The sequence below is a fragment of the Oncorhynchus mykiss genome, unplaced genomic scaffold (assembly GCF_013265735.2).
Source record: "Oncorhynchus mykiss isolate Arlee unplaced genomic scaffold, USDA_OmykA_1.1 un_scaffold_188, whole genome shotgun sequence".
In the NCBI taxonomy this organism is placed as follows: Eukaryota; Metazoa; Chordata; class Actinopteri; order Salmoniformes; family Salmonidae; genus Oncorhynchus; species Oncorhynchus mykiss.
Window position 1 is genome coordinate 551,917 of NW_023493674.1, and position 143,629 is coordinate 695,545.

The 143,629-nt window shown below is 46.2% G+C and overlaps 6 protein-coding genes and 3 long non-coding RNA genes across 24 annotated transcripts in view; 5 read left to right on the forward strand and 4 right to left on the reverse strand.

Moving 5' to 3' along the window:
* The first annotated feature begins 2,991 nt into the window (after window positions 1-2,991).
* LOC110513588 (cyclin-D-binding Myb-like transcription factor 1) lies at window positions 2,992-28,912 on the forward strand. 3 transcript variants are annotated; one of them, XM_036972629.1, is made up of 15 exons: window positions 2,992-3,446; window positions 6,795-6,901; window positions 17,365-17,450; window positions 18,022-18,121; window positions 18,228-18,304; window positions 18,400-18,530; window positions 22,802-22,834; window positions 22,913-23,022; window positions 23,510-23,738; window positions 24,117-24,268; window positions 24,854-25,024; window positions 25,152-25,231; window positions 25,337-25,495; window positions 27,623-27,920; window positions 27,996-28,912. In XM_036972629.1, exons 2-15 carry the CDS (start codon window positions 6,796-6,798, stop codon window positions 28,028-28,030), a joined length of 1,767 nt encoding a protein of 588 aa, XP_036828524.1. In that variant the 5' UTR covers window positions 2,992-3,446; window position 6,795; the 3' UTR covers window positions 28,031-28,912. The 3 variants fall into 3 exon arrangements, with proteins under 3 accessions (XP_036828524.1, XP_036828522.1, XP_036828523.1); XM_036972627.1 differs by having other exon boundaries at window positions 3,007-3,446; window positions 18,400-18,557; XM_036972628.1 differs by having other exon boundaries at window positions 3,016-3,446; window positions 17,371-17,450; window positions 18,400-18,557.
* Window positions 28,913-32,483: 3,571 nt separating this feature from the next.
* On the reverse strand, window positions 32,484-48,147 carry LOC118947676 (transmembrane protein 243-like). The gene is made up of 5 exons (XM_036972631.1): window positions 48,001-48,147; window positions 45,032-45,232; window positions 38,176-38,226; window positions 36,647-36,751; window positions 32,484-33,067 (listed from the first exon to the last, which is right to left on the reverse strand). Exons 2-5 carry the CDS (start codon window positions 45,122-45,124, stop codon window positions 32,939-32,941), a joined length of 378 nt encoding a protein of 125 aa, XP_036828526.1. The 5' UTR covers window positions 45,125-45,232; window positions 48,001-48,147; the 3' UTR covers window positions 32,484-32,938.
* Window positions 48,148-49,430: 1,283 nt separating this feature from the next.
* Window positions 49,431-50,972, reverse strand: LOC118947680. Its single transcript, XR_005041880.1, has 3 exons — window positions 50,838-50,972; window positions 50,018-50,200; window positions 49,431-49,700 (listed from the first exon to the last, which is right to left on the reverse strand). It is a non-coding gene; the product is annotated as an uncharacterized LOC118947680 (long non-coding RNA).
* Window positions 50,973-51,626: 654 nt separating this feature from the next.
* LOC110510957 (protein artemis) lies at window positions 51,627-79,269 on the forward strand. Of its 3 annotated transcripts, XM_036972638.1 has the most exons (15): window positions 51,657-51,798; window positions 51,941-51,992; window positions 52,131-52,215; window positions 52,307-52,366; window positions 52,487-52,542; window positions 56,611-56,712; window positions 67,304-67,376; window positions 67,695-67,835; window positions 68,524-68,625; window positions 68,771-68,907; window positions 69,017-69,071; window positions 69,163-69,251; window positions 76,818-76,912; window positions 77,010-78,791; window positions 78,852-79,269. In XM_036972638.1, the coding sequence occupies exons 1-14, from the start codon at window positions 51,690-51,692 to the stop codon at window positions 77,711-77,713; spliced, it is 1,860 nt and encodes a 619-aa protein (XP_036828533.1). In that variant the 5' UTR covers window positions 51,657-51,689; the 3' UTR covers window positions 77,714-78,791; window positions 78,852-79,269. The 3 variants fall into 3 exon arrangements, with proteins under 3 accessions (XP_036828534.1, XP_036828533.1, XP_036828535.1); XM_036972639.1 differs by lacking the exon at window positions 78,852-79,269 and having other exon boundaries at window positions 51,627-51,798; window positions 52,168-52,215; window positions 77,010-78,390; XM_036972640.1 differs by lacking the exon at window positions 78,852-79,269 and having other exon boundaries at window positions 51,713-51,798; window positions 52,096-52,215; window positions 77,010-78,390.
* Window positions 78,380-102,484, reverse strand: LOC110510905 (heat shock 70 kDa protein 14). The gene is made up of 13 exons (XM_036972641.1): window positions 102,334-102,484; window positions 101,969-102,049; window positions 99,782-99,864; window positions 98,013-98,061; window positions 97,424-97,526; window positions 97,002-97,197; window positions 94,734-94,895; window positions 93,125-93,280; window positions 92,698-92,800; window positions 79,713-79,925; window positions 79,472-79,633; window positions 79,284-79,351; window positions 78,380-78,541 (listed from the first exon to the last, which is right to left on the reverse strand). Exons 1-13 carry the CDS (start codon window positions 102,388-102,390, stop codon window positions 78,463-78,465), a joined length of 1,512 nt encoding a protein of 503 aa, XP_036828536.1. The 5' UTR covers window positions 102,391-102,484; the 3' UTR covers window positions 78,380-78,462.
* LOC118947681 lies at window positions 94,075-94,727 on the reverse strand. The gene is made up of 2 exons (XR_005041881.1): window positions 94,307-94,727; window positions 94,075-94,236 (listed from the first exon to the last, which is right to left on the reverse strand). It is a non-coding gene; the product is annotated as an uncharacterized LOC118947681 (long non-coding RNA).
* On the forward strand, window positions 101,547-120,991 carry LOC118947679. Of its 10 annotated transcripts, none has more exons than XM_036972647.1 (5): window positions 101,547-101,698; window positions 111,584-111,746; window positions 112,090-112,191; window positions 116,161-116,286; window positions 120,757-120,991. In XM_036972647.1, exons 2-5 carry the CDS (start codon window positions 111,591-111,593, stop codon window positions 120,889-120,891), a joined length of 519 nt encoding a protein of 172 aa, XP_036828542.1. In that variant the 5' UTR covers window positions 101,547-101,698; window positions 111,584-111,590; the 3' UTR covers window positions 120,892-120,991. The 10 variants fall into 10 exon arrangements, with proteins under 10 accessions (XP_036828542.1, XP_036828540.1, XP_036828541.1 ...); XM_036972645.1 differs by having other exon boundaries at window positions 101,561-101,698; window positions 112,087-112,191; XM_036972646.1 differs by lacking the exon at window positions 101,547-101,698 and adding an exon at window positions 107,644-107,857 and having other exon boundaries at window positions 112,087-112,191.
* On the forward strand, window positions 119,056-119,707 carry LOC118947682. The gene is made up of 3 exons (XR_005041882.1): window positions 119,056-119,107; window positions 119,395-119,439; window positions 119,658-119,707. It is a non-coding gene; the product is annotated as an uncharacterized LOC118947682 (long non-coding RNA).
* Window positions 120,992-141,028: 20,037 nt separating the features above from the next.
* Window positions 141,029-143,629, forward strand: part of LOC118947678 (SH3 and multiple ankyrin repeat domains protein 3-like) — a 137,478-nt gene continuing 134,877 nt past the window's right edge. For 2 of the 3 annotated variants that reach the window (XM_036972633.1, XM_036972634.1), the window contains exon 1: window positions 141,030-141,191. In XM_036972633.1, the coding sequence (XP_036828528.1) occupies window positions 141,183-141,191 (9 nt within the window). In that variant the 5' untranslated portion in view covers window positions 141,030-141,182. Of the gene's footprint in view, window positions 141,192-143,629 lie in introns of all 3 variants that reach the window. The other variant, XM_036972637.1, reaches the window with a different exon arrangement.

Consider the following 143,629-nt stretch of genomic DNA (forward strand, 5'->3'; position numbering starts at 1 on the left):
TATATCTCTCTAGTCACCCCCAAAACCAATTATTTCTTTGGCCGCCTCTCTTTCCAGTTCTCTGCTGCCAATGACTGGAACGAACTACAAAAATCTCTGAAACTGGAAACACTTATCTCCCTCACTAGCTTTAAGCACCAACTGTCAGAGCAGCTCACAGATTACTGCACCTGTACATAGCCCACCTATAATTTAGCCCTATCAACTACCTCTTTCCCAACTGTATTTAATTTATTTATTTATTTTGCTCCTTTGCACCCCATTATTTTTATTTCTACTTTGCACATTCTTCCATTGCAAAACTACCATTCCAGTGTTTTACTTGCTATATTGTATTTACCTTGCCACCAAGGCCTTTTTGCCTTTACCTCCCTTCTCACCTCATTTGCTCACATTGTATATAGACTTGTTTATACTTTATTATTGACTGTATGTTTGTTTTACTCCATGTGTAACTCTGTGTTGTTGTATCTGTCGAACTGCTTTGCTTTATCTTGGCCAGGTCGCAATTGTAAATGAGAACTTGTTCTCAACTTGCCTACCTGGTTAAATAAAGGTAAAATAAAAAATAAAATAAATATTCACAGCTACCCTACATTGTATTCACAGCTACCCTACATGATATTCACTGCTACCCTACATGGTATTCACAGGCTGAGCTAGCTACATGGTATTCACAGGTACCTTCTCCGCTATGCAATCTGGTTTCCGAGCTGGTCATGGGTGCACCTCAGCCACCCTCAAGGTCCTAAATGATTTCATAACCGCCATCGATGAGAGACAATACTGTGCAGCTGTATTCATCGACCTGGCCAAGGCTTTCGATTCTGTCAATCACCACATTCTTATCGGCAGACTCAACAGCCTTGGTTTCTCAAATGACTGCCTCGCCTGGTTCACCAACTACTTCTCAGACAGAGTTCAGTGTGTCAAATCGGAGGGCCTGTTGTCCGGATCTCTGGCAGTCTCTATTGGGGTGCCACAGGGTTCAATCCTCAGGGCGACTCTTTTCTCTGTATATATCAATGATGTCGCTCTTGCTGCTGGTGATTCTCTGATCCACCTCTACGCAGATGACGCCATTTTGTATACTTATGGCTCTTCTTTGGACACTGTGTTAACTAACCTCCAGACGAGCTTCAATGCCAGACAACTCTCCTTCCGTGGCCACCAACTGCTCTTAAATGCAAGTAAAACTAAATGCATGCTCTTCAACCGATCGCTGTCCACACCTGCCCGCCTGTCCAGCATCACTACTCTGGACGGTTCTGACTTAGAATATGTGGACAACTACAAATACTTAGGTGTCTGGTTAGACTGTAAACTCTCCTTCCAGACTCACATCAAACATCTCCAATCCAAAATTCAATCTAGAATTGGCTTCCTATTTCTCAACAAAGCATCCTTCACTCATGCTGCCAAACATAGTCTCGTAAAACTGACTATCCTACCGATCCTTGACTTCGGCGATGTAATTTACAAAATAGCCTCCAACACTCTACTCAGACTGCATCCAATTTGCTATCACAGTGCCATCCATTTTGTCACCAAAGCCCCATATACTACCCACTACTGCGGCCTGTATGCTCTCGTTGGCTGGCCCTCGCTTCATATTCGTCGCCAAACCCACTGGCTCCAGGTCATCTATAAGTCTTTGCTAGGTAAATCCCTGCCTTATCTCAGCTCACTGGTCACCATAGCAGCACCCACCTGTAGTACGTGCTCCAGCAGGTATATTTCACTGGTCACCCCCAAAGCCAATTCCTCCTTCGGCCGCCTTTAAAGTGTATAACTGCCTTAATGTTGCTGGACCTCAGGAAGAGTAGCTGCTGCCGTGGCAGGAACTAATGGGGATCCATAATAAACCCCAGGAAGAGTAGCTGCTGCCTTGGCAGGAACTAATGAGGATCCATAATAAACCTCAGGAAGTGTAGCTGCTGCCTTGGCAGGAACTAATGGGGATCCATAATAAACCTCAGGAAGTGTAGCTGCTGCCTTGGCAGGAACTAATGAGGATCCATAATAAACCTCAGGAAGTGTAGCTGATGCCTTGGCAGGAACTAAATGGGATCCTTAATTATAACATGCACATGAGAGAACAAGAGATGGAAAATATAATAAATCATATTCATAGTTCAGTTATTTCAGTTTATCTATCCTATCAAATCCTCTGTTAAAGCCTTATTATATTTACACAAATAAAATCTATTGAATTGTAATACTGTGTCCCTTGATGTATTTTCTCCAAGCTTTCCTTCCAATAAATCACAATCAAATGCCTTATTCCACTTGGTATTTGATGGGATCAGGTGTGTGTCTGAGCTGATTGCCTGCTGCAAATGAGTTAACACAGAATCCTATTATTTATCAAATACGTGATTTGTATATACTTTCTCTCCTATATGTTGGAGCTCTTTCAAAAATCGTTTATAGCGAAAATGATTATAGTCAGATAACTGACAATAGAGCAATGTGAATGCTCCGGGTTGCCAGAGAAGTACATTTTTTGCAAATGTATAGGTGTAAAGGTTGTCCCACTACAAAATCATAAACAAATGTTCCATTTTATTTTGTTGATATCCGTTAACAGTTTGGAGACCTTTAGTTTGTTGGACACCTTTAGATTTGAACCAAAGCAAAGATTTATAGCCAATGAGAGGGAAAATACCGGTGAACAACAGGCCATAGAGAGAGATAGAGGACTCATCTTTGTATCTGTGCCATTGTAGCATCTGTGACAGCATGGGCATCGCCATTAAGGCCATCTCCATTTTAAAGTAGTCAATTTTATTCTTCATATGCTGATTGCCTTCAACTAATAGAAATCCCCACCCAGTTGACTAATTTAAAATCCCTCAATGGCAATGTCATTTTTTAAAGTTGCTGAAATGCGACACTTCCACCTATATCAGTGCATTCGTAACACGTTAGGTCAACCATTACGAAACGTATATTGAATCAAATAAGCCTCACATAGCAAATTAGCAATTACCTTTTTTGTTGACCAAATTTGACACTCATTGGCCTCTATATGAACATTTCTCAATTCGTATTCTTATTTATCGTGGACAGATTTCGGGCGAAGTAAAACGTCTCACTTTGCCTCTTCCTCTCTGACCAAAGCAACTGAAGAAACTTTGTTTTTCTGACCTTATCTGGCAACCCTCATGCCTTCTCTACCAGAGGGTAGTCACTAGTTAACACAGCCACAAAGTCATAACCCCCGCCTATTTCGACAAAATATCTTCTTAAACTCTGATTTTTAAACTAACACTGATAACCTCATACCTAGCCCTAACATGAAATGAAGACCTTTTTTTTCACGATTTTTTACGATTTCACCTTTGTGGCTGTGTTATCTAGCGGAAACCCCACCAGAGTGGTTCTCCATCCTGGCATTTGCCTCCATCCTGGTCTCTCCGAAGTGCCCGGACCAAAAACAGGAAGTAAGTAACAAAATCAAACGTATAATTCAGATTGTGCTTGGGGCTCGATGTGGTAAAAAAAAGATAGAGCCAATGATGAAACGGGCTGCAACATAAACACAACACAATAACAACGCTGAAATGTCGACCCTGCGTAGACACCACAAGCTACAATTTCTGATCTAACATGGCGTCGGAGACTTTTCGCCTTCTTTCATTTAGCTGGCATGCTAGCTAGTTAGCATGATGTGCTATGGCTAACGACCAGCACAGGGCCTGGTTGTGTAATCATGTATACGTTGCTGCTACTGTTTTATCTATCCTGTTGCCTAGTAACGTTACCCCTACCTGTATGTACCTATCTACTTCAATAACCTCGTACCCCTCCCTGCTCATTGACTCGGTACCCTGTGTATATGGCCAAGTTATCGTTACTCATTGTCTATTTATTCCTCATTATTTTGTCACTGTTAGTCTACACCTGTTGTTTACGAAGCATGTGACAAATACATTTTTATTTGATTTAGCCGTTATTGTAAAGCCTCTGTTTTTGACTAAGACACAGCCGTAACTATAAAAGCCTTACTGAACGAACGAGGCTAGCTAAATAATTCGTGTTTTAGCCAAAGTGCATTAGCTAGCTGGTACCACGACAACGACTGGGTGCATCTCATTCTTATTAGTTAGTTGGTGTCCTTCACTCGTCTCTTATCCTGTCAAGCACTGATCTGGGGCTAAACAAGCTACCCAACATGGTATCCACAGGCTCAGCTAGCTACATGATATGCACAGGCTCAGCGAGCTATATGATATGCACAGGCTCAGCGAGCTATATGATATGCACAGGCTCAGCTAGCTACATGGTATGCACAGGCTCAGCTAGCTACATGGTATTCACAGGCTCAGCTAGCTACATGATATGCGTAGGCTCAGCTAGCTACATGGTATTCACAGGCTCAGCTAGAAAAGTGATATATATAGATACATGATATATATAGGCTCAGCTAGCTACATGGTATTCACAGGCTCAGCTAGCTACACGGTATTCACAGGCTCAGCTAGCTACACGGTATTCACAGGCTCAGCTAGCTACACAATATTCTCAGGCTCTGCTAGCTACACGGTATTCACAGGCTCAGCTAGCTACACGGTATTCACAGGCTCAGCTAGCTACATGGTATTCACAGGCTCAGCTAGCTACATGGTATCCACAGGCTCAGCGAGCTACATGATATGCACAGGCTCAGCGAGCTACATGATATGCACAGGCTCAGCGAGCTACATGATATGCACAGGCTCAGCGAGCTACATGATATGCACAGGCTCAGCTAGCTACATGATATGCACAGGCTCAGCTAGCTACATGGTATGCACAGGCTCAGCTAGCTACATGATATATATAGGCTCAGCTAGCTACATGATATTCTCAGGCTCAGCTAGCTACACAATATTCTCAGGCTCAGCTGGCTACACGGTATTCACAGGCTCAGCTAGCTACACGGTATTCACAGGCTCAGCTAGCTACACGGTATTCACAGGCTCAGCTAGCTACATGGTATTCACAGTAGAGGTTGACAGATTATGTTTCAACGCCGATACCGATTATTGGAGGACCAAAAAAGCCGATACCGATTCATTTTTTATTTGTAATAATGACAATTACAACAATACTGAATTAACACTTATTTTAACTTAATATAAAACATAAATAAAATCAATTTAGCCTCAAATAAATAATGAAACATGTTCAATTTGGTTTAAATAATGCAAAAACAAAGTGTTGGAGAAGAAAGTAATATGTGCCATGTAAAAATGTGTGCCATGTAAAAAAACTAATGTTTCAGTTCCTTGATCAGAACATGAGAACATATGAAAGTTGGTGGTTCCTTTTAACATGAGACTTCAATATTCCAAGGTAAGAGGTTTTAGGTTGTAGTTAATATAGTATTTATAGGACTATTTCTCTCTATACCGTTTGTATTTCATATACCTTTGACTATTGGATGTTCTTATAGGCACTTTAGTATTGCCAGTGTAACAGTATAGCTTCCGTCCCCCTCCTCGCCCCTACCTGGGCTCGAACCAGCAACACATCGACAACAGCCACACTCGAAGCATTGTTACCCATCGCTCCACAAAAGCCGCGGCCCTTGCAGCGCAAGGGGAACAACTACTCCAAATCTAAAAGCGAGTGACGTTTGAAACAGTATTAGCGCACACCCAGCTAACTAGCTAGCCATTTCACATTGGTTACACCAGCCATTAGGCTGATAGGCTTGAAATCATAAACAGCGCTCTGCTTGCAAAGAGCTGCTGGCAAAACGCACGAAAGTGCTGTTTGAATGAATGATTACGGGCCTGCTGCTGCTCAGTCAGACTGCTCTATCCAATCAGACTTAATTATAACATAATAACACACAGAAATACGAGCCTTTGGTCATTAATATGATCGAATCCAGAAACTATCATTTTGAAAACAAAACGTTTATTATTTCAGTGAAATACGGAACCGTTCGGTATTTTATCTAACGGGTGGCATCCCTAAGTCTAAATATTCTTGTTACATTGCACAACCTTCAATGTTATGTCATAATTACGTAAAATTCTGGCAAATTAGTTCGCAATGAGCCAGGCAGCCCAAACTGTTGCATATACCCTGACTCTGCGTGCAATGAACGCAAGAGAAATGACACAATTTCACCTGGTTAATATTGCCTGCTAAACTGGATCAGTAGTTATAACTAGTGATTATGATTGATTGTTTTTTATAAGATAAGTTTAATGCTAGCTAGCAATTTAACTTGGCTTCTACTACATTCGCGTAACAGGCAGGCTACTCGTGGAGTGCAATGGTTAGAGCGTTGGACTAGTTAACTGCGGTTGCAAGATTGGACAACTGAGCTGACAAGGTGAAAATCTGTCGTTCTGCCCCTGAACAAGGCAGTTAACCCACAGTAGGCCGTCATTGAAAATAAGAATGTCTTCTTAACTGACTTGCCTAGTTAAATAAAATGTCTACAAAAAATAAAATGTGTGTGTATATATATATATATATAATTATCGGAAATCGGCGCCCAAAAATACTGATTTCCAAATGGTTAGGAAAACTTTAAATATGCCCTAATTAATTGGCCATTCCGATTAATCAGTTCACCTCTAATTCAAGCACACAGTTTGTTATATTTGACTCAGTTGAGAGAGATTCACTAATCCAGATCTGGGGCCTCCTTGTGTCCTATTTTCTTGTGTCCTATTTCCTTGTTGTACTGCCCATCTAAATGTGGTCAACTATTATAAATTAATGGCATATCTTTCTTGACACGCATGCTATCAGTATAGTTGAAGTGTGTGTGTGTGTGTGTGTTTCAGTATGAGCACGGGGGAAGACGAGGACTCGGTGACCCTGGAGTCTGTCAACTCGGTCACTCTCACCCAGGACAGCGACGGCAGCATCATACTACACTGTCCTCCACACGGTAACACACACATTATCTTCCACACGGTAACACACACATTATCTTCCACACGGTAACACACACATTATCTTCCACACGGTAACACACACATTATCTTCCACACGGGAACACACACATTTTCTTCCACACGGGAACACACACATTATCTTCCACACGGTAACACACACATTATCTTCCACACGGTATCACACACATTATCTTCCACACGGTAACACACACATTATCTTCCACACAGTAACACACACATTATCTTCCACACGGTATCACACACATTATCTTCCACACGGTAACACACACATTATCTTCCACACGGTAACACGCACATTATGATGCAGAGTGGTTAGTTATGATGCAAGGTGGTCATTTATAATGCAGGGTGTTTAGTTATGATGCAGGGTGGTTAGTTATAATGCAGGGGGGTTAGTTATGATGCAGAGTGGTTAGTTATAATGCAGGGTGTTTAGTTATGATGCAGGGTGGTTAGTTATAATGCAGGGTGGTTATTTATGATGCAGGGTGTTTAGTTATGATGCAGGGTGGTTAGTTATAATGCAGGGTGGTTATTTATGATGCAGGGTGTTTAGTTATGATGCAGGGTGTTTAGTTATGATGCAGGGTGTTTAGTTATAATGCAGGGTGTTTAGTTATAATGCAGGGTGTTTAGTTATAATGCAGGGTGTTTAGTTATAATGCAGGGTGTTTAGTTATAATGCAGGGTGTTTTAGTTATAATGCAGGGTGTTTAGTTATGATGCAGGGTGGTTAGTTATAATGCAGGGTGGTTATTTATAATGCAGGGTGGTTAGTTATGATGCAGGGTGGTTAGTTATGATGCAGGGTGGTTAGTTATGATGCAAGGTGGTTAGTTATGATGCAGGGTGGTTAGTTATGATGCAAGGTGGTCATTTATAATGCAGGGTGTTTAGTTATGATGCAGGGTGGTTAGTTATGATGCAGGGTAGTTAGTTATGATGCAGGGTGGTTATTTATGATGCAGGGTGTTTAGTTATGATGCAGGGTGTTTAGTTATGATGCAGGGTGGTTAGTTATGATGCAGGGTGGTTAGTTATGATGCAGGGTGGTTAGTTATGATGCAGGGTGGTTAGTTATGATGCAGGGTGGTTAGTTATGATGCAAGGTGGTCATTTATAATGCAGGGTGTTTAGTTATGATGCAGGGTGGTCATTTATAATGCAGGGTGTTTAGTTATGCTGCAGGGTGGTTAGTTATGATGCAGGGTAGTTAGTTATGATGCAGGGTGGTTATTTATGATGCAGGGTGGTTAGTTATGATGCAGGGTAGTTAGTTATGATGCAGGGTGGTTAGTTATGATGCAGGGTGGTTAGTTATGATGCAGGGTAGTTAGTTATGATGCAGGGTGGTTAGTTATGATGCAGGGTGTTTAGTTATGATGCAGGGGGGTTAGTTATGATGCAGGGTGTTTAGTTATGATGCAGGGTGGTTATTTATAATGCAGGGTGGTCATTTATAATGCAGGGTGTTTAGTTATGATGCAGGGTAGTTAGTTATGATGCAGGGTAGTTATTTATAATGCAGGGTGGTTATTTATGATGCAGGGGGGTCATTTATAATGCAGGGTGGTCATTTATAATGCAGGGTGTTTAGTTATGATGCAGGGTAGTTAGTTATGATGCAGGGTAGTTATTTATAATGCAGGGTGGTTATTTATGATGCAGGGGGGTTAGTTATGATGCAGGGTGTTTAGTTATGATGCAGGGTGGTTAGTTATGATGCAGGGTGGTCATTTATAATGCAGGGTGGTCATTTATAATGCAGGGTGTTTAGTTATGATGCAGGGTAGTTAGTTATGATGCAGGGTAGTTATTTATAATGCAGGGTGGTTATTTATGATGCAGGGGGGTTAGTTATGATGCAGGGTGTTTAGTTATGATGCAGGGTGGTTAGTTATGATGCAGGGTGGTTAGTTATGATGCAAGGTGGTCATTTATAATGCAGGGTGTTTAGTTATGATGCAGGGTGGTTAGTTATGATGCAGGGTGGTTAGTTATGATGCAGGGTAGTCATTTATAATGCAGGGTGGTTAGTTATAATGCAGGGTGGTTAGTTATGATGCAGGGTGGTTAGTTATGATGCAGGGGGGTTAGTTATGATGCAGGGTGGTTAGTTATGATGCAGGGGGGTTAGTTATGATGCAGGGTGTTTAGTTATGATGCAGGGTGGTTAGTTATGATGCAGGGTGGTTAGTTATGATGCAGGGGGGTTAGTTATGATGCAGGGTGGTTAGTTATGATGCAGGGTGGTTAGTTATGATGCAGGGTGGTTAGTTATGATGCAGGGGGGTTAGTTATGATGCAGGGTGGTTAGTTATGATGCAGGGTGGTTAGTTATGATGCAGGGTGGTTAGTTATGATGCAGGGTGGTTAGTTATGATGCAGGGGGGTTAGTTATGATGCAGGGTGGTTAGTTATGATGCAGGGTGGTTAGTTATGATGCAGGGTGGTTAGTAGATCAGACAGTCTTGACTCCCCTATAAAGTCGACTTCAATGTTGAATGCGCTCATGATTTTCCACATGGGAACATGTAAGTTTCCTTCAACTATCAGTCTTTCAGATAGATGACACAGGAACCTTGGTATAAAACTCTTTAGTAATAAAATGCAATTGCAGACAGAGATTCACATACAGAATACCTCATTAGTCTATAGTAAAGATCTGTGTGGCGAAACAGGAGACAACGCTCCTTATAGTAGTTGGTGTGGACAACCTACCGTCAATCATACCTTAACATTGTTGCACTGGATTAGATACAAAGTATCTAAGATGAGTAAAACATGTGCAGACTGTGGTTTCTCTCTCTGCTACCTCGGCCTTGAGGCTGGGTGACTATCAGCAGGTGCAGGCAGCTCTCAGCCTGAGAACTGAAGCAGTACATCTCCATTTACACAGTACTTTTCCATCACTGCGCATTGCAAGCATCTAAAGGTTATCACATATATACAGTAATCATGGGGCTGGTGTAGTCCCCCCCCCCGACCCCCAACTAACAGACAAGGTTGATGTTGGGTGTATATACAGTAATCATGGGGCTGGTGTAGTCCCACCCCCACCCCCAACTAACAGACACGTTGATGTTGGGTATATATACAGTAATCATGGGGCTGGTGTAGTCCCCCCCCCGACCCCCAACTAACAGACACGTTGATGTTGGGTATATATACAGTAATCATGGGGCTGGTGGAGTCCCACAGAGGGCAGGGTAAACAGACTGGTAGACTATATTGTCACTACGAATGGTGGACAGAGGCCAAGATAGACAGACTGGTCGACTACACTGAGTATACCAAACATTAGGAACACCTTCCTAATATGGAGTTGCTCCCCCCCCCCCCCCTTCCTTTTGCCCTCACAACAGCCTTAATTCATTGGGTCGTGGACTCCACAAGGTGTCAATAGTTCCACAAGGATGCTGGCCCATGTTGACACGCCAATGCTTCCCACAGTTGTGTAAAGTTGGCTGGACGTCCTTTGGGTGGTGGACTATTCTTGATACACACAGGAAACGGTTGAGCGTGAAAACCCCAGCAACGTTGCAGTTCTTGACACAAACCAGTGCGCCTGGCACCTACTATCATAACCCGTTCAGACACTTCAACATGTTGTCTTGTCTATTCACCCTCTGAATGGCACACATTCCCATATCACTGTCTCAAGGCTTAAATATCCTTCTTCAACCTGTCTCCTCCCCTTCATCTACTCTGAAGTGGATTTAACAAGTGACATCAATAAGGGATCATAGCTTTCACCTGGATTCACCTGGTCAGTCTGTCATGGAAAGAGCAGGTGTTCATAATATTTTGTATACTCAGTGTTTATCACTTTTTTTTTAAATGTAACCTTTATTTAACAAGTCAGTTAAGAACACATTCTGATTTCCAATGACGGCCTAGGAACAGTGGGTTAACTGGTCTAGGAACAGTGGGTTAACTGGTCTAGGAACAGTGGGTTAACTGGTCTAGGAACAGTGGGTTAACTGGTCTAGGAACGGTGGGTTAACTGGTCTAGGAACGGTGGGTTAACTGGTCTGGGAACGGTGGGTTAACTGGTCTGGGAACGGTGGGTTAACTGGTCTAGGAACGGTGGGTTAACTGGTCTAGGAACGGTGGGTTAACTGGTCTAGGAACGGTGGGTTAACTGGTCTAGGAACGGTGGGTTAACTGGTCTAGGAACAGTGAGTTAACTGGTCTAGGAACAGTGTGTTAACTGGTCTAGGAACAGTGGGTTAACTGGTCTAGGAACAGTGGGTTAACTGGTCTAGGAACAGTGGGTTAACTGGTCTAGGAACAGTGGGTTAACTGGTCTAGGAACAGTGGGTTAACTGGTCTAGGAACAGTGGGTTAACTGGTCTAGGAACAGTGGGTTAACTGGTCTAGGAACAGTGGGTTAACTGGTCTAGGAACAGTGAGATAACTGGTCTAGGAACAGTGGGTTAACTGGTCTGGGAACAGTGGGTTAACTGGTCTGGGAACAGTGGGTTAACTGGTCTGGGAACAGTGGGTTAACTGGTCTAGGAACAGTGGGTTAACTGGTCTAGGAACAGTGGGTTAACTGGTCTAGGAACAGTGGGTTAACTGGTCTAGGAACAGTGGAACAGTGGGTTAACTGGTCTAGGAACAGTGGGTTAACTGGTCTAGGAACAGTGGGTTAACTGGTCTAGGAACAGTGGGTTAACTGGTCTGGGAATGGTGGGTTAACTGGTCTGGGAACGGTGGGTTAACTGGTCTGGGAACGGTGGGTTAACTGGTCTAGGAATGGTGGGTTAACTGGTCTAGGAACGGTGGGTTAACTGGTCTAGGAACGGTGGGTTAACTGGTCTAGGAACGGTGGGTTAACTGGTCTAGGAACGGTGGGTTAACTGGTCTAGGAACGGTGGGTTAACTGGTCTAGGAACAGTGTGTTAACTGGTCTAGGAACAGTGGGTTAACTGGTCTAGGAACAGTGGGTTAACTGGTCTAGGAACAGTGGGTTAACTGGTCTAGGAACAGTGGAACAGTGGGTTAACTGGTCTAGGAACAGTGGGTTAACTGGTCTAGGAACAGTGGGATAACTGGTCTAGGAACAGTGGGATAACTGGTCTAGGAACAGTGGGTTAACTGGTCTGGGAACAGTGGGTTAACTGGTCTGGGAACAGTGGGTTAACTGGTCTGGGAACAGTGGGTTAACTGGTCTAGGAACAGTGGGTTAACTGGTCTAGGAACAGTGGGTTAACTGGTCTAGGAACAGTGGGTTAACTGGTCTAGGAACAGTGGGTTAACTGGTCTAGGAACAGTGGGTTAACTGGTCTAGGAACAGTGGAACAGTGGGTTAACTGGTCTAGGAACAGTGGGTTAACTGGTCTAGGAACAGTGGGTTAACTGGTCTAGGAACAGTGGGTTAACTGGTCTAGGAACAGTGGGTTAACTGGTCTGGGAACGGTGGGTTAACTGGTCTGGGAACGGTGGGTTAACTGGTCTGGGAACGGTGGGTTAACTGGTCTAGGAACGGTGGGTTAACTGGTCTAGGAACGGTGGGTTAACTGGTCTAGGAACGGTGGGTTAACTGGTCTAGGAACGGTGGGTTAACTGGTCTAGGAACGGTGGGTTAACTGGTCTAGGAACAGTGGGTTAACTGGTCTGGGAACAGTGGGTTAACTGGTCTGGGAACAGTGGGTTAACTGGTCTGGGAACAGTGGGTTAACTGGTCTGGGAACAGTGGGTTAACTGGTCTAGGAACAGTGGGTTAACTGGTCTAGGAACAGTGGGTTAACTGGTCTAGGAACAGTGGGTTAACTGGTCTAGGAACAGTGGAACAGTGGGTTAACTGGTCTAGGAACAGTGGGTTAACTGGTCTAGGAACAGTGGGTTAACTGGTCTGGGAACAGTGGGTTAACTGGTCTAGGAACAGTGGGGTTAACTGGTCTAGGAACAGTGGGGTTAACTGGTCTAGGAACAGTGGGTTAACTGGTCTAGGAACAGTGGGTTAACTGGTCTAGGAACAGTGGGTTAACTGGTCTAGGAACAGTGGGTTAACTGGTCTAGGAACAGTGGAACAGTGGGTTAACTGGTCTAGGAACAGTGGGTTAACTGGTCTAGGAACAGTGGGATAACTGGTCTAGGAACAGTGGGTTAACTGGTCTGGGAACAGTGGGTTAACTGGTCTGGGAACAGTGGGTTAACTGGTCTAGGAACAGTGGGTTAACTGGTCTAGGAACAGTGGGTTAACTGGTCTAGGAACAGTGGGTTAACTGGTCTAGGAACAGTGGGTTAACTGGTCTAGGAACAGTGGAACAGTGGGTTAACTGGTCTAGGAACAGTGGGTTAACTGGTCTGGGAACAGTGGGTCAACTGGTCTAGGAACAGTGGGGTTAACTGGTCTAGGAACAGTGGGGTTAACTGGTCTAGGAACAGTGGGTTAACTGATGTCCTACAGTGTATTTGTATTTCCCCATTACTTCCTGCCAAGGCAGCAGCTACTCTTCCTGGGGTTTATTATGGATCCCCATTACTTCCTGCCAAGGCAGCAGCTACTCTTCCTGGGGTTTATTATGGATCCCCATTACTTCCTGCCAAGGCAGCAGCTACTCTTCCTGGGGTTTATTATGGATCCCCATTAGTTCCTGTCAAGGCAGCAGCTACTCTTCCTGGGGTTTATTATGGATCCCCATTAGTTCCTGTCAAGGCAGCAGCTACTCTTCCTGGGGTTTATTATGGATCCCCATTACTTCCTGCCAAGGCAGCAGCTACTCTTCCTGGGGTCCAGACATATTAAAGCACTTCCATTACAGATAAAACAGTATAACATTATTACACCACTACATATCTACAATACAACATGTATAAAACCATCATACAACAATATCACATTGTATACATATGCATGTGTCTGTACATTTTGTTTGTGTCTCTTCACAGTCCCCTTTTTAGATCTGATTCTCCTGCTGCATCAGTTACCTGATGTGGAATAGAGTTCCATGTAGTCATGGCTCTATGTAGTACTGTGGAATAGAGTATCATGTAGTCATGGCTCTATGTAGTACTGTGGAATAGAGTTCCATGTAGTCATGGCTCTATGTAGTACTGTGGAATAGAGTTCCATGTAGTCATGGCTCTATGTAGTACTGTGGAATAGAGTTCCATGTAGTCATGGCTCTATGTAGTACTGTGGAATAGAGTTCCATGTAGTCATGGCTCTATGTAGTACTGTGGAATAGAGTTCCATGTAGTCATGGCTCTATGTAGTACTGTGGAATAGAGTTCCATGTAGTCATGGCTCTATGTAGTACTGTGGAATAGAGTTCCATGTAGTCATGGCTCTATGTAGTACTGTGGAATAGAGTATCATGTAGTCATGGCTCTATGTAGTACTGTGGAATAGAGTTCCATGTAGTCATGGCTCTATGTAGTACTGTGGAATAGAGTTCCATGTAGTCATGGCTCTATGTAGTACTGTGGAATAGAGTTCCATGTAGTCATGGCTCTATGTAGTACTGTGGAATAGAGTATCATGTAGTCATGACTCTATGTGGTACTGTGGAATAGAGTTCCATGTAGTCATGACTCTATGTGGTACTGTGGAATAGAGTTCCATGTAGTCATGGCTCTATGTAGTACTGTGGAATAGAGTTCCATGTAGTCTTGGCTCTATATAGTACTGTGGAATAGAGTTCCGTGTAGTCATGGCTCTATGTAGTACTGTGGAATAGAGTTCCATGTAGTCATGGCTCTATGTAGTACTGTGGAATAGAGTTCCATGTAGTCATGACTCTATGTAGTACTGTGCGCCTCCCATAGTCTGTTCTGGACTTGGGGACTGTGAAGAGAGCTCTGGTGGCATGACTGGTGGGGTTTGCATGGGTGTCCAAGCTGTGTGCAAATATTTTAAACAGACAGCTTGGTACATTCAGCTTGTCAACACCTCTTACACGAACAAGTAGTGATGAAGTCAATCTCTCCTCCACTTTCAGCCAGGAGAGATTGACATGCATATGTATTAATATTAGCTCTCTGTGTACATCCAAGTGTTCTGTGCCAACTGCAATGTTCCTAAGTCCTTTTTTGTGGCACCTGACCATACAACTGAACAGTAGTCAAGGTGCGACAAAACCAGGGCCTGTAGGACCTGCCTTGTTGATAATGCTGTTAAGAAGGTAGAAACTAGGGCCTGTAGGACCTGCCTTGTTGATAGTGCTGTTAAGAAGGTAGAAACTAGGGCCTGTAGGACCTGCCTTGTTGATAGTGCTGTTAAGAAGGTAGAAACTAGGGCCTGTAGGACCTGCCTTGTTGATAGTGCTGTTAAGAAGGTAGAAACTAGGGCCTGTAGGACCTGCCTTGTTGATAGTGTTGTTAAGAAAGTAGAGCAGTGCTTTATCATGGACAGACTTCTCCCCATCTTAGCAACTGTTGTATCAATATGTTTAGACCATGACAGTTTACAATCCAGGGTTACTCCAAGCAGTTTAGTCTCCTCAACTTGCTCAATTTCCACATTATTCATTATGAGATGTAGTTGAGGTTTAGGGTTTAGTGAATGATTTGTCCCAAATACAATGCTTTTAGTTTTAGACATATTTAGGGCTAACTTATTCCTTGCCACCCACTCTGAAACTAACTGCAGCTCTTTGTTGAGTGTTGCAGTCATTTCAGTCGCTGTAGTAGCTGACATGTATAGTGTTGAGTCAACCCGAAAACAGAGACACTGGCTTTACTCAAAGTCAATGGCGTGTCGTTAGTAAACATTGAAAACAGTAAGGGTCCTAAACAGCTGCCCTGGAGAATGCCTGATTCTACCTGGATTATGTTGGAGAGGCTTCCATTCTAGAACACCCTCTGTGTTCTGTTACCTGGATTATGTTGGAGAGGCTTCCATTCTAGAACACCCTCTGTGTTCTGTTACCTGGATTATGTTGGAGAGGATTCCATTAGAGAACACCCTCTGTGTTCTGTTACCTGGATTATGTTGGAGAGGCTTCCATTAAAGAACACCCTCTGTGTTCTGTTAGACAGGTAACTTTTTATCCACATTATAGCAGGGGGTGTAAAACCATAACACACATCTTTCCAGCAGCAGACTATGATCAATCATGTCCAAATCTGCACTGAAGTCTAACAAGACAGCCCCCACAATCATTTTATCATCAATTTCTATCAGCCAATCATCAGTCATTTGTGTAAGTGCTGTGCTTGTTGAATGTCTTCTTCCATACTGACTTAACGGAATTCAAAAGTACAATTCTTGTCTTTCATAATTTGGTCCGATATACCTGGATGTGTAGTGTCAGCGTTTGTTGCTGGCATGTCATCTCTAAATTTGCTAATCTTGCCAATGAAAAAGTCATTAAAGTAGTTGGCAATATCAGTGGGCTTTGTGATGAATGAGCCATCTGATTCAATGAATGATGGAGCCGAGTTGGCTTTTGTTCCCAAAATGTAATTTAAGATGCTCCAAAGCTTTTTACTATCATTCTTTATGTAAATACATTTTTGTTTCATAGTATAGTTTATTTTTATTTAGTTTAGTCACATGATTTCTTAATTTGCAGTACGTTTGCCAATCAGTTGGGCTGCCAGACTTATTTGTCATTCCTTTTGCCTCATCCCTCTCAACCATACCATTTTTTAATTCCTCATCAATCAGCAGGGATTTAACAGTTTTTACAGTAATTTTCTTAATGGGTTCATGCTTATTAGTAACTAGAATAAGCAATTACATAAATGTGTCAAGTGCAGCGTCTGGTTGCTCCTCATTACACACCACAGACCAGCAGCGTCTGGTTGCTCCTCATTACACACCACAGACCAGCAGCGTCTGGTTGCTCCTCATTACACACCACAGACCAGCAGCTTCTGGTTGCTCCTCATTACACACCACAGACCAGCAGCGTCTGGTTGCTCCTCATTACACACCACAGACCAGCAGCTTCTGGTTGCTCCTCATTACACACCACAGACCAGCAGCTTCTGGTTGCTCCTCATTACACACCACAGACCAGCAGCTTCTGGTTGCTCCTCATTACACAACACAGACCGGCAAATAATCTTTACATTATCAACATATGAATCACTACAAAACTTCTTGTATGACCTTTTGAACCCTATATTAGGTCCAGCCTTTGGAACTTTGGTTTTCCTAGATATGGCTATTATATTGTGATCACTACATCCTATGGATTTGGATACTGCTTTAAAACAAGTTTCTGCAGCATTAGTAAAGAGATGATCAGTACATATTGATTATTTAATTCCTATGCTGTTTGTAAATACCCTGGTGGGTTGACTGATAACCTGAGGCATTCAGGGCAATTAAGGGGACATAATTTAAGTTACTTACATTGTATCTGCCAATGCCCCTAGGACCATGTACATTTGATGCAGCATTAGGATGACTCATTGTCATAATGGAAGGGATGAACTGAGCTGGTCTTGGGTCATTGATAAGTCATTGTTTCTGTGTCAGAGGGAGACGAGAGCTTCGAGGTGACTATGACCGCCACCGACGACAGTGACATTACAGAAGAGGGGGTGGCCCACATACAGGTACCTGACAAACCCCTCCCACGACCTCTTTCTCTCCTCTCATTCTCTCATTCTCTCCTCTTCCTCTCTTCTCCTCTGATTCTCTCTCCTCTTCTCATTCTCTCTCCTCTCCTCCTCATTCCCTCTCCTCCTTTCATTCTCTCTCCTCTCCTCTTCTCCTCTCCTCTTCTCCTCTCTCCTTTCATTCTCTCTCCTCTTTCTCTTCTCCTCTCATCTTCTCCTCTCTCCTTTCATTCTCTCTCCTCTCTTTCTCTTCTCCTCTCCTCTTCTCCTCTCTCCTTTCATTCTCTCTCCTCTCTTTCTCTTCTCCTCTCATCTTCTCCTCTCTCCTTTCATTCTCTCTCCTCTCTTTCTCTTCTCCTCTCATCTTCTCCTCTCTCCTTTCATTCTCTCTCCTCTCTTTCTCTTCTCCTCATCTTCTCCTCTCTCCTTTCATTCTCTCTCCTCTCTTTCTCTTCTCCTCTCATCTTCTCCTCTCTCCTTTCATTCTCTCTCCTCTCCTCTTCTCCTCTCTCCTTTCATTCTCTCTCCCCTCCCGTCCTCTTAATTTTTCTTTACTGTGTGTGTGTAGATCTTGCAGAGTGAGGATCCTCAGAACAGTGAAGAGATATCTCCTGTCAGCCAGGCCTGGTTCACCACCAAGGAGGATAAAGACACACTGGTTAACAAAGGTGTACATACAATGCACATGGAGCTTGCTACATATATCTGTGGGTTTACGCAGGCTGTGATTGGTCAGTGGGCTAACAGAGGCTGTGATTGGTTGTTTGTCTGCAGGTCATAAGTGGAAACAAGGCATGTGGTCTAAAGAGGAGATTGACCTCCTGATGAGCAACATCCAACAATATGTGAAGGTACACACGCACACACACACACACACACACACACGGTAAGAGTTCCCACCAGGTGACTTGTGTTAGGGAGTCTGTACTACTTTGTGTGTGTGCAGGGTCGGGGAATGGAGGACCCAGCTGAGATCATCTTTGAGATGTCTAAGGAGGAGCGTAAGGATTTCTACCGCAGCGTGGCCTGGGGTCTGAACCGACCGCTGTTCGCCGTCTACCGACGAGTCCTCCGCATGTACGATAACCGCAACCATGTGGGCAAGTCAGTACTCCCCCCCACCCCACACACACACATCATCATAGCACCCCCACATCATCATACCCCCACATCATCATACCCCCCCCGCATCATCCTACCCCCCCGCTTCATCCTACCCCCCCGCATCATCCTAGCCCCTCCCGCATCATCATAGCCCCTCCCGCATCATCATAGCCCCTCCCGCATCATCATAGCCCCTCCCGCATCATCATAGCCCCCCCCCCCCCGCATCATCATTGCCCCCCCCGCATCATCATAGCCCCCCCACACATCATCATAGCCCCACCCCACACATCATCATAGCCCCCCCCGCATCATCATAGCCCCACCCCACACATCATCATACCCCCCCACACATCATCATACCCCCCCACACATCATCATACCCCCCCACACATCATCATAGCCCCCCCACACATCATCATAGCCCCACCCCACACATCATCATACCACCCCACACATCATCATAGTCCCCCCCGCATCATCATAGCCCCCCCACACATCATCATAGCCCCCCCACACATCATCATAGCCCCACCCCACACATCATCATACCACCCCACACATCATCATACCACCCCACACATCATCATAGCCCCACCCCACACATCATCATGCCACCCCACACATCATCATAGCCCCACCCCAGACATCATCATAGCCCCCCCCGCATCATCATAGCCCCCCCGCATCATCATTTCCCCCCCCGCATCATCATTTCCCCCCCGCATCATCATAGCCCCCCCACACATCATCATACCACCCCACACATCATCATAGCCCCACCCCACACATCATCATACCCCCCCACATCATCATACCCCCCCACACATCATCATACCACCCCACACATCATCATACCACCCCACACATCATCATACCACCCCACACATCATCATAGCCCCCCCCGCATCATCATAGCCCCCCCGCATCATCATAGCCCCCCCACACATCATCATAGCCCCACCCCACACATCATCATAGCCCCACCCCACACATCATCATAGCCCCACCCCACACATCATCATAGCACCACCCCACACATCATCATAGCCCCACCCCACACATCATCATACCACCCCACACATCATCATAGCCCCACCCCACACATCATCATACCCCCCCACACATCATCATAGCCCCCCCCCGCATCATCATAGCCCCACCCCACACATCATCATAGCCCCCCACACATCATCATTTCCCCCCCGCATCATCATAGCCCCACCCCACACATCATCATAGCCCCACCCCACACATCATCATACCACCCCACACATCATCATAGCCCCCACACATCATCATAGCCCCCCCGCATCATCATAGCCCCCCCGCATCATTATAGCCCCCCCACATCATCATAGCCCCCCCCACATCATCATAGCCCCACCCCACACATCATCATAGCCCCACCCCACACATCATCATAGCCCCCCCACATCATCATAGCCCCCCCACATCATCATAGCCCCACCCCACACATCATCATAGCCCCCCCCCGCATCATCATAGCCCCACCCCACACATCATCATAGCCCCCCCCCGCATCATCATAGCCCCCCCACATCATCATTGCCCCCCCCGCATCATCATAGACCCCCACATCATCATACCACCCCACACATCATCATACCACCCCACACATCATCATAGCCCCACCCCACACATCATCATAGCCCCCCCCCGCATCATCATAGCCCCCCCACATCATCATTGCCCCCCCCGCATCATCATAGACCCCCACATCATCATACCACCCCACACATCATCATACCACCCCACACATCATCATAGCCCCACCCCACACATCATCATAGCCCCCCCCACATCATCATAGCCCCCCCCGCATCATCATAGACCCCCACATCATCATACCACCCCACACATCATCATACCACCCCACTCATCATCATAGCCCCCCCACACATCATAGCCCCCCCCACATCATCAGACCCCCCCACATCATCATTCACCCACACATCATCATACCCCCCTATACATCATCATACCACCCCACACATCATCATTCACCCCCACATCATCATTCACCCCCACATCATCATACCCCCCACCACATCATTCACCCACACACCCCCCCACATCATCACACCCCCCCCACATCGTCAGTCACCCACCCCCCCCCCCACATCATCATACCCCTCCCCCCACACACACCATCATATCAACCCCTCCCCCCACACACACCATCATATCAACCCCTCCCCCACACCCACACACCATCATATCAACCCCTCCCCCACACCCACACACCATCATATCAACCCCTCCCCCACACACCATCATATCAACCCCTCCCCCACACACCATCATATCAACCCCTCCCCCACACACCATCATATCAACCCCTCCCCCACACACCATCATATCAACCCCTCCCCCACACACACCATCATATCAACCCCTCCCCCCACACACCATCATATCAACCCCTCCCCCCACACACCATCATATCAACCCCTCCCCCCACACACCATCATATCAACCCCTCCCCCACACACACCATCATATCAACCCCTCCCCCCACACACCATCATATCAACCCCTCCCCCCACACACCATCATATCAACCCCTCCCCCCACACACCATCATATCAACCCCTCCCCCCACACACCATCATATCAACCCCTCCCCCCACACACCATCATATCAACCCCTCCCCCACACACCATCATATCAACCCCTCCCCCACACACCATCATATCAACCCCTCCCCCACACACACCATCATATCAACCCCTCCCCCACACACACCATCATATCAACCCCTCCCCCACACACACCATCATATCAACCCCTCCCCCACACACCATCATATCAACCCCTCCCCCACACACCATCATATCAACCCCTCCCCCACACACACCATCATATCAACCCCTCCCCCCACACACACCATCATATCAACCCCTCCCCCCCACCCACACACCATCATATCAACCCCTCCCCCCACACACACCATCATATCAACCCCTCCCCCCACACACACCGTCATAGCAACCCCTCCCCCCACACACACACGTCATAGCAACCCCTCCCCCCACACACACCGTCATAGCAACCCCTCCCCCCACACACACCGCCATAGCAACCCGTCATAGCAACCCCTCCCCCCACACACACCGTCATAGCAACCCCTCCCTCCACACACACCATCATATCAACCCCTCCCCCCACACACACCGTCATAGCAACCCCTCCCCCCACACACATCGTCATAGCAACCCCTCCCCCCACACACACCGTCATAGCAACCCCTCCCCCCACACACACTGTCATAGCAACCCCTCCCCCCACACACACCGTCATAGCAACCCCCCCCCACACACACCGTCATAGCAACCCTTCCCCCCACACACACCGTCATACCTCCTCCCCCCACCCACACACCGTCATACCTCCTCCCCCCCACCCACACACCATCATATCAACCCCTCCCCCACACACACCATCATAGCAACCCCTCCCCCCACACACCGTCATATCAACCCCCCCCCCCACACACCATCATATCAACCCCCCCCCCCACACACCATCATATCAACCCCTCCCCCACACACACCATCATATCAACCCCCCCCCACACACACCATCATATCAACCCCCCCCCCACACACCATCATATCAACCCCTACCCCCACACACCATCATATCAACCCCTCCCCCACACACACCATCATATCAACCCCTCCCCCACACACACCATCATATCAACCTCTCCCCCACACACACCATCTTATCAACCCCTCCCTCCACACACACACATCATAGCAACCCCTCCCTCCACACACACACATCATAGCAACCCCTCCCTCCACACACACACACATCATAGCAACCCCTCCCTCCACACACACACATCATAGCAACCCCTCCCTCCACACACACACATCATAGCAACCCCTCCCTCCACACACACACATCATAGCAACCCCTCCCTCCACACACACACATCATAGCAACCCCTCCCCCCACACACACATCATAGCAACCCCTCCATCCACACACACACATCATAGCAACCCCTCCCTCCACACACACACATCATAGCAACCCCTCCCTCCACACACACACATCATAGCAACCCCTCCCTCCACACACACACATCATAGCAACCCCTCCCTCCACACACACACATCATAGCAAACCCTCCCTCCACACACACAGAGTTTTGGTGGGTTGGTGTGTGTGAGCTGATGTTGTTGTTGTTGCTGTTGTCGTTGTAAAGGTACTCTCCTGAGGAGATCAACAAGCTGAAAGAGTGAGTATGACATCACTTCCTCCTCTAAATGTGTCTCCAGTCCATATGTGCTGCAGTCTGAGGATGTGATGTGTTTAGGCTGAGACAGAAGCATGGTAATGACTGGGCCACCATAGGAGCTGCTCTGGGCCGCAGCGCCTCGTCTGTTAAAGACCGCTGCCGACTAATGAAGGACACCTGCAACACAGGTCAGATACTTTATCCTGGAGGGTTTATGCTTTAGGAAGCAGGTCAGATACTTTATCCTGGAGGGTTTATGCTTTAGGAAGCAGGTCAGACACTTTATCCTGGAGGGTTTATGCTTTAGGAAGCAGGTCAGATACTTTATCCTGGAGGGTTTATGCTTTAGGAAGCAGGTCAGATACTTTATCCTGGAGGGTTAATGCTTTAGGAAGCAGGTCAGATACTTTATCCTGGAGGGTTTATGCTTTAGGAAGCAGGTCAGACACTTTATCCTGGAGGGTTTATGCTTTAGGAAGCAGGTCAGACACTTTATCCTGGAGGGTTTATGCTTTAGGAAGCAGTTCAGATACTTTATCCTGGAGGGTTTATGCTTTAGGAAGCAGGTCAGACACTTTCTCCTGGAGGGTTTATGCTTTAGGAAGCAGGTCAGATACTTTCTCCTGGAGGGTTTATGCTTTAGGAAGCGGGACTTACAGTTGTCTGTGTGTGTAGGGAAGTGGAGTGAGGAGGAGGAGAGGCGTCTATCGGACAGTGTCTATGCCCTGGCGGGTGTGTGTCCGGGCCGTGCGGTGACGGGCGGGGTGTCGTGGGCGGCTGTAGCTGATCTGGTGGGAACGCGGTCGGAGAAACAGTGTCGCTCTAAATGGCTCAACTACCTCAACTGGAAACAGAGTGGAGGGACGGAGTGGACCAAAGACCAGGATCTCAGCTTAGTACACAGGTAGGGAGGGGTCTGGGTGGTGGATGGTGGGTGTCTGGGTGGTGGGGGTCTGGGTGGTGGGGGTTGGGTGTCTGGGTGGTGGGTGTCTGGGTGGTGGGGGTCTGGGTGGTGGGGGTCTGGTATCTGGGTGGTTGGTATTTGGGTGGTTGGTATTTGGGTGGTGGGGGTTGGGTATCTGGGTGGTGGGTATCTGGGTGGGGTGTATCTGGGTGGTGGGGTTCTGGGTGGTGGGGGTCTAGGTGGTGGGGTTCTGGGTGGGTAATTACATTTATTAGAAAGCAGAATTCAAACCAGCTTTATTGATGAAAGTACCTTTATCTGGTGTCTACTTCTTCTGGCTTACTCTCTCTCCGTGTGTGTGTGTGTGTGTGTGTGCAGGATAGTGGAGTTGGATGTGGATGATGAGAATGAGTTAAAGTGGGAGGAGCTAGCAGGGGGGTGGAGCAGTGTTCGCTCTCCTCAGTGGCTCAGATCTAAGTGGTGGAGCATCAAGAGACAAGTAGCCAATCACAAGGAACTGCCCTTCCACGGTAACACCCCTGGGCCTCACCTCTGACCCTTACCTCATCTTTTCTCACCTCTGACCCGACCCTTACCTTTCCTCACCTCTGACCCTTATCTCTCATCACTCCTCACTTCTAACCCCTTACTCTGACCTCTCCTCTGACCCCTGACCCTTACCTCTCATCATTCCTCACCTCTGACAGCTGACCCTTACCTCTCCTCACCTCTGACCCTTACCTCTCCTCACCTCTGACCCGACCTCTCCTCACCCCTGACGCTTACCTCTCCTCACCTCTAACCCCTGACGCTTACCTCTCCTCACCTCTGACCCTTACCTCTCCTGACCCCTGACCCTTAGATCTCACTCCTGACCCCTACCAACTCATCTGACCCTCTCCTGACCCCTACCTCTCACTCCTGACCTCTGATTCTTACTTCTCCCTCCTGTTCTCTGACCCTTAACTCTCATCACTCCTCACCTCATCTCTGACCCTTACCTCTCCTCACCCCTGACCTCTCATATCCAGTATCAGCAACATGTTTAAATCATACATGTTTACAAACTAGTGATAGTGTTACTACTGCAGATAATACTGTGTGTTTGTGTGTAGTGTTACTGAAGGGTCTTCAGGAGTTGATGGAGACTCAGGTGCCGTTAGGGGCGGGCACTGGGCCAGGTAGCCCTTCCCTGCAGATCCGAGTCACGCGATTGGAGGAGTGCTGTAGCTCCCCCCCCCGGCCCGTCACAGCACTGCAGATCCCCCTGCAGATCACACACCTGGGTCAGTACAGGGGAGGGGAAGTAAGTGTGCGTGTGTGTAGTGACTGGTGTCTCTATCAGCCTCAGACAGTGCTGGTGTGTGTGAGTGGGTGTGTGGGTGTGTGTGTACTGACTGGTGTCTCTATCAGCCTCAGACAGTGCTGGTGCCAGTGACACAGAGACCATCACCCTCAACACTGCTGCTCTGCAGACCTTACAGATCCTACCTGTGAGTTGGATTAGACCATAATATTACCTTGTAGACACAATGTTGATGTAATCCTCTTTTAATCTCACTATGCTATCACAACAATCACTGTGTGTGTGTGTGTAGTCTTTCCACCTGCACCCTACAGGGACTCCAGGGACATACTTCCTTCAGACAGCAGCCAATCAGAGCCTGCCGCTCAGCCTTTCCAGCAATCCCACCGTCACACTGACGGCTAGCTCGTCCCCCTCGTCCCCAGAACACATCATCCTACACAGCCTCTCGGTGAGTGTTAGGGATGGAGCCACATTTACAGAATGGGTCAACTTTCAGTGGACATCCCCATGATTGTCTTTCAGAACCCCTCCTAAAACCCCACTGGTTTAGGTTTGGTTGTCAGTGACATTTAGTTCATTCCCCTGTTTGAGCGACAATTAGAGTTTTTCTTGCTGGGGAACGTAACAGGAAGTAATCTAGTAATTGATTCAGCTTTCTGTACAATAGAAGATATTTAAACCCAGACAGCTTTTAGAGAAACACTTGTGACCGATTATTATAAATAACGTTCAGTCTCTCAGTAATATTATTATAAATAACGTTCAGTCTCTCAGTTATATTATTATAAATAACGTTCAGTCTCTCAGTAATATTATTATAAATAACGTTCAGTCTCTCAGTTATATTATTATAAATAACGTTCAGTCTCTCAGTAATATTATGATAAATAACGTTCACTCTCTCTTAGTTAGTACTATACCCCTGGTGAACTAGTCCTTAGTTAGTAATATACCCCTGGTGAACTAGTCCTTGGTTAGTAATATACCCCTGGTGAACTAATCCTTAGTAATATACCCCTGGTGAACTAGTCCTTAGTTAGTAATATACCCCTGGTGAACTAGTCCTTGGTTAGTAATATACCCCTGGTGAACTAATCCTTAGTAATATATCCCTGGAGAACTAGTCCTTAGTTAGTAACATACCCCTGGTGAACTAGTCCTTAGTTAGTAATATACCCCTGGTGAACTAGTCCTTAGTTAGTAACATACCCCTGGTGAACTAGTCCTTAGTTAGTAATATACCCCTGGTGAACTAGTCCTTAGTTAGTAATATACCCCTGGTGAACTAGTCCTTAGTTAGTAATATACCCCTGGTGAACTAGTCCTTAGTTAGTAATATACCCCTGGTGAACTAGTCCTTAGTTAGTAATATAGCCCTGGTGAACTAGTCCTTAGTTAGTAATATACCCCTGGTGAACTAGTCCTTAGTTAGTAATATACTCCTGGTGAACTAGTCATTAGTAATATACCCCTGGTGAACTAGTCATTAGTAATATCCCCCTGGTGAACTAGTCCTTAGTAATATACCCCTGGTGAACTAGTCCTTAGTAATATACCCCTGGTGAACTAGTCCTTAGTTAGTAATATACCCCTGGTGAACTAGTCCTTAGTTAGTAATATACCCCTGGTGAACTAGTCCTTAGTTAGTACTATACCCCTGGTGAACTAGTCCTTAGTTAGTAATATACCCCTGGTGAACTAGTCCTTAGTTAGTACTATACCCCTGTTGAACTAGTCCTCAGTTAGTAATATACCCCTGGTGAACTAGTCCTTAGTTAGTAATATACCCCTGGTGAACTAGTCCTTAGTTAGTAATATACCCCTGGTGAACTAGTCCTTAGTTAGTAATATACCCCTGGTGAACTAGTCCTTAGTTAGTAATATACCCCTGGTGAACTAGTCCTTAGTTAGTAATATACCCCTGGTGAACTAGTCCTTAGTTAGTACTATACCCCTGGTGAACTAGTCCTTAGTTAGTAATATACCCCTGGTGAACTAGTCCTTAGTTAGTAATATACCCCTGGTGAACTAGTCCTTAGTTAGTAATATACCCCTGGTGAACTAGTCCTTAGTTAGTAATATACCCCTGGTGAACTAGTCCTTAGTTAGTAATATACCCCTGGTGAACTAGTCCTTAGTAATATACCCCTGGTGAACTAGTCCTTAGTTAGTAATATACCCCTGGTGAACTAGTCCTTAGTTAGTAATATACCCCTGGTGAACTAGTCCTTAGTTAGTAATATACCCCTGGTGAACTAGTCCTTAGTTAGTAATATACCCCTGGTGAACTAGTCTTTAGTTAGTAATATACCCCTGGTGAACTAGTCCTTAGTTAGTACTATACCCCTGGTGAACTAGTCCTTAGTTAGTAATATACCCCTGGTGAACTAGTCCTTAGTAATATACCCCTGGTGAACTAGTCCTTAGTTAGTAATATACCCCTGGTGAACTAGTCCTTAGTTAGTAATATACCCCTGGTGAACTAGTCCTTAGTAATATTGTTAAAAATAATGTTCACACCCATAGAAACTAATTATTATCTGACTTTGAGTGCAGCATGTTTTTTTGTTGTCAGACGGAGGGTCTTTGTTCCAATGACAGCGTCATCATTCAGACGGTCACCTCTGACCACAGCTCTCCAGAGCCTCTTTGCCAATCACAGCTGGTTGTGGAGATGCAGGGGGAGGAGCCAGAGCAGAACTTCCTGATTGGTTCCTCACAAGGCGGAGCCACCGAGACTCCGGAGCCAATGACAGACAGCTTTACTGCCAAGGTCCTGGACTCTCCCTCTCAGGAGCAGGCGGTGGATTCTGGGATAGTGAAGGGGGCGGTGCTTATCGTTTCTCCTACAAATGTCAGCAGCACACTGACAGGTACACTCACACTCACTCACTCACACTCTCACACTCTCTCTCTCTCTCTCATCCTCCTCTTCTTCTCTCCTTCAGATCTGATCCTGGAGAACCAGGATGGCTCTGACTGACCTGGATGACATCATCACTGATGGAGCCCATCAAACAGCAGAGTGGACATGTCATAATTTTGGACATTATTTCTGATTGGCTGAGTTGGCCATTAAGCCCCTCCCCTTTAAATGTTTTCTTGGGTATGGCAGTAATACTGGTATGTACACCGCCATCAAACCCCAACCAAGAAGAAGTTCTCTTGGGTCAGAGGTGAGACTATGATGTCATTGTGGGCTCCTGTGGGGGCCGGCCTGACCGTGTGTGTGAGAGAGAGAGAGAGTGTGTTGCAGAACGGCTTTTCCAAACGGTCCATTATAAAGACTGCAGCCAGAGCCACAGATATACACTGAGTGGACAAAGAACTTCCTAATATTGAGTTGCAACCCCATGTCAGAAGGCTATAAAATCCTTATTTAACCTGTCTCCTCTCCTTCATCTACTCTGAAGTGGATTTAAGCTGTCTCCTCTCCTTCATCTACTCTGAAGTGGATTTAACCTGTCTCCTCTCCTTCATCTACTCTGAAGTGGATTTAACCTGTCTCCTCTCCTTCATCTACTCTGAAGTGGATTTAACCTGTCTCCTCCCCTTCATCTACTCTGAAGTGGATTTAACCTGTCTCCTCTCCTTCATCTACTCTGAATGGGATTTAATAAGGGATCCTATCACCTGGTCAGTCTGTCATGGATAGTGTTCTTAATGTTTTGTCCAGTGTCGTTGTAGATTCTCTGGTTGCTCCGCCTCAGAACAGCATCCTACAGTTTGTAGGTCCCAGTGTTTCTGTTGGAACCGTCTGCCTACTGACCACACAAAGAACAGGACAGATTCTCATTCATCTGACACTGTGAATTATATCTGCATTTAGTTTATTTATGTGTAATAAAAACTCCCACAGTTGCTACTCTGGTGTGTTTTAGTACTGCCTGACGATCGTCCGACACTTTATCCCCGGTTATACCTGCTCCTTTGTCCTGATCTTGTCCACATTCTGATTTAACATTTTGAGACAGGTGTTGGCAGGTTTACATTGACCTGGGTTTACCAATATTGTGAAGGGTATTCCTACCCAGGCCTGCAACATTCAGGCCCTACCCTACCCAGGCCTGCAACATTCAGGCCCTGCCCTACCCAGGCCTGCAACATTCAGGCCCTGCCCTACCCAGGCCTGCAACATTCAGGACCTGCCCTACCCAGGCCTGCAACATTCAGGCCCTACCCTACCCAGGCCTGCAACATTCAGGCCCTACCCAGGCCTGCAACATTCAGGCCCTACCCTACCCAGGCCTGCAACATTCAGGCCCTACCCTACCCAGGCCTGCAACATTCAGGACCTACCCTACCCAGGCCTGCAACATTCAGGCCCTGCCCTACCCAGGCCTGCAACATTCAGGCCCTGCCCTACCCAGGCCTGCAACATTCAGGCCCTGCCCTACCCAGGCCTGCAACATTCAGGCCCTGCCCTACCCAGGCCTGCAACATTCAGGACCTACCCTACCCAGGCCTGCAACATTCAGGACCTTCCCTACCCAGGCCTGCAACATTCAGGCCCTACCCTACCCAGGCCTGCAACATTCAGGACCTTCCCTACCCAGGCCTGCAACATTCAGGACCTGCCCTACCCAGGCCTGCAACATTCAGGACCTGCCCTACCCAGGCCTGCAACATTCAGGACCTACCCTACCCAGGCCTGCAACATTCAGGACCTTCCCTACCCAGGCCTGCAACATTCAGGACCTGCCCTACCCAGGCCTGCAACATTCAGGCCCTACCCAGGCCTGCAACATTCAGGACCTGCCCTACCCAGGCCTGCAACATTCAGGCCCTACCCAGGCCTGCAACATTCAGGACCTACCCTACCCAGGCCTGCAACATTCAGGCCCTACCCTACCCAGGCCTGCAACATTCAGGACCTGCCCTACCCAGGCCTGCAACATTCAGGACCTGCCCTACCCAGGCCTGCAACATTCAGGACCTACCCTACCCAGGCCTGCAACATTCAGGACCTACCCTACCCAGGCCTGCAACATTCAGGACCTGCCCTACCCAGGCCTGCAACATTCAGGACCTACCCTACCCAGGCCTGCAACATTCAGGACCTGCCCTACCCAGGCCTGCAACATTCAGGACCTGCCCTACCCAGGCCTGCAACATTCAGGACCTGCCCTACCCAGGCCTGCAACATTCAGGCCCTACCCTACCCAGGCCTGCAACATTCAGGACCTACCCTACCCAGGCCTGCAACATTCAGGACTTGCCCTACCCAGGCCTGCAACATTCAGGACCTGCCCTACCCAGGCCTGCAACATTCAGGCCCTACCAAGGCCTAATTGCTTCTGCCAAATGTAAAGATGGAAGCCAGAAATAACTTCCACCGTTTAGTAAATCTATTAGCTGCTCCTCTCTGTCACTCACTCCCTCTGCATGCACTCTGCTCACGGTGGATCAGTCTGTGAGTGGCTGAGAGGTGGGATGGGCTGAGGGGTGGGATGGGCTGAGAGTGGCTGAGAGGTGGGATGGGCTGAGAGTGGCTGAGAGGTGGGATGGGCTGAGAGTGGCTGAGGGGTGGGATGGGCTGAGGGGTGGGATGGGCTGAGAGTGGCTGAGAGGTGGGATGGGCTGAGGGGTGGGATGGGCTGAGAGTGGCTGAGAGGTGGGATGGGCTGAGAGTGGCTGAGAGGTGGGATGGGTTGAGAGGTGGGATTAGAGGTGACGTTTGGTAATGTATTATGTTGTGTGATTGCTTTATATAAAAGTACGATGTACGCTAAAGGTGTAAAAACACCATATATTTGTCCTCTGAAGAGGGGGGTGGGTCAACTATGTGGCATATCAAATAGATGATTAAACAGCATGATCATTACACATGTGCACCTTGTGCTGGGGACAATAAAAGGCAACTCTAAAGTGTACAGTTGTCACAACTCAATGCCACAGAGGTCTCAAGTTGAGGGAGTGTACAATTGGCATGCTGACTGCAAAAATGTCCACCAAAGCTGTTGCCAGAAAATGTGATGTTAATTTCCTTACCATAAGTCATTGTAGAGAATTTGGCAGTACATCCAACCTGCCTCAGAACTGCAGGTGTCGTGTGGTTTGCTGATGTCAACGTTGTGAACAGAGTGCCCCATGGTGGCAGTGGGGTTATGGTATGGGCAGGCATAAGTTACGGACAACGAACACCATTGCATTTTATTGATGGCAATTTGAATGAACAGAGATACCATGGGGAGACCCTGAGGCCCATTGTTGTGCCATTCATCCACCATCATCACCTCATGTTTCAGCATGATAAAGCACGGCCCCATGCTGCAAGGATCTGAACACAATTACTGGAAGCTGAAAATGTCCCAGTTCTTCCATTCTCACCAGACACGTCACCCTTTGAGTATGTTTGGATGCTGTGGATCGACGTGTACGACGACGCGTTCCAGTTCCTGCCAATATCCAGGAACTTCACACAGTCATTGAAGAGGAGTGGGACCACATTCCACAATCAACAGCCTGATCAACTCTATGTGAAGGAGATGTGTCGCGCTGCTTGAGGCAAATGGTGGTCACACCAGATACTGACTGGTTCTCTGATCCACGCCCCTGCTTTTCTGTTTTGTTTTTGTAAGGTACCTGTGACCAACAGATGCATATCTGTATTCCCAGTCAAGTGAAATCCATAGATTAGGTCCTGATTAATTTATTTCCATTGACTGACTTTCTTAGAGTTCATATAACTGTAAATCTTTGAAATTGTTGCAAGTTACATGTAAGGAAGTTTCACAAGACCGTAGCGATAGCTTGGAACAGGAGTATTATTAGAATATGGCAAATTATTGCGGTTTTCACGGGCTACCAGAGGCATGAAACATCACTGGGAGGGCTACCTGAGGCATGAGACATCACTGGGAGGGCTACCTTAGGCATGAAACATCACTGAGAGGGCTACCAGAGGCATGAGACATCACTGGGAGGGCTACCTGAGGCATGAAACATCACTGGGAGGGCTACCAGAGGCATGAGACATTACTGGGAGGGCTACCTGAGGCATGAGACATCACTGGGAGGGCTACCAGAGGCCTGAAACATCACTGGGAGGGCTACCAGAGGCATGAAACATCACTGGGAGGGCTACCAGAGGCATGAAACATCACTGGGAGGGCTACCAGAGGCATGAGACATCACTGGGAGGGCTACCTGAGGCATGAAACATCACTGGGAGGGCTACCTGAGGCATGAGACATCACTGGGAGGGCTACCAGAGGCCTGAAACATCACTGGGAGGGCTACTGACCTCCTCCGGAGGTAGTCAGGTGCACAGGCAGCACAAGTCTCATCTTTTAACCAATCAGAGCAGCTCTTTTGCCAATACCTGGGTAAAACATCAGAATTAGGCTGACTAAACGCAGCCAAAGTAAAATAAATCATCTGTCAAATAACTTGCACACAAGGAGGGATCAGGAAATCTGGTCACAATGCGTAGACAGTGGATAAGAAACATTTTAATACCATGTGGAGACACTTTTCTGAAAATGTGGGACAATCAGAATGTGGCCAAGAAGAAGACACAGGAGATGCCAGCTATCAACAAAGCTTATGACAGAGGTGCAGGACAACAACTCACAGGCCAGACAGGATATGATTATTTATTGCATAAAATACTAAATAAAAAAGCAACAAATGGTCTGAATAATCCTAAAGTGAAGCTGTGCAGAGCTGAGTGGTCAGATGATCTGTGGAATAGAAACAGTCACTTGACTACGATTGGTGGACAGTCACTTGTCTGGAAACTGTCTGTCCTCCTTGTGCCTGTGTGGAATGTGGGCCCCCCCACCGGAACTGGTTCTGGGCAGGTCCATCATCTTCCTGGTAGAACTGGTTCCACTAGTCCAGTCAGGGACGGTGTGTGGCAGTAAGGGTGAGTAAGGCATGTCCAGTCTCACGTCCCTCTGCCCACATCGTGGTAGTACAGGTTAGCACAGAGACACAGCAGCATGATGGAGGCCAGCATGTAGTAGATTAACTTCCTGAACTTCGGATCCAAGTCCCCCTGCCGGTACCAGACAATCTACAGGAGGAAGACGACAGTCAGCCTAACCCCTGCCGGTACCTAACCCCAAGTCCCCCTGCCGGTACGTAACCCCAAGTCCCCCTGCCGGTACCTAACCCCAAGTCCCCCTGCCGGTACCTAACCCCAAGTCCCCCTGCCGGTACCTAACCCCAAGTCCCCCTGCCGGTACCTAACCCCAAGTCCCCCTGCCGGTACCTAACACCAAGTCGCCCTGCCGGTACCTAACCCCAAGTTGCCCTGCCGGTACCCAAACCTAACCCCAAGTCCCCCTGCCGGTACCCAACCCTAACCCAAAGTCCCCCTGCCGGTACCCAACCCTAACCCCAAGTCCCCCTGCTGGTACCCAACCCCAAGTCCCCCTGCCAGTACCCAACCCTAACCCACGTTCCCCTGCCGCTACCCCACCCCAAAGTCCCCCTGCCGGTACCTAACCCCAAGTCCCCCTGTCGGTACCCAAACCTAACCAAGTCCCCCTGCCGGTACCCAAACCTAACCCCAAGTCCCCCTGCCGGTACGTAACCCCAAGTCCCCCTGCCGGTACCTAACCCCAAGTCCCCTGCCGGTACCTAACCCCAAGTCCCCCTGCCGGTACCTAACCCCAAGTCCCCCTGCCGGTACCTAACCCCAAGTCCCCCTGCCGGTACCTAACACCAAGTCGCCCTGCCGGTACCTAACCCCAAGTCGCCCTGCCGGTACCCAAACCTAACCCCAAGTCCCCCTGCCGGTACCCAACCCCAAGTCCCCCTGCCGGTACCCAACCCCAAGTCCCCTGCCGGTACCTAACCCCAAGTCCCCCTGCCGGTACCTAACCCCAAGTCCCCCTGCCGGTACCTAACCCCAAGTCCCCCTGCCGGTACCTAACACCAAGTCGCCCTGCCGGTACCTAACCCCAAGTTGCCCTGCCGGTACCCAAACCTAACCCCAAGTCCCCCTGCCGGTACCCAACCCTAACCCAAAGTCCCCCTGCCGGTACCCAACCCTAACCCACGTTCCCCTGCCGCTACCCCACCCCAAAGTCCCCCTGCCGGTACCTAACCCCAAGTCCCCCTGTCGGTACCCAAACCTAACCCCAAGTCCCCCTGCCGGTACCCAAACCTAACCCCAAGTCCCCCTGCCGGTACGTAACCCCAAGTCCCCCTGCCGGTACCTAACCCCAAGTCCCCTGCCGGTACCTAACCCCAAGTCCCCCTGCCGGTACCTAACCCCAAGTCCCCCTGCCGGTACCTAACCCCAAGTCCCCCTGCCGGTACCTAACCCCAAGTCGCCCTGCCGGTACCCAAACCTAACCCCAAGTCCCCCTGCCGGTACCCAACCCCAAGTCCCCCTGCCGGTACCCAACCCCAAGTCCCCCTGCCAGTACCCAACCCGACCCCCTCCTGCCGGTACCCAACCCCACCCCAAGTCCACCTGCCGGTTCCCCAACCCCACCCCAAGTCCACCTGCCGGTTCCCCACCCCACCCCAAGTCCACCTGCCGGTACCCAACCCTAACCCACGTTCCCCTGCCGCTACCCCACCCCAAAGTCCCCCTGCCGGTACCTAACCCAAAGTCCCCCCTGTCGGTACCCAAACTTAACCCCAAGTCCCCCTGCCGGTACCAAACCTAACCCCAAGTCCCCCTGCCGGTACCCAAACCTAACCCCAAGTCCCCCTGCCGGTACCCAAACCTAACCCCAAGTCCCCCTGCCGGTACCCAAACCTAACCCCAAGTCCCTCTGCAGGTACCCAACCCCACCCCAAGTCCCCCTGCCGGTACCCAACCGCAAGTCCCCCTGCCAGTACCCCACGTCCCCCTGCCGGTACCCAACCCCACCCCCACGTCCCCCTGCCGGTTCCCAACCCCACATTCCCCTGCCAGTACCCAAACCCACCCCACGTCCCCCTGCCGGTACCCAACCCCCCCTGCCGGTACCCAACCCCACCTTCCCCCGCCGGTACCTAACCCACACCTCCCCCCGTCGGTACCTAACCCACCTCCCCCTGCCGCTACCCAACCACACCCCCACGTCCCCCTGCCGGTACCCAACCCCACCGCCGGTACCCAACCCCACCCCCACGTCCCCCTGCCGGTACCCACCCCCACGTCCCCCTGCCGGTACCCACCCCCACGTCCCCCTGCCGGTACCCACCCCCACGTCCCCCCGCCGGTACCCATCCCCACCCGTCGGTACCTAACCGGTACCCACCCCCAAGTCCCACTGCCGGTACCCCACCCCAAGTCCCACTGCCGGTACCCCACCCCAAGTCCCACTGCCGGTACCCCACCCCACCCCACGTCCCACTGCCGGTACCCACCCCACATCCCACTGCCGGTACCCACCCCACGTCCCCCTGCCGGTACCCACCCCACGTCCCCCTGCCGGTACCCAACCCCACCCCAAGTCCCACTGCCGGTACCCAACCCCACCCCAAGTCCCACTGCCGGTACCCAACCCCACCCCAAGTCCCACTGCCGGTACCCAACCCCACCCCAAGTCCCACTGCCGGTACCCAACCCCACCCCAAGTCCCACTGCCGGTACCCAACCCCACCCCAAGTCCCACTGCCGGTACCCAACCCCACCCCACGTCCCCCTGCCGGTACCCAACCCCACATTCCCACTGCCGGTACCCCACCCCAAGTCCCACTGCCGGTACCCCACCCCAAGTCCCACTGCCGGTACCCAACCCCACCCCACATCCGGTACCCAACCCCACCTCCCCCCAACCCCACCTCCCCCTGCAGGTACCCACCCCCACGTCCCCCTGCCGGTACCCAACCCCACCCCAAGTCCCACTGCCGGTACCCAACCCCACCCCAAGTCCCACTGCCGGTACCCAACCCCAAGTCCCACGTCCCCCTGCCGGTACCCAACCCACGTCACCCTGCCGGTACCCACCCCCACGTCACCCTGCCGGTACCCACCCCCACGTCCCCCTGCCGGTTCCCAACCCCACATTCCCCTGCCAGTACCCCACCCCAAGTCCCACTGCCGGTACCCCACCCCAAGTCCCACTGCCGGTACCCAACCCCACCCCACGTCCCACTGCCGGTACCCAACCCCACCCCACGTCCCCCTGCCGGTACCCACCCCCACGTCCCCCTGCCGGTACCCACCCCCACGTCCCCCTGCCGGTACCCACCCCCACGTCCCCCTGCCGGTTCCCAACCCCACCCCCACCTGCCGGTTCCCAACCCCACATTCCCCTGCCAGTACCCCACCCCAAGTCCCCCTGCCGGTACCCAACCCAACCCCCCCTGCCGGTACCCAACCCCCCCTGCCGGTACCTAACCCACCTCCCCCCGTCGGTAACTAACCGTAACCCACGTCCCCCTGCCGGTACCGAACCCCACCCCCACGTCCCCCTGCCGGTACCCAACCCCACCTCCCCCTGCCGGTACCCAACCCCACCTCCCCCTGCCGGTACCCAACCCCACCTCCCCCTGCCGGTACCCAACCCACGTCCCCGTGCCGGTACCCAACCACGTCCCCGTGCCGGTACCTAACCGTAACCCACGTCCCCCTGCCGGTACCAGAAGATCTACAGGAGGGAGATATTTATCCTCTTCAGACCCAAAGAAAGCAGTGTGTACTCACCAGCACCATGGCCGAGCCGCAGGTCAGCAGTATACAGAAAGCCAAGAAGACGTTGAGTGGCCAGGGAGGCAACGAGGGGAACAGGAATGAACTGATCACTGTTACCTAGGGAACACAATCACCACCTAACTGATCAAATTGAAACAACAAGACAAAAGGCCCCTCAAATCAGTGGGTGATTTCCTCACCCCTCATTGGAGGACCTGAAATATTTCAAGTATGTATTCACTCCACCCTTCAGACAGCCACAGATCACCCTTCAGAAGGCCACAGATCACCCTTCAGAAGGCCACAGATCACCCTTCAGAAGGCCACAGATCACCCTTCAGAAGGCCACAGATCACCCTTCAGACATCCACAGATCACCCTTCAGACATCCACAGATCACCCTTCAGACAGCCACAGATCACCCTTCAGACAGCCACAGATCACCCTTCAGACAGCCACAGATCACCCTTCAGACAGCCACAGATCACCCTTCAGAAGGCCACAGATCACCCTTCAGAAGGCCACAGATCACCCTTCAGACAGCCACAAATCACCCTTCAGAAGGCCACAGATCACCCTTCAGAAGGCCACAGATCACCCTTCAGAAGGCCACAGATCACCCTTCAGAAGGCCACAGATCAACCCATCTTTCCCAGTATATCATCATTCTACCATTTCCTCTCCCAATTCCTTTTTTTTATTAGGCAAGTTAAGAACAAATCCTTTTTTTTTTTAAAAAGCCTTTTTTCTTCCTAATTTCCTGATATCTAATTGGTAGTTACAGTCTTGTCTCATCGCTGCAACTCCCGTACGGACTCGGGAGAGGCGAAGGTCGAGAGCCATGCGTCCTCCGAAAGACAACCCAACCAAGCCGCACTGCTTCTTGACACAATGCACATCCAAACACCATACACCTGACGACCTGGTCAGGGTGCACTGCACCCGGCCCGCCACAGGAGTCGCTAGTGCGCGATGAGACAAGGATATCCCTCCGGGCCAACGCTGGGCCAATTGTGCATCGCCCCGTGGACCTCCCGGTCATGGCCGGCTGCGACAGAGCCTGAGCTCGAACCCAGAATCTCTGGTGGCACAGCGAGCACTGCACCACCCGGGAGGAACCAAGAACACAATGACAACCTAGGAGCAGTGGGTTAACTGCCTTGTTCAGGGGCAGAACAACAGATGTTTACCTTGTCAGCTCAGGGACTCAATCCAGCAACCTTTCGGTAACTAGCACAACGCTCTAACCACTAGGCTAGTGTAGTCATTCATGTTTAACAGTATTACTGTACAGTGTGAGTCCAACTTGTGTGACTTGTTAAGCACATTTTTACTCCTGAACTTATTTAGGCCATAACAAAGTGGTTGAAAACGTACAAAACATTCCAGCTTCTCATTTTTTATTAAAATTTGTAAAAAATGTCTAAAAACACAATACCATTATGGGGTATTGTGTGTAGGTCAGTGACACAAAACTTTGAATGTAATCCATTTTAAATTCAGGCTGTAACAACATGTGGAGACAGTCCAGGGGTACTTACTACAACGAGCAGGGATGTCAGTCCTCCAACCACCAGGTTGATGGCTCTGTCCTGCAAGGGAAAGAGGACATTACATGAGACAAGCCAATAACACACTGTGGCGGTCATGACATTTTGTCAGCCAGTTAGTCATGCAACAGACTGCTGGTCTCACGTTAATTGACCGTTAATTAACATAAACATGTTTAGCATCTCCAGGCCTCCACACATACAAGCCGCTGATTGGAACATCTACATTTTGAAAAGTCTAATAAATATATTTTAATAAACACCGTCACAATAAATCCATTATTGATTTTAGACAGGTTAAAAGAAACATGATGAAGAAAATGTATTTCAGAAGGACAGAATATGAGCTGGTCTACTATATGTTAAAGGGCTATGCTCTGTCATAGGCTGTAGGCTTGTTCATTGGGCTGACAAGATATGCTTAGAAGTCCTGCGTCATTGTTTTACATGTGATTTTATAGTAGGAAGAATATAATTTAGCTGAATAACATAGAAAAGGATATTTTTCCCATTCCGGAGCAGAGCCACATATAAAGTGGCTATGTTGAGTGTAAAAGTGTTCACTTGAAACAGATCCTATGCCCTAGATTGAGTTATATGAAACAGATCCTATGCCCTAGATTGAGTTATATGAAACAGATCCTATGCCCTAGATTGAGTTATATGAAACAGATCCTATGCCCTAGATTGAGTTATATGAAACAGATCCTATGCCCTAGATTGAGTTATTTGAAACAGATCCTATGCCCTATTTTTTTTTCTACCTTTATTTAACCAGGTAGGCCAGTTGAGAACAAGTTCTCATTTACAACTGCAACCTGGCCAAGATAAAGCAAAGCAGTGCGACATAAACACAGAGTTACACATGGAATAAACGTACAGTCCATAACACAATAGGAAAAACATCTATATACAGTGTTTGCAAATGAGGTAAGATTAGGGAGTTAAGGCAATAAATAGGCTGTAGTGGCGAAGTAATTACAATATAGCAATTAAACACTGGAGTGATAGATGTATAGAACATGAATGTGCAAGTAGAGATACTGGGGTGCAAAGGAGTAAAAAAATTAATTAATACAGTATGGGGATGAGGTAGTTGGATGGGCTATTTACAGATGGGCTGTGTACAGGTGCAGTGATCTGTGAGCTGCTCTGACAGCCGATGCTTAAAGCTAGTGAGGGAGATATGAGTCTCCAGCTTCAGTGATTTTTTTTGCAATTCGAGGCTATTTTATCGCCGAAGTCAAAGATCGGTAGGATCAGTTTTACGAGGGTGTGTTTGGCAGCATGAATGAAGGATGCTTTATTGCGAAATAGGAGGCCGATTCTAGATTTAATTTTGTATTGGAGATGCTTAATGTGAGTCTGGAAGGAGAGTTTACAGTCTAACCAGACACCTAGGTATTTATAGTTGTCCACATATTCTAAGTCAGAACCGTCCAGAGTAGTGTTGCTGGACGGGCGGGCAGGTGCGGGCAGCGATCGGTTGAAGACATTGCATTTAGTTTTACTTGCATTTAAGAGCAGTTGGAGGCCACGGAAGGAGAGTTGTCTGGTATTGAAGCTCGTCTGGAGGTTAGTTAACGGTGTCCAAAGAAGGGCCAGAAGGACACAAAATGGTGTCACTAGCAGCAAGAGCGACACAAAATGGTGTCATCTGCGTAGAGGTGGATCAGATAATCACCAGCAGCAAGAGCGACATCATTGATGTATACAGAGAAAATAGTCGGCCCGAGAATTGAACCCTGTGGCACCCCCATAGAGACTGCCAGAGGTCCAGACAACAGGTCCTCTGATTTGACACACTGAACTCCGTCTGAGAAGTAGTTGGTGAACCAGGCGAAGCAGTCATTTGAGAAACCAAGGCTGTTAAGTCTGCCGATAAGAATGTGGTGATTGATGGAGTCGAAAACCTCGGCCAGGTCTATGAAGACGGCTGCACAGTATTGTATTTTGTCGATGGCTGTTATGATATGGTTTAGGACCTTGAGCATGGCTGAGATGCACCCATGACTAGCTCGGAAACCAGATTGCATAGCAGAAAAGGTACGGTGGGATTCGAAATGGTCGGTGATCTGTTTGTTAACTTGCCTTTCGAACACCTTAGAAAGGCAGGGTAGGATAGATATAGGTCTGTAACAGTTTGGGTCTAGAGTGTCTCCCCCTTTGAAGAGGGGGATGACTGCGGCAGCTTTCCAATCTTTGGGGATCTCAGACGATACGAAAGAGAGGTTGAACAGGCTAGTAATAGGGGTTGCAACAAATGCGGCAGATCATTTCAAAAAGAGAGGGTCCAGATTGTCTAGCCCAGCAGATTTGTAGGGGTCCAGATTGTCTAGCCCGGCTGATTTGTAGGGGTCCAGATTTTGAAACTCTTTCAGAACATCAGCTATCTGGATTTGGGTGAAGGAGAAATGTAAGTTGCTGTGGGGGGTGCAGGTCTCTTATGGTAGGGGTAGCCAGGTGGAAAGCATGGCCAGCTGTCGAAAAATGCTTATTGAAATTCTCAATTATAGTGGATTTATCAGTGGTGACAGTGTTTCCTAGCCTCAATGCAGTGGGCAGCTGGGAGGAGGTGCTCTTATTCTCCATGGACTTTACAGTGTCCCAGAACTTTTTGGAGTTTGTGCTATAGGATGCAAATTTCTGTTTGAAAAAGCTAGCCTTTGCTTCCCTAGCTGCCTGTGTATATCGGTTCCTAACTTCCCTGAAAAGTTGCATATCGTGGGGGCTATTCGATGCTAATGCAGAATGCCACAGGATGTTTTTGTGCTGGTCAAGGGCAGTCAGGTCTGGAGTGAACCAAGGACTATATCTGTTCCTGGTTCATTTTTTTAAAAAATGTTTAAGATGGTGAGGAAAGCACTTTTAAAGAATAACCAAGCATCTTCTACTGTCGGAATGAGGTCAATATCCTTCCAGGATACCTGGGCCAGGTCGATTAGAAAGGCCTGCTCACTGAAGTGTTTTAGGGAGCGTTTGACAGTGATGAGGGGTGGTCGTTTGACCGCAGACCCATTACAGACGCAGGCAATGAGGCAGTGATCGCTGAGATCCTGGTTGAAGACAGCAGAGTTGTATTTAGAGGGCAGGTTGGTCAGGATGATATCTATGAGGGTGCCCGTGTTTACAGATTTGGGGTTGTACCTGGTAGGTTCATTGACAATTTGTGTGAGATTGAGGGCATCAAGCTCAGATTGTAGGATGGCCGGGGTGTTAAACATGTCCCAGATTAGGTCACCTAACAGTACAAGCTCTGAAGATAGCTCGGGGGGGCAATCAATTCACATATGGTGTCCAGGGCACAGCTGGGGGCAGAAGGTGGTCTATAACAAGCAGCAACGGTGAGAGACTTGTTTCTGGTAAGGTGGATTTTTAGAAGTAGAAGCTCAAATTGTTTGGGAACAGACCTGGATAGTATGATAGAACACTGCAGGCTGTCTCTGCAGTAGATTGCAACTCCGCCCCTTTAGCAGTTCTATCTTGTCGGAAAATGTTATAGTTAGGGATGGAAATTTCAAGATTTTTGGTGGCCTTCCTAAACCAGGATTCAGACACGACTAGGACATCCTGGTTGGCAGAGTGTGCTAAAGCAGTGAGTAAGACAAACTTAGGGAGGATGCTTCTGATGTTAACATGCATGAAACCAAGGCTTTTATGGTTACAGAAGTCAGCAAATGATAGCGCCTGGGGAATGGGAGTGGAGCTAGACACTGCAGAGCCTGGATTAACCTCCACATCACCAGAGGAACAAAGGAGGAGTAGGATAAGGGTACGGCTAAAGGCTAAAATAACTGATCGTCTAGTACGTTCAGAACAGAGTAAAGGGAGCAGATTTCTGGACATGGTAGAATAGATTCAAGGCATAATGTACAGCCAAGGGTATGGTAGGATGTGAATACAGAGGAGGTCAACCTAGGCATTGAGTGACGATGAGAGGTTTTGTCTCTAGAGACATTTAGACCAGGTGAGGTCACTGCATGTGTGGGAGGTGAAACAAAGGGGCTAGCTAAGGCATATTGAGTTATTTGGAACAGGTCCTATACCCTAGGTTCAGAGTTATTTGGAACAGGTCCTATACCCTAGGTTCAGTTATTTGAAACAGGTCCTATACCCTAGGTTCAGAGTTATTTGGAACAGGTCCTATACCCTAGGTTCAGTTATTTGAAACAGGTCCTATACCCTAGGTTCAGTTATTTGAAACAGGTCCTATGCCCTAGGTTCAGAGTTATTTGGAACAGGTCCTATGCCCTAGGTTCAGTTATTTGGAACAGGTCCTATGCCCTAGGTTCAGAGTTATTTGGAACAGGTCCTATACCCTAGGTTCAGAGTTATTTGGAACAGGTCCTATACCCTAGGTTCAGTTATTTGGAACAGGTCCTATGCCCTAGGTTCAGAGTTATTTGGAACAGGTCCTATACCCTAGGTTCAGAGTTATTTGGAACAGGTCCTATACCCTAGGTTCAGAGTTATTTGGCAACTGTAGTTTTGAATGATACAAACCTTAGAATGACCTAGAAAAACAACACATATAGGCTGCTTGATGTGACTAGGCTGTTGATAATTTGAGAACATTGCAGAGAAAGCTTGCCCTCTGTTCCTTGCCTAAGGCTACACATGCGGTTCTCTCATCAACTGACCATATTGTCACCCATCTGACTATTCGCAATTTAATCTGGTCTTTACTAATACAGTGCATTTGGAAAGTATTCAGACCCCTCAACTTTTTCCACATTGTTAGGTTACAGCCTTATTCTACAATTGATTCAATAGTTTTTTCCCCTCAATCCACACACAAATACCCTATGACGACAAATCATAAAACAGGTTTAGATATACATTTGCTACAATAACAAAATTGGAAATATCACATTTACATTAGTATTCAGACCCTTTACTCAGTACTTTGTTGAAGCACCTTTGGCAGCAATTACAGCCTCGAGTCTTCTTGGGTCTGACGCTACAAGCTTGGCACACCTGTATTTAGGGAGTTTCTCCCATTCTTCTCTGCAGATCCTCTCAATCTCTGTCAGGTTGGATGGGGAGCGTTGCTGCACAGCTATTTTCTGGTCTCTCCAGAGATGTTCAAATCGGGTTCAAGTCCAGGCTCTGGCTGGGCCACTCATGGACATTGAGACTTGTCCAGAAGTTGCACCTTCGCCCCAGTCTGAGGACCTGAGCAGGTTTTCCTCAAGGTACTTTCCTCCATTCATCTTTCCCTCAATCCTGACATCCCCACAGCATGATGCTGCCACCACCATGCTTCGCAGTAGGTATGGTGACAGGTTTCCTCCAGACGTGATGCTTGGCATTCAGGCCAAAGAGTTCAATCTTGGTTTCATCAAACCAGTGAATCTTGTTTCTCATGGTCTGAGTCTTTAGGTGCCTTTTGCCAACTCCAAGCGGGCTGTCATGTGCCTTTTACTGAGGAGTGGCTTCCGTCTGACCAACCTACCATAAAGGCCTGATTGGTGGAGTTCTGCAGAGAAGGTTGTCCATCTTGAAGGTTCTCCCATGTCCACAGAGGAACTCTAGGTGATCTGTCAGTGACCATCGGGTTCTTGGTCACCTCCTTGACCGAGGCTCTTCTCCCTCGATTGCTCAGTTTGGCCAGGCGGCCAGCTCTAGGAAGAGTCTTTGTGGTTCCAAACTTCTTCCATTTAAGGATGATGGAGGCCACTGTGTTCTTGGAGCCTTCAGTGCTGCAGAAATGTTTGGGTACCCTTCCCCAGATCTGTGTCTCGACACAATCCTCTCTCTACGGACAATTCCTTCAACCTCATGGCTTGGGTTTTGCTCTGACATGCACTGTCAACTGTGGGACCGTTCTCTCCCAGACTCATGGATAGACATGTTGGAGTATAGGCTCGACCAGTTATGTACCAAAGACATCTTAAATCAGTTTTTTTTAAAATGTTTTTCTGCCATGTGCAATATGTATTGTATAACAGCACAATCATTATTTTAATTCATTTTGGGGGGGGGGGGGGGGGGGGGGGGGGGGGGCTCATATACAGGCCTATGAATGAGCTGTCAGATGGTCTATGGGTGTTCTGAATTAATCATCACCTTAGAAAGCACTGTCCATTTCATTGTGTTGGGCTTTGGAACAGCATCCACAACGACCATGTTATACACTGGTTCAACCTGCTGTTGAACTTCTTTCTTCAAATTGATCATCACAGTGAGGTGAGTTGTAAAAGCATGATACTGTTGTGATGATAAGTGTTTGATTGTCATTGATGTCAGAGTGGTTAGAGGGACATGGAGCCATTAGGACCTGATGGTTAGAGGGACATGGAGCCATTAGGACCCGATGGTTAGAGGGACATGGAGCCATTAGGACCCGATGGTTAGAGGGACACGGAGCCATTAGGACCTGATGGTTAGAGGGACATGGAGCCATTAGGACCCGATGGTTAGAGGGACACGGAGCCATTAGGACCCGATGGTTAGAGGGACATGGAGCCATTAGGACCCGATGGTTAGAGGGACACGGAGCCATTAGGACCTGATGGTTAGAGGGACATGGAGCCATTAGGACCTGATGGTTAGAGGGACATGGAGCCATTAGGACCTGATGGTTAGAGGGACATGGAGCCATTAGGACCCGATGGTTAGAGGGACATGGAGCCATTAGGACCCGATGGTTAGAGGGACATGGAGCCATTAGGACCCGATGGTTAGAGGGACATGGAGCCATTAGGTCCTGATGGTTGTTAGTGAGTTAGGTACTACCAACGCATGTCCAGAGTGCAGAAGAGGAGACTCAAGACTGTGCGTGTGGCGGTAATATGGTCACCGCAACAGCCGTACACACACACACACACACACACATCAGGCGTACCCGAGCAGAGGTTTCTCCAAACAGCAGTCTGTTGTCAAGGCCGCTGGTGCCATATGTTCTGGTGGTGAAATCATTGGTAGTGAAGTCATCCATGGCTCAGCAGCTCCACCCCATGGACACACAGAGGAACTGCATGCTAGTGGCTCCACAGGGGCAGGCCTTACCGGACAGGAAGCAGGGCCAGCCAACCAGATGCCTGACCTGAAGGGTGGGAGGAATAGGAGAGGGAAGTTAATAGCCTGTCCCTCACCCCATAAAGGGACTGGCTAAAACACCCCCTCCCCTACTTCCCTTTCTGATTCCCCCTATTCCTTTACCTCCTACCTCCTCTCTCTCGATCCCCTCTCATCTCTGCCCCCAGCCCAATCCCAAATCCCCCCTAGACATTGTGTCATGTTTCTTCTCTATCCCAGCTCCACCCTAGCTCCAGTCCAGCTCTACCCTAGCTCCAGCCCAGCTCTACCCCAGCCCAGCTCTACCCCAGCTCTACCCTAGCTCTAGCCCAGCTCTACCCCAGCCCAGCTCTACCCTAGCTCTAGCCCAGCTCTAGCCCAGCTCAGCCCTACTCTAGCTCTAGCCCAGCTCTACTCTAGCTCTACCCTAGCTCTAGCCTAGCCCAGCCCTACCCTAGCTCTATCCCTACCCTAGCTCTAGCCCAGCCCTACCCCAGCTCTACCCCTAGCCCAGCAGTATGTTACTGCACGGTGCAGAAGACCATTCTAGGCCAGCTCTACCCTAAGCCCTAGCCCAGCTCTACCCTAGCTCTAGCCCAGCCCTACCCTAGCTCAGCTCTTCCCTAGCTCTAGCCCTATCCCAGCCCAGCTCTAGCCCAGCAGTATGTTACTGCACGGTGCAGAAGACCATTCTAGGCCAGAGAGCAGAGACTGTTTCCTGTTGCAACAACATTCTGGGTGAAAAGGCAGAATTCCTGAGGCAGCTTTGTGCTCCAAACCCACAAGAAACAAGAGGTCCATTATGACATGGGAACTAGCTGCTACTCTCTAGCCTCCAGCTCCATCCCAGCCTGGGCTACATAACACATCATAACCCTAAGAGCTGCTGCATGGGATCATGTGAACAGCTACACTGAAAACAACAGCAATCCCCCAACCGGAGTCTAAATGGCCTTGCTAGTTACAAACATTTTTATATATATATATATATACACCTTATTTTTACAATTTATTTAACTAGGCAAGTCAGTTAAATATTTTATTTGACAATGACGGCCTACCGGGGAACAGTGGGTTAACTGCCTTGTTCAGGGGCAGAATGACAGATACCTGCCTCCCCAACCTGCCGGGCTACCTGCCGCCCCAACCTGCCGCCCCAACCTGCCGGGCTACCTGCCGCCCCAACCTGCCGGGCTACCTGCCGCCCCAACCTGCCGGGCTACCTGCCGCCCCAACCTGCCGGGCTACCTGCCTCCCCAACCTGCCGGGCTACCTGCCTCCCCAACCTGCCGGGCTACCTGCCGCCCCAACCTGCCGGGCTACCTGCCGCCCCAAATCAAATGTTATTTGTCACATACACATGGTTAGCAGATGTTAATACGAGTGTAGCGAAATGCTTGTGCTTCTAGTTCTGACAATGCAGTAGTAACTAGAGGTTGACCGATTAATCGGAATGGCCGATTTCAAGTTTTTATAACAATCGGAAATCTGTATTTTTGGGCGCCGATTTGCTGATTTAATTTTTTTTAAATATATTTATTTAACTAGGCAAGTCAGTTAAGAACACGTTCTTGTTTTCACTGACCGGGCTGGGACATACGGGAAACCAACCGGGCTAGGACATACGGGAAACCAACCGGGCTAGGACATACGGGAAACCAACCGGGCTAGGACATACAGGAAACCAACCGGGCTAGGACATACGGGAAACCAACCGGGCTAGGACATACGGGAAACCAACCGGGCTAGGACATACGGGAAACCAACCGGGCTAGGACATACGGGAAACCAACCGGGCTAGGACATACGGGAAACCAACCGGGCTGGGACATACGGGAAACCAACCGGGCTGGGACATACGGGAAACCAACCGGGCTAGGACATACGGGAAACCAACTGACTAGGACATACGGGAAACCAACCGACTAGGACATACGGGAAACCAACCGGGCTAGGACATACGGGAAACCAACCGGCTAGGACATACGGGAAACCAACCGGGCTAGGACATACGGGAAACCAACCGGCTAGGACATACGGGAAACCAACCGACTAGGACATACGGGAAACCAACCGACTAGGACATACGGGAAACCAACCGACTAGGACATACGGGAAACCAACCGACTAGGACATACGGGAAACCAACCGACTAGGACATACGGGAAACCAACTGACTAGGACATACGGGAAGCCAACCGGCTAGGACATACGGGAAACCAACCGGGCTAGGACATACGGGAAACCAACCGGCTAGGACATACGGGAACCCAACCGGGCTAGGACATACGGGAAACCAACCGACTAGGACATACGGGAAACCAACCGGCTAGGACATACGGGAAACCAACCTGGCTAGGACATATGGGAAACCAACCGGGCTAGGACATACGGGAAACCAACCGGGCTGGGACATACGGGAAACCAACCGACTAGAATATACGGGAAACCAACCGGGCTAGGACATACGATAAACCAACGGGGCTAGCTAAATCACTTAAATAGTCGGCTAACAGCTGGTAGTCGTTAGGCTTGCTAGCTAGTTTAGCTGTGTTGGGCGCTGACCTCGCAGATCTTAATTTAACATTCATTTTAAACACTCATCAAAGCTCACAAAACATATCTACGAGTTTAATAGAAGAAGGCTAGCTAATAAGCCTGCTGGTTATCTAACGGCAGTTTGTTACTGATAGCATGTCCGCTAACAATAACACTACTAGGACGGCTCCAATCAGCTGCTCAAAACACCTATTTCAAAGGTTGAACCAAACGTCTACTTTGTTTCAATGTACTTACGTGTCAGAGCATAATAAGAGGTTGTGTTTCAGATGAATATGTGTCAACTACTTGTCACTTATCCAGTGTCTCCAAAACTTCCAGGAGCAAAATTATTCTGATCGGCTCAACCAGAAATTACAGCCGGGCAGCTTAAAGGGAACGTGACAGTACTCTTAAAGGCAAAATATCTTATTACGGCGGTACACATTTCGGCAAGAGTTGACATGATTCAATACAGTGTACTAACCTATTTCACATGCATTAATGGGTATGTTTTAATTGATTTGATGAGTGTAGATTAATGCAAACCTTTTTTAGGGACACCATTCTGCAGACATTTTTGTGGAAATCCCAGTGGTGGAAAAAGCACCCAATTTGTCATACTTGAGTAAAAGTATAGATACCTTAATACCTTAAGTAAAAGTCACCCAGTAAAATACTACTTGAGTAAAAGTCTAAAAGTATTTGGTTTAAATATACTTAAGTATCAAAAGTACATTTCATTGCTAAAATATACTTAAATATCAAAAGTAAAAGTATAAATTGTTGTTTTGAAAATGTATGGATAGCCAGGGGCACACTCCAACACTCAGACATTATTTACAAAACATACATGTGTTTAGTGAGTCCGCCAGAACATACCCAGTAGGGATGACCACGCATTCTCTTGATAAGTGTGTAAATTTCACAATTTTCCTGTTCTGCTAAGCATTCAAAATGTAAAGAGTGCTTTGGGTTGTCAGGGAAAATGTATGGAATAAAAAGTACAATATTGTCTTTAGGGATGTAGTGAAGTAAAAGTTGTAAAAAATATGAATAGTAAAGTACAGATACCCAGAAAAACTACTTAAGTAGAACTTTCCAGTAATTTTACTGAAATACTTTACACCAGTGGAAAATCCAGTCGTTATCTTCATATCATATGAATGATCATTGTAGACGTGTAAGTATATTCGTCAGGACCAATACTTAACCTAAATAGTTGTAGTGTTTTACCCACCTGCTAACTGTCATACCAGTTCAGCTCTCAGTCCACTCTAACTGAGCCCCATATCCCCCACAGGAGTACCCAGGAGGATGCAACTTTACACAACATTCATATAGAAATGTATGTTTATAGAATAACCATGAATGTCATGCAGCAGAACATGTGCTCAGCAGCTCTATGTTGTATTTGGGAGTACTGGTATATGTGAATCATAGTTAGTGTACTGGTATGTGAATATCCCTGTTAGGGGGTCAGACTTTAGGTATTTTATTTTGTTGACGGTAATCCCAGTCCTCATACTAACGTCACAATATCACATGATGAGGGTGTGATAGCCCCAGTCTATAATCCCCTCTCACACAGTTCAATAGTTCATCTGGATCTACAACAAAACATTCATCAAAAGGACCCTTATAACACACACATACCTCCCATCACAGGTTCACACACATCAGACAGCTTCAGCCTCACACCCTTTATTCAGTGAACTGGTCTACATTCCACAGCTGGGATGGTGCTGCCTTCCTTCCTACAGACGTCTTCTTCAAAAACATGTCAAAAGATATTGGAAATGGAAAAGAGATTGCTGGACACTCCTGACTTAATATGCATAGACTTTCACTTTATGGACTTCCCGGTCTTCACATTCTCTTTTTCTGTTGTAGTAATAGAATGTGTTGTCTCGACGCTGAAGCTTCTTCACAAACCCAGTCTCAGGCCACCTGTCGATCTAAGACAAAGAAGCAATGCCACAGTGACACATTCATCTTGTAGTGAACCAACTGTCAGTGGCAATGCGGCAGGGTAGCCTAGTGGTTAGAGCGTTGGACTAGTAACCGGAAGGTTGTGAGTTCAAACCCCCGAGCTGACAAGGTACAAATCTGTCGTTCTGCCCCTGAACAGGCAGTTAACCCACTGTTCCTAGGCCGTCATTGAAAATAAGAATTTGTTCTTAACTGACTTGCCTGGTTAAATAAAGGTAAAATAAAATAAAAAAAAATAAAAAATGCTTTTAGCCAGTGATAAGGATTCATTTAAGTTGTTTACCAAGTCAACTTGCTTTACTTGTTTGTATTCCAGTTCATCTCTGTAGCCTGCCTGTTGGAATCTGTATAAGTTCTCCACCTCGTCAGTCCATTGTTTGGCTCTGCTCATGGACTTTGGCGTTGCGTTGCCATCTAAGTAGGCTGCACAAGACATTATGCTGCATAGAGGATGTCCACAGGCGACCTACAGGAGCAAATAGTGGGCTCAGTTAGACAAGTTCAAGTATCTCTATATACTGACATGACAGTCATGGACACTGAAATACATAAAGGAAAACTAAATAAACAATAAAACACTATTTTAAAAGAATGGCAATTACATAGTAGGTTATATGGGGAGGGGCATCCTGAATATGAATTAGGTGGCAGAAGTAGGGTAAGGCTGATTTTCTATTTCTCCCCGTCCTCCTGTCCTGGGGGATAGAGAGCAGATGGGTGCAGCAGGTGGTTCTGCCTACCACTTGTCAGATAGCCAGTCTCGGTACAGGAAATAGTAGAGGGGAGAGCAGGCAGAACTGTTCTCTTAATTCTTACACACTAACCATCTTATTGCCGAAAACATGTTATCTATACATTTCTTAAAGCTGATTTCAGTTTTAATATTCGTGCCCGAAACCAATCGAATTGAATTTGCACAGTAACGTTGCCAAACGTACAGTAGCTAACTAGCTAACGCCAATATTTGAATTAAACTTGCTAGCACTAGCTTCAGGCTATGACATAATATAGAAGTCACAGTTAGAAAATAGACTGAATCTGGCTAGCTAGCTATACATTTGTTTCTCAATTTGATTAAGTAGCTGATACCACATGTTACTTACAGCTGAACGGGGCAAAACTCACAGATCCAAGAGATGACAAGGAGGCTTGTCTTTAGTTGCCTAGCAACCCAATATTCCTTCCTCCCTCCCTTCCCTCCTTCCTTCCTTCTTCTTCTTCTTCTTTAACAATGTGTTGTTATGGTAATTGTCTACTGGTAGCACAGATATATGCTAGCAACCCAACCTTCCTTCCTTCTTCTTCTTTAACAATGTGTTGTTATGGTAATTGTCTACTGGCAGCACAGATATATGCTAGCAACCCAACCTTCCTTCCTTCTTCTTCTTTAACAATGTGTTGTTATGGTAATTGTCTACTGGCAGCACAGATATATGCTAGCAACCCAACCTTCCTTCCTTCTTCTTCTTTAACAATGTGTTGTTATGGTAATTGTCTACTGGTAGCACAGATATATGCTAGCAACCCAACCTTCCTTCCTTCTTCTTCTTTAACAATGTGTTGTTATGGTAATTGTCTACTGGTAGCACAGATATATGCTAGCAACCCAACCTTCCTTCTTCTTCTTCTTCTTCTTTAACAAATGTGTTGTTATGGTAATTGTCTACTGGTAGCACAGATATATGCTAGCAACCCAACTTTCCTTCCTTCTTCTTCTTTAACAAGGTGTTGTTATGGTAATACTGGTAGCAAAGATAAATGCTGGCAACGTAGTTATTGTGAGCAGGTTTAAATTCAGATACAATGCTGACAGTGGAAACGTTTTGGCTCCCATCCACTAGGTGGCTTAGCTAACGGCAGCTATTCAAGTATCCCGACCAAAATGCGCCGAAATGTCAGCTAGTCAACGAGTGGGTTGAAGTTGAGGAAATTATTGGAGCTAATCTTCAGTCAAAATGAGTTCGTTCGCGGGTCGCATGAAGGAGTATCCCAACATGTCGCTGGATCGGTTTGACAGGGAGAATCTACATGCAAGGGCTTATTTTTTATCTCACTGCCACAAAGGTAAAGAAAGACTCTTTGAGATACAGTGAGAGCCAAACAGCAGTTAGCTAAAGATAACTAGCCAGTATGTGCTCTTAACTGGCACACAGTGGACATGTAACTAGCTAACGTTAGCTCTACTTACATCATGTATTTTCTGCAGATCACATGAAGGGGCTGAAGGGGCCTCAATTGAAAAGAAAGCTGAAATTCAGGTGATATCACGTTTTATTTTGATGGTGTGAAAGTTCAGTGAAACAAAGGATGGCTAACTGATGTTGAAGGTCTAACGTTACTGTCTTTGTTCATTTGTTCCAGTCTGACAGTCAAACTGTACTGTTCATTTGTTCCAGTCTGACAGTCAAACTGTACTGTTCATTTGTAACTAAGGAACTGTTGCTGAGCAATCCAAAATATGCCTTCTGGAAAGATCACATAGTAAGTAGTTAATTTTCAAAAATCTTAGTTATGGACCTATTGCTAGGCAAAGTTTGTTTTGTATAATTTTGATGTGCTTCTGTTTGTCTAGGTTGCTTTGGAACTGGAGAGTCCCACACTAATCACTTTAATAGACGAGGCTTCAGGAGAGGTACGACACCGGTTCATCATTACAACATATAGAGAGAGGGTCATAAGGGCTGATCGCTGTTATTTTGCTATATGACTGACTCTTTGATGACTGATATTGTGTGTGGGTGTGTGTCCACAGAGAGAAGAACTTGTGGTTACTCTGCTTCCTGCAGGTCACTGTCCAGGCTCGGTCATGTGAGTATTGTGTGTGCGTGCATCTATGTGTGCTTATGTGGTATCACCTAGCTTGTGTTTGTGGTATCACCTAGCTTGTGTGTGTTTCTGGTAATATGACGTATCACCTAGCTTGTGTGTGTTAGTTAGACTTGGGCTCTGAGCCTCGCGGGGGTGCATGCTACGCCACTGTTTCTAACTATCATTTCCCTAGCTAAGATGTACTGACTAAATGATCTCAGGGGTGCAACTCAATATTACAAAGGTGAGTGTACAAACAATAAGAACACCTTCCTAATATTGAGTTGCCTCCCCCCCCAATTTGTTGGGGCGTGGACACTACAAGATGTCAAAAGCTTTCCACAGGGAAATTGACCAATGATTCCCACAGTTGTGTCAAGTTGGCTGGATGTCCTCTGGGTGGTGGACCATTCTTGATACACAAAGGAAACTGTTGAGTGTGAGAAACCCAGCAACGTTGCAGTTCTTGACTCAAACTGCTGCGCTTGGCACCTACTATCATATGCCATTCAAAGGCACTTAAATCTCTTGTCTTGCCCATTCACCCTCTGAATGGCACACATACACAATCCATGTCTCATTTATCTCAAGGCTTAAAAATCCTTCTTTAACATGTCTCCTCCCCTTCATCAACACTGATTGAAATGGATTTAACAAAGTGACAGTAATACGGGATCATAGCTTTCACCTGGTCAGTCTGTCATGGAAAGAGCAGGTGTTCTTAATGTTTTGTGTGAAGGCGCACCGGTTTGCGTCAAGAACAGTTTCCCGTGTGTATCAAGAACTAGTACTGTGTTATTTGTATATATTAGTACCAGTCAAAAGTTTGGACACCTACTCATTCAAGGGGTTCTCTTTATTTTTACTATTTTATACATTGTAAAATAGTGAAGACATCAAAACTATGAAATAACATGTTAAACAAATCAAAATATATATTTTAGATTCTTCAAAGTAACCACCCTTTGCCTTTGACAGATTTGCACACTCTTGGCATTCTCTCAACCAGCTTCACCTGGAATGCTTCTCCAACAGTCTTGAAGGAGTTCCCACATATGCTGAGCACTTGTTGGCTGCTTTTGCTTCACTCTGCAGTCCAACTCATCCCAAACCATCTCAATTGGGTTGAGGTCTGTTGATTGTGGAGGCCAGGTCATCTGATGCAGCACTCCATCACTCTCCTTCTTGGTCAAATAGCCCTTCCACAGCTTGGAGGTGTTTTGGGTCATTGCAAAGCACCATCACACCACCTCCTCCATGCTTCACGGTGGGAACCACACATGCGGAGATCATCCGTTCACCTACTCAGCGTCTCACAAAGACACGGCGGTTGGAACCAAAAATACAACATTTGGACTCATCAGCCCAAAGGACAGATTTCCACCAGTCTAATGTCCATTGCTTGTGTTTCTTGGCCCAAGCAAGTCTCTTCTTATTATTGATGTCATTTAGTAGTGGTTTCTTTGCAGCAATTCGACCACGAATGCCTGATTCGGGGCGGCAGGTAGCCTAGTGGTTAGTGTTGGGCCATTAACCGAAAGGTTGGTGGATTGAATCACCGAGCTGCCCCTGAACAAGGCAGTTAACCCACTGTTCCCCGATAGGCCGTCATTGTAAATAAGAAGTTGTTCTTAACTGACTTGCCTAGTTAAATAAAAATGAAAAAAATCACGTAGTCTCCTCTGAACAGTTGATGTTGAGATGTGTCTGTTACTTGAACTCTGAAGCATTTGTTTTGGCTGCAATTTCTGAGGCTGGTAACTCTAATGAACTTATCCTCTGCAGCAGAGGTAACTCTGGGTCTTCCTTTCCTGTGGTGGTCCTCATGAGAGCCAGTTTCATCATTGCGCTTGATGGTTTTTGCGTCTGCACTTGAAAAATGTTCAAAGTACTTTACATTTTCTGGATTGACTGACCTTCATGTCTTAAAGTAATGTCGATAATTTCTCTTTGCTCATTTGAAATGTTCTTGCCAAAATATGGACTCTTTTACCAAATAGGGCTATGTTCTGTATACCACCCCTACCTTTTCACAACACAACTGATTGGCTCAAATGCATTAACACTTAACAAGGCACACCTGTTGATTTAAATGGATTCCAGGTGACTACCTTATGAAACTGGTTGAGAGAATGCCAAGAGTGTGCAATGCTGTCATCAAGGCAAAGGGTGGCTACTTTGAAGAATCTCATATAATTTAACACTTTTTTGGTTTCTACATGATTCCATATGTGTTATTTCATAGTTTTGATGTCTTCACTATTATTCTACAATGTAGAAAATAGTAAAAATAAAGAAACCCTGGAATGAGTAGGTTTGTCAATTTTTTTACTGGCACTGAGATATACAGTGCCTTGCGAAAGTATTCGGCCCCCTTGAACTTTGCGACCTTTTGCCACATTTCAGGCTTCAAACATAAAGATATAAAACTGTATTTTTTTGTGAAGAATCAACAACAAGTGGGACACAATCATGAAGTGGAACAACATTTATTGGATATTTCAAACTTTTTTAACAAATCAAAAACTGAAAAATTGGGCGTGCAAAATTATTCAGCCCCCTTAAGTTAATACTTTGTAGCGCCACCTTTTGCTGCGATTACAGCTGTAAGTCGCTTGGGGTATGTCTCTATCAGTTTTGCACATCGAGAGACTGAAACTTTTTCCCATTCCTCCTTGCAAAACAGCTCGAGCTCAGTGAGGTTGGATGGAGAGCATTTGTGAACAGCAGTTTTCAGTTCTTTCCACAGATTCTCGATTGGATTCAGGTCTGGACTTTGACTTGGCCATTCTAACACCTGGATATGTTTATTTTTGAACCATTCCATTGTAGATTTTGCTTTATGTTTTGGATCATTGTCTTGTTGGAAGACAAATCTCCGTCCCAGTCTCAGGTCTTTTGCAGACTCCATCAGGTTTTCTTCCAGAATGGTCTGTATTTGGCCCCATCCATCTTCCCATCAATTTTAACCATCTTCCCTGTCCCTGCTGAAGAAAAGCAGGCCCAAACCATGATGCTGCCACCACCATGTTTGACAGTGGGGATGGTGTGTTCAGCTGTGTTGCTTTTACGCCAAACATAACGTTTTGCATTGTTGCCAAACAGTTCAATTTTGGTTTCATCTGACCAGAGCACCTTCTTCCACATGTTTGGTGTGTCTCCCAGGTGGCTTGTGGCAAACTTTAAACAACACTTTTTATGGATATCTTTAAGAAATGGCTTTCTTGCCACTCTTCCATAAAGGCCAGATTTGTGCAATATACGACTGATTGTTGTCCTATGGACAGAGTCTCCCACCTCAGCTGTAGATCTCTGCAGTTCATCCAGAGTGATCATGGGCCTCTTGGCTGCATCTCTGATCAGTCTTCTCCTTGTATGAGCTGAAGGTTTAGAGGGACGGCCAGGTCTTGGTAGATTTGCAGTGGTCTGATACTCCTTCCATTTCAATATTATCGCTTGCACAGTGCTCCTTGGGATGTTTAAAGCTTGGGAAATCTTTTTGTATCCAAATCCGGCTTTAAACTTCTTCACAACAGTATCTCGGACCTGCCTGGTGTGTTCCTTGTTCTTCATGATGCTCTCTGCGCTTTTAACGGACCTCTGAGACTATCACAGTGCAGGTGCATTTATACGGAGACTTGATTACACACAGGTGGATTGTATTTATCATCATTAGTCATTTAGGTCAACATTGGATCATTCAGAGATCCTCACTGAACTTCTGGAGAGAGTTTGCTGCACTGAAAGTAGAGGGGCTGAATAATTTTGCACGCCCAATTTTTCAGTTTTTGATTTGTTAAAAAAGTTTGAAATATCCAATAAATGTCGTTCCACTTCATGATTGTGTCCCACTTGTTGTTGATTCTTCACAAAAAAAGACAGTTTTATATCTTTATGTTTGAAGCCTGAAATGTGGCAAAAGTTCGCAAAGTTCAAGGGGGCCGAATACTTTCGCAAGGCACTGTATATTCATTCATTCATTCGTACCGTATACCCCGTTATGGTACAGGAACGATATGAAGGTATGAAAATCTGTATATCTCCCAACCCTAGTTTGTTTGTGTGTAGGTTCTTGGTAGAGGGGGCCCAGGGTACAGTGTTGTACACAGGAGACTTCCGACTGGCGAAGGGAGACGCCTCCCGCATAGAACTCCTCCACTCTGGGAGCAGGTACACACACACACACGTACATACATATACATATACAGACATACATACATACACACACACACACACACACACACACACAGTGGAGCAAAAAAGTATTTAGTCAGCCACCAATTGTGCAAGTTCTCCCACTTAAAAAGATGAGAGGCCTGTAATTTTCATCATAGGTACACTTCAACAGGATCAGTCGTCCTGTAAGTAATATATATATTGCTCAAAAAAATAAAGGGAACACTAAAATAACACATCCTAGATCTGAATGAATGAAATATTCTGATTAAATACTTTTTTCTTTACATAGTTGAATGTGCTGACAACAAAATCACATAAAAATTATCAATGGAAATCAAATTTATCAACCCATGGAGGTCTGGATTTGGAGTCACTCTCAAAATTAAAGTGGAAAACCACACTACAGGCTGATCCAACTTTGATGTAATGTCCATAAAACAAGTCAAAATGAGGCTCAGTAGTGTGTGTGGCCTCCACGTGCCTGTATGACCTCCCTACAACGCCTGGGCATGCTCCTGATGAGGTGGCGGATGGTCTCCTGAGGGATCTCCTCCCAGACCTGGACTAAAGCATCCGCCAACTCCTGGACAGTCTGTGGTGCAACGTGGCGTTGGTGGATGGAGCGAGACATGAAGTGCTCAATTGGATTCAGGTCTGGGGAACGGGCGGGCCAGTCCATAGCATCAATGCCTTCCTCTTGCAGGAACTGCTGACACACTCCAGCCACATGAGGTCTAGCATTGTCTTGCATTAGGAGGAACCCAGGGCCAACCGCACCAGCATATAGTCTTACAAGGGGTCTGAGGATCTCATCTCGGTACCTAATGGCAGTCAGGCTACCTCTGGCGAGCACATGGAGGGCTGTGCGGCCCCCCAAAGAAATGCCACCCCACACCATGACTGACCCACCGCCAAACCGGTCATGCTGGAGGATGTTGCAGGCAGCAGAACGTTCTCCACGGCGTCTCCAGACTCTGTCACATGTGCTCAGTGTGAACCTGCTTTCATCTGTGAAGAGCACAGGGCGCCAGTGGCGAATTTGCCAATCTTGGTGTTCTCTGTCAAATGCCAAACGTCCTGCACGGTGTTGGGCTGTAAGCACAACCCCCACCTGTGGACGTCGGGCCCTCATACCACCCTCATGGAGTCTATTTCTGACCATTTGAGCAGGCACATGCACATTTGTGGCCTGCTGGAGATCATTTTGCAGGGCTCTGGCAGTGCTCCTCCTGCTCCTCCTTGCACAAAGGCGGAGGTAGCGGTCCTGTTGCTGGGTTGTTACCTTCCTACGGCCTCCTCCACGTCTCCTGATGTACTGGCCTGTCTCCTGGTAGCGCCTCCATGCTCTGGACACTACGCTGACAGACACAGCAAACCTTCTTGCCACAGCTCGCATTGATGTGCCATCCTGGATGAGCTGCACTACCTGAGCCACTTGTGTGGGTTGTAGACTCCGTCTCATGCTACCACTAGAGTGAAAGCACCGCCAGCATTCAAAAGTGACCAAAACATCAGCCAGGAAGCATAGGAACTGAGAAGTGGTCTGTGGTCCCCACCTGCAGAACCACTCCTTTATTGGGGGTGTCTTGCTAATTGCCTATAATTTCTACCTGTTGTCTATTCCATTTGCACAACAGCATGTGAAATTTATTGTCAATCAGTGTTGCTTCCTACGTGGACAGTTTGATTTCACAGAAGTGTGATTGACTTGGAGTTACATTGTGTTGTTTAAGTGTTCCCTTTATTTTTTTGAGCAGTGTATATTACTTACAGTATAACTACCAAATACTACTTATCATAGTACAATACATAGAACTCCTCCACTCTGGGAGAAGGTACACACATATACTACTTACAAAATTACGTAGGGGTCCAGATTGTAACAGACAAAATGACTACCAAATACTACATAGAAGTTTATCATATCAGAGCTGTGAAGTGGAGCAGAACATGCTGAGAGGAGTCTAGTGACAAAGTGCCATCCATCCTGTTTTCCCACCAGTTAGCTCTTGTTGTGTTAACCATTGCCAGTGTGCCTCCTTGCTGATTCCATCCATCCTGTTTTCCCACCAGTTAGCTCTTGTTGTGTTAACCATTGCCAGTGTGCCTCCTTGCTGATTCCATCCATCCTGTTTTCCCACCAGTTAGCTCTTGTTGTGTTAACCATTGCCAGTGTGCCTCCTTGCTGATTCCATCCATCCTGTTTTCCCACCAGTTAGCTCTTGTTGTGTTAACCATTGCCAGTGTGCCTCCTTGCTGATTCCATCCATCCTGTTTTCCCACCAGTTAGCTCTTGTTGTGTTAATCATTGCCAGTGTGCCTCCTTGCTGATTTGTAAGTGTTTATGCACTTGCCCACGTTAGTCATATTTAGTGGTTCTGCTAATGAAGTGTTTAGCTGCCGTGAGCTAGCTACTGCAGGCTTGCTAGATCAGCTTTCAGTGTCATATTATTTAGACATTTAGCCCTGTGTTTGTATAGGATAATGTCCCTCAGTACTTTGTTTATATACACTGTAATTATATAATGTACTTTATATGAATATTTCATTCCAAACTGTTTAGAAGTTTACATTTCAAGATCATTCAGTTGTGTGAGGCTCCCCTTTAATCAGTCACGTTGTATAGCCTAGTGTTGTATTGTCTTGTAGAGCATTACAGCAATGCTATTGAAGTCACGTTGTAGAGCATTAAGCTACTACAGCCATGCTATTGAAGTCATGTTGTAGAGCATTAAGCTACTACAGCCATGTTATTGAAGTCATGTTGTAGAGCATTAAGCTACTACAGCCATGCTATTGAAGTCACGTTGTAGAGCATTAAGCTACTACAGCCATGCTATTGAAGTCACGTTGTAGAGCATTAAGCTACTACAGCCATGCTATTGAAGTCACGTTGTAGAGCATTAAGCTACTACAGCCATGCTATTGAGGTCACGTTGTAGAGCATTAAGCTATTACAGCCATGCTATTGAAGTCACGTTGTAGAGCATTAAGCTACTACAGCCATGCTATTGAAGTCACGTTGTAGAGCATTAAGCTACTACAGCCATGCTATTGAAGTCACGTTGTAGAGCATTAAGCTACTACAGCCATGCTATTGAAGTCACGTTGTAGAGCATTAAGCTACTACAGCCATGCTATTGAAGTCACGTTGTAGAGCATTAAGCTACTACAGCCATGCTATTGAAGTCACGTTGTAGAGCATTAAGCTACTACAGCCATGCTATTGAAGTCACGTTGTAGAGCATTAAGCTACTACAGCCATGCTATTGAAGTCACGTTGTAGAGCATTAAGCTACTACAGCCATGCTATTGAAGTCACGTTGTAGAGCATTAAGCTACTACAGCCATGCTATTGAGGTCACGTTGTAGAGCATTAAGCTACTACAGCCATGCTATTGAAGTCACGTTGTAGAGCATTAAGCTACTACAGCCATGCTATTGAAGTCACGTTGTAGAGCATTAAGCTACTACAGCCATGCTATTGAAGTCACGTTGTAGAGCATTAAGCTACTACAGCCATGCTATTGAAGTCACGTTGTAGAGCATTAAGCTACTACAGCCATGCTATTGAAGTCGAATAGCCCCCGCGATATTCAACTTCTCAGGGAAGTTAGGAACCAATATTAACAGGCAATTAGGAAAGCAAAGGCTAGCCTTTTCAAACAGAAATTTGCATCCTGTAGCACAAACTCTAAAAAGTTCTGGGACACTATAAAGTCCATGGAGAATAAGAGCACCTCCTCCCAGCTGCCCACTGCACTGAGGCTAGGAAACACTGTCACCACCGATAAGTCCACAATAATTGAGAATTTCAATAAGCATTTTTCTACGGCTGGTCATGCTTTCCACCTGGCTACCCCAACCCCAGTCAACAGCCCTTCACCCCCCACAGCAACTTACCCAAACCTCCCCCATTTCTCCTACGCCCAAATCCAGACAGCTGATGTTCTGAAAGAGCTGCAAAATCTGGACCCCTACATATCAGCTGGGCTAGACAATCTGGACCCCTACAAATCAGCTGGGCTAGACAATCTGGACCCCTACAAATCAGCTGGGCTAGACAATCTGGACCCCTACAAATCAGCTGGGCTAGACAATCTGGACCCCTACAAATCAGCTGGGCTAGACAATCTGGACCCCTACAAATCAGCTGGGCTAGACAATCTGGACCCCTACAAATCAGCTGGGCTAGACAATCTGGACCCCTACATATCAGCTGGGCTAGACAATCTGGACCCTTACATATCAGCTGGGCTAGACAATCTGGACCCTTACAAATCAGCTGGGCTAGACAATCTGGACCCTTACAAATCAGCTGGGCTAGACAATCTGGACCCTTACAAATCAGCTGGGCTAGACAATCTGGACCCCTACAAATCAGCTGGGCTAGACAATCTGGACCCCTACAAATCAGCTGGGCTAGACAATCTGGACCCCTACAAATCAGCTGGGCCAGACAATCTGGACCCCTACAAATCAGCCGGGCTAGACAATCTGGACCCCTACAAATCAGCTGGGCTAGACAATCTGGACCCCTACAAATCAGCTGGGCTAGACAATCTGGACCCCTACAAATCAGCTGGGCCAGACAATCTGGACCCCTACAAATCAGCCGGGCTAGACAATCTGGACCCTCTCTTTCTAAAATTATCTGCCGCAATTATTGCAACCCCTATTACTAGCCTGTTCAACCTCTTTCGTATCGTCTGAGATCCCCAAAGATTGGAAAGCTGCTGCTGTCATCCCCCTCTTCAAAGGGGGTGAGACTCTAGACCCAAACTGCTACAGACCTATATCTATCCTACCCTGTCTAAGGTCTTCGAAAGCCAAGTTAATAAACAGATCACCGACCATTTTGAATTCCACCGTACCTTCTCCGCTATGCAATCTGGTTTCCGAGCTAGTCATGGGTGCACCTCAGCCACGCTCAAGGTCCTAAACGATATCATAACCGCCATCGATAACAGATATTACTGTGCAGCTGTATTCATCGACCTGGCCAAGGCTTTTGACTCCATCAATCACCACATTCTTATCGGCAGACTCAACAGCCTTGGTTTCTCAAAGTAAAACTAAATGCATGCTCTTCAACCGATCGCTGCCCGCACCTGCCCGCCCGTCCAGCATCACTACTCTGGACGGTTCTGACTTAGACAACTACAAATACCTAGGTGTCTGGTTAGACTGTAAACTCTCCTTCCAGACTCACATGGACAAAGGGGGTGTTGTTGGGGCTGTGTTTCTGGACCTAAGGAAGGCTTTTGATACTGTTAACCATGAGATTCTCATCACAAAATTGTCCAAGTTCAACTTTTCCCCCGATGCCTTGAGATGGATGAAATCATACCTTGAAGGCAGAGCTCAGTGTGTCAGAGTGAGCAATGAGCTGTCGCCCACTCTTAGCTATGATGTGGGAGTGCCCCAACGGTCAATACTGGGGCCCCTCCTGTTCAGCCTGTACATTAATGATCTGCCTTCTGTCTGTACTGGGTCTGAAGTTCAAATGTATGCAGATGATACAGTGATATGTGCATGCAAAGAGCAAACAACAAGCTGCACAAGAACTCACTACTGTAATGGTCCAGGTTACAAAGTGGCTTAGTGACTCGTGTTTGCATCTCAATGTGAAAAAAACTGTTTGCATGCTCTTCACAAATAGGGCAACAGATGCTACTGAGCCAGATGTCTGTGTGTCAGGGGAGAAGCTCCAGGTGGTTTCTGATTTTAAGTACCTTGGCATCATACTTGATTCCAACCTCTCTTTTAAAAAGCATGTGGAAAAGGTCATTCAAATAACCAAATTCAACCTAGATAATTTCTGATTTATATGAAATTGTTTGACTATAGCGGTAGCAAAACTGTACTTCACATCTATGATTCTTCCCCACTTAACATACTGTTTGACTAGTTGGGCCCAAGTTTGCTGTATTAAAACCTATTCAGTCTGTCTACAAACAGGCTCTCAAAGAGCTTGATAGGAAGCCCAATAGCCATCATCACTGTTACATCCTCAGAAAGCATGAGCTCCTGAGTTGGGAAAATCTTCTTGTGCAATACACCGACGCATGTCTTGTATTCAAGATCCTAAATGGCCTGGCTCCCCCCCCACTCAGTATGTTTGTTAAACAGAAAACCCAAACAATGGCAGCAGATCCACAAGGTCTACAATGAGGTGACTGTATAGTTCCCTTAAGGAAAAGCACCTTTAGTAAATCTGCATTCTCTGTGAGAGCTTCCCATGTCTGGAATACACTGCCTTCAGACACACAACTGCACCACATATCACACTTTCACAAAATGCATGAAGACATGGCTAAAGGTCAATCAGATTTGTGAACATAATCCCTAGCTGTGTGTTGCCGCTTTCCTTGTTGTCTGTAGCTTGTAGTGTGGAAACACTTAGTTGCTTTTATGAATTTTGTCTTGCTGGTTTTTGTTCTGTCTGTATGCTACGTCTTGCTTGTCCTATGTTGTTCTGTCTGTATGCTATGTCTTGCTTGCCCTATGTTGCTCTGCGTGTGCTATGTCTTGCTTGCCCTATGTTGCTCTGCGTGTGCTATGTCTTGCTTGCCCTATGTTGCTCTGCGTGTGCTATGTCTTGCTTGCCCTATGTTGCTCTGCGTGTGCTATGTCTTGCTTGCCCTATGTTGCTCTGCGTGTGCTATGTCTTGCTTGCCCTATGTTGCTCTGCGTGTGCTATGTCTTGCTTGCCCTATGTTGCTCTGCGTGTGCTATGTCTTGCTTGCCCTATGTTGCTCTGCGTGTGCTATGTCTTGCTTGCCCTATGTTGCTCTGCGTGTGCTATGTCTTGCTTGCCCTATGTTGCTCTGCGTGTGCTATGTCTTGCTTGCCCTATGTTGCTCTGCGTGTGCTATGTCTTGCTTGTCCTATGTTGCTCTGCGTGTGCTATGTCTTGCTTGCCCTATGTTGCTCTGCGTGTGCTATGTCTTGCTTGTCCTATGTTGCTCTGCGTGTGCTATGTCTTGCTTGTCCTATGTTGCTCTGCGTGTGCTATGTCTTGCTTGTCCTATGTTGCTCTGCGTGTGCTATGTCTTGCTTGCCCTATGTTGCTCTGCGTGTGCTATGTCTTGCTTGTCCTATGTTGCTCTGCGTGTGCTATGTCTTGCTTGTCCTATGTTGCTCTGCGTGTGCTATGTCTTGCTTGTCCTATGTTGCTCTGCGTGTGCTATGTCTTGCTTGCCCTATGTTGCTCTGCGTGTGCTATGTCTTGCTTGTCCTATGTTGCTCTGCGTGTGCTATGTCTTGCTTGTCCTATGTTGCTCTGTCTGTATGCTATGTCTTGCGTGTCCTATGTTGCTATTGTCTATATTGTAATTGTTTTTAATAACCTGCCCAGGGACTGCAGTTGAAAATGAGCCGTTTGGCTAAAACTGTCACTTTTACTGAAACGTTGATTAATGTGCACGGTCCCTGTAAAAATAAACTCAACCATTAAGCATCTCCAATCCAAAATGAAATCTAGAATCGGCTTCCTATTTCGCAACAAAGCATCCTTCACTCATGCTGCCGAACATACCCTCGTAAAACTGACCATCCTACCGATCCTCGACCTCGGCGATGTCATTTATAAAATAGCCTCCAACACTGTACTCAGCAAATTGGATGCAGTCTATCACAGTGCCATCCGTTTTGTCACCAAAGCCCCATATACTACCCACCACTGCGACCTGTATGCTCTCGTTGGCTGGCCCTCGCTTCATATTTGTTGCCAAACCCACTGGCTCCAGGTCATCTATAAGTCTTTGCTAGGTTAAGCCCCGCCTTATCTCAACTCACTCGTCACCATAGCAGCACCCACCTGTAGCACGCGCTCCAGCAGGTATATTTCACTGGTCACCCCCAAAGCCAATTCCTCCTTTGGCCGCCTTTCCTTCCAGTTCTCTGCTGCCAATGACTGGAACGAATTGAAAAAGTCACTGAAGCTGGAGACCCATATCTCCCTCAATAGCTTTAAGCACCAGCTGTCAGAGCAGATCACTACACCTGTACAGAGACCATCTGTAAATAGCCCACACAACTACCTCATCCCATATTGTTATTTTCTTTGCTCCTTTGCACCCCAGTATCTTTACTTGCACATCTATCACTCCAGTGTTAATGCTAAATTGTTATGACTTCACCGCTATGGCCAATTTATTGCCTTCCCTCTCTAATCTTACCTCAGTTGCACACACTGTATGTATATAGATTTTTTTTCTATTGTGTTATTGACTGTACGTTTTGTTTATTCCATGTGTAACACTGTGTTGTTGTTTGTGTGGCACTGCTTTGCTTTATCTTGGCCAGGTCGCAGTTGTAAATGAGAAGTTGTTCTCAACTGGCCTACCTTGGCATGGGCCAACACAGGGCCTAAGGAAAGTATTCAGACCCCTTCATTTTTTCCACATTTTGTTAAATGTATCTAATCCATTTTAGAATGTTTCCTCACATTAATCGATACACAATACCCCATAATTACAAAGCCAAAAGTTGTTAATTTTAGCAAATGTATTAAAAGTAAACAAATAACTTATTTACGTAAGTATTCAGACCCTTTGCTCTGAGACTCAAAATACTGTAGAGCTCAGGTGCATCCTGTTTTTATTGATCATCCTTGATGTTTCTACAACTTGATTGGAATCCACCTGTGCTAAATTCAATTGATAGACAGGTGTGTGCCTTTCCAAATCATGTCCTATGTAAGGTTCCACAGTTGATAGGTAGAGCAAAACCCAAGCCATGAGGTTGAAGGAATCCTCCGTAGAGCTTCGAGACAGGATTGTGTCGAGGCACAGATCTGGGGAAAGGTACCAAAAAATATCTGCAGTATTAAAGGTACCCAAGAACACCGTGGTCTCCATCATTCTTAAATGAAAGAAGTTTGGAACCACCAAGACGCTTCCTAGAGCTGGCCGCCCAGTCAGGGAGGTGACCAAGAACCCGATGGTCGCTCTGACAGAGCTCCAGAGTTCCTCTTTGGAGATGGGTTAACCTTCCAGAAGGACAACCATCTCTGCAGCACTCCACCAATCAGGCCTTTATGGTAGAGTGGACAGACTTTCTAAAACAGTTGTTACACTAAGATTTTTATTTTATTTTATAATTATCCTCAGTAAAAGGCACGACAGCACGCTTGAAGTTTGCCAAAAGGCACCTAAAGGATTCTCAGACCATGAGAAACAAGATTGAACTCTTTGGCCTGAATGCCAAGTGTCACGTCTGGAGAACCAGGCGCCGCTCATCACCTGGCCAATACACTCAGGACCTTAGACTGGGGCGAAGATTCACCTTCTAACAGACCAACGAACCTAAGCACACAGCCAAGACAACCCAGGAGTGGCTTCGGGAAAAGTCTGGATGTCGAGTGGCCCAGGCAGAGCCCGGGAATTTAACCCAATCAAACATCTCTGGAGAGACCTGAAAATAGCTGTGCAGCGATGCTCCCCATTCAACCTGACCGAGCTGGAGAGGATCTGCTGAGAAGAATGGGAGAAACTCCCCCAAATACAGGTGTGCCAAGCTTGTAGCATCATACCCAAGAAGACACTAGGCTGTAATCTGACAGAGGTGCTTCAACAAAAGTACTGAGTAAAGGGTCTGAATACTTATGTAAACATATTTAAAAAATTAAAAAATAAATTCAGTTTTTGCTTTGTCATTATGGGGTACTGTGATGTCATTATGGGGTATTGTGATGTCATTATGGGGTATTGTGTAGATTGATGAGGGGAAAAACAACTTCCTCAATTTTAGAATAAGGCTGTAACATAACAAAATGTCAAGAGGTCTGAATACTTTGAATGCACTGTATGAGCCCAAACCCGGAAAAAATAAATGATTGTGCTGTTATACAATACATGACACAAAAAAAGATAACTGGTATAGCCTAAATTAAACAAATTCAGAGTTAGCCTACAATTATAGTGAATTTGTATTTGATTAGTTTAGTGTTTTATGGTCGAGATGGTTTGATGATGCTGAAGATTCACAAAATGTGCCCAGGTGACAAGACAGTGGATTATAGTGGAGATGGTTTGATGATGCTGAAGATTCACAATATGTGCCCAGGTGACAAGACAGTGGATTATAGTGGAGATGGTTTAATGATGCTGAAGATTCACAAAATGTGCCCAGGTGACAAGACAGTGGATTATAGTGGAGATGGTTTAATGATGCTGAAGATTCACAATATGTGCCCAGGTGACAAGACAGTGGATTATAGTGGAGATGGTTTGATGATGCTGAAGATTCACAATATGTGCCCATATAGGGCTGTGGCGGTCATGACAGCGTCTCATGGTAATTGACCGTTAATCAACAAACATGTTTAGCATCTCCAGGCCTCCACACATACAAGCCGCTGATTGGAACATCTACATTTAGACAAGTTGACCATAATCCACTGTGATGTTCATGCCCATATTGTAAATCAGCGTCATTAAACCTCCTCGACCCTAAAACTGTCTTGTCATCCGAGCCCTAACCAGCACACAGGAGAGAACACACCAAGTAAAACCTAGGCAATATACAGTGGTCCTCAGTTCCAATGCCAGACAGACAGTGTGCTGTGTTGTTTCAGGGTGAAAGACATCAAGAGTGTGTATCTGGACTCCACCTTTTACGACCCTCGCTTCTACAAGATCCCCAGCAGGGTGAGTGTGTGGGATTCTGAGAGAGCGAGAGAGAGCTACACACAGAGAGAGAGAGAGCTACACAGAGCGAGAGCTAGAGAGAGAGAGAGAGAGCTACACAGAGAGAGAGAGCTCTAAACAGAGAGAGAGAGAGAGCTACACAGAGAGAGAGCTATAGAGCGAGAGAGAGAGAGGGGAGAGCTAGAGAGAGCTACAGAGAGAGAGCTACAGGGGGAGAGAGAGAGAGAGAGGGGGGAGAGAGAGAGCTGCAGAGTGTGTGTAGGAGACGTGTCTACATGCTATCCGGGGGCTGGTACAGGACTGTGTGTGTGTGTTTAGGAGACGTGTCTACATGCTATCCGGGGGCTGGTACAGGACTGGGTCAGTAGGAGTGTGTACCATACAGTGTGGCTGAATTGTAAAGCTGCATATGGATATGAATACCTCTTCACTAACCTGGGGGACGAGTTTCACACACAGGTAGGTGACCAACACTTAAAACCTCTTAAGGATCCCCCCCCTTTTTCAATTTCCACCTAAAATGACATACCCAAATCTAACTGCCTGTAGCTCAGGAAGCAAGGATATGCATATCCTGAAGCAAGGATATGCATATTCTTGGTACCATTTGAAAGGAAACACTTTGAAGTTTGTGGAAATGTGAAATGAATGTAGGAGAATAACAATACAAAGAAAGATAACTTTTTTTTGTACCATTATCTTTAAAATGCAAGAGAAAGGCCATAATGTATTATTCCAGCCCAGGTGACATTTAGATTTTGGCCACTAGATGGCAGCAGTATGTGCAGTTTTAGACTGATCCAATGAACCATTGCATTTCTTAAAAATGTTGTATCAAGACTGCCCAAATGTGCCTAATTTGTTTATTAATAACTTTAAGTTCATTACGGTGCACTCTCAAACAATAGCATGATATTCTTTCACTGTAATAGCTACTGTACATTGGACAGTACAGTTAGATTAACAATAATTTAAGCTTTCTGACAATATCAGATATGACTGTTCTTGTTACTTACAACCTCATACTAATCACATTGGCCTACGTTAGCTCAACTGTCCCATGGATGGGACGCCGATACCAAATAAGATTTATTTTAAACATACACTTTGTTAAGCATGACAAATAATGACACATGATGTGTTGTAGATTCATGTCAAAAGCCTGGACATGTTTAAGAAGATGCCAGAGATTCTGAGTCATGTGACCACGGATCGAGCCACTCAGATCCATGCCTGCCGTCACCCCAAGGTAACGCTGTTACACGCCCCCTTTCTCTTAGAAACCCCTAACCAATGGAAACATGTTGTTGTGTAGGATGAGGAGCCCTAACCAATAGAAACATGTTGTGTGTAGGATGAGGAGTCCTAACCAATAGAAACATGTCGTTGTGTAGGATGAGGAGTTTGTTCCTGCCAGCAGGCTGCCGTGTGGCTCCTCGGCATCAGATGGAACTCCTCTAAGCATCATCAGTATCAAACCCTCCACTATGTGGTTTGGAGAGAGAACACAGAGGACTAAGGTTATCGTCAGGTACACACACTCAGAGAAACACACACACACACTCACACTCAGAGAAACACACACACACACACAGAAAAACACATACACATTATCTTACACAGATGTGTAATGTTTTCAGGACAGGTGCCAGTTCCTACAGAGCCTGCTTTTCCTTCCACTCATCCTACTCTGAGGTGAGACACCTGCCTGCCTATCTGTCTGTCTGCCTCGGTCTGTGCCTGTCTGCCTCTGTGTGTGATACTCTTCTCTTCTTCCTGTTTTCAGATAAAAGACTTCCTGTCTTATCTCCAGCCAATCAACATCTACCCCAGTGTCATTCCTATTGGCCGAACTCACGCTGATGTCACGGAGCTGTGAGCCAGTCATCCTCTATACACTGAATGTCTTCTCTACACCGAAACTCCCTAATACCCCAATCCCCAACATGCCCCAACCCCATTATGCCCCAACCCCATTATGCCCCAACCCCCATTATGCCCCAAACCCCCATTATGCCCCAAACCCCTAATACTCATACCAACATGCCCCAACCCCATTATGCCCCAACCCCCTAATAACCCAACCCCCCTAATACTCCAACCCCAATACCCCCCAACCCCCATACCCTTACACTACGAAACAAAGTTAAATGATATAAAGAATGATAGTAAAAAGCTTTGGGGAACCTTAAATGACATTTTTGGGATAAAAAGCCAACTCTGCTCCTTCATTCATTGAAACAGATTGCTCATTCATCGCAACCTACTTGAATTACTTTTCATTGGCAAGATAAGCAAACTTAGGGATGACATGCCAGCAACAAACACTGACACTACACATCCAGGTATATCTGACCATATTATGAAAGACAATAATTGTACTTCTGAATTCCATAAAGTCAGTGTCTAGGAGGTGATTATTGTTGTCTATCAACAACGACAAGCCACCAGGGTCTGACAATCTCGATGGAAAGTTACTGAGGATGATAGCAGACGATATTGCCACTCTTATTTGCCACATCTTCAATCCAAGCCTACTAGAGAGTGTGAGCCTTCAGGCCTAGAGGGAAGCTAAAGTCATTCTGCCACCTAAGAATAGTAAAGCCCCCTTTACTGGCTCAAATAGCCGACCAATCAGCCTGTTACCACCAACCCTTAGTAAACTTCTGGAAGAAATGGTGTTTGACCAGATACAATGCTATTTCACCCTAAACAAATTAACAGACTTTCAGCACGCTTATGGAGAAGGACATTCAACAAGTACAGCACTTACACAAATGACTGAAGATTGGCTGAGAGAAATTGATGATAAAATGATTGTGGGGGCTGTCTTGTTAGACTTCAGTGCAGATTTGGACATGATTGATCATAGTCTGCTGCTGGAAAGACATATGTGTTATGGCTTTACACCCCCCTGCTATAATGTGGATAAAGAGTTACCTGTCTAACAGAACACAGAGGGTGTTCTTTAATGGAAGCCTCTCCAACATAATCCAGGTAGAATCAGGCATTCTCCAGGGCAGCTGTTTAGGACCCTTGCTGTTTTCAATTTTTACTAACGACATGCCACTGACTGAGTAAAGCCTGAGTTTCTATGTATGCGGATGACTCATTATACACATCAGCTACTACAGCGACTGAAATGACTGCAACACTCAACAAAGAGCTGCAGTTAGTTTCAGAGTGGGTGGCAAGGAATAAGTTAGCCCTAAATATGTCTAAAACTAAAAGCATTGTATTTGGAACAAAACACTCACTAAACCCCAACTAAATCTTGTAATAAATCACGTGGAAATTGAGCAAGTTGAGATGGCTAAACTTCTTGGAGTAACACTAGATTGTAAACTGTCATGGTCAAAACATGTTGATACAACAGTAGCTAAGATGGGGAGAAGTCTGTCCATAAGAAAGCTCTGCTCTACCTTCTTAACAACACTATCAACAAGGCAGGTCCTGCAGGCCCTAGTTTCTACCTTCTTAACAACACTATCAACAAGACCGGTCCTACAGGCCCTAGTTTCTACCTTCTTAACAGCACTATCAACAAGGCAGGTCCTACAGGCCCTAGTTTCTACCTTATTAACAACACTATCAACAAGGCAGGTCCTACAGGCCCTAGTTTCTACCTTCTTAACAACACTATCAACAAGGCAGGTCCTACAGGCCCTAGTTTCTACCTTCTTAACATCACTATCAACAAGACAGGTCCTACAGGCCCTAGTTTCTACCTTCTTAACAACACTATCAACAAGGCAGGTCCTACAGGCCCTAGTTTCTACCTTCTTAACAACACTATCAACAAGGCAGGTCCTACAGGCCCTAGTTTCTACCTTCTTAACAACACTATCAACAAGGCAGGTCCTACAGGCCCTAGTTTCTACCTTCGTAACAACACTATCAACAAGGCAGGTCCTACAGGCCCTAGTTTCTACCTTCTTAACAGCACGATCAACAAGGCAGGTCCTACAGGCCCTAGTTTCTACCTTCTTAACAACACTATCAACAAGACCGGTCCTACAGGCCCTAGTTTCTACCTTCTTAACAGCACTATCAACAAGGCAGGTCCTACAGGCCCTAGTTTCTACCTTCTTAACATCACTATCAACAAGGCAGGTCCTACAGGCCCTTGTTTTGTCGCACCTGGACTACTGTTCAGTCGTGTGGTCAGGTACCACAAAAAAGGACTTAGGAAAATTGCAATTGTCTCAGAACAGGGAAGCATGGCTGGCCCTTGGATGTTCACAGAGAGCGAATATTAATAAATATTCATGTCAATCTCTCCTGGCTCAAAGTGGAGGAGAGTGACTTCATCACTACTTTTATTTTTGAGAGGTATTGACATGTTGAATGAACCGAGCTGTCTGTATAAACTACTAGCACATTGCTAGGACACCCATGCATACCCCACAAGACATGCCACCAGAGGTCTCTTCACAGTCCCCAAGTCCAGAACAGACTATGGGAGGCGCACAGTACTACATAGAGCCATGACTACATGGAACTCTATTCCACATCAGGTAACTGATGCAAGCAGTAGATTTAGATTTTTTTAAAAACCTTATGGAACAGCGAGGACTGTGAAGCATTACAAACATGGGCACAGACACATGCATACACACTAACACACGCACTATACATACACATGGATGTGGTAGTGGTGGAGTAGGGGCATGAGGGCTCACAGTAGGTTGTGAAAATGGTATAAACTGCCTTCAATTTGCTGGACCCCAGGAAGAGTAGCTGCTGCTTTGGCAGGAATTAATGGGGATCCATAATAAACCTCAGGAAGAGTAGCTGCTGCCTTGGCAGGAACTAATGGGGATCCATAATAAACCCCAGGAAGAGTAGCTGCTGCCTTGGCAGGAACTAATGGGGATCCATAATAAACCCCAGGAAGAGTAGCTGCTGCCATAATAAATACAAATACCTTAGCCGGCCAACCCCCTTACACCCCAGCCCTTACCCCCAACACCCTAAAGGCGTCAGCATGCTTCAGTTCGTTGGGTTCAACTAGCTGGGTGCCCAGGCTAGTTGAACACGGCTAGCTGTACCTGGCTAGCTGAATTCAACACGTGTGCTCCATAAATCCCTTAAAAGACCTTCGCTTGAAAAACATCAATAGTACGGTTTGTCCATTGAGACGCCGTAGCCATTATACACTTCCTCAAAATAATCAGAATCAACTCAAGTTGTCAAAATTAGTCGCACAAATTCACATTTAACTAAAATGTTTGGTGCAGAAAAAAATTGTATGAAAACGAGTTCTCTCGTTGAATGACAATGACTTTATTGAAGAATCCCTACTGTTGACGTAGGGGTCAGGACTACCTGACATGATGACTCCTTGCTGTCCCCAGTCCACCTGGCCGTGCTGCTGCTCCAGTTTCAACTGTTCTGCCTTATTATTATTGGACCATGCTGGTCATTTATGAACATTTGAACATCTTGGCCATGTTCTGTTATAATCTCCACCTGGCGCAGCCAGAAGAGGACTGGCCACCCCACATAGCCTGGTTCCTCTCTAGGTTTCTTCCTAGGTTTTGGCCTTTCTAGGGAGTTTTTCCTAGCCACCGTGCTTCTACACCTGCATTGCTTGCTGTTTGAGGTTTTAGGCTGGGTTTCTGTACAGCACTTTGAGATATCAGCGGATGTACGAAGGGCTATATAAATACATTTGATTTGGTTGACGTAGGGGTGTAGACTTCGGCTCCGAACTTCGGCTTGTCTCCAGGGAAACATTGTGCCTGAGCAGCCAAAAAACTCTGATGTCCAAAACAAACAAACGCCCCAAAATGTTAACATAATACACTGAACAACAATATAAACACAACCATGTCAAAGGTCTGACTGAGTTACAGTTCATATGAGGAAACCAGTCAATGGAAATGCATTCATTAGACCCTAATCTATGGAGGTCACATGACTGGGAATACAGATATGCATATGTTGGTCACAGGTGCCTTCAAAAAAAAAGTAGGGGTGTGGGTCAGAGAACCAGGCAGTATCTGGCGTGGGTCAGAGAACCAGGCAGTATCTGGCGTGGGTCAGAGAACCAGGCAGTATCTGGCGTGGGTCAGAGAACCAGGCAGTATCTGGCGTGGGTCAGAGAACCAGGCAGTATCTGGCGTGGGTCAGAGAACCAGGCAGTATCTGGCGTGGGTCAGAGAACCAGGCAGTATCTGGCGTGGGTCAGAGAACCAGGCAGTATCTGGCGTGGGTCAGAGAACCAGGCAGTATCTGGCGTGGGTCAGAGAGCCAGTCAGTATCTGGCGTGGGTCAGAGAACCAGGCAGTATCTGGCGTGGGTCAGAGAACCAGGCAGTATCTGGCGTGGGTCAGAGAACCAGGCAGTATCTGGCGTGGGTCAGAGAACCAGGCAGTATCTGGCGTGGGTCAGAGAACCAGGCAGTATCTGGCGTGGGTCAGAGAACCAGGCAGTATCTGGCGTGGGTCAGAGAACCAGGCGGTATCTGGCGTGGGTCAGAGAACCAGGCAGTATCTGGCGTGGGTCAGAGAACCAGGCGGTATCTGCCGTGGGTCAGAGAACCAGGCGGTATCTGGCGTGGGTCAGAGAACCAGGCAGTATCTGGCGTGGGTCAGAGAACCAGGCAGTATCTGGCGTGGGTCAGAGAACCAGGCAGTATCTGGCGTGGGTCAGAGAACCAGGCAGTATCTGGCGTGGGTCAGAGAACCAGTCAGTATCTGGCGTGGGTCAGAGAACCAGGCAGTGACCACCATTTGCCTCAAGCAGCGCGACACATCTCCTTCAGAGTTGATCAGGCTGTTGATTGTGGAATGTTGTCCCACTCCTCTTCAATGGCTGCGCTAAGTTGCTGGATATTGGGCAGGAACTGGAACACGCTGTCGTACACGTTGATCCCAGACATGCTCAATGGGGTGACATGTCTGGTGAGGATGCAGGCCATGGAAGAACTGGGACATTTTCAGCTTCCAGTAATTGTGTACAGATCCTTGCTACATGGGACCGTGCATTATCATGCTGAAACATGAGCTGATGACGGTGGATGAATGGCACGACAATGGGCCTCAGGATCTGTGCACTCATTGTCATTGATAAAACGTAATTGTGTTCGTTGTCTGTAGTTTATGCCTGCCCATATCATAGCGCCCCATAGTGACAGTGGGGTTATGTTCACAACGTTAACATCAGCAAACCACTTGCCCACACAACACTATAAAAGCTATCTGCCAGGTACAGTTGAAATCACGATTCCTCCGTGAAAGCACATTTCTCCAGCGTGCCGAACTGCAGTCAGGTCAAGACCCTGCTGAGGACGACGAGCACGCAGATGAGCTTCCCCAAGGCGGTTTCTTATAGTTTGTGCAGAAATTCTACTGTTTCATCAGCTGTCCGGGTGGCTGGTCTCAGATGGTCCCGCAGGTGAAGAAGTCAGATGTGGAGGTCCTTGGCTGGTGTGGTTACACGTGGTCTGCGGTTGTGAGGCTGGTTGGACGTACTGCCAAGTTCTCTAAAATGACGTTGGAGGCGGCTTATGGTAGAGAAGTTAACAAATGATCTGGCAACAGCTCTGGTGGATATTCCTGCAGTCAGCATGCCAATTGCATGCTCCCTCAACATGAGAGCTCTGTGTTGTGTGACAAAACGGCACATTTTAGAATGGCCTTTTATTGTCCCCAGCACGAGGTGCACCTGTGTAATGATAATTCTGTTTAAATCAGCTTCTTGATATGCCACACCTGTCAGGTGGATGGATTATCTTGGCAAATGAGAAATACTCTAACAGGAATGTAAACAAATCTATTCACAACATTTTAGAGAAATATGCTTTTTTTGATGCATTTGGAACTTTTCTGGGATATTTTATTTCAACTCCTGAAACATGGGACCAACACTTTACATGTTGTGTTAATATTTTTGTTCGGTGTATGTGTATGAACTCTACCGTACTGTTTTGGCTGGGAAGCATGCGGATGTCTTAACCCTTAGACCCAATGCTGTTGAATCCATGACAGGACTGTGGAGAATTAGGCCTGTTTGTGTGTGCACAGTGCATTGGGAAAGTATTCAGACCCCTTCACCTTTTCCACAGCCTTATTTCCTCATACCCCCATAATAACAAAGCAAAAACAGGTTAAGACATTTTTGCAAATGTATCAAATATTTAAAAAATATGACATTTACATAAATATTCAGACCCTTTACTCAATACTTTGAAGCACCTCTGTCAGATTACAGCCTAAAGTCTTCTTGGGTATGATGCTACAAGTTTGGCACACCTGTATTTGTGGTGTTTCTCCCATTCTTCTCTGCAGATCCTCTCAAGCTCTGTCGGGTTGGATGGGGAACGTCGCTGCGCAGCTATTTTCAGGTCTTTCCAGAGCTGTTCGATCAGGTTCAAGTCCGGGCTCTGGCTGGGCCACTCAAGGACATTCAGAGACTTGTCCCAAAGCCAGTCCTGCATTGGCTTGGCTGTGTGCTTAGGGCCGTTGTCTTGTTGGAAGGTGAACCTTCGCCCCAGTCTGATGTCCTAAGGATCTATCTGTACTTTGCTCCGTTCATCTCTCCCTAGATCCTGACTAGTCTCCCAGTCCCTGCCGCTGAAAAACATCCCCATAGCATGATGCTGCCACCACCATGCTTCACCGTAGGGATGGTATTGTCCAGGTGATGAGCGGCGCCTGGTTTTCTCCAGACGTGACACTTGGCATTCAGGCCAAAGAGTTCAATCTTGTTTCTCATGGTCTGAGAATCCTTTAGCTGCCTTTTGGCAAACTTCAAGCGTGCTGTCGTGCCTTTAACAGAGGAGTGGCTTCCGTCTGGCCACTCTACCATAAAGGCCTGATTGGTGGAGTGCTGCAGAGATGGTTGTCCTTCTGGAAGGTTAACCCATCTCCACAGAGGAACTCTGGAGCTCTGTCAGAGGGACCATCGGGTTCTTGGTCACCTCCCTGACTGGGCGGCCAGCTCTAGGAAGTGTCTTGGTGGTTCCAAACTTCTTCCATTGAAGAATGATGGAGACCACTGTGTTCTTGGACCTTCAATACTGCAGATATTTTTTGGTACCTTTCCCCAGATCTGTGCCTCGACACAATCCTGTCTCGGAGCTCTACGGAGGATTCCTTCAACCTCGTGGCTTGGGTTTTGCTCTACCTGTCAAGTGCGAGCCTTTCCAAATCATTTACCACAGGTGGACTCCAAGTTGTAGAAACATCGATGATGAATGGAAACAGGATGCACCTGAGCTCAATTGAGTCTCAGAGCAAAGGGTCTGAATACTAATCAGGTCTGACCCTGATGTGAATCAGCTTTCTGTGTAGATGGATTGAATAATTGTTTTCCTCCATTGTAGAATAAGACTGTAACCTAACAATATGTGGAACAAGGAAGGGGTCTGAATACTTTCCAAATGCACTGCATTTGTTACCGTATGTGTGTGAATGTGTAACCGTATGTCTCCAGGTTGAAGTCTATGTGTAGGGACGTGTCCTCTTCAGCTGTGATCTACAGACCTCTGGGAACACTGAAACGCACCAGACCAGAGCAGCACACCCACGGTGAGACTCTCTCTCCTGACCACAGCCAGCTATCCCTTCCAATCATCCTTTCTACATTATTTTACTGCTTTGTGATTGCCTCTGTTGTTTATACCAGATGTGGACTGTGCCGATTGGCTGTTTGAGGGGGCGGACCTGGCCCCTGTCAGGAAGAGGGTGATGATGCAGGAGGCCACACCCACAACGCTCCCTAACCGCCCCGACGAACCTCTACCCCTAACACACATACCTCTCATCACAGGAGACTACATGGACTGTACCGAATCTAATGATGATGATGAGGAGGAGAGAGACCTGGAGGAAGAAGAGAGAGGTGGGGAGAGAGACGAGGGGTCTGTGTCTAATTCTGGCACCCCTCCTCGCTGGGAGGAGTTTTTCACCACGGAGATACTGACGGAAAGCCAGACCAGCCAACCACACTCCTGCTCGCACACAAGCCCCTCTCACTCCACACTCACAGGCTCCCAGACCCCAGAGCTGTTTGTTGATGACTCCGCCAAACTCCCCTCGCCGTCAATTCCTCTCTCAGCTGGGCGAGGCCTGAGTCAGGCTGAAAGCATGCTCATCCAATCAGAAGACCGGTGTCAGGGAGATGCATTGACCAATCTGGATGCTGGGGGGGAGGAGAGTGGCAGCCACACTCACCAATCAGAGCCAACGGAGTCTCAGGTGTCATCGGACTTTGACATCCCGTCTACACCGGATTCACACACACCTGGACCAGACGACCTCAGCGATCTGTACAGGAGACTGGCCGCTGGAGAGGAAGTGATCACCAGGACAGGAAGTCAGTCCCTCTGACCCCATCTACCTCTTTGTATATAGACAGAGGGAAGAGGAAGCGAGACATTCCACCCACTAGTTTCTTCTGATTCATATACTGTCAATGAGCTGAACAGACCAAACCCAGCTGCTAATGCATTGGTGCCTATGGGAGAGCAATCACCTTAAGCAGACCGGAACTTTGTGGCCATGATATACAGTAGCTTAGTAATGTCCGAACCTTAACTCTGATCATTCCATCCAGGTGACCACTTTAAAATGGTGGAAGCCCTCAATGTCCAGGTTATATGTAAGAGGAGTCCATCTCTGTTATAGAGTTCATGGTTTTTCAATGGATGATTGTGGGTTCTTGACAATGTCTTCCTCACCCGAAAATAATTGACTTGAAGTTGGACAAAGACAGACAATTGATTAATGCATATATACGATTTAATGTGTGGGGCCATAGCATTATCTACACAGACCATACCCATGCCCTACTTTGTTATAGAGACGCCATAGTCATGCCCTATATACACATGTGCCTGATGCACACCTGGCCTATCAGGGCCAAGAGAAACCACAGCTACTCCTCGACCACCCTGTGAAATGTTCAGTAGGGAACACAGTAACATGGTCTCTCAACTGGAGTCTGCTCCTGCCAGGCTAACGCAGTTCTGAACTGTAGAGAATAAAGGAACTGAGTTAAACCATAATGTCTTTATTTAAACTTTAAAAGGAACTTCAACAACAAGTATAGTGACATTAACTTGGAGCTCGTGGTGAAATCAGGAGGCTGCTGATATACTGATGGCTTCAGTCTTCCCACTGTTCTGCTCCACACAGCTCACATGGAGAGACCCATCCCTGAAACACACACAGGTTACACACACAGCGGTCCAAATACAAGGTCCAGTCCACAGCTGAAGCAAACACGGGTTACACACACACACACAACGGTCCAAATACAAGGTCCAGTCCACAGCTGAAACACACACACACACAGCGGTCCAAATACAAGGTCCAGTCCACAGCTGAAACACACACACACACACAACGGTCCAAATACAAGGTCCAGTCCACAGCTGAAACACACACACAACGGTCCAAATACAAGGTCCAGTCCACAGCTGAAACAAACACGGGTTACACACACACACAACGGTCCAAATACAAGGTCCAGTCCACAGCTGAAACACACACACAACGGTCCAAATACAAGGTCCAGTCCACAGCTGAAACACACACACAACGGTCCAAATACAAGGTCCAGTCCACAGCTGAAACACACACACACCGGTCCAAATACAAGGTCCAGTCCACAGCTGAAACAAACACGGGTTACACACACACACACACCGGTCCAAATACAAGGTCCAGTCCACAGCTGAAACACACACACAACGGTCCAAATACAAGGTCCAGTCCACAGCTGAAACAAACACGGGTTACACACACACACACCGGTCCAAATACAAGGTCCAGTCCACAGCTGACACACACACAACGGTCCAAATACAAGGTCCAGTCCACAGCTGAAACACACACACACACACACACACAACGGTCCAAATACAAGGTCCAGTCCACAGCTGCTGCTGGGTGTTACCTCTTCATGGTCACCACGGCATCAATGTCATGGTTGTCCTCTTTGGTCTCCAGGTCTCTCAGAACAATCTGCAGATAAGAGAGATCTGTTGGTTCTCTGGTGGAGGGGTTGTGTGTGTGTGTGTGTTTACGTACCTTGGCCAGTCTCGGTGGTTCTCTGGTGGAGGGGTTGCGTGTGTGTTTACGTACCTTGGCCAGTCTCTCTGGCTCCTCTGTGGTTTTCTGGTAAAGCTCCAGACAGAGGGATGCCAGGCGGCCAGGACCAGACAGGATGTGATGTCGCCGAGCAGGAAGGGGCGTGCCCGAGGGGAGGAGCACAGAGAACACTTCAGCCCCTGTTTCATCCACCTCCTGTCAATCACACAGATTAGCCAATCAGAAGCTACTCTATTAGTCACTGATCTGTGTGTGTGTGTGTGTGTCTGTGTACCTTGAGCAGAATGTCTGAGACACAGGCTTCCACGGTAACAGACTCTGGGGAGGAGCCAATCTCCCGCCCGACTAGAAGGCCCGCTTCCATCGCTGCGCCGACCGCTATGACCTCATCAGGAGGGGCGGAGCTGAGCAGCTCCACGTCAGCGAACAGATCTTTGATCATCTGCTGCAGCCGAGGAATCCTCGCAGAGCCCCCGCAGAGAACCACCTGGAACATACAGTGTTAAACCCCCCGCAGAGAACCACCTGGAACAGTGTTAAACCCCCCGCAGAGAACCACCTGGAACATACAGTGTTAAACCCCCCGCAGAGAACCACCTGGAACAGTGTTAAACCCCCCGCAGAGAACCACCTGGAACAGTGTTAAACCCCCCGCAGAGAACCACCTGGAACATACAGTGTTAAACCCCCGCAGAGACCCACCTGGAACATACAGTGTTAAACCCCCCGCAGAGAACCACCTGGAACATACAGTGTTAAACCCCCGCAGAGACCCACCTGGAACAGTGTTAAACCCCCCGCAGAGACCCACCTGGAACAGTGTTAAACCCCCCGCAGAGAACCACCTGGAACACAGTGTTAAACCCCCCGCAGAGAACCACCTGGAACACAGTTAAAATGGAGAGGGGGGAGTTCTATGCAGGGTGGGCCTGGGAGGGCATATGAGAATATGGTCTTCCCTACTGCATCCCTACTCCATGCCCTAGGCTATGTGTTGGAGCGTTCCCCTAGCTATATATCTGTAAAGATGTCTGAGTGTTGGAGCGTGTCCCTGGCTATCTATCTGTAATGATGTCTGAGTGTTGGAGCGTGTCCCTGGCTATCTATTTGTAATGATGTCTGAGTGTTGGAGCGTGTCCCTGGCTATCTATCTGTAATGATGTCTGAGTGTTGGAGCGTGTCCCTGGCTATCTATCTGTAATGATGTCTGAGTGATGGAGCGTGTCCCTGGCTATCTATCTGTAAAGATGTCTGAGTGTTGGAGCGTTCCCCTAGCTATATATCTGTAATGATGTCTGAGTGTTGGAGCGTGTCCCTGGCTATCTGTAATGATGTCTGAGTGTTGGAGCGTGTCCCTGGCTATCTATTTGTAATGATGTCTGAGTGTTGGAGCGTGTCCCTGGCTATCTATTTGTAATGTTGTCTGAGTGATGGAGCGTGTCCCTGGCTATCTATCTGTAATGATGTCTGAGTGTTGGAGCGTGTCCCTGGCTATCTATTTGTAAAGATGTCTGAGTGTTGGAGCGTGTCCCTGGCTATCTATTTGTAATGATGTCTGAGTGTTGGAGCGTGTCCCTGGCTATCTATCTGTAATGATGTCTGAGTGATGGAGCGTGTCCCTGGCTATCTATCTGTAATGATGTCTGAGTGATGGAGCGTGTCCCTGGCTATCTATTTGTAATGATGTCTGAGTGTTGGAGCGTGTCCCTGGCTATCTATTTGTAATGATGTCTGAGTGATGGAGCGTGTCCCTGGCTATCTATTTGTAATGATGTCTGAGTGATGGAGCGTGTCCCTGGCTATCTATCTGTAATGATGTCTGAGTGATGGAGCGTGTCCCTGGCTATCTATCTGTAATGATGTCTGAGTGATGGAGCGTGTCCCTGGCTATCTATCTGTAATGATGTCTGAGTGATGGAGCGTGTCCCTGGCTATCTATCTGTAATGATGTCTGAGTGATGGAGCGTGTCCCTGGCTATCTATCTGTAATGATGTCTGAGTGATGGAGCGTGTCCCTGGCTATCTATCTGTAATGATGTCTGAGTGATGGAGCGTGTCCCTGGCTATCTATCTGTAATGATGTCTGAGTGATGGAGCGTGTCCCTGGCTATCTATCTGTAATGATGTCTGAGTGATGGAGCGTGTCCCTGGCTATCTATCTGTAATGATGTCTGAGTGATGGAGCGTGTCCCTGGCTATCTATCTGTAATGATGTCTGAGTGATGGAGCGTGTCCCTGGCTATCTATCTGTAACGATGTCTGAGTGATGGAGCGTGTCCCTGGCTATCTATCTGTAACGATGTCTGAGTGATGGAGCGTGTCCCTGGCTATCTATCTGTAATGATGTCTGAGTGATGGAGCGTGTCCCTGGCTATCTGTAATGATGTCTGAGTGATGGAGCGTGTCCCTGGCTATCTATCTGTAATGATGTCTGAGTGATGGAGCGTGCCCCTGGCTATCTATCTGTAATGATGTCTGAGTGATGGAGCGTGTCCCTGGCTATCTATCTGTAATGATGTCTGAGTGATGGAGCGTGTCCCTGGCTATCTATCTGTAATGATGTCTGAGTGATGGAGCGTGTCCCTGGCTATCTATCTGTAATGATGTCTGAGTGATGGAGCGTGTCCCTGGCTATCTATCTGTAATGATGTCTGAGTGATGGAGCGTGTCCCTGGCTATCTATCTGTAATGATGTCTGAGTGATGGAGCGTGTCCCTGGCTATCTATCTGTAATGATGTCTGAGTGATGGAGCGTGTCCCTGGCTATCTATCTGTAATGATGTCTGAGTGATGGAGCGTGTCCCTGGCTATCTATCTGTAATGATGTCTGAGTGATGGAGCGTGTCCCTGGCTATCTATCTGTAATGATGTCTGAGTGATGGAGCGTGTCCCTGGCTATCTATCTGTAATGATGTCTGAGTGATGGAGCGTGTCCCTGGCTATCTATCTGTAATGATGTCTGAGTGATGGAGCGTGTCCCTGGCTATCTATCTGTAATGATGTCTGAGTGATGGAGCGTGTCCCTGGCTATCTATCTGTAATGATGTCTGAGTGATGGAGCGTGTCCCTGGCTATCTGTAATGATGTCTGAGTGATGGAGCGTGTCCCTGGCTATCTATCTGTAATGATGTCTGAGTGATGGAGCGTGCCCCTGGCTATCTATCTGTAATGATGTCTGAGTGATGGAGCGTGTCCCTGGCTATCTATCTGTAATGATGTCTGAGTGATGGAGCGTGTCCCTGGCTATCTATCTGTAATGATGTCTGAGTGATGGAGCGTGTCCCTGGCTATCTATCTGTAATGATGTCTGAGTGATGGAGCGTGTCCCTGGCTATCTATCTGTAATGATGTCTGAGTGTTGGAGCGTGTCCCTGGCTATCTATCTGTAATGACGTCTGAGTGTTGGAGCGTGTCCCTGGCTATCTATCTGTAATGACGTCTGAGTGTTGGAGCGTGTCCCTGGCTATCTATCTGTAATGATGTCTGAGTGTTGGAGCGTGTCCCTGGCTATCTATTTGTAATGATGTCTGAGTGTTGGAGCGTGTCCCTGGCTATCTATTTGTAATGATGTCTGAGTGTTGGAGCGTGTCCCTGGCTATCTATTTGTAATGATGTCTGAGTGTTGGAGCGTGTCCCTGGCTATCTATCTGTAATGATGTCTGAGTGATGGAGCGTGTCCCTGGCTATCTATCTGTAATGATGTCTGAGTGATGGAGCGTGTCCCTGGCTATCTATTTGTAATGATGTCTGAGTGTTGGAGCGTGTCCCTGGCTATCTATTTGTAATGATGTCTGAGTGATGGAGCGTGTCCCTGGCTATCTATCTGTAATGATGTCTGAGTGATGGAGCGTGTCCCTGGCTATCTATCTGTAATGATGTCTGAGTGATGGAGCGTGTCCCTGGCTATCTATCTGTAATGATGTCTGAGTGATGGAGCGTGTCCCTGGCTATCTATCTGTAATGATGTCTGAGTGATGGAGCGTGTCCCTGGCTATCTATCTGTAATGATGTCTGAGTGATGGAGCGTGTCCCTGGCTATCTATCTGTAATGATGTCTGAGTGATGGAGCGTGTCCCTGGCTATCTATCTGTAATGATGTCTGAGTGATGGAGCGTGTCCCTGGCTATCTATCTGTAATGATGTCTGAGTGATGGAGCGTGTCCCTGGCTATCTATCTGTAATGATGTCTGAGTGATGGAGCGTGTCCCTGGCTATCTATCTGTAATGATGTCTGAGTGATGGAGCGTGTCCCTGGCTATCTATCTGTAATGATGTCTGAGTGATGGAGCGTGTCCCTGGCTATCTGTAATGATGTCTGAGTGATGGAGCGTGTCCCTGGCTATCTATCTGTAATGATGTCTGAGTGATGGAGCGTGCCCCTGGCTATCTATCTGTAATGATGTCTGAGTGATGGAGCGTGTCCCTGGCTATCTGTAATGATGTCTGAGTGATGGAGCGTGTCCCTGGCTATCTATCTGTAATGATGTCTGAGTGATGGAGCGTGTCCCTGGCTATCTATCTGTAATGATGTCTGAGTGATGGAGCGTGTCCCTGGCTATCTATTTGTAATGATGTCTGAGTGTTGGAGCGTGTCCCTGGCTATCTATCTGTAATGATGTCTGAGTGTTGGAGCGTGTCCCTGGCTATCTATCTGTAATGACGTCTGAGTGTTGGAGCGTGTCCCTGGCTATCTATCTGTAATGATGTCTGAGTGTTGGAGCGTGTCCCTGGCTATCTATTTGTAATGATGTCTGAGTGTTGGAGCGTGTCCCTGGCTATCTATTTGTAATGATGTCTGAGTGTTGGAGCGTGTCCCTGGCTATCTATCTGTAATGATGTCTGAGTGATGGAGCGTGTCCCTGGCTATCTATCTGTAATGATGTCTGAGTGATGGAGCGTGTCCCTGGCTATCTATCTGTAATGATGTCTGACTGTTGGAGCGTGTCCCTGGCTATCTATTTGTAATGATGTCTGAGTGATGGAGCGTGTCCCTGGCTATCTATTTGTAATGATGTCTGAGTGATGGAGCGTGTCCCTGGCTATCTGTAATGATGTCTGAGTGATGGAGCGTGTCCCTGGCTATCTATCTGTAATGATGTCTGAGTGATGGAGCGTGTCCCTGGCTATCTATTTGTAATGATGTCTGAGTGATGGAGCGTGTCCCTGGCTATCTATCTGTAATGATGTCTGAGTGATGGAGCGTGTCCCTGGCTATCTATCTGTAATGATGTCTGAGTGATGGAGCGTGTCCCTGGCTATCTATCTGTAATGATGTCTGAGTGATGGAGCGTGTCCCTGGCTATATATCTGTAATGATGTCTGAGTGATGGAGCGTGTCCCTGGCTATCTATCTGTAATGATGTCTGAGTGATGGAGCGTGTCCCTGGCTATCTATCTGTAATGATGTCTGAGTGATGGAGCGTGTCCCTGGCTATATATCTGTAATGATGTCTGAGTGATGGAGCGTGTCCCTGGCTATATATCTGTAATGATGTCTGAGTGATGGAGCGTGTCCCTGGCTATCTATCTGTAATGATGTCTGAGTGATGGAGCGTGCCCCTGGCTAGCCATCAATAAAAAAAATAAACATGCCGTCTCCTTAATATAAGGAATTTGAAATAATTTACACTTGATACTTAAGTATATTTTAAACCAAATACTTTTAGACTTTTACCCTGGTATTTTACTTGTCATTTTCTATTAAAAAGGTATCTTTACTTTTTCTACCACTGAAATCAGTGGACTTATTTCCTTATATGAACTGTAACTCAGTCAAATTGTTGCATTATTTATATATAGTAATGTTCACTGTACTGCGTATTAGACCTGGACAGTGTCTGAAAAGACAGTCAAGGTAAAGATCTCATTAAAAAGGGGCGGTGTTTTGAGACAGGCTTGAATGTGTAAATAAGCCAATAGGCAGAGGGGTAGCCTACATTATCGAATTCTCTGTATGGTAATAATTAGAAAATAAAATATTAATATTATTGGTTTCTTGCATCACACAACACAGTGCAAGTTACAGACCCGCGGTGTCCCAGACCAAGTTAAAAAAAATAATCATGTCAAGCCCTTCATGTTGTTAAAAACGTTAAGTCTCATGCAATGTAGGCCTTCATTGAACACAACATATAGGCTACTAGAGGCCTTCATTGAACACGACATATAGGCTACTAGAGGCCGTCATTGAACACAACATATAGGCTACTAGAGGCCGTCATTGAACACAACATATAGGCTACTAGAGGCCGTCATTGAACACAACATATAGGCTACTAGAGGCCTTCATTGAATACAACATATAGGCTACTAGAGGCCTTCATTGAACACAACATATAGGCTACTGGAGGCCTTCATTGAACACCACATATAGGCTACTAGAGGCCTTCATTGAACACCACATATAGGCTACTAGGGCTTAATTGAACACCACATATAGGCTACTGGAGGCCTTCATTGAACACAACATATAGGCTACTGGAGGCCTTCATTGAACACCACATATAGGCTACTAGAGGCCTTCATTGAACACCACATATAGGCTACTAGAGGCCTTCATTGAACACCACATATAGGCTACTGGAGGCCTTCATTGAACACAACATATAGGCTACTGGAGGCCATCATTGAACACAACATATAGGCAGGCTACTGGAGGCCTTCATTGAACACGACATATAGGCAGGCTACTGGAGGCCTTCGTTGAACACGTCATATAGGCAGGCTACTGGAGGCCTTCATTGAACACAACATATAGGCAGGCTACTGGAGGCCTTCATTGAACATGACATATAGGCAGGCTACTGGAGGCCTTCATTGAACACAACATATAGGCAGGCTACTGGAGGCCTTCATTGAACACGTCATATAGGCAGGCTACTGGAGGCCTTCATTGAACACGACATATAGGCAGGCTACTGGAGGCCTTCATTGAACACAACATATAGGCAGGCTACTGGAGGCCTTCATTGAACACGACACATGATAAAACATGCCAGTGTTTCTTGACAGCATCTCCCACTTTGATAGTTCAGAGTCTGTGGTGAACATTCCAGAGTGTTCTTTACCTCTAGTGGATATTTTTGGTAGCAGTTCATCTGTTTTCCACAATGCCACATTAAGAGCTTCATCCACACATTGTGGAGAACAGCCTCTTCTTAGAAACCTATTGTCCATCTCCGCTGCTTTTTCTAGATAGTCCTCTGTGGAGTGGCATATACGACACAGTCTGAAAAACTGGCCTCTTGGAAGTCCTCTTTTTAATGGCTCAGGATGTCCCCCTGTAATATCGTATTTCTGTCTGTTTCTTTTCTGTACAAAGTTGTAAACAGGGTTCCATTTGATTTCTCAATCCACATGTCAGGGTTATTTATTTTATTTAACTAGGCAAGTCAGTTAAGAACAAGTTCTTATTTGTATTTATTTCACCTTTATTTAACCAGGTAGGCCAGTTGAGAACAAGTTCTGCGACCTGGCCAAGATAAAACAAAGCAGTGCTACAACAGAGGAACACATGGAATAAACAAACATACAGTCAATAACAATAGAAACATCTAGATACAGTGTGTGCAAATGTAGTAAGGAGGAAAGGCAATAAATAGGCCCTCGAGGTGAAAATAATTACAATTTAGCATTAATAGTGGAGTGATAGATGTGCAAGTAGAGATACCCCCTTGCTCTTTTGCACCCCAGTAAGTAATCATATGGAGATGAGGTAGTCGGCTGTGCCATTTACAGATTCACTGTACACAGCCATCGGTAAGCTGCTAAGACAGCTGAAGCTTAAAGTTTGAGGGGGGGAGACTCCAGCTTTAGTGATTTTTGCAATTCGATCCAGTCATTGGCAGCATAGAACTGGAAGGAAAGGCGGCCAAAGGAGGAATTGGCTTTGGGGGTGACCAGTGAAATATACCTGCTGGAGCGCGTGCTGCTATGGTGACCAGTGAGCTGAGATAAAGTATTTGCTAGGTAAAGCCCTGCCTTATTTACTTATCGTTGACCTGGAGCCAGTGGACGACAACAAATTCAAGGTATTGGAGTGGCCATCACAAAGCTCTGACCTCAATCCTATAGAACATTTGTGGACTGAACTGAAAAAGTGTGTGCAAGCAAGGAGACCTGCAAACCTGACTCTGTTACACCAGCTCTGTCTGGAGGAATGGGCCAAAATTCACCCAACTTATTGTGGGATGCTTGTGGAAGGCTACCAGAAACGTTTGACTCAAATTAAACAATTTAAAGGCAATGCTACCGAATACTAATTGAGTGAATGTAAACTTCTGACCCATAATTCTCTACAATTATTTTGACATTTCACATTCACTTAAAATAAAGTGATCTTCACTCGCCTAAGATAAGGAATTTTTACTTGGTCAAGACTTGTGAAAAACTGAGTTTAAATGTATTTGGCTAATGTGTATGTAAACTTCCGACTTCAACTGTATGTAAATGTCATGAGTAATGTAAGATATGTAGACATTATTAAAGTGCCATTATTTAGAGTGGCAATGTTTAATGTGACCAGTGATCCATTTATTAAAGTGGCCAGTGATTGGGCATCAATGTAGGCAGCAGCCTCTGAGTTAGTGGTGGCTGTTTAGCAGTCTGATGGCCTTGAGATAGAAGCTGTTTTTCAGTCTCTCGGTCCCAGCTTTGATGCACCTGTACTGACCTTGCCTTCTGGATGATAGCGGGGTGAACAGGCAGTGGCTCGGGTGGTTAATGTCCTTGATGATCTTTATGGACTTCCTGTGACATCGGGTGCTGTAGGTGTCCTGGAGGGCAGGTAGTTTGCCCCCGGTGATGAGTTGTGCAGACCTCACAACCCTCTGGAGAGCCTTGCAGTTGAGGGTGGTGCAGTTGCTGTACCAGGCTGTGATACAACCCAACATGATGCTCTCAATTGTGCATCTGTAAAAGTTTGTCATGGTTTTGGGTGACAAGCCACATTTCTTCAGCCTCCTGAGGTTGAAGAGGTGCTGCTGCGCCTTCTTCACCAGACAGTCTGTGTGGGTGGACCATTTCAGTTTGTTTATTTTATTAAATTACACCTTTATTTAAATAGGCCATAGTGGCAAAGTAATTACAATTTAGCAATTAAACACTGGAGTGATAGATGTGCAGAAGATGAATGTGCAAGTAGAGATACTGAGGTGCAAGATAAATGAATAAATAAATAAATACAGTATGGGGATGAGGTAGTTGGATGGGCTATGTACAGGTGCAGTGATCTGTGAGCTGCTCTGACAGCTGGTGCTGAAAGTTTGTGAGGGAGAAAGGAGTCTCCTGCTTTGCTTTATCTTGGCCAGGTCGCAGTTGTAAATGAGTACTTGCATTGTGCAGACTGCACTACCCTCTGGAGAGCCTTGCGGTTGAGGGTGGTGCATAGACAGGGCTCTAACTCCCCTAGCTCCACAATGAGAGCCAGCCTGCCAGCTTAGTGGAGTCTGCCACTAGCACAGTCAGTGTAGTTAGCTCAGCTATCCCCATTGAGACAGTGCCTGTGCCTCGACCTAGGTTGGGCAAAACTAAACATGGCGGTGTTCGCCTCAGCAATCTCACTAGAATAAAGACGACCTCCATTCCTGCCATTATTGAAAGAGATCGTGATACCTTTACATCTCAAAATAGGGCTACTTAATGTTAGATCCCTCACTTCCAAGGCAGTTATAGTCAATGAACTAATCACTGATCATAATCTTGATGTGATTGGCCTGCCTGAAACATGGCTTAAGCCTGATTCATTTACTGTGTTAAATGAGGCCTCACCTCCTGGTTACACTAGTGACCATATCCCCCGTGCATCCCGCAAAGGCAGAGGTGTTTCTAACATTTACGATAGCAAATTTCAATTTACCAAAAAAATATGTTTTCGTCTTTTGAGCTTCTAGTCATGAAATCTATGCAGCCTACTCAATCACTTTATATAGCTACTGTTTACAGGCCTCCTGGGCCATATACAGCATTCCTCACTGAGTTCACTGAATTCCTATCGGACCTTGTAGTCATAGCAGATAATATTCTAATTTTTGGTGATTTAAATATTCACATGGAAAAGTCCACAGACCCACTACAAAAGGCTTTCGGAGCCATCATCGACTCAGTGGGTTTTGTCCAACATGTCTCTGGACCTAGTTTTGTCCCGTGGAATAAATGTTGTGGATCTTAATGTTTTTCCTCATAATCCTGGACTATCGGACCACCATTTTATTACGTTTGCAATCGCAACAAATAATCTGCTCAGACCCCAACCAAGGAGCATCAAAAGTCGTGCTATAAATTCTCAGACAACACAGATTCCTCGATGCCCTTACAGACTCCCTCTGCCTACCCAAGGACGTCAGAGGACAAAAATCAGTTAACCACCTAACTGAGGAACTCAATTTAACCTTGCGCAATACCCTAGACGCAGTTGCACCCCTAAAAACATTTGTCATAAGAAACTAGCTCCCTGGTATACAGAAAATACCCGAGCTCTGAAGCAAGCTTCCAGAAAATTGGAACGGAAATGGCGCCACACCAAACTGGAAGTCTTCCGACTAGCTTGGAAAGACAGTACCGTGCAGTATCGAAGAGCCCTCACTGCTGCTCAATCATCCTATTTTTCCAATTTGTGTGACACTCAAGTGTTTTAGTACTATATCTCTTGACACAATGATGAAAATAATCATGGCCTCTAAACCTTCAAGCTGCATACATTCCCCAAGTGAGGATGGCTTTCACTTCAGCAGTGATAAATTCATCAACTTCTTTTAGGAAAATATCATGATCATTAGAGAGCAAATTACAGACACAAATCTGCGTATTCCTCCAAAGCTCAGTTGTCCTGAGTCTGCCCAACTCTGCCAGGACCTAGGATCAAGAGAGACACTCACGTTTTTTAATAGTATATCTCGACACAATGATGAAAATAATCATGGCCTCTAAACCGTCAAGCTGCATACTGGACCCTATTCCAACTAAACTACTGAAAGAGCTGCTTCCTGTGCTCGGCCCTCCTATGTTGAACATAATAAACGTCTCTCTATCCACCGGATGTGTACCAAACTCACTAAAAGTGGCAGTAATAAAGCCAAACCTTGACCCAGAAAATATTTTTTTTAAACTATCGGCCTATATCGAATCTCCTATTCCTCTCAAAAACAAATTGAAAAAGCTGTCGAAGCAATTCACTGCCCTCCTGAAGACAAACAATGTATACAAAACGCTTCAGTCTGGTTTCAGACCCCATCATAGCACTGAGACTGCACTTGTGAAGGTGGTAAATGACCTTTTAATGGCGTCAGACTGAGACTCTGCATTTGTCCTCGTGCTCCTAGACCTTAGTGCTGCTTTTGATACCATCGATCACCGCATTCTTGGAGAGATTGGAAACCCAAATTGGTTTACACGGACAAGTTCTGGCCTGGTTTAAATCTTATCTGTCTGACATATATCCGTTTGTCTGTGGGTGGTTTGTCCTCTGACAAATCAACTGTAAATTTCGGTGTTCCTCAAGGCTTTGTTTTAGGACCACTATTGTTTTCATTATATATTTTACCTCTTGGTGATGTCATTCGGAAACCTAATGTTACCTTTCACTGCTATGCGGATGACATACAACTGTACATTTCGATGAAACATGGTGAAGCCCCAAAATTGCCCTCTTGGAAGCCTGTGTTTCAGACATAAGGAAGTGGATGGCTGCAAATGTTCTACTTTTAAACTCGGACAAAACAGAGATGCTTGTTCTCAGTCCCAAGAACCAAAGAGATCTTCTGTTGGATCTGACAATTAATCTTGATGGTTGTTCAGTCGTCTCAAATAAAACTGAAGGACCTCAGCGTTACTCTGGACCCTGATCTCTCTTTTGACGAACATATCAAGACCATTTCAAGGACAGCTTTTTTCCATCTACGTAACATTGCAAAAATCAGAAACTTTGTCCAAAAACGACGCAGAAAAATGTATCCATGCTTTTGTCACTTCTAGGTTAGACTACTGCAATGCTCTACTTTCCGGCAACCCGGATAAAGCACTAAATAAACTTCAGTTAGTGCTAAACACGGCTGCTAGAATCCTGACTAGAACCAAAAAATTGGATCATATTACTCCAGTGCTAGCCTTCCTACCCTGGCTTCCTGTCAAAGCAAGGGCTGATTTCAAGGTTTTACTGCTAACCGACAAAGCATTACATGGGCTTCCTTCTACCCATCTTTCCGATCTGGTCCTGCCGTACATACCTACACGTACGCTACGGTCACAAGACGCAGGTCTCCTAATTGTCCCTAGAATTGCTTAGCAAACAGTTGGAGGCAGGGCTTTCTCCTTTTGAGCTCCATTTTTATGGAATGGTCTGCCTTCTCTCTTTCCTTCTCTCTCTCAGGGGACCTGAGCCCTAGGATAATGCCTCAGGACTACCTGGCATGATGACTCCTTGCTGTCCCCAGTCCACCTGGCCGTGCTGCCTCTCCAGTTGCAACTGTTCTGCCTGCGGCTATGGAACCCTGACCTGTTCATCGGACGTGCAACCTGTCCCAGACCTGCTGTTTTCAACTCTCTAGAGACAGCAGGAGTGGTAGAGATACTCTTAATGATCGGCTATGAAAAGCCAACTGACATTTACTCCTGAGGTGCTGACTTGTTGCACCCTCTACAACCACTGTGATTATTATTATTTGACCATGCTGAACATCTTGGCCATGTTCTGTTATAATCTCTACCCGGCACAGCCAGAAGAGGACTGGCCACCCCTAATAGCCTGGTTCCTCTCTAAGTTTCTTCCTCGGTTCTGGCCTTTCCAGGGAGTTTTCCCTAGCCACCGTGCTTCTACACCTGCATTGCTTGGTGTTTGGGGTTTTAGGCTGGGTTTCTGTACAGCACTGTGACATCAGCTGATGTAAGAAGGGCTTTATAAATACATTTCATTGATTCATTTCTGGGTTCCTGTAAGGACCCTGGCAACGCTGTTGTGCACAAGCTGCAGCCTGTGGATGCTTTTTGAGGGGAGCCCACCAAGAAGAGCATTGCAGTAATCTAGTCAGAAGGTGACCTCTCAGGTTTAGAGAGAACAGGAGTCAGGTGATATAATTATTTTTTTTGTCGGAGAAAGCCAAACTAGCTAGGGATCAAGTCAAATAAGTTGGCACGTCACACACCCCCCCCCCCCCCCCCCAAAAAAATACATACTTTTTAGTATTTATAAAAAAACATGTGTCCAGTATTTACAGAGCACTGTGACATGGCAACTTCCAAACCCATGTTAGGTAGGTCAGGGTTACCTTGTTGATGTCGCTAGTAGAGAGCCCAGTCGTCTCCAGCAGGCTTCTGATTGGTTGGACACTCTTGTTGAACAGGGAAGAACACAGCAGCTCAAAACGGGCCCTGAGAAAAAAAGAAAACACACAGCGTGACTTTCCTGTGGCATTGTATGAAGAGGGGGATTGTGAGGGATTGCGCAGCGGTCTAAGGCCCTGCATCGCAGTACTAGAGGCGTCATTACAGACCCGGGTTCCATTCAGGGCTGTCTCACAACCGGCCGTGATCCGAAGTCCCATAAGGCGGCGCATAATTGGCCCAGAGTTATTCGGGTTAGGCAGTCATTGTAAATAAGAATTTGTTCTTAACCGACTTGGCTAGTTAAATAAATAAATAAAAATACACATTGTGGTGGGTAAGAGAGCAGGGGTTTGTGGGTAGTGTAGTCACCTGGAGATGTTGCAGTCGAAGTCCATGCCGTCGTGTAGCGAGTCAACGAAGCAATTAGCAGAACCCAGCGTGGAGAGAGAATGTTTGGCCATGTCTGCTCCGTTCATCAGCTTCAACATGGCCCGCGCGTTACTACTAACATCCTGTTTAAACGACCTACAGACAGGCAGACAGACAGAGACACCTTTAAAAACCAGGGGATCAGATGTAGGGGAATACGTTCTCCCATGTCACCCCGCTGGCTTCCAGTTGAAGCTTGCATCCACTACAAGACTGTGGCGGAGGGGGGAAGCTGACCGGCCGGGTGGAGGGAGGCCGACAGGCCGGGTGTAAGGGGGAGCCGACAGGCCGGGTGTAAGGGGGAGCCGACAGGCCGGGTGGAGGGGGGAGCCGACAGGCCGGGTGGAGGGGGGAGCCGACAGGCCGGGTGGAGGGGGGAGCCGACAGGCCGGGTGGAGGGGGGAGCCGACAGGCCGGGCGGAGGGGGGAGCCGACAGGCCGGGCGGAGGGGGGAGCCGACAGGCCGGGCGTCAGCATGCTTCAGTTCAGCTGGCCAAATAGCGAACCAAACGAGTGTGCTAGCATACTGAACTTCACTTGAAAAATGGAGACGCCAATATAGGCAATATAGGCCAATATACGCAATTTGACATCTAACTAATAGTTTTGTGTCGTTTTTATCAATGAAAACAAGTCATCTGTCGTTGAATGACAACAAAGACTTTAATGAAGAACCCCTACTATTGACCAATCACCGACGAAGGACTCTTTAGCTCACCTCTAGAAAACCCTCACCGAAGTCCAAAACGTCACCAAATGTGGTCATAATATAATAACCCTATGGAAGTGTTTCAGCTGGGAGGCACGCGAACCTCATCCCTACATTCTATGGAAGTGTTTCAGCTGGGAGGCACGCGGACGTCATCCCTACATTCTATGGAAGTGTTTCAGCTGGGAGGCACGCGGACCTCATCCCTACATTCTATGGAAGTGTTTCAGCTGGGAGGCACGCGGACGTCATCCCTACATTCTATGGAAGTGTTTCAGCTGGGAGGCACGCGGACGTCATCCCTACATTCTATGGAAGTGTTTCAGCTGGGAGGCACGCGGACCTCATCCCTACATTCTATGGACGTCATCCCTACATTCTATGGAAGTGTTTCAGCTGGGAGGCACGCGGACCTCATCCCTACATTCTATGGAAGTGTTTCAGCTGGGAGGCACGCGGACGTCATCCCTACATTCTATGGAAGTGTTTCAGCTGGGAGGCACGCGGACCTCATCCCTACATTCTATGGAAGTGTTTCAGCTGGGAGGCACGCGGACGTCATCCCTACATTCTATGGAAGTGTTTCAGCTGGGAGGCACGCGGACGTCATCCCTACATTCTATGGAAGTGTTTCAGCTGGGAGGCACGGGGACGTCATCCCTACCTTCTATGGAAGTGTGAAAATGGGAGTGCCCCCATCCAAGTGTTCACTGGTCAGAATATGTACAAAATAAAAACTCATTCATCCTGGGGTCTCTATGAACAGATTGTTATACCATTTCATGTTGATAAAATGCTGTCAGTTCCACTTGAACTCTGCACCAGGTGTGTGTGTGTTACCGTTTGAACTCTGCAGCCAGGTGCTGTGCCAGGGCGCTTGTGAAGCTCTCTCCTCCGATGCTGTGGTCTGTGTGGGTGTTCAGAACCCGGAACATTCCACCATTCACCTGCAGCACCGTCACACTCAGAGACGTCCCACCTAGTTTATACACCAGGACATGGCTACACACACAAACAAGTTTATACACCAGGACATGGCTATACACACACACACACAACAGGACATGGCTACACACACACACCACAGGACATGGCTACACACACACACACACACAACAGGACATGGCTACACACACACACACGGCTGCACACACAACAGGACATGGCTGCACACACACACGGCTGCACACACACGGCTGCACACACAACAGGACATGGCTGCACACACACACGGCTGCACACACACACACACACACGGCTGCACACACACACGGCTGCACACACACACGGCTGCACACACACACACACGGCTGCACACACACACACACGGCTGCACACACACACACACGGCTGCACACACACACACGGCTGCACACACACACACGGCTGCACACACACACACGGCTGCGCTCACACACACACACACACACGGCTGCGCTCACACACACACACACACACGGCTGCGCACACACACGGCTGCGCACACACACACGGCTGCGCACACACACACACACATGGCTGCGCACACACACACGGCTGCGCACACACACACACATGGCTGCGCACACACACACACGGCTGCGCACACACACACACGGCTGCGCACACACACACACGGCCGCGCACACACACACACGGCCGCGCACACACACACACGGCCGCGCACACACACACACGGCCGCGCACACACACACACGGCCGCGCACACACACACACGGCCGCGCACACACACACGGCCGCGCACACACACACGGCCGCGCACACACACACACGGCCGCACACACACACACGGCCGCACACACACACACGGCCGCACACACACACACGGCTGCACACACACACACGGCTGCACACACACACACGGCTGCACACACACACACACACACAACAGGACATGGCTACACACACACACACACAACAGGACATGGCTACACACACACACAACAGGACATGGCTACACACACCACTAGAGATTGACGGATTAATATCATTAAACTTTTTATATAAAATCCATCTTAACATAACCGCTAGTTATCTACACATGGTTGATGATATTACAAGGTTAAACAGCTTGTCCTGCGTTGCATATAATCAATACCGTGCCTTTTCATTTATCATCGAATCACAGCCTACTTCAACTTCACCAAACGGGTGATGATTTAACAAAAGTGCATTGCCGGAAAAAAGCTCTCTTTGCACAAATGTACCATCAATTCCTTCCTTAAAATCAATACACAGAAATATATATTTTTTAAACCTGCATATTTAGTTAATAAATTCATGTTAGCAGGCAATATTAACCAGGGACGGTTCCGTATTTCACTGAAAGAATAAACGTTTTGTTTTCGAAATTATAGTTTTCAGATTTTACCATATTAATGACCAAATGCTCATATTTCTGTGTGTTTATTATGATTAAGTCTATGATTTGATAGAGCAGTCTGACTGAGTGGTGGTAGGCAGCAGCAGGCTCGTAAGCATTCTTTCAAACAGCACTTTCCTGTGTTTGCCAGCAGCTCTTAGCATGCTTGAAGCACAGCGCTGTTAATGACTTCAAGCCTATCAACTCCCGAGTTTAGGCTGGCAATACTATAGTGCCTATAAGAACATCCAATAGTCAAAAGGTATATGAAATACAAATGGTAGAGAGAGAAAAAGTCGACGCGTCATAATTCCTATAATAACTACAACCTAAAACTTCTTATCTGGGAATATTGAAGAACTGGGAATATTGAACCACCAGCTTTCATATGTTCTGAGCAAGGAACTTAAACGTTAGCTTTTTTACATGGCACATATTGCACTTTCTCCTCAAACACTGCATTTTTACATTATTTAAACCAAATTGAACATAAAATTATTTATGAGACTTAAATAGATGTATTAAGTTAAAATAAGTGTTCATTCAGTATTGTTGTAATTGTCATTATTACAAACATACATATAAAAATCGTCTGATTAATTCAGTATCGGCTTTTTTGGTTCTCCAATAAAATCGGTCGACCTGTAGTTCATACACAAGAAGAAGTGTGTACCTCTTCCCAGAGGGGCAGTCCTGTCCGATGTTCGACCTGTAGTTCATACACAAGAAGAAGGAGAAGTGTGTACCTCTTCCCAGAGGGGCAGTCCTGTCCGATTCCGTAGGCCAGTAGAGCAGCAGCTGGCTCGTGGATCAGCCTCAACACACGGAACCCTGCCGCCTCCGCAGCCGCCCTCAACGCCGCCTTCTGAGCATGTGCGAACTCAAAGGGGACAGTGATGACAGCCTCTGTGACATCAGCGCCCAAGGCCGATTGAGCCGTCTCTATGGAAACAACAATAGATGGGAGGGTGGCCCAGTTCCAAGTGGACCTGTAGTACTACACCCCCACCCCGCTGGAGAGCTGACATGTTTTCACATGTGGAAGTAGTTTGACAATAGTTTTAAGTTGCTCCCTGATAGGCAACCATATTGCCTAGGCCCATTCAATCATCTGGGATCTCCACTAGTGCATAGCCTCAGGGGGGGAATTGGGACAGTGTGTTCTAACCTTTCATCTTGTGTAGGATCAGCTTGGCAACATCTTGGGGAGCCACATGTCTGGTCATCTCTCCAGTCATCTCATACACTGGCTTCTCTCCCTTGTTGACAACCTGAAACACAGCATCATCAGCTTCTCTATTACACAATATCACTCATAACGTAGTGTTAAGTAGTCAGACATGTTAATCACTGAGAACAGTGTTAGGTAGTCTAATAGAGACAGGTATACCAGGTTAATCACTGAGAGTCTAAGAGCCAGGTATACCAAGTTAATTACTGAGAGTCTAATAGGGGGTAGAGGGCTAATCACCGAGAGTCTAATAGGGGGTAGAGGGTTAATCACCGAGAGTCTAATAGGGGGTAGAGGGTTAATCACCGAGAGAGAGTCTAATAGGGGGTAGAGGGTTAATCACCGAGAGAGAGTCTAATAGGGGGTAGAGGGTTAATCACTGAGTCTAATAGAGCCATGTATACCAGGTTAAATCACTGAGAGTCTAATAGAGCCAGGTATACCAGGTTAAATCACCGAGAGTCTAATAGGGGGTAGAGGGTTAATCACCGAGAGTCTAATAGGGGGTAGAGGGTTGAAAACTCACAGGACATTTACTCTCAGCTTTATGCGTCTGCACCTCAGGATCCTCAAAACTGCCGACAGGAGGAGAGGAAAAAGGGGAAGAAGCAACAAGGTGAGTTCATTCTCCCTAACCCAACAACGTGAGTGGAGTTCATTCTCTAGAACATTGGGAACATACAGTTGAAGTCAGAAGCTAACATACACTTTAGCCAAATACATTTAAACTCAGTTTCACTATTCCTGACATTTAATCCAAGTAAAAATTCCCTGTCTTAGGTCAGTTAGGATCACCACTTTATTTTAAGAATGTGAAATGTCAGAATAATAGTAGAGAGAATGATTTATTTCAGCTTTAATTTCAGCACATTCCCAGTGCGTCAGAAGTTTACATACACTCAATTAGTATTTGGCAGCATTGCCCTTTTAAATAGTTTAACTTGGGTCAAACGTTCGGGTAGACTTCCACAAGCTTCCCACAATAAGTTGGGTAAATTTTGGCCCATTCCTCCTGACAGAGCTGGTGTAACTGAGTCAGGTTTGTAGGCCTCCTTGCTCGCACGTGCTTTTTCCAGTTCTGCCCACAAATGTTCCTTAGGATTGAGGTCAGGGCTTTGTGATGGCCACTCTAATACCTTGACTTTGTTGCCCTTAAGCCATTTGCCACAACTTTGGAAGTATGCTTGGAGTCATTGTCCATTTGCGGCCAAGTTTTAACTTCCTGACTGACGTCTTGAGATGTTGCTTCAATATATCCACATAATTTTCCTACCTCATGATACCCATTTTATGAAGTGCTACAGTCCTACAGCAAAGCACCCCCACAAGATGATGCTGCCACCCCCGTGCTTCACGTTCGGGATGGTGTTCTTCGGCTTGCAAGCCTCCCCCTTTCTCCTCCAGACATAACTATGGTCATTATGGCCAAACAGTTCTATTTTTGTTTCATCAGACTAGAGGACATTTCTCCAAAAAGTACCATCTTTATCCCCATGTGCCGTTGCAAACCGTAGTCTGGCTTTTTTATGGCGGTATTGGAGCAGTGGCTTCTTCCTTGCTGACCTTTCAGGTTATGTCAATATAGGACTTGTTTTACTGTGGATATAGATAATTTTGTACCCGTTTCCTCCAGCATCTTCACAAGGTCCTTTGCTGTTGTTTTGGGATTGATTTACACGTTTCGCAGTAAAGTACGTTAATCTCTAGGAGACAGAATGCGTCTCCTTCCTGAGCAGTATGATGGCTGCGTGGCCCCGTGGTGTTAATACTTGTGTACTATTGTTTGTACATATGAACGCGGTACCTTCAGGTGTTTGGAAATTGCTCCCAAGGATGAACCAGACTTGTGGAGGTCTACTTTTTTTTTCCTGAGGTCTTGGCTGATTTATTTTGATTTTCCCATGATGTCAAGCAAAGAGGCACGGAGTGAAGGTCAGCCTTGAAATACATACACAGGTAAACCTACAATTGACTCAAATTATGTCAATTAGCCTATCAGAAGCTTCTGACATAATTTTCTGGAATTTTCCAAGCTGTTTAAAGGCACAGTCACCTTAGTGAATGTAAACTTCTGACCCACTGGAATTGTGATACAGTGAATTACAAGTGAAATAATCTGTCTGTGAACATGTGTTGGAAAAATGACTTGTAATGCACAAAGTAGATGTCCTAACCGATTTGCCAAAACTATAGTTTGTTAACAAGAAAATTGTGGAGTGGTTGAAAAACTAGTTTTAATGACTCCAACCTAAGTGTTAGTAAACTTCTGACTTCAACTGTAATACAGACACTCACCTCCTCCCCAGCACTTGTTTGACTTTAACCACAGTGTTGGCTGCGTTTCGGACACGACCCTGCTTAGCCGCAATCCCTACTATCTGCAGAGAGAGCGAGCGATGAGAGGGAGGCAGATGGAGGATAGGACAGATAGAACAGGGAGGTGAAGGGAGGGTTACAGTGTGAGATGACAGAGGGAGGGTTACAGTGTGAGATGACAGAGGGAGGACATCATGACAAGAGATATGATCCTACATGCTCTGTACACCACCACAGTAATAACAGGTTGCTCTATCGTTTGAGGTAAATAATATTAATTATACTTAAAAATATCAAATGTAACATGCAACAATTTTACTGAGATATGGTTCATACAAGGAAATTAGTCAACCACTGGGGAGCCAGGCCCAGCCAATCAGAACGAGTTTTCCCCCACAAAGAGGTTTTATTACAGACTGAAAAAAGCTCACTAACAGGGAGGTAAACTGGCATCTTATTTCAGCTCATGAAACAGGCACAAGTGGTTTTTCCATCCCTCACAGTCTGAGAGTTGAGAACTGGTCACGGTTTGCTGATGTCAACATTGTGAACAGAGTGCCCCACGGTGGGGTTAGGGTATGGGTAGGCATAAGCTATGGACAAACAATTGCCGACCAAGGCGAGACTCAAAAACGTGCTCCCAGCAAAACTAGAATAAGCCCAGTAAGCAGAATTACATTGAAAAGACATGTAAAATAAGTATTTTCCAGACGTTGAAGTTAGATTCAATTAAGGCTCCGAATTAAAAGGTGAAAAGATATTTTCCGTACCTTTAAAATACATTTTCTAGGACGTTGAGGGGGGGGGGGGGGGGGGGGGGCGGCTCATTTTTGGTTTTGAATGAAAGTTGAAAACATGTCATTTATAGACATCTATGTTTTGGCCAAATCAATGCTGGTCCATACTGGACAAAATCTGAACCAAACAAAGACATCAGTGATCCAGACCAAAAATCAACGTCCGTGGAGGTTGAAATCAAGACCGGACTACACCGCACCAAATCTCAACCAAACAGACATTATGATTGGTTCAGATTTTGTCCAGACTGGACCAAAAACCAATGTCTGTGGAACTTAAGGCAGGTCCAGACTACACACACACAAAAAAAAAGACATCGCTACCTGTCCATGCTTACTGAGGTGTAGCCTATAGTGTTGCCTGAAATGTGATTTTATGAATGCCCATCTGTGGTAAGCCTACCACCTGTAAAACATCACCAAAAGAGGTGTTTGGAAAGGACCAAAAAAAAAAAAAAAAAGACCTGGGGCCTAATGAATTTATTTCCTTATATGAACTGTAACTCAGTAAAATCTTTGAAATTGTTGCATTTATATTTTTGAAAAGCTAGTCTGGTAAAGAGCTACTTTTGTCTTAAAAGGGGCATTGTCCTATTTCTAAACAGGCTTGAAGGCGTAAGGTAGAATACATGTTTGTATGGTAATAATGAAATTCATTTGTAAAGTGGTTTCTTGCATTATATAATGCAATTTCAGTCACCAATTTGGCCAATTATGTTAGATAATGTCATGTTAGATAAGTGATTTGAGCTTTCGGACAAGTAAAACACCAGTCTTAAAATGGTGAACGTCAAGCCATGCATGAACCATTTTAATTGAAAACAATCACAGTAAGGTACTTAATTGTTACCCAGAAATGATTTGATATTGGAGCTGAAAACGGCTGCATTGGACCTTTAAAGCGGGAACAGCGTTCAGCGACTATCGTCTTCGCTAGGAACACCTGAAACCTGCACCCTGGCGAAAGACTGAGGGATTTCACAGGTGCTCTGCGCATGCTCGATAGTTAATTAGCGCAGGTCTGTAGTCGTCCATCTGTTTTCTGGAAACACGCACTAACATGGAGATATGTCCGTGTGGGAGCACTAACCTTATCAAGGTGTGTATTAACTTAACCTGGATTATTTATCGCTGATATGAAAGACAAGGTTCTTGTACTTACAAAACCATTACCGCAAGAGACGCATGTTAATGTTCAGACCAGAGCAACAACAACCTACAGAAGACTGCTTCCTTCGATGACTGACAACCGCCTCCGCGAATGTTTATTTTGTTATCCCGACCAAATTGTATTGGTCCCATACAAATATTTAGCAGATGTAATAGTTGAGTTAACTAAAACGGTATGTTAGAACTAGTTGTGTGATACCTGTTCCGTGTCTCGGTAAGCCACCACCGCAGGAGTGACTCGGTCTCCGGCGTCATTGGCGACCACCTCCGCTCGGCCATCCTGAACAAAACACAATACTGTCAAAATCCTCCCACCCTGGCTTGGCCGATAACAACAATCATCTCTAAAGCCAAGCAAGTTATTTTAGCGTTAGTTTACTAGATGGCTAACACCGGTAGCCAACTTATTCACTCCATGCTAACATTGTCTAGCGTTACCGGTAACTAACTCATTGTCAAACATGTTTAACCGGATCTTTCCGGACCTCCTAAATATATCGCTTCATAACTGAAAACAGAGACTAGTCCCACCACCAAAAACATTACTACAGGCAGCAACAATACCTTAAAAATAGCTACACAGGCACATGTGTAGCCGAAATGTACTCCTATAGCCGCCATGCTTGTTGAAAAATCACTGCGAAGCTGAACCACGAAGGTTAAAGTTCATTTGACTTTAAACCTATCAGAGTAAAACGTTGCAGGAACTGACTCAATATTCAGCCAATCGGAGATGTTTACTGAAACCAATCAGAAGAGGTCTGGCGTCAGCTGTAGTAGTTTGCAGCATGTACCGGAGAGTTGCTGCTGTTTTTTATTTTATTTAACTCGGCAAGTCCGTTAAGAACGTATTCTTCTTTACAATGGCGGCCTACCAAAAGGCCTCCTGGAGGGATTGGGGCTGGGATTCAAAATAAACATATAGGAATCTTGTGTAGTAGAGCTCCTCTATAGTTAGTTATAGTTAGACATTCAGTTGGTTCTGTTGTGTAGTAGAGATCCTCTATAGTTAGACATTCAGTTGGTTCTGTTGTGTAGTAGAGCTCCTCTATAGTTAGTTATAGTTAGACATTCAGTTGGTTCTGTTGTGTAGTAGAGCTCCTCTATAGTTAGTTATAGTTAGACATTCAGTTGGTTCTGTTGTGTAGTAGAGATTCTCTATATTATATACAGGGGGCAGCTGGTGAGGTCATATACAGGGGGCTCCTAATGAGGTTATATACAGGGGGCTCCTAATGAGGTTATATACAGGGGGCTACTAATGAGGTTATATACAGGGGGCTCCTAATGAGGTCATATACAGGGGGCTCCTAATGAGGTCATATACAGGGGGCTCCTAATGAGGTCATATACAGGGGGCTCCTAATGAGGTTATATACAGGGGGCTCCTAATGAGGTTATATACAGGGGGCTACTAATGAGGTTATATACAGGGGGCTACTAATGAGGTCATATACAGGGGGCTCCTAATGAGGTCATATACAGGGGGCTCCTAATGAGGTTATATACGGGGGGGGGGCCCAGTGAGGTTATATACAGGGGGCTCCTAATGAGGCTATATACGTGGGGGGGGGCTAATGAGGTTATATACAGGGGGCACCTGATGAGGTCATACACATGGGGGCACCTAATGAGGTTATATACAGGGGGCACCTGATGAGGTTATATACAAGGTGCTCCTAATTAGGTCATATACAGGGGGACCTAATGAGGTTATAAACAGGGGGCAGCTGATGAGGTTATATACAGGGGGCTCCTAATGAGGTTATATACGGGGGGGGGGGGGGCAGTGAGGTTATATACAGGGGGCTCCTAATGAGGCTATATACGTGGGGGGGGGGGGCTACTGAGGTTATATACAGGGGGCACCTGATGAGGTTATATACAAGGTGCTCCTAATTAGGTCATATACAGGGGGACCTAATGAGGTTATATACAGGGGGCAGCTGGTGAGGTTATATACAGGGGGCTCCTAATGAGGTTATATACAGGGGGCTCCTGATGAGGTTATATACAGGGGGCTCCTAATGAGGTTATATACAGGGGGCTCCTAATGAGGTTATATACAGGGGGCTCCTGATGAGGTTATATACAGGGGGCTACTAATGAGGTTATATACAGGGGGCAATGGTACTGATTTAGTGTGGAGGCTATATACAGGGGGCACCGGTACAGAGTCGGTGTCTGGGGATACAGGTTAGTGGAGGTAATTTGTACATGTAGGTGGGTGTGAAGAGACTATGTATAGATAATAAACAGCGAGTAGCAGCAATGTACAGGGGGGGGAGGGTCAATGTAAATTGTCCGGTGGCGATTTTATTAATTGTTCAAGAGTCTTATGGCTTGGGGGTAGAAGCTGTTGAGGAGCCTTTTTGTCCTAGACTTGGTGCTTCGGTACCACTTGCCGTGCGGAAGCAGAGAAAACAGTCTATAACTTGGAGTCTGGAGTCTCTAACAATTGTATGGGCTTTCCTCTGACACCGCCTATTATATAGGTCCTGGATGGCAGAAATCTTGGCCACAGCGAATGGCCCAGTACATCACACTACCCTCTGTAGCGCCTTACTGTCAGATGCCGAGCAATTGCCATACCAGGTGGTGATGCAACCGTTCAGGATGCTCTCAATGGTGCAGCTGTAGGACCTTTTGAGGATCTGGGGACCCATGCCAAATATTTTTAGTCTCCTGAGGTGGAAAAAGTTTTGTCGTGTCATCTTCACGACTGTCTTGGTGTGTTTGGACCATGATAGTTCGTTGGTGATGTGGACACCAAGGAACTTGAAACTCTCAACCCGCTTCACTACAGCCTTGTCGATGTTAATGGGGGCCTGTTCAGCCCGCCTTTTCCTGTAGTCCACAATCAGCTAATAGTTTTCAAGCCCTGCCACATCCGACGAGCGTCAGAGCCGGTGTAGTAGGATTCATTCTTAATCCTGTATTGACTCTTTGCCTGTTTGATGGTTCGTCTGACGGCATAGTGGGATTTCTTATAAGCGTCTGGATTAGTCTCTCGCTCCTTGAAAGCGGCAGCTCTAGCCTTTAGCTCGATGCGGATGTTGCCATGGCTTCTGGTTGGGATATGTACGTACGGTCACTGTGGGTGCGACGTCGTTGATGCACTTATTGATGAAGCCGATGACTGAGGTGGTATACTCCTCAATGCCATTGGATGAATCCCGGAACGTATTCCAGTCTGTGCTAGCAAAACAGTCTTGTAGCTTAGCATCTGCATCATCTGACCACTTCTTATTGACTGAGTCACTGGTGCTTCCTGCTTTAATATTTCAGGAGGGCATCAGTAGAGCATCCGTTTCTCTTCCACTCCCTTGAGAGACTTGGCTTTGGGGATTTTTTTCTGTAAGGCTATTAAGACTCTATGAAATGGTAACAGCTCTATCAAATTGAAATATGGCACCTCACCTAGATTTGAGTAAAAAGAGGAATTCGGCAAGGTTGTCCTATCTCTCCGTACCTGTTTTTATTAATCACCTAACTTCTTGCAAATTCTTTAAATAATAGTCCTGTACAAAGTATTTCCATAGCTGGTAAAGAAATGATTATAAGCCAGCTGGCTGATGATACTACACTTTTTCTGAAAGACGTTAACCAAATTCCCATATCGATCAATGTGATACAATGCTTTTCCAAAGCGTCTGGTCTATATCCTAACATTAACAAATGTGAACTCATAGCTGTCAAAGATTGTGTGACACCTTCATATTAGGGTATTCCAGTAAAAGAAGAACTTACATATTTAGGCATAACCATTACAAATGATCAGAAGTCTAGAGGCTTACTAAATTTTAACCCTCGTATTAACCCCCCCCCCCCCCCAACCCAGAAATAGCTAAATCAATGGCTACAGAGGGACTTATCTTTAAAAGGTAGAGTCCTAATAACCAAGGCTGAAGGTTTCTCTAGACTAACATATGGTGCTCTATCTTTATATCGTGACATTAAAATAAGCAAGGAGATAGACCAGATGCTTTTCAACTTTCTTTGGAGAAACCATACCCATTACATTAGGAAAACTGTTGTAATGAACACTTATGAGAATGGTGGACTGAATTGTCTGGACTTTACTACTTTAAATAATACTTTTAAGATCAGTTGGATAAAACAATTCCTAAGAAGACCCACTTCTATCTGGAATTTTATGGCTCATCATGTCTTCTCTACTTTTGGTGACCTTAATTTCATGTTGTTTTGCAATGAAGTATTTACAAAGTTCCAGTGAAACGTTCTGCTTTTCATCGGCAGTGTCACGCCCTGGTCTTAGTATTTAACAGGCAGGCTTTCTTGTCATGGTCCTTAATTTATAAACACAATTTTTCTCCACACAGATATTATATATGGAATAATCGGGATATACTGTATAAAAATAATTCTTTGTTTTTAGAATATTGGTTCCGAAATAATATCCTATTGGTGCCAACTGGTAAATGCAGAGGGTTTTTTACTCAGTTATAAGGAATTCTTATCCCTTTACAAGGTCCCTGTAACACCTAAAGATGTTGCCATTTTTTTAGATGCCATTCCCTCGGGTGTTGCTATGTTATTCAGGAACGTGTCAAGATCTGACCATCAGAGCCTACCTTCTATTGACCCTGTTGAATCAGTAGGAAAGATTTGTTTCTCTTTTGGTCCATTCAACAACAGAGCGATACGAACCTTGTTTCAGCAGGATGTTGTATCTAAATGTCATGCCTTATTGGAATGGATTTATTGATAATATCTGTTGGAATTTTTTGGGGATGTTGCCACACACATACCTACTTGTTAACAAAATTAAGGAAGTTTCCTTTAAAATTATTCATAAATATTATCCTGCCAACCACTATATGAAGAAGTTTAAGGAAAACATCAACTCAAATTGCTCCTTTTGTAATGACCACCCAGAAACAGTGTTGCATCTTTTTGGGCACTGTATTCATGTAAGAAAACTGTGGCAAGACATGAGTAGGTTTATAATTGAACACATTTATGAAGATTTTACACTATTGTGGAGAGATGTACTGTTTGGATTCTTTACATACGATATAAATAAGCTGAAACATTTTTATGTAATTAATTTCATTATTCTTTTGGCCAAATTTCATATACACAAATGTAAATGTACAAACAGAAAACCACATTTTCGTAGCCAACAAAATGAAATTGAACTGTATTTTAAGACGGTTAAATGCTCTACTAACAAAAAAGATCTTAGAATTGTAAGTATATGTATGTTCCTTATTAAGGTCCTTGTGTAATTGTAATGTGATATTGTACCCCCTAGCTCGATTGTCCATTGTTTGTAATCTATGTATGCTTGTGTTCCCTCATGTGCTTTATGTATTGATTTGTTGTTAATAAAAATAAAAAATAAAATAAATCAATTACAACACAAATATCCGTTCAGTACACGTTCAAAAGAATTAGAAAGATTTCTGAAACAAGACCACTATTGAAACACAGTAAAATACCTTGTTGTCTTTCCAGCTAGGTGCTAATGTTGATGTTGTTGATTGGATGCTTAAACAACCTTAAAACAAAAAAGTTTATTTTTCTTTTTCCTCTCGCTCCCGTTTCCCATATGCCCTTTGCTGGTAAAAACAGGGGAGGCAAAAAAAACTCTAAATAAAAGTCACACTAAACTGTCAAATATACAGTGAGGCTTGAAAGCTTGTCAAATAAAAGTCCAAATATAGAGCACAGTGTGATTCAAGGGGTTGGTTTACAAGTAGTGCAGAGTAAGGTAGGAGAATGTAGGTGTATGTTTGTATTTCTTCTATATCAATGTCAAGTTAATGTAAACCGTGATCGGCCACACACTCCAGCACAGTAGGGGGCGACATGCACCTCAAAGCGACAATCGGCAGTAGAAACAATAACACAGTGTCCTCCCCATGATGTGAGGCTGGAGTAATGTAATCACTATCAGATTCATAGGCATAGCGGGTATTAATATTGTCTTGTGTATTTCACCTAAATCCTTTCATTAGTTTTAGTTATTTTTTCCATATCCATAGTGTGAGTATCGACTGCTCTGTCATGTATTGCTCTAGCCTGGCTGCAGTACCTTCAAGTCAGCTGCGGGAGTTTCCAGGTATGTGTTCCCCGGTGGGGGAAATGTACATATGGTATAAACGTTTAGAATAAGTACAACTTCATGTACTTGTGATAGTGTATTCAAACATCGTGTTGCTAGCGAGCCTTTTTTGATGGAAATATTATTCAGCTGAAAGAGTTTATCTACCGAGTGGTGCAATGTTAGGCTATCTAGCTACAGTACATACTAGCAGGCTGTCTGTAACGTAGCTGCCCTCCTGCAGGCACTTTGCTCACCACTTCCCTTCACGTTAGGTATGTGTTTTGTGCCACATCGAGAAGTTCACCATTCATTTTATTCACCGCGGCATTTTCTGAGCTTAACTGACCAAGACGCACCTCCAAATGCCCAAAACCAGTGGCAGTTTCTTTCAACCAGTGGCATATTGGCTTTTTAGGTGAGCGTTGATACCTCTTTGTGATAAGTAATGTCCACTCCCAGCGCTCCTCTCCAGAGTATTGTTGGAGACGTAACGCAGCCGCGCTCCTCTCCAGAGTATTGTTGGAGACGTAACGCAGCCGCGCTCCTCCAGAGTATTGTTGGAGAAGTAACGCTAAATAGGCTCAAGATAGCTCCTGATAAAGTTGGGTAGCTGACATTCAGAGCATAAATAGACACGTTGATTAGTCCCTGTTTTACAAATGGTGGCCTACCACATGGATTGGCATTCATAAAATGGCATTGAGGCCGACATGGTAGGCTACACCCCAGGAAGCACGAGGTAACGTATTTTTTTGGTCCTGTCCAGACCTCTATTTTTGTTGCTGGTGTTTTACAGGCGGTAGGCTTACAACAGATATGCATTTATAAAATGACATGTCAGGCAACACTGTAGGCTACACCCCAGTAAGCATGGACATACTCCAATGTCTTTTGGATGTCTTCTTTTGGTGTAGTCTGGACCTGCCTTAAGTTCCACATCCACAGACATTGGTTTTTGCTCCAGTCTGGACAAAAATCTGAACCAATCATAGATGTCTGTTTGGTTCAGATTTGGAGCGGTCTGGATAATCCCTGATTTGGCACAAACAAATGTTGAAAATATGTCATTTATAGACTTACATTCAGAACTGAAAATGAACCTGATTTCAACATCCGGAAAAGACTCCTTTTCAATGTCCTGTAAATGATGTCTTCACCTTTTATTCAGAGCCTAAACTTCAACATCTGGAAAAGACTCCTTTTCAATGTCCTGTAAATTATGTCTTCACCTTTTATTCAGAGCCTAAACTTCAACATCTGGAAAAGACTCCTTTTCAATGTCCTGTAAATGATGTCTTCACCTTTTATTCAGAGCCTAAACTTCAACATCTGGAAAATATGTATTTTCTGTCATGTCAATGTCATTTGGTTCCTGGGACTATTCTAGTTTTGCAGTGAGCACATTTTGTTGCCAGTTTAGTCCCTCCTAGGTCGGCAGAACGGCATAGACCGGCCCTGATTGAATTGCGTGTATTTCACCCACTACAGGTTATGGACACTGAACAACAATATACAGTGGGGCAAAAAAGTATTTAGTCAGCCACCAATTGTGCAACTTAAAAAGATGAGAGGCCTGTAATTTTCATCATATATACAGGGTGTACCGGTAGAGAGTCAATATGGAGGCTATATACAGGGTGTTACGGTACAGAGTCAATATGGAGGCTATATACAGGGGGTACCGGCACAGAGTCAATGTAGAGGCTATATACAGGGGGTACCGGCACAGAGTCAATGTGGAGGCTATATACAGGGGGTACCGGTACAGAGTTAATATGGAGGCTATATACAGGGGGTACCGGTACAGAGTCAATGTGGAGGCTATATACAGGGTGTTACGGTACAGAGTCAATCCTAGAGTATGAGCTGTGGACTGGAGGAAACAAGTCTACCCTAGAGTATGAGCTGTGGACTGGAGGAAACAAGTCAACCCTAGAGTATGAGCTGTGGACTGGAGGAAACAAGTCAACCCTAGAGTATGAGCGGTGAACTGGAGGAAACAAGTCAACCCTAGAGTATGAGCTGTGGACTGGAGGAAACAAGTCAACCCTAGAGTATGAGCTGTGGACTGGAGGAAACAAGTCAACCCTAGAGTATGAGCTGTGGACTGGAGGAAACAAGTCAACCCTAGAGTATGAGCGGTGAATTGGAGGAAACAAGTCAACCCTAGAGTATGAGCGGTGAACTGGGGGGAAAACAGAGTACTGTTTAGAAGTGGGATTGCTCCTCCATGGATCAGACAAATTATAGGATTCTAGAAATGACTTGATGACTGCGTCTGATTTTGAAATGACATGGTTGGGCTTCGGTCTAGATCTGTCTAGACTTGGATGGAACACGCAATTGAAATCTCCGCCCAGTTTCAAATGATGAGTTAAGGTCGGGAAGTGTTGCATTGAGGTCAGAGAAAAATGGAGGGAAAAAGCGGCATCCCAATTAGGACCGTAGGGGTTAGCCAGAACCAAGCCAGAACCACCGTAGGGGTTAGCCAGAACCACCGTAGGGGTTAGCCAGAACCACCGTAGGGGTTAGCCAGAACCAAGCCAGAACCACCGTAGGGGTTAGCCAGAACCAAGCCAGAACCACCGTAGGGGTTAGCCAGAGCCAAGCCAGAACCACCGTAGGGGTTAGCCAGAACCAAGCCAGAACCACCGTAGGGGTTAGCCAGAACCACCGTAGGGGTTAGCCAGAACCAAGCCAGAACCACCGTAGGGGTTAGCCAGAACCAAGCCAGAACCACCGTAGGGGTTAGCCAGAACCACCGTAGGGGTTAGCCAGAACCACCGTAGGGGTTAGCCAGAACCAAGCCAGAACCACCGTAGGGGTTAGCCAGAACCAAGCCAGAACCACGGTAGGGGTTAGCCAGAGCCAAGCCAGAACCACCGTAGGGGTTAGCCAGAACCACCGTAGGGGTTAGCCAGAACCAAGCCAGAACCACCGTAGGGGTTAGCCAGAACCAAGCCAGAACCAAGCCAGAACCACCGTAGGGGTTAGCCAGAACCAAGCCAGAACCAAGCCAGAACCACCGTAGGGGTTAGCCAGAACCACCGTAGGGGTTAGCCAGAACCACCGTAGGGGTTAGCCAGAACCAAGCCAGAACCACCGTAGGGGTTAGCCAGAACCAAGCCAGAACCACCGTAGGGGTTAGCCAGAACCAAGCCAGAACCACCGTAGGGGTTAGCCAGAACCAAGCCAGAACCACCGTAGGGGTTAGCCAGAGCCAAGCCAGAACCACCGTAGGGGTTAGCCAGAACCACCGTAGGGGTTAGCCAGAACCACCGTAGGGGTTAGCCAGAACCAAGCCAGAACCACCATAGGGGTTAGCCAGAACCACCGTAGGTGTTAGCCAGAACCACCGTAGGGGTTAGCCAGAATCAAGCCAGAACCACCGTAAGGGTTAGCCAGAACCACCGTAGGGGTTAGCCAGAACCACCGTAGAGGTTAGTATAGTTAGTATAGTAGTTATGGTATTATTCAGATACATATTGGGATGCCTTGAATGTACACTGTCTGTGTTTTGATTCTGAGGAGGGAGGTGTGCACTGTCCAGCATTGAGAAGCTCACGTTCAATGTATTTATTTAATGGATATGATATAAACATCTACCACTCTAACCCTCACACAACGCTAACACAACCCTCACACAACGCTAACACAACCCTCACACAACGCTAACACAACCCTCACACAACTCTAACACAACCCTCACACAACCCTAACACAACCCCTAACTCGGTACAGATCAGAGATGCCGTCTAACGTGGAGATCAAGGCGAGGGTGAGCAATGCGACACGATTGGCGGAGAGAGCCAGCCAGCTAAGCCAATCAGAGGGAACAGTAATCCGCCAGCAGGACACGTTCTTCAACTGCAGCACCGGACGGCTTAAACTACGTAACCTGATGGTACACACATCACACCACACCACACCACACCACACCACACACACACATCCCACACACACACACACACACACCCACACCACACACACACACACACCACACCACACCACACACACACATCCCACACACACACACACCACACCACACCACACCACACACACACATCCCCCACACCACACCACACCACACCACACACACATCCCACACACACCCCCCCCACACTCAACACACCACACAACACACACACACGTAAACACACCCCCAACACACACATAAACACCCCCCCCCAACACACACACGTAAACACACACACATGCTTTGGACTGAAGTTGTATTTGTCCAGCAGGATGGGAGTGGTCAGCTGATTTTCTATGAGAGACCAGATTGTGACGGGCCCAAGGTGTCCAACTACTCTCTCTCTACTACACAGGACCCAGAGGGGCTCAGAGTGAGTAGCTACTACAACACTCCTGTACCTACTCCAACACTACTGTACCTACTACAACACTACTGTCCCTACTACACAGTGAGTAGCTACTACAACACTACTGTACCTACTACAACACTACTGTCCCTACTACACAGTGAGTAGCTACTACAACACTACTGTACCTACTACAACACTACTGTCCCTACTACACAGTGAGTAGCTACTACAACACTACTGTACCTACTCCACAGTGAGTAGCTACTACAACACTACTGTACCTACTACAACACTACTGTACCTACTACACAGTGAGTAGCTACTACAACACTACTGTACCTACTCCAACACTACTGTACCTACTACAACACTACTGTACCTACTCCAACACTACTGTACTTACTCCAACACTACTGTGCCTACTACAACACTACTGTACCTACTCCAACACTACTGTACCTACTACAACACTACTGTCCCTACTACACAGTGAGTAGCTACTACAACACTACTGTACCTACTACAACACTCCTGTACCTACTACACAGTGAGTACCTACTCCAACACTACTGTACCTACTCCAACACTACTGTACCTACTACAATACTCCTGTACCTACTACAACACTACTGTACCTACTACAATACTCCTGTACCTACTACAACACTACTGTACCTACTACAACACTACTGTACCTACTCCAACACTACTGTGCCTACTCCAACACTACTGTATCTACTACAACACTACTGTGCCTACTACAACACTACTGTACCTACTACAACACTACTGTGCCTACTACAACACTACTGTACCTACTCCAACACTACTGTACCTACTACAACACTACTGTCCCTACTACACAGTGAGTAGCTACTCCAAAACTACTGTACTTACTCCAACACTACTGTCCCTACTACACAGTGAGTAGCTACTACAACACTACTGTACATACTACAATACTCCTGTACCTACTCCAACACTACTGTACCTACTACAACACTACTGTACCTACTACACAGTGAGTAGCTACTACAACACTACTGTACCTACTACACAGTGAGTAGCTACTACAACACTACTGTACCTACTCCAAAACTACTGTACCTACTCCAACACTACTGTACCTACTACACAGTGAGTAGCTACTCCAACACTACTGTGCCTACTACACAGTGAGTAGCTACTACAACACTACTGTACCTACTACACAGTGAGTAGCTACTACAACACTACTGTACCTACTCCAAAACTACTGTACCTACTACACAGTGAGTAGCTACTACAACACTACTGTACCTACTACAATACTCCTGTACCTACTCCAACACTACTGTACCTACTCCAACACTACTGTACCTACTCCAACACTACTGTACCTACTACAACACTACTGTACCTACTACAATACTCCTGTACCTACTACAACACTACTGTACCTACTACAACACTACTGTACCTACTACAACTCTACTGTACCTACTACAACACTACTGTACCTACTACAACACTACTGTACCTACTACAACACTACTGTACCTACTACAACACTACTGTACCTACTACACAGTGAGTAGCTACTACAACTCTACTGTACCTACTACAACACTACTGTACCTACTACAACACTACTGTACCTACTACAACACCACTGTACCTACTACAACACTACTGTACCTACTACAACTCTACTGTACCTACTACACAGTGAGTAGCTACTTCAACACTACTGTACCTACTACAATACTCCTGTACCTACTCCAACACTCCTGTACCTACTCCAACACTCCTGTACCTACTCCAACACTCCTGTACCTACTACAACACTACTGTACCTACTACAACACTACTGTACCTACTACAACACTACTGTACCTACTACAACACTACTGTACCTACTACAACACTACTGTACCTACTACACAGTGAGTAGCTACTACAACACTACTGTACCTACTACAATACTCTTGTACCTACTCCAACACTACTGTACCTACTCCAACACTACTGTACCTACTCCAACACTACTGTACCTACTACAACTCTACTGTACCTACTACAACACTACTGTACCTACTACACAGTGAGTAGCTACTCCAACACTACTGTGCCTACTACAACACTACTGTGCCTACTACAACACTACTGTACCTACTCCAACACTACTGTACCTACTACAACACTACTGTACCTACTACAACACTACTGTACCTACTACAACACTACTGTACCTACTACACAGTGAGTAGCTACTCCAACACTACTGTACCTACTCCAACACTACTGTACCTACTACACAGTGAGTAGCTACTCCAACACTACTGTACCTACTACAACACTACTGTACCTACTACACAGTGAGTAGCTACTCCAACACTACTGTACCTACTCCAACACTACTGTACCTACTCCACAGTGAGTAGCTACTCCAACACTCCTGTACCTACTCCAACACTACTGTACCTACTCCAACACTACTGTACCTACTCCAACACTACTGTACCTACTACACAGTGAGTAGCTACTACAACACTACTGTACCTACTACACCACTACTGTACCTACTACAACACTACTGTACCTACTACAACACTACGGTCCCTACTACAACACTACTGTGCCTACTACACAGTGAGTAGCTACTACAACACTACTGTACCTACTACACCACTACTGTACCTACTACAACACTACTGTACCTACTACAACACTACGGTCCCTACTACAACACTACTGTACCTACTACACAGTGAGTAGCTACTACAACACTACTGTACCTACTACAACACTACTGTACCTACTACAACACTACTGTACCTACTACACAGTGAGTAGCTACTCCAACACTACTGTACCTACTCCAACACTACTGTACCTACTACACAGTGAGTAGCTACTCCAACACTACTGTACCTACTACAACACTACTGTACCTACTACACAGTGAGTAGCTACTCCAACACTACTGTACCTACTACAACACTACTGTACCTACTACAACACTACTGTACCTACTACACAGTGAGTAGCTACTCCAACACTACTGTACCTACTCCAACACTACTGTACCTACTCCACAGTGAGTAGCTACTCCAACACTCCTGTACCTACTCCAACACTACTGTACCTACTCCAACACTACTGTACCTACTCCAACACTACTGTACCTACTACACAGTGAGTAGCTACTACAACACTACTGTACCTACTACAACACTACGGTCCCTACTACAACACTACTGTGCCTACTACACAGTGAGTAGCTACTACAACACTACTGTACCTACTACACCACTACTGTACCTACTACAACACTACTGTACCTACTACAACACTACGGTCCCTACTACAACACTACTGTACCTACTACACAGTGAGTAGCTACTACAACACTACTGTACCTACTACAACACTACTGTACCTACTACAACACTACTGTACCTACTACAACACTACTGTGCCTACTACACAGTGAGTAGCTACTACAACACTACTGTACCTACTACACCACTACTGTACCTACTACAACACTACTGTACCTACTACAACACTACGGTCCCTACTACAACACTACTGTACCTACTACACAGTGAGTAGCTACTACAACACTACTGTACCTACTACAACACTACTGTACCTACTACAACACTACTGTACCTACTACAACACTACTGTGCCTACTACACAGTGAGTAGCTACTACAACACTACTGTACCTACTACACCACTACTGTACCTACTACAACACTACTGTACCTACTACAACACTACGGTCCCTACTACAACACTACTGTACCTACTACACAGTGAGTAGCTACTACAACACTACTGTACCTACTACAACACTACTGTACCTACTACAACACTACGGTCCCTACCACACCACTACTCTCTCTACCACACAAGACCCTGAGGGAATAATTAGTGACTAGTTTAGAGTGGGCTCGAGGTGAGGTGGTGTATATTAATGTGTGTGTGTGTGTGTGTGTAGACTGTGCTGGCTGATTCTCTAGGGGTTAAGGGTGAGGTGAGGAAGGAGAGGAGGCTGTTCCTGGTTGGTCAGACGAGGGTTCACTTGGACTCAGTGGAGGGCCTGGGACACTACATGGAGCTAGAGGTAGGTTCACCTGGCTGGGACACTAGACACTACATTGCTCTAGAGGTAGGTTCACCTGGCTGGGACACTACATCAATCTAGAGTAGGTTCACCTGGCTGGGACACTAGACACTACATCGATCTAGAGTAGGTTCACCTGGCTGGGACACCACATAGATATAGAGGTAGGTTCACCTGGCTGGGACACTACATAGATCTAGAGGTAGGTTCACCTGGCTGGGACACTACATAGATCTAGAGGTAGGTTCACCTGACTAGAAACTACATAGACCTAGAGGTAGGTTCACCTGGCTGGGACACTACATAGATCTAGAGGTAGGTTCACCTGGCTGGGACACTACATAGATCTAGAGGTATATTCACCTGACTAGAAACTACATAGACCTAGAGGTAGGTTCACCTGGCTGGGACACTAGACACTACATAGATCTAGAGGTAGGTTCACCTGGCTGGGACACTACATAGATCTAGAGGTAGGTTCACCTGCCTGGGACACTAGACACTACATCGATCTAGAGGTAGGTTCACCTGGCTGGGACACTATATAGTTCTAGAGGTAGATTCACCTCGCTGGGACACTAGACACTACATAGATCTAGAGGTAGGTTCACCTGGGTGGGACACTACATAGATCTAGAGGTAGGTTCACCTGGCTGGGACACTAGAAACTACATAGATCTAGAGGTATGTTCACCTGACTGGGACACTACATAGATCTAGAGGTAGGTTCACCTGACTGGGACACTACATAGATCTAGAGGTAGGTTCACCTGACTGGGACACTACATAGATCTAGAGGTATGTTCACCTGACTGGGACACTAGAAACTACATAGATCTAGAGGTAGGTTCACCTGGCTGGGACACTACATAGATCTAGAGGTAGGTTCACCTGGCTGGGACACTACATAGATCTAGAGGTAGGTTCACCTGACTGGGACACTAGACACTACATCGATCTAGAGTAGGTTCACCTGGCTGGGACACCACATAGATATAGAGGTAGGTTCACCTGGCTGGGACACTACATAGATCTAGAGGTAGGTTCACCTGGCTGGGACACTACATAGATCTAGAGGTAGGTTCACCTGACTAGAAACTACATAGACCTAGAGGTAGGTTCACCTGGCTGGGACACTACATAGATCTAGAGGTATATTCACCTGACTAGAAACTACATAGACCTAGAGGTAGGTTCACCTGGCTGGGACACTAGACACTACATAGATCTAGAGGTAGGTTCACCTGGCTGGGACACTACATAGATCTAGAGGTAGGTTCACCTGCCTGGGACACTAGACACTACATCGATCTAGAGGTAGGTTCACCTGGCTGGGACACTATATAGTTCTAGAGGTAGATTCACCTCGCTGGGACACTAGACACTACATAGATCTAGAGGTAGGTTCACCTGGCTGGGACACTACATAGATCTAGAGGTAGGTTCACCTGGCTGGGACACTAGAAACTACATAGATCTAGAGGTATGTTCACCTGACTGGGACACTACATAGATCTAGAGGTAGGTTCACCTGACTGGGACACTACATAGATCTAGAGGTAGGTTCACCTGACTGGGACACTACATAGATCTAGAGGTAGGTTCACCTGACTGGGACACTACATAGATCTAGAGGTATGTTCACCTGACTGGGACACTAGAAACTACATAGATCTAGAGGTAGGTTCACCTGGCTGGGACACTACATAGATCTAGAGGTAGGTTCACCTGACTGGGACACTAGACACTACATAGATGTAGAGGTAGGTTCACCTGGCTGGGACACTACATAGATATAGAGGTAGGTTCACCTGGCTGGGACACTACATAGATGTAGAGGTAGGTTCATCTGGCTGGGACACTACATAGATCTAGAGGTAGGTTCACCTGACTGGGACACTAGACACTACATAGATCTAGAGGTAGGTACACCTGACTGGGACACTACATAGATCTAGAGGTAGATTCACCTGGCTGGGACACTACATAGATCTAGAGGTAGGTTCACCTGGCTGGGACACTACATAGATCTAGAGGTAGGTTCACCTGACTGGGACACTAGACACTACATAGATCTAGAGGTAGGTTCACCTGGCTGGGACACTACATAGATCTAGAGGTATGTTCATCTGGCTGGGACACTACATAGATCTAGAGGTAGGTTCACCTGACTGGGACACTACATAGATCTAGAGGTAGGTACACCTGACTGGGACACTACATAGATCTAGAGGTAGGTTCACCTGGCTGGGACACTACATAGATCTAGAGGTAGGTTCACCTGACTGGGACACTACATAGATCTAGAGGTAGGTTCACCTGACTGGGACACTAGACACTACATAGATCTAGAGGTAGGTTCATCTGGCTGGGACACTACATAGATCTAGAGGTAGGTTCACCTGACTGGGACACTAGACACTACATAGATCTAGAGGTATGTTAACCTGACTGGGACACTAGACACTACATAGATCTAGAGGTATGTTCACCTGATTGGGACACTACATAGATCTAGAGGTAGGTTCACCTGACTGGGACACTAGACACTACATAGATCAAGAGGTAGGTTCACCTGGATGGGACACTAGACACTACATAGATCTAGAGGTAGGTTCACCTGGCTGGGACACTAGACACTACATAGATCTAGAGGTAGGTTCACCTGGCTGGGACACTACATAGATCTAGAGGTAGGTTCACCTGGATGGGACACTAGAAACTACATAGATCTAGAGGTAGATTCACCTGGCTGGGACACTACATAGATCTAGAGGTAGGTTCACCTGGCTGGGACACTAGACACTACATAGATCTTGAGGTAGGTTCACCTGGCTGGGACACTACATAGATCTAGAGGTATGTTCACCTGACTGGGACACTACATAGATCTAGAGGTAGGTTCACCTGGCTGGGACACTAGACACTACATAGATCTTGAGGTAGGTTCACCTGGCTGGGACACTAGACACTACATAGATCTAGAGGTAGGTTCACCTGGCTGGGACACTAGACACTACATAGATCTTGAGGTAGGTTCACCTGGCTGGGACACTACATAGATCTAGAGGTATGTTCACCTGACTGGGACACTACATAGATCTAAAGGTAGGTTCACCTGGCTGGGACACTAGACACTACATAGATCTTGAGGTAGGTTCCCCTGGCTGGGACACTATATAGTTCTAGAGGTAGGTTCACCTGACTGGGACACTAGACACTACATAGATCTAGAGGTATGTTCACCTCGCTGGGACACTAGACACTACATAGATCTAGAGGTAGGTTCACCTGACTGGGACACTAGACACTACATAGATCTAGAGGTAGGTTCACCTGACTGGGACACTAGACACTACATAGATCTAGAGGTAGGTTCACCTGGCTGGGACACTAGACACTACATAGATCTAGAGGTAGGTTCACCTGGCTGGGACACTACATAGATCTAGAGGTAGGTTCACCTGGATGGGACACTAGAAACTACATAGATCTAGAGGTATGTTCACCTGACTGGGACACTACATAGATCTAAAGGTAGGTTCACCTGGCTGGGACACTAGACACTACATAGATCTAGAGGTAGGTTCACCTGGCTGGGACACTACATAGATCTAGAGGTAGGTTCACCTGGCTGGGACACTACATAGATCTAGAGGTAGGTTCACCTGGCTGGGACACTAGACACTACATAGATCTAGAGGTAGGTTCACCTGGCTGGGACACTACATAGATCTAGAGGTAGGTTCACCTGACTGGGACACTAGACACTACATAGATCTAGAGGTAGGTTCACCTGACTGGGACACTAGACACTACATAGATCTAGAAGTAGGTTCACCTGGCTGGGACACTACATAGATCTAGAGGTAGGTTCACCTGGCTGGGACACTACATAGATCTAGAGGTAGGTTCACCTGGCTGGGACACTACATAGATCTAGAGGTAGGTTCACCTGACTGGGACACTAGAAACTACATAGATCTAGAGGTAGGTTCACCTGGCTGGGACACTACATAGATCTAGAGGTAGGTTCACCTGACCGGGACACTAGACACTACATAGATCTAGAGGTAGGTACACCTGGCTGGGACACTACATAGATCTAGAGGTAGGTTCACCTGGCTAGGACACTAGACACTACATAGATCTAGATGTAGGTTCACCTGGATGGGACACTAGACACTACATACATAGATCTAGAGGTAGGTTCACCTGGCTGGGACACTACATAGATCTAGAGGTAGGTTCACCTGGATGGGACACTAGAAACTACATAGATCTAGAGGTAGGTTCACCTGGCTGGGACACTACATAGATCTAGAGGTATGTTCACCTGACTGGGACACTACAAAGGTAGGTTCACCTGGCTGGGACACTAGACACTACATAGATCTTGAGGTTGCGGTGTGTCTGTGTTTCTAGATCTTGTTTAAAAAGCTGTTTTTATGAAACTGTGTGTGTGTGTAGGTGGTGTTGAGGGAGGACCAGAGGCCTGAGGAGGGGGAGGCGATTGCTCGCAGCCTGATGAAGGAGCTCGGTGTCGGGAATGACAGCCTGGTGACTGGGGCCTACGTGGACCTCTTGCTGGAAGGCCAAGGATAGCAACACACAGTATATGAACCCTCCCTTGCAGGACTAAAACATTCCCATCATGTGAAAGCAACTGGAAAACGCTTTTGGTAATAAAAAATAAAATAGCAAATGTTTGTGTGATGTTTAATATGGTCTAAGGACCTGGGCCTGAGTTTCTGCTAAGATAATATAGGGAGCTGGGTATACTAAGATAACGTAGGGAGGTGGGTTTACTAAGAGAACGTAGGGAGCTGGGTTTCTACTAAGATAACGTAGGTAGCTGGGTTTCTACTAAGATAACGTAGGGAGCTGGGTTTACTAAGATAATGTAGGGAGCTGGGTTTACTAAGATAATGTAGGGAGCTGGGTTTCTGCTAAGATAACATAGGGAGCTGGGTTTACTTAGATAACGTAGGGAGCTGGGTTTCTACTAAGATAACGTAGGGTGCTGGGTTTCTACCAAGATAACGTAGGGAGCTGGGTTACTACTAAGATAACATAGGGAGCTGGGATTACTAAGATAACGTAGGGAGCTGGGTTTACTTAGATAACGTAGGGAGCTGGGTTTCTGCTAGGATAACGTAGGGAGCTGGGTTTACTAAAATAACGTAGGGAGCTGGGTTTCTTCTAGGATAACGTAGGGAGCTGGGTTTACTAAGATAACTTAGGGAGCTGTGATTACTTAGATAACGTAGGGAGTTGGGTTTCTGCTAGGATAAAGTAGGGAGCTGGGTTTACTAAGATAACGTAGGGAGCTGGGATTACTAAGATGACGTAGGGAGCATGGTTTACGAAGATAACGTATGGAGCTGGGTTTAGTAAGATAACATAGGGAGCCGGGTTTACTAAGATAACGTAGGGAGCTGTGTTTCTGCTAAGATAACGTAGGGAGCTGGGTTTCTACTAAGATAACGTAGGGAGCTGGGTTTCTACTAAGATAACGTAGGGAGCTGGGTTTACTAAGATAACGTAGGGAGCTGGGTTTCTACTAAGATAACGTAGGGAGCTGGGTTTAGTAAGATAACGTAGGGAGCTGGGTTTACTAAGATAACGTAGGGAGCTGGGTTTCAACTATGATAACGTAGGGAGCTGGGTTTCTACTAAGATAACGTAGGGAGCTGGGTTTCTACTAAGATAACGTAGGGAGCTGGGTGTACTAAGATAACGTAGGGAGCTGGGTTTTTTTAAGATAACGTAGGGAGCTGGGTTTATTAAGAATACATAGGGAGTTTGGTTTCTACTAAGATAACGTAGGGAGCTGGGTTTCTACTAAGATAACGTAGGGAGCTGGGTTTCTACTAAGATAACGTAGGGAAATCGGTTTACTAAGATAACGTAGGGAGCTGGGTTTCTACTAATATAACGTAGGAAGCTGGGATCTGCTAAGATAACGTAGGGAGCTGGGTTTACTAAGATAACTTAGGGAGCTGAGTTTCTACTAAGATAACTTAGGGAGCTGGGTTTACTAAGATAACGTAGGGAGCTGGGTTTACTAAGATAACTTAGGGAGCTGAGTTTCTACTAAGATAACTTAGGGAGCTGGGTTAACTAAGATAACGTAGGGAGCCGGGTTTACTAAGATAACGTAGGGAGCTTTGTTTACCAAGATAACGTAGGGAGCTGGGTTTACTTAGATAATGTAGGGAGCTGGGTTTACTAAGATAACATAGGGAGCTGGGCTTCTGCTAGGATAACGTAGGGAGCTGGGTTTCTACTAAAATAACGTAGGGAGCTGTGTTTCTACTAAGATAACATATGGAGCTGTGTTTCTGCTAAGATAACGTAGGGAGCTGAGTTTCTACTAAGATAATATAAGGAGCTGGGTTTCTACTAAGATAACGTAGGGAGCTGGGTTTCTTAGATAATGTAGGGAGCTGGGTTTCTGCTAAGATAACTTAGGGAGCTGGGTTTCAACTAAGATAACGTAGGGAGCTGGGTTTCTACTAAGATAACGTAGGGAGCTTAGTTTACTAAGATAACGTAGGGAGCTGGGTTTACTAAGATAACGTAGGGAGCTGGGTTTCTACTAAGATAATGTAGGGAGCTGGGTTTCTACTAAAATAACGTAGGGAGCTGGGTTTCTACTAAGATAACGTAGGGAGCTTAGTTTACTAAGATAACGTAGGGAGCTGGGTTTACTAAGATAACGTAGGTAGCTGGGTTTCTACTAAGATAATGTAGGGAGCTGGGTTTCTGCTAAGATAACATAGGGAGCTGGGTTTCTACTAAGATAACATAGGGAGCTGGATTTCTGCTCGATAACATAGGGAGCTGGGTTTCTGCTCGACAACATAGGGAGCTGGATTTCTGCTCGATAACATCGGGAGCTGGGTTTCTGCTCGACAACGTAGGGAGCTGGGTTTCTACTAAGATAACGTAGGGAGCTGGGTTTCTACTAAGATAACGTAGGGAGCTTAGTTTACTAAGATAACGTAGGGAGCTGGGTTTCTACTAAGATAATGTAGGGAGCTGGGTTTCTACTAAAATAACGTAGGGAGCTGGGTTTCTACTAAGATAACATATGGAGCTGTGTTTCTGCTAAGATAACGTAGGGAGCTGAGTTTCTACTAAGATAATGTAGGGAGCTGGGTTTCTACTAAGATAACGTAGGGAGCTGGGTTTACTAAGATAACGTAGGGAGCTGGGTTTACTAACATGACGTAGGGAGCTGGGTTTACTAAGATAACGTAGGGAGCTGGGTTTAGTAAGATAACATAGGGAGCTGGGTTTACTAAGATAACGTAGGAAGCTGGGTTTACCAAGATAATGTAGGGAGCTGGGTTTACTAAGATAACTTAGGGAGCTGGGTTTACTAAGATAACATAGGGAGCTGGGTTTCTACTATAATAACGTAGGGAGCTGGGTTTACTAAGATAACTTAGGGAGCTGGGTTTCTACTAAGATAACTTAGGGAGCTGGGTTTCTACTAAGATAACTTAGGGAGCTGGGTTTCTACTCAGATAACGTAGGGATCTGGGTTTCTTAGATAATGTAGGAAGCTGGGTTTCTGCTAAGATAACGTAGGGAGCTTTGTTTCTACTAAAATAACGTAGGGAGCTGGGTTTCTACTAAGATAACGTAGGGAGCTGGGTTTACTAAGATAATATAGGGAGCTGGGTTTCTGCTATGATAACGTAGGGAGCTGGGTTTCTACTAAGATAACATAGGGAGCTGGGTTTCTACCAAGATAACGTAGGGAGCTGGGTTTCTACTTAGATAACGTAGGGAGCTGGGTTTACTAAGATAACGTAGGGAGCTGGGTTTACTAAGATAACGTAGGGAGCTGGGTTTACCAAGATAATGTAGGGAGCTGGGTTTACTAAGATAACTTAGAGAGCTGGGTTTACTAAGATAACATAGGGAGCTGGGTTTCTACTATGATAACGTAGGGAGCCGGGTTTCTACTAAAATAACTTAGGGAGCTGGGTTTACAAAGGTAACGAAGGGAGCTGAGTTTCTGCTAAGATAACGTAGGGAGCTGGGTTTCTACTAAGATAACATAGGGAGCTGGGTTTCTACCAAGATAACGTAGGGAGCTGGGTTTCTACTAAGATAACATATGGAGCTGTGTTTCTGCTAAGATAACGTAGGGAGCTGAGTTTCTACTAAGATAACGTAGGGAGCTGGGTTTACTAAGATAACGTAGGGAGCTGTGATTACTTAGATAACGTAGGGAGCTGGGTTTCTGCTAGGATAACGTAGGGAGCTGGGTTTACTAAGATAATGTAGGGAGCTGGGATTACTAAAATGACGTAGGGAGCTGGGTTTACTAAGATAACGTAGGGAGCTGGGTTTCTACTAAGATAATGTAGGGAGCTGGGTTTCTACTAAAATAACGTAGGGAGCTGGGTTTCTACTAAGATAACGTAGGGAGCTTAGTTTACTAAGATAACGTAGGGAGCTGGGTTTACTAAGATAACGTAGGTAGCTGGGTTTCTACTAAGATAATGTAGGGAGCTGGGTTTCTGCTAAGATAACATAGGGAGCTGGGTTTCTACTAAGATAACATAGGGAGCTGGATTTCTGCTCGATAACATAGGGAGCTGGGTTTCTGCTCGACAACATAGGGAGCTGGATTTCTGCTCGATAACATCGGGAGCTGGGTTTCTGCTCGACAACGTAGGGAGCTGGGTTTCTACTAAGATAACGTAGGGAGCTGGGTTTCTACTAAGATAACGTAGGGAGCTTAGTTTACTAAGATAACGTAGGGAGCTGGGTTTCTACTAAGATAATGTAGGGAGCTGGGTTTCTACTAAAATAACGTAGGGAGCTGGGTTTCTACTAAGATAACATATGGAGCTGTGTTTCTGCTAAGATAACGTAGGGAGCTGAGTTTCTACTAAGATAACATCGGGAGCTGGGTTTCTGCTCGACAACGTAGGGAGCTGGGTTTCTACTAAGATAACGTAGGGAGCTGGGTTTCTACTAAGATAACGTAGGGAGCTTAGTTTACTAAGATAACGTAGGGAGCTGGGTTTACTAAGATAACGTAGTGAGCTGGGTTTCTACTAAGATAATGTAGGGAGCTGGGTTTCTACTAAAATAACGTAGGGAGCTGGGTTTCTACTAAGATAACGTAGGGAGCTTAGTTTACTAAGATAACGTAGGGAGCTGGGTTTACTAAGATAACGTAGGTAGCTGGGTTTCTACTAAGATAATGTAGGGAGCTGGGTTTCTGCTAAGATAACATAGGGAGCTGGGTTTCTACTAAGATAACATAGGGAGCTGGATTTCTGCTCGATAACATAGGGAGCTAGGTTTCTGCTCGATAACATAGGGAGCTGGATTTCTGCTCGATAACATCGGGAGCTAGGTTTCTGCTCGACAACGTAGGGAGCTGGGTTTCTACTAAGATAACGTAGGGAGCTGGGTTTCTACTAAGATAACGTAGGGAGCTTAGTTTACTAAGATAACGTAGGGAGCTGGGTTTCTACTAAGATAATGTAGGGAGCTGGGTTTCTACTAAAATAACGTAGGGAGCTGGGTTTACTAAGATAACGTAGGTAGCTGGGTTTCTACTAAGATAATGTAGGGAGCTGGGTTTCTGCTAAGATAACATAGGGAGCTGGGTTTCTACTAAGATAACATAGGGAGCTGGATTTCTGCTCGATAACATAGGGAGCTGGGTTTCTGCTCGACAACATAGGGAGCTGGATTTCTGCTCGATAACATCGGGAGCTGGGTTTCTGCTCGACAACGTAGGGAGCTGGGTTTCTACTAAGATAACGTAGGGAGCTGGGTTTCTACTAAGATAACGTAGGGAGCTTAGTTTACTAAGATAACGTAGGGAGCTGGGTTTCTACTAAGATAATGTAGGGAGCTGGGTTTCTACTAAAATAACGTAGGGAGCTGGGTTTCTACTAAGATAACATATGGAGCTGTGTTTCTGCTAAGATAACGTAGGGAGCTGAGTTTCTACTAAGATAATGTAGGGAGCTGGGTTTCTACTAAGATAACGTAGGGAGCTGGGTTTACTAAGATAACGTAGGGAGCTGGGTTTACTAACATGACGTAGGGAGCTGGGTTTACTAAGATAACGTAGGGAGCTGGGTTTAGTAAGATAACATAGGGAGCTGGGTTTACTAAGATAACGTAGGAAGCTGGGTTTACCAAGATAATGTAGGGAGCTGGGTTTACTAAGATAACTTAGGGAGCTGGGTTTACTAAGATAACATAGGGAGCTGGGTTTCTACTATAATAACGTAGGGAGCTGGGTTTACTAAGATAACTTAGGGAGCTGGGTTTCTACTAAGATAACTTAGGGAGCTGGGTTTCTACTAAGATAACTTAGGGAGCTGGGTTTCTACTCAGATAACGTAGGGATCTGGGTTTCTTAGATAATGTAGGAAGCTGGGTTTCTGCTAAGATAACGTAGGGAGCTTTGTTTCTACTAAAATAACGTAGGGAGCTGGGTTTCTACTAAGATAACGTAGGGAGCTGGGTTTACTAAGATAATATAGGGAGCTGGGTTTCTGCTATGATAACGTAGGGAGCTGGGTTTCTACTAAGATAACATAGGGAGCTGGGTTTCTACCAAGATAACGTAGGGAGCTGGGTTTCTACTTAGATAACGTAGGGAGCTGGGTTTACTAAGATAACGTAGGGAGCTGGGTTTACTAAGATAACGTAGGGAGCTGGGTTTACCAAGATAATGTAGGGAGCTGGGTTTACTAAGATAACTTAGAGAGCTGGGTTTACTAAGATAACATAGGGAGCTGGGTTTCTACCAAGATAACGTAGGGAGCTGGGTTTCTACTATGATAACGTAGGGAGCCGGGTTTCTACTAAAATAACTTAGGGAGCTGGGTTTACAAAGGTAACGAAGGGAGCTGAGTTTCTGCTAAGATAACGTAGGGAGCTGGGTTTCTACTAAGATAACATAGGGAGCTGGGTTTCTACCAAGATAACGTAGGGAGCTGGGTTTCTACTAAGATAACATATGGAGCTGTGTTTCTGCTAAGATAACGTAGGGAGCTGAGTTTCTACTAAGATAACGTAGGGAGCTGGGTTTACTAAGATAACGTAGGGAGCTGTGATTACTTAGATAACGTAGGGAGCTGGGTTTCTGCTAGGATAACGTAGGGAGCTGGGTTTACTAAGATAATGTAGGGAGCTGGGATTACTAAAATGACGTAGGGAGCTGGGTTTACTAAGATAACGTAGGGAGCTGGGTTTCTACTAAGATAATGTAGGGAGCTGGGTTTCTACTAAAATAACGTAGGGAGCTGGGTTTCTACTAAGATAACGTAGGGAGCTTAGTTTACTAAGATAACGTAGGGAGCTGGGTTTACTAAGATAACGTAGGTAGCTGGGTTTCTACTAAGATAATGTAGGGAGCTGGGTTTCTGCTAAGATAACATAGGGAGCTGGGTTTCTACTAAGATAACATAGGGAGCTGGATTTCTGCTCGATAACATAGGGAGCTGGGTTTCTGCTCGACAACATAGGGAGCTGGATTTCTGCTCGATAACATCGGGAGCTGGGTTTCTGCTCGACAACGTAGGGAGCTGGGTTTCTACTAAGATAACGTAGGGAGCTGGGTTTCTACTAAGATAACGTAGGGAGCTTAGTTTACTAAGATAACGTAGGGAGCTGGGTTTCTACTAAGATAATGTAGGGAGCTGGGTTTCTACTAAAATAACGTAGGGAGCTGGGTTTCTACTAAGATAACATATGGAGCTGTGTTTCTGCTAAGATAACGTAGGGAGCTGAGTTTCTACTAAGATAACATCGGGAGCTGGGTTTCTGCTCGACAACGTAGGGAGCTGGGTTTCTACTAAGATAACGTAGGGAGCTGGGTTTCTACTAAGATAACGTAGGGAGCTTAGTTTACTAAGATAACGTAGGGAGCTGGGTTTACTAAGATAACGTAGTGAGCTGGGTTTCTACTAAGATAATGTAGGGAGCTGGGTTTCTACTAAAATAACGTAGGGAGCTGGGTTTCTACTAAGATAACGTAGGGAGCTTAGTTTACTAAGATAACGTAGGGAGCTGGGTTTACTAAGATAACGTAGGTAGCTGGGTTTCTACTAAGATAATGTAGGGAGCTGGGTTTCTGCTAAGATAACATAGGGAGCTGGGTTTCTACTAAGATAACATAGGGAGCTGGATTTCTGCTCGATAACATAGGGAGCTAGGTTTCTGCTCGATAACATAGGGAGCTGGATTTCTGCTCGATAACATCGGGAGCTAGGTTTCTGCTCGACAACGTAGGGAGCTGGGTTTCTACTAAGATAACGTAGGGAGCTGGGTTTCTACTAAGATAACGTAGGGAGCTTAGTTTACTAAGATAACGTAGGGAGCTGGGTTTCTACTAAGATAATGTAGGGAGCTGGGTTTCTACTAAAATAACGTAGGGAGCTGGGTTTCTACTAAGATAACATATGGAGCTGTGTTTCTGCTAAGATAACGTAGGGAGCTGAGTTTCTACTAAGATAACATCGGGAGCTGGGTTTCTGCTCGACAACGTAGGGAGCTGGGTTTCTACTAAGATAACGTAGGGAGCTGGGTTTCTACTAAGATAACGTAGGGAGCTTAGTTTACTAAGATAACGTAGGGAGCTGGGTTTACTAAGATAACGTAGTGAGCTGGGTTTCTACTAAGATAATGTAGGGAGCTGGGTTTCTACTAAAATAACGTAGGGAGCTGGGTTTCTACTAAGATAACGTAGGGAGCTTAGTTTACTAAGATAACGTAGGGAGCTGGGTTTACTAAGATAACGTAGGTAGCTGGGTTTCTACTAAGATAATGTAGGGAGCTGGGTTTCTGCTAAGATAACATAGGGAGCTGGGTTTCTACTAAGATAACATAGGGAGCTGGATTTCTGCTCGATAACATAGGGAGCTAGGTTTCTGCTCGATAACATAGGGAGCTGGATTTCTGCTCGATAACATCGGGAGCTAGGTTTCTGCTCGACAACGTAGGGAGCTGGGTTTCTACTAAGATAACGTAGGGAGCTGGGTTTCTACTAAGATAACGTAGGGAGCTTAGTTTACTAAGATAACGTAGGGAGCTGGGTTTCTACTAAGATAATGTAGGGAGCTGGGTTTCTACTAAAATAACGTAGGGAGCTGGGTTTCTACTAAGATAACATATGGAGCTGTGTTTCTGCTAAGATAACGTAGGGAGCTGAGTTTCTACTAAGATAATGTAGGGAGCTGGGTTTCTACTAAGATAACGTAGGGAGCTGGGTTTACTAAGATAACGTAGGGAGCTGGGTTTACTAACATGACGTAGGGAGCTGGGTTTACTAAGATAACGTAGGGAGCTGGGTTTAGTAAGATAACATAGGGAGCTGGGTTTACTAAGATAACGTAGGGAGCTGGGTTTACCAAGATAATGTAGGGAGCTGGGTTTACTAAGATAACTTAGGGAGCTGGGTTTACTAAGATAACATAGGGAGCTGGGTTTCTACTATAATAACGTAGGGAGCTGGATTTACTAAGATAACTTAGGGAGCTGGGTTTCTACTAAGATAACTTAGGGAGCTGGGTTTCTACTAAGATAACTTAGGGAGCTGGGTTTCTACTCAGATAACGTAGGGATCTGGGTTTCTTAGATAATGTAGGAAGCTGGGTTTCTGCTAAGATAACGTAGGGAGCTTTGTTTCTACTAAGATAACTTAGGGAGCTGGGTTTCTACTAAGATAACGCAGGGAGCTGGGTTTACTAAGATAATATAGGGATCTGGGTTTCTGCTAAGATAACGTAGGGAGCTGGGTTTCTACTAAGATAACATAGGGAGCTGGGTTTCTACCAAGATAACGTAGGGAGCTGGGTTTCTACTTAGATAACGTAGGGAGCTGGGTTTACTAAGATAACGTAGGGAGCTGGGTTTACTAAGATAACGTAGGGAGCTGGGTTTACCAAGATAATGTAGGGAGCTGGGTTTACTAAGATAACTTAGGGAGCTGGGTTTACTAAGATAACATAGGGAGCTGGGTTTCTACTATGATAACGTAGGGAGCTGGGTTTACTAAGATAACTTAGGGAGCTGGGTTTCTACTAAGATAACTTAGGGATCTGGGTTTCTTAGATAATGTAGGAAGCTGGGTTTCTGCTAAGATAACTTAGGGAGCTTTGTTTCTACTAAGATAACGTAGGGAGCTGGGTTTCTACTAAGATAACGTAGGGAGCTGGGTTTACTAAGATAACGTAGGGAGCTGGGTTTCTACTAAGATAACGTTAGGAGCTGGGTTTACTAAGATAATATAGGGAGCTGGGTTTCTGCTAAGATAACGTAGGGAGCTGGGTTTCTACTAAGATAACATAGGGAGCTGGGTTTCTACCAAGATAACGTAGGGAGCTGGGTTTCTACTTAGATAATGTAGGGAGCTGGGTTTCTACTAAAATAACGTAGGGAGCTGGGTTTACTAAGATAACGAAGGGAGCTGGGTTTACTAAGATAACTTAGGGAGCTGGGTTTATACTAAGTTAACTTAGGGAGCTGGGTTTCTACTCAGATAACGTAGGGATCTGGGTTTCTTAGATAATGTAGGAAGCTGGGTTTCTGCTAAGATAACGTAGGGAGCTTTGTTTCTACTAAGATAACGTAGGGAGCTGGGTTTCTACTAAGATAACGTAGGGAGCTGGGTTTACTAAGATAACGTAGGGAGCTGGGTTTCTACTAAGATAACGTTGGGAGCTGGGTTTACTAAGATAATATAGGGAGCTGGGTTTCTGCTAAGATAACGTAGGGAGCTGGGTTTCTACTAAGATAACATAGGGAGCTGGGTTTCTACCAAGATAACGTAGGGAGCTGGGTTTCTACTTAGATAACGTAGGGAGCTGGGTTTCTACTAAAATAACGTAGGGAGCTGTGTTTCTACTAAGATAACATATGGAGCTGTGTTTCTGCTAAGATAACGTAGGGAGCTGAGTTTCTACTAAGATAACGTAGGGAGCTGGATTTACTAAGATAACGTAGGGAGCTGTGATTACTTAGATAACGTAGGGAGCTGGGTTTCTACTTAGATAACGTAGGGAGCTGGGTTTCTACTAAGATAACGTTGGGAGCTGGGTTTACTAAGATAATATAGGGAGCTGGGTTTCTGCTAAGATAACGTAGGGAGCTGGGTTTCTACTAAGATAACATAAGGAGCTGGGTTTCTACCAAGATAACGTAGGGAGCTGGGTTTCTACTTAGATAACGTAGGGAGCCGGGTTTCTACTAAAATAACTTAGGGAGCTGGGTTTACTAAGGTAACGAAGGGAGCTGAGTTTCTGCTAAGATAACGTAGGGAGCTGGGTTTCTACTAAGATAACATAGGGAGCTGGGTTTCTACCAAGATAACGTAGGGAGCTGGGTTTCTACTAAGATAACATATGGAGCTGTGTTTCTGCTAAGATAACGTAGGGAGCTGAGTTTCTACTAAGATAACGTAGGGAGCTGGGTTTACTAAGATAACGTAGGGAGCTGTGATTACTTAGATAACGTAGGGAGCTGGGTTTCTGCTAGGATAACGTAGGGAGCTGGGTTTACTAAGATAATGTAGGGAGCTGGGATTACTAAAATGACGTAGGGAGCTGGGTTTACTAAGATAACGTAGGGAGCTGGGTTTCTACTAAGATAATGTAGGGAGCTGGGTTTCTACTAAAATAACGTAGGGAGCTGGGTTTCTACTAAGATAACGTAGGGAGCTTAGTTTACTAAGATAACGTAGGGAGCTGGGTTTACTAAGATAACGTAGGTAGCTGGGTTTCTACTAAGATAATGTAGGGAGCTGGGTTTCTGCTAAGATAACATAGGGAGCTGGGTTTCTACTAAGATAACATAGGGAGCTGGATTTCTGCTCGATAACATAGGGAGCTGGGTTTCTGCTCGACAACATAGGGAGCTGGATTTCTGCTCGATAACATCGGGAGCTGGGTTTCTGCTCGACAACGTAGGGAGCTGGGTTTCTACTAAGATAACGTAGGGAGCTGGGTTTCTACTAAGATAACGTAGGGAGCTTAGTTTACTAAGATAACGTAGGGAGCTGGGTTTCTACTAAGATAATGTAGGGAGCTGGGTTTCTACTAAAATAACGTAGGGAGCTGGGTTTCTACTAAGATAACATATGGAGCTGTGTTTCTGCTAAGATAACGTAGGGAGCTGAGTTTCTACTAAGATAACATCGGGAGCTGGGTTTCTGCTCGACAACGTAGGGAGCTGGGTTTCTACTAAGATAACGTAGGGAGCTGGGTTTCTACTAAGATAACGTAGGGAGCTTAGTTTACTAAGATAACGTATGGAGCTGGGTTTACTAAGATAACGTAGTGAGCTGGGTTTCTACTAAGATAATGTAGGGAGCTGGGTTTCTACTAAAATAACGTAGGGAGCTGGGTTTCTACTAAGATAACGTAGGGAGCTTAGTTTACTAAGATAACGTAGGGAGCTGGGTTTACTAAGATAACGTAGGTAGCTGGGTTTCTACTAAGATAATGTAGGGAGCTGGGTTTCTGCTAAGATAACATAGGGAGCTGGGTTTCTACTAAGATAACATAGGGAGCTGGATTTCTGCTCGATAACATAGGGAGCTAGGTTTCTGCTCGATAACATAGGGAGCTGGATTTCTGCTCGATAACATCGGGAGCTAGGTTTCTGCTCGACAACGTAGGGAGCTGGGTTTCTACTAAGATAACGTAGGGAGCTGGGTTTCTACTAAGATAACGTAGGGAGCTTAGTTTACTAAGATAACGTAGGGAGCTGGGTTTCTACTAAGATAATGTAGGGAGCTGGGTTTCTACTAAAATAACGTAGGGAGCTGGGTTTCTACTAAGATAACATATGGAGCTGTGTTTCTGCTAAGATAACGTAGGGAGCTGAGTTTCTACTAAGATAATGTAGGGAGCTGGGTTTCTACTAAGATAACGTAGGGAGCTGGGTTTACTAAGATAACGTAGGGAGCTGGGTTTACTAAGATAACGTAGGGAGCTGGGTTTAGTAAGATAACATAGGGAGCTGGGTTTACTAAGATAACGTAGGGAGCTGGGTTTACCAAGATAATGTAGGGAGCTGGGTTTACTAAGATAACTTAGGGAGCTGGGTTTACTAAGATAACATAGGGAGCTGGGTTTCTACTATAATAACGTAGGGAGCTGGGTTTACTAAGATAACTTAGGGAGCTGGGTTTCTACTAAGATAACTTAGGGAGCTGGGTTTCTACTCAGATAACGTAGGGATCTGGGTTTCTTAGATAATGTAGGAAGCTGGGTTTCTGCTAAGATAACGTAGGGAGCTTTGTTTCTACTAAGATAACTTAGGGAGCTGGGTTTCTACTAAGATAACGCAGGGAGCTGGGTTTACTAAGATAATATAGGGATCTGGGTTTCTGCTAAGATAACGTAGGGAGCTGGGTTTCTACTAAGATAACATAGGGAGCTGGGTTTCTACCAAGATAACGTAGGGAGCTGGGTTTCTACTTAGATAACGTAGGGAGCTGGGTTTACTAAGATAACGTAGGGAGCTGGGTTTACTAAGATAACGTAGGGAGCTGGGTTTACCAAGATAATGTAGGGAGCTGGGTTTACTAAGATAACTTAGGGAGCTGGGTTTACTAAGATAACATAGGGAGCTGGGTTTCTACTATGATAACGTAGGGAGCTGGGTTTACTAAGATAACTTAGGGAGCTGGGTTTCTACTAAGATAACGTAGGGATCTGGGTTTCTTAGATAATGTAGGAAGCTGGGTTTCTGCTAAGATAACGTAGGGAGCTTTGTTTCTACTAAGATAACGTAGGGAGCTGGGTTTCTACTAAGATAACGTAGGGAGCTGGGTTTACTAAGATAACGCAGGGAGCTGGGTTTCTACTAAGATAACGTTGGGAGCTGGGTTTACTAAGATAATATAGGGAGCTGGGTTTCTGCTAAGATAACGTAGGGAGCTGGGTTTCTACTAAGATAACATAGGGAGCTGGGTTTCTACCAAGATAACGTAGGGAGCTGGGTTTCTACTTAGATAATGTAGGGAGCTGGGTTTCTACTAAAATAACGTAGGGAGCTGGGTTTACTAAGATAACGAAGGGAGCTGCGTTTACTAAGATAACTTAGGGAGCTGGGTTTATACTAAGTTAACTTAGGGAGCTGGGTTTCTACTCTGATAACGTAGGGATCTGGGTTTCTTAGATAATGTAGGAAGCTGGGTTTCTGCTAAGATAACGTAGGGAGCTTTGTTTCTACTAAGATAACGTAGGGAGCTGGGTTTCTACTAAGATAACGTAGGGAGCTGGGTTTACTAAGATAACGTAGGGAGCTGGGTTTCTACTAAGATAACGTTGGGAGCTGGGTTTACTAAGATAATATAGGGAGCTGGGTTTCTGCTAAGATAACGTAGGGAGCTGGGTTTCTACTAAGATAACATAGGGAGCTGGGTTTCTACCAAGATAACGTAGGGAGCTGGGTTTCTACTTAGATAACGTAGGGAGCTGGGTTTCTACTAAAATAACGTAGGGAGCTGTGTTTCTACTAAGATAACATATGGAGCTGTGTTTCTGCTAAGATAACGTAGGGAGCTGAGTTTCTACTAAGATAACGTAGGGAGCTGGATTTACTAAGATAACGTAGGGAGCTGTGATTACTTAGATAACGTAGGGAGCTGGGTTTCTGCTAGGATAACGTAGGGAGCTGGGTTTACTAAGATAATGTAGGGAGCTGTGATTACTAAAATGACGAAGGTAGCTGGGTTTACAAAGATAACGTAGGGAGCTGGGTTTACTAAGATAACGAAGGGAGCTGGGTCCCTGCTAAGATAACGTAGGGAGCTGGGTTTCTACTAAGATAACGTAGGGAGCTGGGTTTCTACTAATATAACGTAGGGAGCTTGGGTCTGCTAAGATAACGTAAGGAGCTGGGTTTAGTAAGATAACGTAGGGAGCTGAGTTTACTAAGATAACGTAGGGAGCTGGGTTTACTAAGATAACGAAGGGAGCTGGGTTTGTACTAAGATAACGTAGGGAGCTGAGTTTACTAAGATAACGTAGGGAGCTGGGTTTACTAAGATAACGTAGGGAGCTGGGTCCCTGCTAAGATAACGTAGGGAGCTGGGTTTCTACTAAGATAACGTAGGGAGCTGGGTTTCTGCTAAGATAACGTAGGGAGCTGGGTTTCTACTAAGATAACGTAGGGAGCTGGGTTTCTACTAAGATAACGTAGGGAGCTTAGTTTACTAAGATAACGTAGGGAGCTGGGTTTACTAAGATAACGTAGGGTGCTGGGTTTCTACTAAGATAATGTAGGGAGCTGGGTTTCTACTAAGATAACGTAGGGAGCTGGGTTTCTTAGATAATGTAGGCAGCTGGGTTTCTGCTAAGATAACATCGGGAGCTGGATTTCTGCTCGATAACATAGGGAGCTGGGTTTCTGCTCGACAACTTAGGGAGCTGGATTTCTGCTAGATAACATAGGAAGCTGGGTTTCTGCTAGATAACTTAGGGAGCTGGGTTTCTACTAAGATAACATAGGGAGCTGGGTTTCTGCTAGATAACTTAGGGAATTGTTTTAACCAAGGGTCATTTAGCTATTTGATTAGAAAGTATTGTACCTTTGTAGGTTTAAAAATTAATTTGATGAAACACTGAATTTGGCCTTACTGCTATTCCCCACGAAAACCATCGAATCACAGATTCATGGGAAAACATGAATACAGGAAGTATCTTTGAAGTGTCTGAGAGATACAATAACTTTACTACAACACTGCTCCCTCTACCTCCTCTCCTTCCTCTCTCTGCCTCCTCTCCTTCCTCCCTCTGCCTCCTCTCCTTCCTCCCTCTGCCTCCTCTCCTTCCTTTCTCTGCCTCCTCTCTCTGCCTCTCTCTGCCTCCTCTCTCTGCCTCCTCTCCTTCCTCTCTCTGCCTCCTCTCCTTCCTCTCTCTGCCTCCTCTCATTCCTCCCTCTGCCTCCTCTCCTTCATCTCTCTGCCTCCTCTCCTTCATCTATCTGCCTCCTCTCCTTCCTCTCTGCCCCCTCTCCTTCCTCTCTCTGCCTCCTCTCCTTCGTCTCTGCCTCCTCTCCTTCCTCTCTCTGCCTCCTCTCCTTTGTCTCTCTGCCTTCTCTCTTTCCTCTCTCTGCCTCCTCTCTTTCATCTCTCTGCCTCCTCTCCTTCATCTCTCTGCCTCCTCTCCTTCCTCTCTCTGCCTCCTCTCCTTCCGCTCTCTGCCTCTTCTCCTTCCTCTCTCTGCCTCCTCTCCTTCCTCTCTCTGCCTCCTCTCCTTCCTCCCTCTGCCTCCTCTCCTTCCTCTCTCTGCCTCCTCTCCTTTGTCTCTCTGCCTCCTCTCCTTCCTCCCTCTGCCTCCTCTCCTTCCTCTCTCTGCCTCCTCTCCTTTGCCTCTCTGCCGCCTCTCCTTCCTCCCTCTGCCTTCTCTCCTTCCTCTCTCTGCCTCCTCTCTTTCATCTCTCTGCCTCCTCTCCTTCCTCTCTCTGCCTCCTCTCCTTCCTCTCTGCCTCCTCTCCTTCCTCTCTCTGCCTCCTCTCCTTCCTCTCTCTGCCTCCTCTCCTTCCTCCCTCTGCCACCTCTCCTTCCTTTCTCTGCCTCCTCTCTGCCTCCTCTCCTTTGTCTCTCTGCCTCCTCTCCCTCCTCTCTCTCTCCTCTCCTTCCTCTCTCTGCCTCCTCTCCTTTGTCTCTCTGCCTCCTCTCCTTCCTCCCTCTGCCTCCTCTCCTTCCTCTCTGCCTCCTCTCCTTCCTCTCTCTGCCTCCTCTCCTTCATCTCTGCCTCCTCTCCTTCCTCTCTCTGCCTCCTCTCCTTCCGCTCTCTGCCTCTTCTCCTTCCTCTCTCTGCCTCCTCTCCTTCCTCTCTCTGCCTCCTCTCCTTCCTCCCTCTGCCTCCTCTCCTTCCTCTCTCTGCCTCCTCTCCTTTGTCTCTCTGCCTCCTCTCCTTCCTCCCTCTGCCTCCTCTCCTTCCTCTCTCTGCCTCCTCTCCTTTGTCTCTCTGCCTCCTCTCCTTCCTCCCTCTGCCTTCTCTCCTTCCTCTCTCTGCCTCCTCTCTTTCCTCTCTCTGCCTCCTCTCCTTCATCTCTCTGCCTCCTCTCCTTCTTCTCTCTGCCTCCTCTCCTTCCTCTCTGCCTCCTCTCCTTCCTCTCTCTGCCTCCTCTCCTTCCTCTCTCTGCCTCCTCTCCTTCCTCTCTCTGCCTCCTCTCCTTCCTCCCTCTGCCACCTCTCCTTCCTTTCTCTGCCTCCTCTCTGCCTCCTCTCCTTTGTCTCTCTGCCTCCTCTCCCTCCTCTCTCTCTCCTCTCCTTCCTCTCTCTGCCTCCTCTCCTTTGTCTCTCTGCCTCCTCTCCTTCCTCCCTCTGCCTCCTCTCCTTCCTCTCTGCCTCCTCTCCTTCATCTCTGCCTCCTCTCCTTCCTCTCTCTGTCTCCTCTCGTTCCTCTATCTGCCTTTAGTCTGTCTCTATCAGAGATATAAACTCAGCAAAAAAAGAAATGTCCCTCCATCAGTGTTCAGACTGTCTGCAATAGGCTGAGAGAGGCTGGACTCAGGGCCTGTAGGCCTGTTGTAAGGCAGGTCCTCACCAGACATCACCGGCAACAACGTCGCCTATGGGCACAAACCCACTGTCTTTGGACCAGGCAGGACTGGCAAAAAGTGTTCTTCACTGTCAGATTCGCGTTTATCATCAAAGGAATGAGCGTTACACCGAGGCCTGTACTCTGAATCGAGATCGATTCGGAGGTGGAGGGTCCGTCATGGTCTGGGGCGGTGTGTCACAGCATCATCAGACTGAGCTTGTTGTCATTGCAGGCAATCTCAATGCTGTGCTTTACAGGGAAAACATCCTCCTTCCTCATGTGGTATCCTTCCTGCAGGCTCATCTTGACATGACCCTCCCGCATGACAATGCCACCAGCCATACTGCTTGTTCTGTGCGTGATTTCCTGCAAGACAGGAATGTTAGTGTTCTGCCATAGCCAGCGAAGAGCCCGGATCTCAATCCCATTATGCTAATTCGATTTCCGCAGGGGCACGGACATCAACTATAGAATCTCTAGTCTAGAGAACGTTAACATATTTCTCTAAGGTTGACCACCAAATGGTGCTAGTTCCACTCTACATTGTGTGTGTGGTGGGGGGGCTTGTTTACCCAGCATGCAGCAGATGACTTGCTGTCTTTGAAGGGTCACCATAGCAACAGGAAACTCTCCCTCCAATGCCCACGCTTGCCTGTAAGCACCTTTTTTCTCTGCCTCACCCCTTCCCTCTCGCTCTTCTCTCTCTCCATCGCTCTCTTCCTGCCCCTATCCCTCTCTTCCCTATCGCTCTTCTCTCTCTCCATCGCTCTCTTCCTTCCCCTATCCCTCTTTCCCTCTCTGCTTCTCCCTCTTGCTCTCACTATCTCTCCATTTCTCTGCCTCTCCTACCCCCTCTCTCTTTCTCTGTGACTCTCCTCTCTCTCTCTCTCTCTCTCTCTCCTCTCTCTCTCTCTGTCTCTGCCTCCACCCCATCTCTCTCTCTGCCTCCATCCCCCTCTCTTTCTCTCTTTACCTCTACCTGCCCCTCTCACTACATCTTCTCCCCCCTCTTTTTCTCTTTACCTCTCCTTGCCCCCTCTCTCTGCCTTTCCTCTCTCTCTCTTTGAGTCTCCGCTCTCTCTCTGCCTCTCCTTCTTGTCTCTCCCTCTGCCTCTCCCTTGTCTCTCTCTCTGCTTCTCCTTCCCCCTCTTTTTTTCTGCCTCTCTCTGCCTCTCCTTCCCCCTCTTTTTTCTGCCTCTCCTTCCCTCTCTTTGCCTCTCCCTTCCCTCTCTCTCTATGTCTCCTCTCTTCTTTCCTCTCCTTCCACCTCTCTATACCTCTCCCTGTCCCTCTCTCTGTCTGTCTCTCCATTTCCCTCTCTCTCTCTCTTTACCTCTCTCGCTCTTTACCTCTCCTTCCCTCTGCACTTCTCCTACTGTCTGCCTCCTCTCTCCTTCCTCTCTCTCTGCCTCTCTACCCTCTCCGATTGTCTCTGCCTCCTCTCTCCTTCCTCTCTCTTTGACTCTCTACCCTCCCCAACTTTTTCTGCCTCCTCTCTCTCTCTGCCACTACCCTCTCACACTGTCTCTGCCTCTCAACCTCTCCCACTGTCTCTGCCGCCTCTTTCCTTCACCTCTCTCCTTCCCTCTCTCTCTGCCTCTCTACCATCTCCCACTCTCTGCCTCCTCTCTATGCCTCTCTACCCTCTCCCACTGTCTCTCTATGCCTCTCTCCCCTCCCTCTCTCTCCCCTCTCCCATTGTCTCCGCCTCCACTCTCCTTCCTTTCTCTCTCTGCCTCTCTACCCTCTCCCATTGTTTCTGCCTCCTCTCTCATTCCCTCTGCCTCTCTACACTATCCCACTGCCTCTGCCTCCTCTCTCCTTCCTCTCTCTCTCTCTGCCTCTCTACCCTCTCCCACTGTCTCTGCCTCTTCTCTCCTTCCTCTCTCTCTCTCTGCCTCTCTACCCTCTCCCACTGTCTGCCTCCTCTCTGCCTCTCTACCCTCTCCCACTGTCTCTGCCTCCTCTCTGCCTCTCTACCCTCTCCCACTGTCTCTGCCTCTCTACCCTCTCCCACTGTCTCAGCCTCCTCTCTGCCTCTCTACCCTCTCCCACTGTCTCTGCCTCCTCTCTGCCTCTCTACCCTCTCCCACTGTCTCTGCCTCTCTACCCTCTCCCACTGTCTCTGCCTCCTCTCTGCCTCTCTACCCTCTCCCACTGTCTCTGCCTCCTCTCTGCCTCTCTACCCTCTCCCACTCTCTCTGCCTCTCTACCCTCTCCCACTCTCTCTGCCTCTCTACCCTCTCCCACTGTCTCTGCCTCTCTACCCTCTCCCACTGTCTCTGCCTCCTCTCTGCCTCTCTACCCTCTCCCACTCTCTCTGCCTCTCTACCCTCTCCCACTGTCTCTGCCTCCTCTCTGCCTCTCTACCCTCTCCCACTCTCTCTGCCTCTCTACCCTCTCCCACTCTCTCTGCCTCTCTACCCTCTCCCACTGTCTCTGCCTCTCTACCCTCTCCCACTGTCTCTGCCTCCTCTCTGCCTCTCTACCCTCTCCCACTGTCTCTGCCTCTCTACCCTCTCCCACTCTCTCTGCCTCTCTACCCTCTCCCACTCTCTCTGCCTCTCTACCCTCTCCCACTGTCTCTGCCTCTCTACCCTCTCCCACTGTCTCTGCCTCCTCTCTGCCTCTCTACCCTCTCCCACTGTCTCTGCCTCTCTACCCTCTCCCACTGTCTCTGCCTCCTCTCTGCCTCTCTACCCTCTCCCACTGTCTCTGCCTCTCTACCCTCTCCCACTGTCTCTGCCTCTCTACCCTCTCCCTCTGTCTCTGCCTCTTCTCTCCTTCCTCTCTCTCTGATTCCTTCACACTTATCACTCTGCCATACATTTTCTTCCTTTCTTTCTCAATTTTCTAGTTTCCTCTCCTCCTTTCTCCTCCTCTTCTGTTATCTGAGAGTGATGTGTTAGTGTCAGAGAGAGGGAGGGAGGGAGGGAGGAAAGGGGATAGATTGGTGTAGGTCTGGCCCACGCATCAGTGGGAGACTGAGCCTTTCTATCCACACACACACAGTCAGTGTGTCATGCTTGCACTGTGTGGGCTGAACTGAGCATTCTTGCCATACAGTAACGGTACATAGACTGCCTCCTCTTTCCTCTCTCTCTCTCTCCTCTCTTTCCCCTCTCTCTCTCATCCATTTCTCGTTCCCCTCGCTTTCCTCGTTTCCTCTTCTTCTCTCTTTCCTCTCTTTCCTCTCTCTCCATCTCTTTCTTTCTCCCCATCTCTCTGGCTTTCTCACACTCTACATCTCTCTCTTTCTCTCTCACACTCCATCTCTCTCTCCACCTCTCTCTCAGTGTGCAGGCAGAGAAGCCTGGTGATGGAGGATCTGTGTCTCTGATGCTGTGGGTGAGTCTCTTCTCTCTCCTGCATGCTTTCTGTTGAGGGTTGCAATGTGTGTGTGTGTGTGTGTGTGTGTGTGTGTGTGTGTGTGTGTGTGTGTGTGTGTGTGTGTGTGTGTGTGTGTGTGTGTGTGTGTGTGTGTGTGTGTGTGTGTGTGTGTGTGTGTGTGTGTGTGTGTGTGTGTGTGTGTGTGTGTGTGTGTGTGTGTGTGTGTGAGTGAAGCAGCTAATGACACAGCTTGCCTCTCACCTGCTGTACCTCTACCTGTCTCTACCTGATTACAGTCGTGACTGAAGCTTCTTCACCCACACGTCACTTTCCCTCCTCCCCTCTCTCTCCTTTTTCCCCTTCTCCCTCTCTGTCCTGCCCTCTCATTTTCTCCCTCTCCATTCCCAAACCAATAAATACTTTTGGTACCTTCAAGATATAAAACATATCATGAGTAATCCACATGACAAGGTTTCAGTATGATGATGAGACTGGTTGAGTGTCAAGATGTTTCAGTATGATGATGAAGACTGGTTGATTGTTTCAGTATGATGATGAAGACTTGTTGAGTGTTTCAGTATGATGATGAGACTGGTTGAGTGTCAAGATGTTTCAGTATGATGATGAAGACTGGTTGAGTGTCAAGATGTTTCAGTATGATGATGAAGACTGGTTGATTGTTTCAGTATGATGATGAAGACTTGTTGAGTGTTTCAGTATGATGATGAGACTGGTTGAGTGTTTCAGTATGATGATGAAGACTTGTTGAGTGTTTCAGTATGATGATGAAGACTTGTTGAGTGTTTCAGTATGATGATGAGACTGGTTGAGTGTTTCAGTATGATGATGAAGACTTGTTGAGTGTTTCAGTATGATGATGAGACTGGTTGAGTGTCAAGATGTTTCAGTACGATGATGAAGACTGGTTGAGTGTTTCAGTATGATGATGAAGACTGGTTGAGTGTTTCAGTATGATGATGAAGACTTGTTGAGTTTTTCAGTATGATGATGAGACTGATTGAGTGTTTCAGTATAATGATGAGACTGGTTGAGTGTATCATTATGATGATGAGCCTGGTTGAGTGTGTCAGTATGTTTCAGTATGATGATGAAGACTGGTTGAGTTTTTTATTATGATGATGAAGACTGGTTGAGTGTTTCAGTATGATGATGAGACTGGTTGAGTGTTTCAGTATAATTATGAGACTGGTTGAGTGTTTCATTATGATGATGAGGCTGGTTGAGTGTTTCAGTATGATGTTGAGACTGGTTGAGTGTTTCAGTATGATGTTGAGACTGGTTGAGAGTTTCAGTATAATGATGAGACTGGTTTAGTGTTTCATTATGATGATGAAGACTGGTTGAGTGTTTCAGTATGATGATGAAGACTGGTTTAGTGTTTCAGTATGATGATGAGACTGGTTGAGTATTTCAGTATGATGATGAGACTGGTTGAGTGTCTCAATGTCTCAGTATGATGATGAAGACTGTCTGAGTGTTTCATTATGAAGATAAAGACTGGTTGAGTGTTTCACTATGATGATGAAGACTAGTTGAGTGTTTCAGTATGATGATGAAGACTGGTTGAGTGTTTCAGTATGATGATGAAGACTGATTGAGTGTTTCAGTATGATGATGAGACTGGTTGAGCGTTTCATTATGATGATGAAGACTGGTTGAGTGTTTCATTATGAAGATAAAGACTGGTTGAGTGTTTCAGTATGATGATGAGCCTGGTTTAGTGTTTCAGGATGATGATGAGATTGGTTGAGTGTCTCAATGTTTCAGTATGATGATGAAGACTGGTTGAGTGTTTCAGTATGATGATGAGGACTGGTTGAGTGTTTCATTATGGTGATGGAGACTGGTTGAGTGTTTCAGTATGAAGATGAGACTGGTTGAGTGTTTCAGTATGATGATGAGGACTGGTTGAGTGTTTCAGTATGATGATGAGACTGGTTGAGTGTTTCATTATGGTGATGAAGACTGGTTGAGTGTTTCAGTATGGTGATGAAGACTGGTTGAGTGTTTCAGTATGATGATGAGACTGGTTGAGTGTGAAAAACTAGTGTCTAAATGTTTTTGTTTGTATTTCTGATGTATGTTTGAGGGTTATGTAATGAATATCTCTCTCTCACCTCTTTCTCTCAATTAAATTAAATTTAAGGGCTTTATTGTCATGGAAACATATGTTTACATTGCCAAAGTAAGTGACATAGATAATAAACAAAAGGGAAATAAATGAACAGTAAACATCACACTCACAAAAGCACAACATTTTAAAAATAATATAGATATTTGAAATGTTATTACTGGCTATGTACAATGTTGTAGGAATGTGGAAATAGTTGAAGTACAAAAGGGAAGATGAATAAACAGAGGAATATGGGTTGTATTTACAATGGTGTTTGTTCTTCACTGGTTGCCATTGTGGCAACAGGTCACAAATCTCGCTG

What these genes read in the sequence shown, in the direction of transcription:
- LOC110513588 (XM_036972627.1), top strand. Translation starts at nt 6,796, where the DNA reads ATGAGCACGGGGGAAGACGAGGACTCGGTGACCCTGGAGTCTGTCAAC. An exon ending in AGGGGGTGGCCCACATACAG is followed by an intron (nt 17,451 to 18,021) that starts GTACCTGACAAA and finishes GTGTGTGTGTAG; the next exon opens with ATCTTGCAGAGTGAGGATCC. An exon ending in CAAGGAACTGCCCTTCCACG is followed by an intron (nt 24,269 to 24,853) that starts GTAACACCCCTG and finishes GTTTGTGTGTAG; the next exon opens with TGTTACTGAAGGGTCTTCAG.
- LOC118947676 (XM_036972631.1), bottom strand. Translation starts at nt 45,124, where the DNA reads ATGGATGACTTCACTACCAATGATTTCACCACCAGAACATATGGCACC. An exon ending in TTGGAGAAACCTCTGCTCGG is followed by an intron (nt 38,227 to 45,031) that starts GTACGCCTGATG and finishes TTTCCCTTGCAG; the next exon opens with GACAGAGCCATCAACCTGGT. An exon ending in TGACATCCCTGCTCGTTGTA is followed by an intron (nt 36,752 to 38,175) that starts GTAAGTACCCCT and finishes TGTGTTCCCTAG; the next exon opens with GTAACAGTGATCAGTTCATT.
- LOC110510957 (XM_036972638.1), top strand. Translation starts at nt 51,690, where the DNA reads ATGAGTTCGTTCGCGGGTCGCATGAAGGAGTATCCCAACATGTCGCTG. An exon ending in CCTTCTGGAAAGATCACATA is followed by an intron (nt 52,216 to 52,306) that starts GTAAGTAGTTAA and finishes CTGTTTGTCTAG; the next exon opens with GTTGCTTTGGAACTGGAGAG. An exon ending in TCTACAAGATCCCCAGCAGG is followed by an intron (nt 67,377 to 67,694) that starts GTGAGTGTGTGG and finishes GTGTGTGTTTAG; the next exon opens with GAGACGTGTCTACATGCTAT.
- LOC110510905 (XM_036972641.1), bottom strand. Translation starts at nt 102,390, where the DNA reads ATGGCGGCTATAGGAGTACATTTCGGCTACACATGTGCCTGTGTAGCT. An exon ending in AAGCTGAGAGTAAATGTCCT is followed by an intron (nt 97,527 to 98,012) that starts GTGAGTTTTCAA and finishes GCTGTGTTTCAG; the next exon opens with GTTGTCAACAAGGGAGAGAA. An exon ending in CTACTAGCGACATCAACAAG is followed by an intron (nt 79,926 to 92,697) that starts GTAACCCTGACC and finishes TGTATGTTCCAG; the next exon opens with GTGGTTCTCTGCGGGGGCTC.
- LOC118947679 (XM_036972642.1), top strand. Translation starts at nt 108,205, where the DNA reads ATGCCCAAAACCAGTGGCAGTTTCTTTCAACCAGTGGCATATTGGCTT. An exon ending in GTGGCATATTGGCTTTTTAG is followed by an intron (nt 108,258 to 111,583) that starts GTGAGCGTTGAT and finishes AACTCGGTACAG; the next exon opens with ATCAGAGATGCCGTCTAACG. An exon ending in AGGACCCAGAGGGGCTCAGA is followed by an intron (nt 112,192 to 116,160) that starts GTGAGTAGCTAC and finishes GTGTGTGTGTAG; the next exon opens with ACTGTGCTGGCTGATTCTCT.